Source organism: Macaca fascicularis, chromosome 3, assembly GCF_037993035.2.
Source record: "Macaca fascicularis isolate 582-1 chromosome 3, T2T-MFA8v1.1".
NCBI classification, from domain to species: domain Eukaryota; kingdom Metazoa; phylum Chordata; class Mammalia; order Primates; family Cercopithecidae; genus Macaca; species Macaca fascicularis.
In genome coordinates, this window is record NC_088377.1 from 3,239,034 (window position 1) to 3,360,929 (window position 121,896).

The following is a 121,896-nucleotide window of genomic DNA, read 5'->3' on the forward strand; positions in this document are numbered from 1 at the left end:
TCTGAATGAGACTTGGGGACTCAGCCTGGCCACATGGAAGCCGCAACAGGAAGGACTGACTGCCATGGGCGCCTTGAGAGACACGGCCCCGGCAGGCACAAGCTTTGAGCCCCGAGAACCCAATGCCACGGTAGACGATGGCACCAGACAGCACCCGGGCAGGCTAGGAGGCGACGGGCGCTCCTGGGTGTGCACAGGCTCCTCGGCAGGGCGGGGAGGGCAGGCTCCTCTGCAGGGTGGGGAGGCGCTGGCCCACTTAAGACTCCTCAGCCCATCGCCAGATGGAATGTGGAGGGCGGCCATGAAAACCATAGAAACAGTGTGTGGACCCCCAGCCTTGCAGAAGGAAGGGAGATGGGGGTGCACCCAGTAGAGACACCTCCTCACCCCCAGACCTGCTGGGCCCTCTGCAGGCTCCTCTCCTTTAGCCCAGCCAGTGTCCACGGTGGGGGCAAGCTTGCTGAACTCGAATGGCTTTCTCTCCTCTCCCTGTCCCCCTGGGAGCTCCCTGTCTACCAAGTGATACAATGCACACCTTCAACTTAGCATATTCCACCCTGAAACAACATCACTGCACTTCATGTGTGTCTAAGGGCCTACCACAGCAATTCCATCGCACCTTCCTGTTCTTGGCACTGCTTTTTTGTTTGTTTGTTTTGAGACAGAGCCTTGCTGTATCACCCAGGCTGGAGTGCAGTGCTAGACACCCATTGACAAAAGGTGCAGCCCAGGCCGGGCGCGGTGGCTCAAGCCTGTAATCCCAGCACTTTGGGAGGCCGAGACGGGTGGATCACGAGGTCAGGAGATTGAGACCATCCTGGCTAACACGGCGAAACCCCGTCTCTACTAAAAAAAATACAAAAAACTAGCCGGGCGAGGTGGCGGGCGCCTGTAGTCCCAGCTACTCGGGAGGCTGAGGCAGGAGAATGGCGTAAACCCGGGAGGCGGAGCTTGCAGTGAGCTGAGATCCGGCCACTGCACTCCAGCCTGGGCGACAGAGCGAGACTCCGTCTCAAAAAAAAAAAAAAAAAAAAAGGTGCAGCCCGCACAGGAGCCAAAATATGTTCAGTAGACCGGGTGCCACTCTGAGTTTGCCCATTCATTTGTCAGGGAACCCCAGATTGATTCCACCTTTTGGCATCGTGAGCACCGCTCTGAGCCTCCTGGGGCAAGCATCTCTTTGAGTCCCTGATTTCAGTATTCTGGGTCTGTCCTAGGAGCAGAATTGCTATGTCACATGACAACTGTATGTTTCATATGTTTAAGCTTTTGAGGAACTGTCACACATCTTTTTAAAAAAACCTGGCATCTGATATTTATAAACCATCATTGAAACAGTCATCATGGAAAACTAAGGCCTGAGTGGAGTGGGAAGGTGGCCAGTGGTTGCTGACATTTCCTGCCAGTCACAGGGAGGCCCTGGGAAAGGGTCATTGCCACTGCCCCCGACCCTGTGGGGGGAAGGGCTGTCTGGGGCTATCAGTCAGATCTGGCCCAGAGAGTGGAAGCCACTCCAGGTGTTCCGAGAAGGGTTCAGACGCAGGTGCTCAAAGGCTCTCGCAGCTGCTGGACGGGACCCTAAGGAAGGCCAGGAGCAAGGTGACAGCTCTCAAGCAATCTCAGGAATCTCAGGAGTCCCTGCTGTGGCACTCCCTGGGAGCTGCTGCCAGCCTCACATGTCACCTGCCCGGGAGGCCAGCTGCCTCATTGGTGACGAGGGACTCAGAAACGTTGCCTTCTCTGCAAAGCTGCAGGGCTGCAGGGAGCCACGTGCACTGGGGATGTGGGCACAGGGAGTGTGCAGGCCTGGGTGAGGGCAGCCTGGAGGGCAGGTCAGATGCTGGAAACATCGTCCAGGTGGGGCCAGCATGACTTACTAATGGACTTGTGGGGGCACAGGGTGAGGGGAGGAGAAGGGCCTGATGTTTTGTCATCGACACGTGTTGGAAACCCTTGGCGGGGCCTCGGATGCCCGAGGAGGCCACATCATGCAGCATATGGGAAAATAAGCCTTAAAAATGGAAAGCACGTATGCTCTAGGCACCCCGAAAATCCTGAGCCTGGAAGGGTCAATGAGAGAGAGAGAAACATTCACACAGGACAGCTTGAGGCAGAGAGGGGCTGCGTTCTGTGCCCGCAGGACGGCTGTGACTTCACGCCCAGCTGCTCAGGGCTGTGGGGCGCTCTCTTTGGAGAAGGGGCTGACTCCAGGATGGGGCAGGGGAGGTCCTGGTGTGCCTGGCACCTGGTCATGCCAGAGGTGAGGACACTTGCCCACGCCTGGCAGGGTGGAGGGCTGGGCCGCCAGGGGCTCCCACTGTCCAAGTGTGGGTCATTTGGAACATTAAAAAGAGCAATCGATTATTTTGATTGTAAACTATTACTAAATGAAAATCTGGCTCGAGCCTATAATCTCAGCATTTTGGGAGGCCGAGGCTAGTGGATCATCTGAGGTTAGGAGTTCAAGACCAGCCCGGCCAACATGGTGAAACCCCGTCTCTAATAAAAATAAAGACATTAGCCGGGCGAGGTGGTGGGTGCCTGTAATCTGCTACTCGGGAGGCTGAGGCAGGAGAATACTTGAACCTGGGAGGCAAAGGTTGCAGTGAGCCAAGATTGCGCCACCGCACTCCAGCCTGGGTGACAGAGTGAGACTCCAATTCAAAAAAGAAAAGAAAAAATCTGTAAGTCCACAGTGACACCAAAGAGAGAGTGAGGAAGGAAGCAAATGTCATTTGTCACCGGGAGGTGACATCCTGCGAATCCCTCCCTCTGAAGACTGGCTTTGAAAGGAAAGGGATCACCAGTCACCCAGCCTTTTCTAGTTAATGAGGAACAGCTTCTCCTTACAGAAAATGCCAGCTAAGAAGTATGGCAGGAACAGCCGACTGAGAATGTCTCCAGACACCAGCCCCCTCGGGGAATGGCTGATTCAGGCGGGGGTGAGGACTGGCTGCCGAAACCCCGGGTGTGTGTGGGAAAGCCGTGTCCACGGTGCTGCTGAGCCGGCGACTTGCTCACTGCCAAGGGCCCTCATGAAGGAGAGCTCTCAAGGTCACTGCCCCAACCACGTGGCCCATTTGGTGTCCCCACCCATGGGATGACCCACACCGTGGCCTCACATGAAGGCAGCGTGAACTCACAGATCATCCACAAGACCCTGCACACATTTTGACCAGGATGGCTCCAAAATCCTCCAGACCAAGGTTGTTGGGGTTTGTTTTGTTTTGTTTTTTGAGACAAGGTCTTGCTCTGTCACCCAGGCTGGAGTGCAATGGCGCAGTCACAGCTCACTGCAACCTCAAATTCCTGGGCTCACGTGATCCTCCCGCCTCAGCCTCCTAAGTAGCTAGAACAGCAGGCTTGCACCATCACACCCAGCTAATTTTTTATTTTTAGTAGAGACGGGTCTCCTATGTCGTTCAGGCTGGTCTCAACTTCTTGGCCTCAAGCAGTCCTTCTACCTTGGCCTTCCAAAGTGCTGGGATTACAGGCGTGAGGCACTGTACCTGAACGTACTGAATTCCTGACTTTTTTTTTAATTTGCTAATCTTCTCTGTATCGTTCCAATTTTAGCACATGTATTGTCGAAGCAAGCACGTTCTTAACATGTTTATGCCATGGCCCACCTGGTTATCTGCTGAGCCCTATGGACTTCTTCCCAAATGATGTTGACAAATCCGTAAGATAAAACACATCTGTTTGCAAAGAAAATCAATTAAAATGAAAAAGTTATCGAAATATTAAAGTAATATGTTGGTGCATTTAATAACAAGACAGTGCGTGCACACATAGGCAGGTTAGAGTTAAATTTTATTTCCTGAAGGGCAGCTGCGTGAAGGCCGTTGTGTGGCTGGATAAGAACTCTGCATCATCGGGTGGTCCTTGGTGAGCTCCCTTCATGCGTGATGAACAAGGGCCGTGGCCGAGGACACCAAGAAGCAAGGCCGGCTCCTGAGCTGACCAGCTGGCGTGGGAAGGCAGTGTGGGTTTGCGGTGACCAACCAGCCTGGTGCAGGCAGCCACCCGTGAGAAGCCAATCCCACCACGGGGCCACAGCCCAGTGACCACCGAGTGACTCCTGGCGGTGAAGGTGGGTGACATGCGGGATTTTCTAACAGCCTTCCTGGCATGTGGAAGCAGCTGTGTCTCATGTTGCCTGAGGGTCATGGGCACCGTCCACACTGGGGTGGTTCCCTGTCCACGTCCATCACCCAAAGTAGCACGAAATCCGAGATGGAAGCCAGCAGCCAGGTGGCTTCTCCTCTCCTGCCGAGACACCTGCTGTAGACAGCACTGCCTGTTTCAGGAGCACTGGGGAGGGCTGTTCAGTGATGGGCCCGGGGTGTGCCTTCTCTTCTGAGTCAGTGTCCTCAAACCGCCACGGAGAGGGAAAAGTGGGGAGGGCTGGGGGCTTCTGCCACAATAGGGACAAGAAACCTGCGGCCAAGGACAGCGCTGGTTTGGAAAAACACTGCATGTGACACGCTGGCACAGCCGGGAGCCTGAATGTGAACTGGATATCGGGCTCCAACAGAAAGACACCGCTGTGAATTTCCTTAGTGCAGCGTCAGCACTGTGGCTTTGTGGGAGAATGTTCCTGTTTGAGTAGAAGTGGGGTGATAACTTCGCTTGAGTCTGTCCGTGTAGAGGCCACGGGGTGCGGGGTTCTCCTGTGTGGACTCATTTGATGCCCTGGGGGGTCTGGGAGGTCAGAACTATTTTCATAGTGCTGACTAAGATGTTAGAACTATCTTATGGCAAGACTAAGATGTTCCTCGAGATTTTTTTTTTTGAGACAGAGTCTCACTCTGTTGCCCAGGCTGGAGTGCAGTGGCGCCATCTCAGCTTACTGCAGGCTCCACCTCCCGGGTTCAAGCCATTCTCCTGCCTCAGCCTCCCAAATAGCTGGGACTACAGGCGCCTGCCACTACGCCCAGCTAATTTTTTGTATTTCCAGTAGAGATGGGGTTTCACCGTGTTAACCAGGATGGTTTCGATCTCCTGACCTCGTGATCTGCCCGCCTCGGCCTCCCAAAGTGCTGGGATTACAGGCGTGAGCCACCGTGCCCGGGCAGATTTTTTGTTTTTTAAGAGACAAGGTCTTGCTCTTTCGCCCAGGCTGGCGTGCAGTGGTGTGATCTCGGCTCACTGCAACCTCCACCTCCTGGGTTCAGGCGATTGTCCTGCCTCAAGCCTGGGATTCCAGGTGCATGCCACCACGCCCGGCCTCTCCATAAAAATTCGATAGAGCAGTTTCCAGGTTATAGGGTAATTGTATATTTAGTTTTACAAGAAACTACCAGATCTTGTACCAAAAGGATTGTACCATTTACACATCCACCCGCAGTGTGCAGGAGGGGTTCTGGGGCCCACACCACAGCTAAACACCCCATCACTCTAGCTTTAGCCTTTTTGATGACGTATCTCATGTGGTTTTAACTTGTATTTCCTCAATGTCTGATGACGTCAAGTACTTTTTCGTGTGCTTATTGGCCATCTGTGTGTCATCTTTTGTGACATGCCTGTTCAGATTGTTTGCCCATTTTTAGTTGCCTTTTCTTTTTATTGACAAATGTGTATTTTATAAATATTTTTCTCTCAGTCTATGAATAACCTATTTATTTTGTAATGATGTCTTTTAATAAGCAGAACTTTTCAATTTTGATGAAGTCCAATATATCCAATTTTCTTTTATGGTTCTTGCTGTGTCCTTTCTTTCTTCTTCTTCTTTTTTTTTTTTTTTTTTTTTTTTTTTGAGACAGAGTCTCACTCTGTGGCCCAGACTGGAGTGCAGTGGTGTGATCTCGGCTCACTGCAACCTCTGCCTCCCAGGTTCAAGGGAGCCTCTTGCCTCCGCCTCCCAAGTAGCTAGGATTACAAGTGTGTGCCACCATGCCCGGCTAATTTTTGTATTTTTAGTAGAGACAGAGTTTCACCATGTTGGCCAGGCTGGTCTTGAATGCCAGACTTCAGGTGATCTGCCCACCTCGGCCTCCCAAAGGGCTAGGATTACAGGCGTAAGCCACCGTGCCCAGCCAGCCATGGCACCTGACCTAATTTTTATATTTTTTGTAGAGTTGAGGTCTTGCCATTTGCCCAGGCTGGTCTTGAACTCCTGGGCTCAAATGATCTGCCCGCCTCAGTCTCCCAAGTAGCTGGGATTACAGGCATGCGCCACCATACCCAGCTAATTTTTGTATTTTTAGTAGTGATGGGATTTCACCATGTTGGCCAGGCTGTTCTCAAACTCCTGACCTCAAATGATCCGCCCACCTCAGCCTCCCAAAGTGCTGGGAATACAGGCATAAGCCACCACGCCCGGTCATCACTGTATTTTTTTGTTTTGTTTTTTATAATGTTTTAAATTGAGACAGGGTCTGGCTCTGTCATGCCCAGGCTGGAATGCAGTGGTACTATCTCAGCTCACTGCAACCTCTGCCTTTCAGGCTCAAGCCATCCTTATACCTAAGCCTCCAGAGTAGCTGGGACCACAGATGAATGCCACTACACCTGCCTAATTTTTTTTTTTTTTTTTGGTAGAAATGGGGTTTCGCTATGATGCCCAGGCTGGTCTCGAACTCCTGGATCAAGAGATCTGCCCGCCTTGCCTCCCAAAGTGTGGGATTACAGCCATGAGTCACTACACCCAGCCAATTACTGTAATTTTTTTTTTTTTTTTTTTTGAGACGGAGTCCTGCTCTGTCACCCAGGCTGGCGTGCGATGATGCTATCTTGGCTCACTGCAACCTCTGCCTCCCGAGCTCAAGCCATTCTTCTGTCTCAGCCTCCCAAGTAGCTGGTACCAGCTAAGCTTGCTGCGGCCCTCCCTGAACTGCTGCTCAACCAAGACCCCACCCCATACCCCCCACACCCAGATGCATCTCTCTAGGCTCAAGGGCCCCGTGATGTCCCTCGCGTGGGACAGGCTTCCCAGCTGCTTCTCCTCCCCCAGGGAAGCTCAGGGATGCCTAGGCCTGGAGGGCCGCCTTCTCCAGAGGGCAGTTCAGGATCCAGCCCACAGGTCTGACCCTCGCAATGGGTGGACACGGCCACCTCACACGGTCACTTCCTGGTCCCCATCCTGGGCCACCTTGTGCTAATTTGCTGCTTCTCCTTCTCTTCTCCTCTCAGGCTTTAAGCCCCTCCCAACCCTGGACCTCAGCACCCCCAGTTCTGCCGCTCTGTGCAGCCGTAAGTTGGGGGCTGAGGGCAAATGCAGCCCTGTGCCAGGGGAGGGGCGTGGTGGGAGGGCTCCTGTCTCCTCCAGCCTCCCCACGCCCCTTCCTCGGTGTGTCCACAGCGGGGCAGGGGGGGTCTGTGCAGGCGCACGCAGTGAGCAAACAAGATAAGGGATGGTGGCCACACTGCAGTCCCCTCAGCGCTAGCTACTGTGATAAAACCCTCTTCTTCTAAGTAGTGTAGCCCTTCCACACGAATCGGAATGTGTGGGACCCGCCATCCTGGCCGTGCCATCAGAGCAGACCTGGCGCTGGGCGCTGGATCATGCTGCCCCTGTGTCCGGGGCTACTGAAATTCCCGTCTTCTCGGGTTACCATATTTGACACCTGCCTTGGCCGGGTTCTCAGCAAGCCAAGCTGGTGTGGGATCCTGCATGGGGACGTCTCACTGTGGCCAGGTGAGCCAGTGGGGGGCAGGGGCCACCTTCCCGCTGGGCACCACTGAGCACCGCGGGCAGCTCACTGCTGGTGCCCCTGAGAACCCTGCCAAGAGGCCAAAGGAACCCCTGAGCCTGGGGACAGCCTCTCCCAGGGCAGGATGGGAGAGGGATGGAAAAGGCTGAACCCCCAGTTCCTGATGGATGAAGTTCTGCCCTAACCACCAGGTGAAGCTCTGGGGACCGGGAGTCTCAGCGCTGGGTGTGCCTTTGCTGAGCTGATCTCCCCATGGTGGGGCCAGTGGGGAGACGCAGGCTGTGGGAGGCACCCAGCCTCCTCCAACCCGGAGGGCAGGGCCGTCGCAGGGCCCAGGGAACATCTGCCCAGAGTGCCCCACCCTCACCTTCTAGACCACATTCCAGGGCCCCGGATGGAGATTTCTCTGCCCAAAGACCCCCAGCCGGCCTCTGGGGTCTGCATGAGCCTCTCCTGGGTTCCTCCTCCAAGGGCACCACCCCAGGCCCAAGAGGCGGCCAAGGACAGCTATTTGCTGAGGGCTGTAGTGGTGCCGGGAGGGTCCCGGCTGGGAAGAGGAGGCTGCAGGCTGGGGTTGAGGCAAGAGCTCCCGATACCACCTTCCAAAACCCAACTCGGGGCGGCCCGTTTCCGAGTTCTAGCGGGCCTTCCAGGTCTTCGTGGAAATACGGGTGTCCAGTAGGAGGACAGAAAAGATCTCACGAACAGTTTGTTAGCTCATTTAGGACTTTCATGGATTTAGACATAGCCGGTGGTCTGCAGCCATCGGGCCATCAGACAGTGGCACCAACCTCAGCTCCACATGGCCCTGAAGAGCAGCTTGAGAGGCTCTTCCTGGTCCGTAGCTGGGAGAGGTGGAGCCGCGCCCTCCCGGACTCGATCCAGGGGCCTCTCCTCAGTGGGCACGATGCCTGCAGCGAATGCAGGGCACTGTCAGGGAGGCGCTCAATAAACGTCCAGAAGGAGGAGGGACCTGCACACATGGAGTGCCTGCTGTGTGCACACTGATCCCTGCACACATGGAGTGCCTGCTGTGTGCACACTGATCCCTGCACACATGGAGTGCCTGCTGTGTGCACACTGATCCCTGCACACATGGAGTGCCTGCTGGGTGCAACCCGCTCGTGTGTCATCTCTTATTCCTCAAAACAACCCTGAAAGGTAAGCATTGTGATTCTGAGGCAATTCTCATCCTCACTTTGTTGATAAGAAAACGGGGATGGATTGAATGAAAGCACTGCCCAGTCCCTCACTGCTCACAGGCAGGGGCTACTCTGGCCCTTGGCTTCCTGTCCCAGGGATGGAGGCGATGCTAGGCACTGTGGCCAGGGTGGGGTGCAGGGCTCGGGATGAAGGCCTCCTGAAAACAGCACAAACGCGACTGTGGCTTCCACGATGACCACTTCCATACTCCAACTGCCTGCCTCAGAAAACCTCCACGATGCAATTAAACATCTATCAATGCAAGGGGCAATGATGTGGAACATAAGTGACTTTGTCTTTGATCACTGGGAGAGCTCATCATTGCCTTTGAGCTTCAGGGGAGTGGCTGCAAACAGCGCGCCAGATACTCCGGACAGAACCACTGATGGAACATTCCAGTGAAGACAAGATGCTGGAAGATCCAGGTTCCCTGAACTCCGCACACAACCAAGCTGTCTAGAAATAGACCCAGCAGCGTGGGTGCGGAAGAGGAGATGCTGGCTGGGCTGTGAGTCATCTCCAGCTCTTGACTGCCAACACTTCTAGAAACAGATATTTTGGGTTCCCTTGGAAAGCAGTTTTAAGGAGTCTGACTTGTGACACTGTTGATCCAGCGAGAATCGAGGACCCAGAGGGAAGGCGAGCCTGGCTTCCCCGTCCGCCAGCGAGGGGAGAGGACTCCCAGCCTCGCTGATGGGACCTGGGTGTGGGGGACAGCCCCACCACTCTCGGGAACCTTGGGAGCAGGCTGGGTCCCGGTGACAACAAGAGCTGCTGGAAGACCCAGGGCCTTTGGCCGGGGACCTGTCTGCACGGCCACTCCAGGCTCAGGTTTGCTGACTCATCACCGAATTAGAAAAGGAGTTGAAATGGGATGAGAACCTCCCAGGGGCAGGGTTTTGCTTTCTGACCTCTGTGGGGTCACAGTTTATCCAAGATGAAGCAGAGGCCAAGTTACTGGGGATAGGATGGAGACCAGGGAAGAGGTCTCAGGGACATGGGGTTTACTCCCAGGCCCTGTGGTCAGCAGGCCCAGCCTGAAATCAGCCTGTAAACACCCGACCCTCAGCCTATCTCGGCCCTGATGACCCGACAGGACCTGAGGAGACCTACGAGGACTTGGGCAGGTGTCACTCCCGGCTGCTTACGTCGTGTATGGAAGAAAGCAGAGGCCAGTATACTGTGGCTGTGCCTGCGGTCCCAGCTGCTCGGTAGGCTGAGGAGGGAGGATCACCTAAGCCCGGGAGGTCCAGGCTGCAGTGAGCTATAATCACACCTGGGCCACAGAGTGAGATCCTGTCTCGAAAATAAAAAAAAAATAAAAAGGAGCAGAAATTGGAGCTTTGGGGCCTTGAAGATGAGCAGCCAAAGCCACCTGGGCCTGAGGCCGGGGTCCTGCGGGGGCAGTGGGTCTGGCTGGGGTCCCGCGGGGCGGTGGGTCTGAGGGCCGGGGTCCCGCGGGGCGGTGGGTCTGAGGGCCAGGGTCCCGCGGGGTGGTGGGTCTGGCTGGGGTCCCGCGGGGCGGTGGGTCTGAGGGCCGGGGTCCCGCGGGGCGGTGGGTCTGGCCGGGGTCCTGGGCTTCTGCTTGGGTCCTTACTGTGTAAACTCCTGCGGTTAGGATGAGTCATTGGTCCGTACCTGCTTTCCAGGCTCCTGTTCTTGTAACAAAAGAGCTTATTCTGTTCAAAGCAGCCTAAAAACAGAGAGACCAGCCGAGAGGAGGTGGTGCCGGGCAGGAACTCCTCCGGAAGATGCTCTCAGGCCCCCGCCAGGACACCCTTTGCCTTGGAGCGGGCAGCATCACCGTGTCGGCGGGAACCACAACCTGCCAGCCCCTGCCAACCTGGACACCGAGGCCAGCAGGCCTGGGACCGCCAAGGGAGGCCTGGACACACGCACCTTTGGGATCCATGCCTGCTCCCCCTTTAGGCACGTTAGTGTGAGGTTCTAGAAGCCCATTTCTCAGCCTCCGAGCTGCCTCTCCGAAATGACATGTTCCCATGTCCCTGACTGCAGCCTTCTCTCGCCCCAGAGCTCGCCGCTGAAGACAGCTCACCATGGACAAGGGTTTATCCAACAACCAGAGCTTGGGGCTGTGGTAACTCAGTGCCAGGTGGGGACAGGGTCCCTGCTGGTCACCAGGAGCCTGTGCCAGGAAAACTGGGACACTCCTGCGTCACTGCTGGCCCGGGTGGGACCACCTCTGTTCCCCACTGGCAATGTCCAAGCCCGGCCAGGGCATGGTGGGCTCCTCTGCTCTCAGCGCCCAGGCTGCCCTGGCCCCGGTGTCAGTTACGCAGCCACTGCATCCTCCCTCTGTCCCAGTCATGTCTACCCAGGTTGCACCCATGCGTCAGCCCCCTACCCTCCTACAGTCCCCAGACAACACGGCTCCCTTCCTTCCACGTGTGGCCACTCTCCTACTTCTGGCACCACTACCTCCTCTAGCAGCCCCGCAGCCCCTCCCCTCCCTTCTCCTATTGCTGGGGGCAGGGAAGCTCCAGGGGCATCCCCAGCACCCAGCGAGGAGCCCGGCAGACAGTCACTGTTCAGAGAACAGCAGACACATGCATTATTAAAGCAAGAATAGAAAACAAAGTCTGTTTTACAAACTAGTGGTGTTCTTAAAAATTGAGGGGCCAGGCGTGGTGGCTCACACGTCCGCTGCGGGTGGGACAGAGGTGCCTTCTCTGGGGTGCCCTTCTCCTTTCTTTCCTTTTTCTCTCCCCCAGCTCCAGTGAGCTCCAGCTCAACCACATCTGGAGGGAAGGCCTGGGCTTCCTCCTAACTTACAAGAAGCCCCTCTGAGCTGGGCACGGGGGCTCACGCCTGTGATCCCAGCTACTCGGAAGCTGAGGCAGGAGGATCACTTGGCAACACAGCAAGACCCCATCTCTCTTTTTTTTTTTTTTTTTTTTTTTTGTGAGACGGAGTCTTGCTCTGTCGCCCAGGCTGGAGTGCAGTGGTGCGATCTCGGCTCACTGCAAGCTCCGCCTCCCGGGTTCACTCCATTCTCCTGCCTCAGCCTCCCGAGTAGCTGGGACTACAGGCGCCCGCTACCACGCCCGGCTAATTTTTTGTATGGTTAGTGGAGATGGGGTTTCACCGTGTTAGCCAGGATGGTCTCAATCACCTGACCTCATATTCCACCTACATCGGCCTCCCAAAGTGCTGCGATTACAGGCGTGAGCCACCGTGCCTGGCGCAAGACCCCATCTCTTAAAAAAAAAAAATATTATGTTTTTTTGCCATCAAGCGTTTTCTGTAGATTTTTGGAAGAAAATTTTTCTCCTGTTGAGGTCATTGCTTTGTTGAATTTTACTGAGTATCAGCTATGAACCAGCTGAGACAGGCACACGTCTTTTCTCCTTTAACTGGTGAGAGTGGTAAAAGGTGCATTATCTGGGTACCTTTTGTAATGTTTACTAAACCTGAGTTCCCGGGACAAAATCCATTGCTTGATGAATTTTGCTGTTATTTTCTTTGCTGTTTTTAAAAATATTTTTCTTTTTTTTTTTTTTGAGACGGAGTCTTGCTCTGTCGCCCAGGCTGGAGTGCAGTGGCGCGATCTCCGCTCACTGCAAGCTCCGACCCCCTGGGTTCACGCCATTCTCCTGCTTCAGCCTCCCGAGTAGCTGGGACTACAGGCGCCCGCCACCTCGCCCGGCTAGTTTTTTTGTATTTTTTAGTAGAGACGGGGTTTCACCGTGTTAGCCAGGATGGTCTCGATCTCCTGGCCTCGTGATCCGCCCGCCTCGGCCTCCCAAAGTGCTGGGATTAGAGGCTTGAGCCACCGCGCCCGGCCTAAAAATATTTTTCTAATAATAAAGATTGACCAGTAATTATCCTTTCCGGTAATGTCCTCGTTTGTTTGGTGTTGAGGCTACATTATCTCATAAAATGTGTTGGTCACTTCTTTTCAAAAAGAGAGGCCAGGCGGCTGGGCGCAGTGGCTCACGCCTGTAATCCCAGCACTTTGGGAGGCTGAGGCGGGCGAATCACGAGGTCATGGGGATCGAGACCATCCTGGCTAACACAGTGAAACCCCGTCTCTACTAAAAAATACAAAAAGCCGGGCATGGTGGTGGGCACCTGTAGTCCCAGCTGCTTGGGAGGCTGAGGCAGGAGAATGGCATGAACTCGGCGGGTGGAGCTTGCAGCGAGCCGAGATCGCACCACTGCACTCCAGCCTGGGCAACAGAGCGAGACTCCGTCTCAAAAAAAAAAAAAAAAAAAAAAAAGGAGGCAATTAGGTTAAAAATAGGTCATAAATCGCAAATTGTATCTTAAATATATGATCTTTGTGTCACAAATACCTTAATTAAAAAAAAATTTATTGAGAAGCCAGAACATAAAAACAAATTTTATAAGTTAAAATAAGGCTATTTGCGTGGACCCCACCCAACCTGCCTGTGTTTTTTTAAGCAGCAATAAGGACACAGACACATGGGAGGACAGCCCTGCGAGGACACAGGGAGGAGGCGCTGGGTGGCCGCCCAGGGGAGAGGCCTCAGGAACCAGCCCCACCGCACCCTGGCCTCAGGCCCCAGCCTCCGGGACTGCGGGAGAATCTGTGTGGGTTGCTGAAGCCCCAGCCTGAGGTCCTTTGTCACAGCCATCAGAGCAAACTCACACAGGGGTCTGAAGAATGGAGCCACTTGTTCTCTCTGCCGCTGCCCCCCTGCCCTGCCCACCTTTCCCCTGCAGCCACAGCCCCCTCATCGGTCTACACATGGGTGCACCCCCGCACGACCTTGGCACTGGCTACTCCTGTCGCCGACTCCACTCTGCCCCAAATATCCACTTGGTTCCTGGCTTTGCCTCTCATCTTTGCCCAAAGGAGCCCTCCCCTGACCACACGCTCGCCCTCCTCACGGCCGATCCTTCACCTTGCTCTGTTTTCTCCACTGTACTCACTGGGGGCTTCGTGTAGTCTTCCTGCTTCCTTCCTTCCTCCAAAACAGGCTGAGCCCGGCTGTTGGGGACCCTTGCCTGAGGCGAGAGGCAAGAGTAGGACATTATGGGCCAGGTACGGTGGCTCACACCTCACACACATTCACCTTGAACAAACCTCATCAAGGTTTGCCCTGCATCTCAATGGAAGGGCAGCCCACGGCTGACTGACAGGTTGGAAGGGTGCCTGAAAGACAGCCCTCCTGCCCCAGCCAGCCCAACTCCAGGCAGTTTGTGCTCCAGGGCTCACCTGCGGCTCCCTCCCTCTCCACAGAGCGCCGTGATCACCCCACACAGGCCCCAGCAACTCCGACCTAAACCCCAAAGCCAGAACACGGTGTCATCATCCACCCAACCTGACCCAGGCTGAGAGAGCCGGAGCAGAAACTCAGGATGTGGAGGTGCGGGGAGCGGAGGCTGGATTCAATTAAGCCTCGTTTCAGTTGGGAGAAAAGTGAACTTCCTCTGGGCTGGCCTGGAAGCCGTTTCCTTGGGAACCGCAGGGCTGAGAAACAGCCTGGCCAGTGAAAACACAGCTCCTGGCGGGCAGCCTGGGACAGCCATGGGTGTGCAGACCTCGGCCTCTGTGGGCAGCGGAGAGAAAGGCCAGGTGGCGGGCTGTGGCTTCTCCGTGTCCAGGGGACCCGAACGGCTCAGAGCCTTTGGGCAAGAGCAAGACATAATGGGCCAGGCGCAGTGGCTCACACCTGTAATCCCAGCACTTTGGGAGGCCAAGGCGGGAGGATCATGAGGTCAGGAGTTCGAAACCAGCCTGGCCAACATGGTGAAACCCTGTCTCTACTAAAAATACAAAAATTAGCTGGGCATGGTGGTGCGTGCCTGTAATCCCAGCTACTCAGGAGGCTGAGGCAGGAGAATCGCTTGAACCCAGGAGGCAGAGGTTGCAGTGAGCCGAGATCGCGCCACTACACTCCAGCCTAGGCGACAGAGTGAGACTCTGTCTCAAAAAAAAAAAAAAAAAAGGACACTGTTGTCTGTCCAAGGGAGGGACAGACCCCAGGGCAGGTGGCACAAAGCAGGAGGCGCCCAAGGGCTTCCGGGGGCAGTGTGAAGACCTGGTGCTCAGACTCAAAACCTGCACTCAGGCTAGCTCCAAGTCGGCCAGCCCAGGAGCTGCCCAGGCACACCCTAGGGGAGGGGACGGGACTGCCTGCTGCCTGCGCCCTTCACTTCCCCAGGGAATGGGACCTGTGTCCCACACCCTAGGGACAGGGCCACTGGTCCTAGGACAGACCAGGCAGCAGACAGGCCACGGCACCATAAGCCCTATACTCATTCCTTGTTACCCACCTGCCTCTGGCCAGGCCCCACACTTGGGGCCTGAGGGCGTCACGGGGGCTCAGGGGGGACCATGTGAGACATAGCTTCAGCTGAGGATGAGGACGAACATGGAAGCCTGACTGTAAGGCAGGGCAGGGGGCAGGGGTCTGGGCCTCGCTGGGTCACCTGGGATGTAGGTCAAGGCAAGGAGGGAGGACCCGGAACGCCCCTCCCCTGCCCCTGCCTTGCTCGCCAATGCCCTGGCCATGGGGATCAGGTACTGTGGCACCAGGGTGGATGGTCTGGGCGTCCAGGGAATCTGGAGCCACTTTTGGAATGTGCCAGCTCCTGCCACATACCAACGTTTTCAAATCCTCTCACTCTCTGCCAAACCACCCAGAGCAGAGTTTTCCAGGGACAGGAGAGGCAAGGGGCTGCCCACTGCGCTGCCCCTGGTTCAAGCTCTGAGAGGGGTGCAGGACTTGGGGGCTGTGGGGGCGGGTTCTGGGTGCATCACGGAGTGCGCCCTACTGTGCCCACCCGAGCGTGGGGCCTGACCTGACCAGGTGAGCCCTTCTCCGAGGAAGCTGATGAGAGAGAATTTCTCCTGCTGGCACTGAAGCAGCAAAGTGTGGGGGTGGGGAAGCCTCAGGGAAGAGGGCTGTGGGTACCTCCAGGATCTGAGGGAACCCCAGGAAGAGCCCATGAGAGAAACGGGAGGCCTACAGTCAAGAGGGCATCCTCTAGAAGACATGGAAGAAAAAAGAATGCACTCTCCCAACAGCCAGGGAGTGTGGGAGAGGCCCAGCCTCCAGTGCCTGGCAGCCCCAGCACCTGCTTCAGCCTGGGAACCCTGGGCGGGCCCAGCCATACCTCTCAAACCCTCAACTACGGCTGGGCGCTGACCTGCAGTGGTGGTGAAATCACCAAGCTCAAGGTAATTTGTTGCACAGCACGGATACTTAACACAGGAGGGACTGGATAAACATTTAGGCAGGAAAAGAAAGAAGAACAAAGGAGGGAGGGAGGAGCCACCAGGAAGGAAGGAGGGTGACTGCAGAGACCGGCCCTGGGCAGCGGTACCAGGGGCGCAGGGAGCCTGGCCCGCCCGGCCTGTTGTCACTGGAATTCATGCCATGCAGCCTTCTATGTCAAAGGGAAACGAGGTCGGGAGGACCGAGGGGTCCACAGCACTTCGCACCCACGGGGCCAGGCTGGCACACCCCAATGCTGCAACCCTGGGAAGAGTCACACGTGCCCTCCCGGGACCCACGTGACTGTCGAGGGAGCCTGGTGTGGGGCAGACACATCTCTCAGGGGTGACGCCCCTGCAGATGGAGTTTCCCCATCTGTGCCGCCCTTGTGAGGCCTGGAAAAGGCTGCAGGGCCAGGCGGCACCGGGCAAGCTGAGTGCCAGGCAGTTGTTGCAACATGCTGGGAAAATCTGAAACCCTGGGGACGGACGAGCTGCACCCCTGGGAAAGAGGACAGCGGGAGGCCGGTTATCAACGCCCTCCTGTGCCTCAGTTTCCAGAAATAAGTCAGACTCAGTGCCCCAGGGAGGCCCCGTGTGGCCTCTGGAGAGCGCAGGACCTGCCCTTTGTGCAGGTGAGGAAATCAAACCCCAGAGCAGTGAGGGACTGGCCTGGAGACCCCGGCTCAGCCCCAGGTGCCTTCCCTCTGCCCATCTCAGACAGGGGCACAGCCAGCACCGCCTCACCCCACACGCCTCCAGATTGGCCCTCAGGGGCCCTGGGCACACTCCTCTCTCTCTCCTCCTCAAGCCCCCACCCTTCCCCTTCGCACCATGACCCAGGGGCTGCTAGCAGCTGGGCGAGACTCCAAGACTTGAAGCTGCTTTTCCAAGCTGCCTCTCTTTCCAGGGGGCTGCAGGTGGCTGCTCACTCAGGGACGCCGGCACCAACAGGACGGGGCCCATGCGCAGGTCTGACTTTCCTCCCAGGCTCTGCCTTCACCCAATGGCCCTGTGGGGCAGCTGGGGCTCCCGGCTGCCCTCCCCCGCCCACAGCCGAGAGGCTTCTTCCCAGGGTTCTGTTTTCCCCACAGTCAGAACTGAGGTGCTTGGAGGCTCCAGGAGAGGGACAGGGTGGAACGAGTGGCCTGGAGCCCCCCAGGGCAGACCCCAACGAGAAGGGTCAGAAGTGCCCTCTGGGGCCTGGGCAGCTGGGCAGAGCCCGCAAGCCTGAGACCCCGTGGGAAGGAAGTGCCCCCACCCCATGGTGAGGAAGAGGCTGGTACAGGCTCCTATGTGGCCCCCTCTGCCCCCTCCCCACCTCTGGTCAGGCTTGAGATGAGCCCTGAGTGGACACAGGGGCCACAGTGGGGTCTCAGGGGTGAGGGCTAAGGAGGCTGAGCCTCCAAGGACCCCAGGGTGCCTGTCCCTACTGCACACCCACCAGGGCACAGGGTAGGGACAGTGCCAGGAGGGCCACAGCTGCAGGGTCCATCCCAGGCCGTGGCACACAGGTAGAGGTGGGTGCCAGCCTTCGCGAAGCACCTGCAGAGGCTCCACTCAGGGAGAGAACAAGGCCCTCGCCCAAAGGGATCCTGGGTCACACGGGGCAGCAAGAAGGGGTCGAGCCAGAGGCCTGGAGGAAGGGTTGGACAGGCCCTGGGTGGCATAGTCTCCCCGAAGCCCATTCCAGGGCCATGGGCACCCCCCAGAGGCAGCCAGTGGGACTGCAGCAATGCAGGTCCTAGAGGCAGGTGACAGGGGAGGTGACACAAGAGGGCAAAGGAGCAGCAACATCCCTGGGGGAGGCACAGAGAGGGCCAGGCTGCCCTCTGTGGACTGTGGAACCCAACGGCCAATCCTCCCCATAGGAGGGGGCCAGGGCTCCACGCAGTGAGAACCCACAGGTGATGCCACACGGGGGAGAGGCCACGACGGGGAGCGGTCACATAGGGGAGATGCCACATGGGGCAGAGGCCGCGCGTTGGGGAGACGGCCCCTACCGGAAGACTCCGAGGCAGTCTGCGGCAGCTCCTTCCGGCTGAATCCGGTTCAGGAAATAAAACCAGCCCTGTGTGCACCTAAGAGATGCCTGGAGGGATGATCTCCGAGCGGCTCACCTCGGTCCGGCCGTTCTCTTCACATAAGAGATGCCTGGAGGGATGATCTCCGAGCGGCTCACCTCGGTCCGGCCGTTCTCTTCACATAAGAGATGCCTGGAGGGATGATCTCCGAGCGGCTCACCTCGGTCCGGCCGTTCTCTTCACATAAGTGATGCCTGGAGGGATGATCTCTGAGCGGCTCACCTCGGTGCCGGCCGTTCTCTTCACATAAGTGATGCCTGGAGGGATGATCTCCGAGCGGCTCACCTCGGTCCGGCCGTTCTCTTCACATAAGAGATGCCTGGAGGGATGATCTCCGAGCGGCTCACCTCGGTCCGGCCGTTCTCTTCACATAAGAGATGCCTGGAGGGATGATCTCCGAGCGGCTCACCTCGGTCCGGCCGTTCTCTTCACATAAGAGATGCCTGGAGGGATGATCTCCGAGCGGCTCACCTCGGTCCGGCCGTTCTCTTCACATAAGAGATGCCTGGAGGGATGATCTCCGAGCGGCTCACCTCGGTCCGGCCGTTCTCTTCACATAAGTGATGCCTGGAGGGATGATCTCCGAGCGGCTCACCTCGGTGCCGGCCGTTCTCTTCACATAAGTGATGCCTGGAGGGATGATCTCCGAGCGGCTCACCTCGGTCCGGCCGTTCTCTTCACATAAGTGATGCCTGGAGGGATGATCTCCGAGCGGCTCACCTCGGTGCCGGCCGTTCTCTTCACATAAGTGATGCCTGGAGGGATGATCTCCGAGCAGCTCACCTCGGTGCGGCCGTTCTCTTCACATAAGAGATGCCTGGAGGGATGATCTCCGAGCGGCTCACCTCGGTCCGGCCGTTCTCTTCACATAAGTGATGCCTGGAGGGATGATCTCCGAGCGGCTCACCTCGGTCCGGCCGTTCTCTTCACATAAGTGATGCCTGGAGGGATGATCTCCGAGCGGCTCACCTCGGTGCGGCCGTTCTCTTCACATAAGAGATGCCTGGAGGGATGATCTCCGAGCGGCTCACCTCGGTCCGGCCGTTCTCTTCACATAAGTGATGCCTGGAGGGATGATCTCCGAGCGGTTCACCTCGGTCCGGCCGTTCTCTTCACATAAGAGATGCCTGGAGGGATGATCTCCGAGCGGCTCACCTCGGTGCGGCCGTTCTCTTCACATAAGTGATGCCTGGAGGGATGATCTCCGAGCGGCTCACCTCGGTCGGGCCGTTCTCTTCACATAAGTGATGCCTGGAGGGATGATCTCCGAGCGGCTCACCTCGGTCCGGCCGTTCTCTTCACATAAGAGATGCCTGGAGGGATGATCTCCGAGCGGCTCACCTCGGTCCGGCCGTTCTCTTCACATAAGTGATGCCTGGAGGGATGATCTCCGAGCGGCTCACCTCGGTGCTGGCTGTTCTCTTCACATAAGTGATGCCTGGAGGGATGATCTCCGAGCGGCTCACCTCGGTCCGGCCGTTCTCTTCACATAAGAGATGCCTGGAGGGATGATCTCCGAGCGGCTCACCTCGGTCCGGCCGTTCTCTTCACATAAGAGATGCCTGGAGGGATGATCTCCCAGCGGCTCACCTCGGTCCGGCCGTTCTCTTCACATAAGAGATGCCTGGAGGGATGATCTCCGAGCGGCTCACCTCGGTGCGGCCGTTCTCTTCACATAAGTGATGCCTGGAGGGATGATCTCCGAGCGGCTCACCTCGGTCCGGCCGTTCTCTTCACATAAGTGATGCCTGGAGGGATGATCTCCGAGCGGCTCACCTCGGTGCTGGCTGTTCTCTTCACATAAGTGATGCCTGGAGGGATGATCTCCGAGCGGCTCACCTCGGTCCGGCCGTTCTCTTCACATAAGTGATGCCTGGAGGGATGATCTCCGAGCGGCTCACCTCGGTGCTGGCTGTTCTCTTCACATAAGTGATGCCTGGAGGGATGATCTCCGAGCGGCTCACCTCGGTCCGGCTGTTCTCTTCACATAAGAGATGCCTGGAGGGATGATCTCCGAGCGGCTCACCTCGGTGCCGGCCGTTCTCTTCACATAAGTGATGCCTGGAGGGATGATCTCCGAGCGGCTCACCTCGGTCCGGCCGTTCTCTTCACATAAGTGATGCCTGGAGGGATGATCTCTGAGCGGCTCACCTCGGTCCGGCCGTTCTCTTCACATAAGAGATGCCTGGAGGGGGCCGGGCGCGGTGGCTCAAGCCTGTTATCCCAGCACTTTGGGAGGCCGAGACGGGCGGATCACAAGGTCAGGAGATCGAGACCATCCTGGCTAACATGGTGAAACCCCGTCTCTACTAAAAATACAAAAAAACTAGCCGGGCGAGGTGGCAGGCGCCTGTAGTCCCAGCTACTCGGGAGGCTGAGGCAGGAGAATGGCATAAACCCGGGAGGCGGAGCTTGCAGTGAGCTGAGATCCGGCCACTGCACTCCAGCCTGGGCAACAGAGCGAGACTCCGTCTCAAAAAAAAAAAAAAAAAAAAAAAAAGAGATGCCTGGAGGGATGATCTCCGAGCGGCTCACCTCGGTCCGGCCGTTCTCTTCACATAAGAGATGCCTGGAGGGATGATCTCCGAGCGGCTCACCTCGGTCCGGCCGTTCTCTTCACATAAGAGATGCCTGGAGGGATGATCTCCGAGCGGCTCACCTCGGTCCGGCCGTTCTCTTCACATAAGTGATGCCTGGAGGGATGATCTCTGAGCGGCTCACCTCGGTGCCGGCCGTTCTCTTCACATAAGTGATGCCTGGAGGGATGATCTCCGAGCGGCTCACCTCGGTCCGGCCGTTCTCTTCACATAAGTGATGCCTGGAGGGATGATCTCCGAGCGGCTCACCTCGGTCCGGCCGTTCTCTTCACATAAGTGATGCCTGGAGGGATGATCTCCGAGCGGCTCACCTCGGTGCTGGCTGTTCTCTTCACAGTAGAAGAGTCCATTTGGGGAAAAGGTTCCCATCAGAGATGGAGATGTTCCCTTTCAGACTCCAGGCTGTGGCTGTGGGGCTGGCTCCTTACCGTGCGGGCTGGGGGCTGGGCACATGGATGTCCACTCCTGGGCCCTCTTCTGGTAGACCGCAGCACCACACACACTGCAAACCAGGCCTCTTCATCCACCACCACCGTCCAGGCCTCAACAGTCACCGCATGGGGTCTCGTGCCCTTCAGGGGAACTTCTGGGCTAATGAGGGGGACAGTCCCCATTACCCATCTATCTTTATCAGGCAGTATACACAACCGTGAAAGTTCTGGGAGACATGGGTCCATGTTCCAGTCCCAGGGCTGCTCCAGAACTGTCCCCAAACTCACCCTCAATCCTACGGCCAGACAGTGGGTCCAAAATTGCCTGGCCAGGTCACACTCCTGCGTGAACTGCCCCACAGCACCCAGGGCGCCACCTGACTTGCCGTCCACCCCTCAGCACCTCCCCTCACCCCGGCTGCAGCTGCAGGGCCCACCCTCACGGGGGCTGCTCCCTGCTTACCTCCCTCGCCCGTGCAATGTTGCCGCTTCCCGCAGGGCCTACCGGGAGAAGTTACAGGTCACGATCATATTTGAGCATGAGCAGCTCATGCAGATAACATTCTGGCTGAGGGAGAGGTCTTGTGGCTCAAGGCTGTTTCTTGGCTTTGCTCAGCCATGCCAGGCAGGAAAATGGGCACCTCTGGAGACCCAGGCTGGCCGACAGCCTGCCAGGAAGAGCCTTTGGCATGTAAGCCACGGTGGGCTGGCAGGACCGCAGCTGGGGTCTCCATCTACCGGTACCAAGGCAAGGAAGAAAAGCAGGGGGCCACCTGGAGACGGCCCCTCTAAGTAACTCCAGAGCTGCTGCTCAGTCCCCAGAATGTCACCTCCGAGCAGAGCCTGTGACAACTGTCAACTGTGAAGCTGCAACGTGGGTTGCTACTGAAGCTCTGAAGTCAGCAAGGACACAGCATGTTTGTTCTAGACCGTTTCGCTGCTGGAGGAAGCTGTACATGCACACACTCGTCTCACCACCCTGCAAGTCCACGGGCCCCTCCCCGGAGTCACCTCCAGGTAAAGGGCGCCCTGCGTGGGGACTTGCTCTGTGGGGCGCTGAGATGCTCTAAGATGAACTGTGCTACGGTGCATAGCCGCCCGATAGTGCACCCACAACAGGGAACTGAACGCTGCATGAATTACATCTTGAAGTTGTTCTTTAAAAAGGCTTAGGTTCCCTGGAAGACCCTCGCCCGCACCCAGCGTGGAGCGTTGTGGCTCACGTGGCCACACCTCTCGGGATGGCTTTGGGTCTCCGTGATGGGTGAGTTAAGAAGTTTCTTTTTTCCTCCTTGTGGGCTTCGAATGGGGAGGTGGGGTGCTGCCTCTTGCCAGGTCCTGCCTCTGAGCTTGGAAGAGGAGTATCCGGGAGACCCCCGCTCACCAGGCACCTGTGAGCTCCCTCAGGCTCCCTCGGGAGCCTCAGATGGGGCCAACAAGGGCAGAGCTGTGCCGTGGGGGAGGGGCACCGCGGCGGCCCAGGCTGGGTGAGGAGTGGATGTCCTGGTGTCAGAGCCACACAGGAACCAGGGTGTGAAAGCAGGTGACCAGGCAAGAGGGTTCCTGCAAGGGCGGCAGAGCCAAGGGTGAGGAGGGCACCCACGTGGGACGGGGCGCAGCACCCACGCCCGGCCTCGGTTCTGCGTGAAATGAGTATCGGGGGTCATGGAAGCTGAGTTCCTTCGGGAAGGAGGTTCAAACACAGAAGGGAAACCCTAGAATACACCCCGGTGTCTCACAGCTGGAGGCACCGCCCCTCCCAGAGCTCAACTCCTAACACGAGTGGGGCAGGCACGGGCAGCAGATAAGACAGTGAGCGGCCAACGCTGCGGCCGGTCCCAGTGCCCAGCTTCGGGCAGAGCACCTCGATGCTCCCGACGGCGTTTCCAGGACGAGGCTGGTTTGAATCGGTGGACTGAGGAAAGCAGGGGGCCCTCAGCGGAGGGGGCCTCGTCCAGTCTGCCTGGCCAAGGCCTTAAAAGACTGGGGTCCCCTCCCCTGAGGACCTTCCGGGGTCTCCAGCCAGCCGCCTGCCCTGCAGAATTCCCAACTGCCAGTCCCAGTCGCGTGAGCCGACTCCTCACAATAAACAGGGCACTCTCCACCCACCGCCACCACACGCGCGCGCCTGCTACGGACAGGACTGTGTCCCCCCACACGCACATGTTGAAGCCCTAACGCCCAGTGTGACTGGAGATGTCGCCTCTCGGGAGGTCATTAGGGTTAAATGACGTCCTTGTAAGAGAGGTCAGGACGGCTGGGCCCAGCGGCTCACATCTGTAATCCCAGCACTTTGGGAGGCCGAGGTGGGCGGATCATGACGTCAAGAGTTCGAGACCAGCCTGACCAACACAGTGAAACCCTACCTCTACTAAAAATCCAAAAATTAGCCAGGCATGGTGGCACACGCCTGTAATCCCAGGTACTCCGGAGCTGAGGCAGGAGAATCGCTTGAACCTGGGAGGCGGAGGTTGCAGTGAGCTGAGATCATGGCACTGCACTCCAGCCTGGGCGACAGAGCAAGACTTTTTCTCCAAAAAAAAAAAAAAAAAAAAGAGAGAGGTCAGGACACCGTGAGAAGATGGCCATTGATTAAGATAAGCCAAGGAGGGGGCCCAGGAAAAAGCAACCCTGCCGACATGCCCTCAGAATCCTCCAGAACGGAAACTCACCTTCCCAGGCCTAAGCTGCACAGTCCCCCCATTCACTGTTCTGTGTTTCCTGGAGACCTGAGTCTAGACAGATGGAGGGTGGCTGGTGGGTGGGCTGGAGGGACAGGTAGAGAACAGGCACGCGCTGTGCACGCAGTGCCCCAGCTCTGCCAGCTGCCTATGAACAAGGAGATCCGACTAGCAAGGGCCCAGCCAGATCGACTTCTAACCACCACCCTCCCCTCACAGGAGCCAGAGCTCTTCAGACACATGAAAGAATCTGAACAAGGGCCCTGGGGCTGTAAAGGACTTCACCGAGACAACTAAGCACTGAGGGTTCGAGGGTTGGACCCAGTGAGGGATCCACACTAATTCTCTGATTTTTTTCTGGTTTGAGACAGGGTCTTGATGTTGCCCAGGCTGGACTCAAAAATTCGCGGACCCAAGCGATCCTCCCACCTTGGCCTCCAGGGTAGCTGGGACTGTAGGCACGTGCCACCACACCCAGCTCTAGTTCGCCATGTGACGGCTGTGCTGTGGTTACGGGACTGTCTCTGTAGGAGGAAATGCACCCCAAAGTATCCAGGGTGCTGGGGCGCTAAGTCAGGACATGCTCTCAAAAGGCTCGGGGGAGAAATGCTCTCTGTATCTGCCACGTTGCTGTAAGGTTGAGAGATTGTTTTTCCAGGAAAAAGCAACATCGTCCTCATCCCAGCCTGTGCTGTTACCCCCACTCCACACAGGTGAGTGGAACCACAGGTGTTTCCTGTCCTGGTCACAAACTCAGAGTGGCTGGGCCTAGTGTCCTGAGAAGTCACCTCCTGGGGTGCCATCAGCCTCACCATAGCAGAACACCCAGACAGGAGCCCATCCCCGAGGCTCAACTCAACACATGCAGCCACTGTGGAAAAGTCTGGAAAGTAGTTGTTCAAGTGACTAGAGACGGGTAGCACAAGACCCAGCCGTACCACTCCTAGGCGTCTGCCCCAGATGAATGAAAGCATCCGTCCCCTGAAAACTCGTCCTCATGCAGCAGCGTGACTCAAGACGGCCAAAGGCGGGAACACCCCAAATGTCCATCAGTGGACAAACGGGCAGACGCAATGCGCTCCGTCTGTACCACGGGATGCCACTCAGCCATAAGAAGTAAGGAATCCACGGTGTGGATGAGCCCTGGAACCACGCTGCTGTGTGAAAACAGCCAGATGCAAAAGGCCACGTGCCGTGTGATCCCACAACATGACACGGCCGGAACAGACACGGCCCACAACCTGAGGCCGGGAGGATCCGTGCGGGTGGCGGGGAGACGGACGAGTGATGGCTGAGGTATATACCCAGTTTCTTTTGGGCTGAAAATGGTCTAAAGTTGACTGTGGTGATGGCTGTACAATTCTGAATATGCTAAAAACTCAAATTATACACTTCAATTGGGCAAACTGTATTCTATGTGAATTACCTCTCAGTGACTCTCTCCTGGGCACAGGCGTTTCTCCCACCTTTGCCTCCTGAGTAGCTGGAACTACCATTTATGTGGGGAAATATAACACCAACTTGGTCTCAAAAAAAAAAAAAAAAAACTCGACTCGAAACTCAGTCTCAAAAATAAAAAAAAAAGAGACTACCAATAGGAGAGGAATTCAGTAATTCATGTCATAAGCACAATGCGGTTATTTAAAACCATTCTGAAGATGGGGAATGTGTACCCAGCATGGCCTGGAAACAGCCAGAGCATGACGGTGCCAGCGCAGTTGTGAAAAACCTCTCCCTGTGAATACACTCGTGAAAGATCCAAAGTCACTGTGGCTTCTGGTTTCACAACTGCAACTCAACGTGACTCATTTGCTTTTTTCCAGAAACTTCTGTTAGCATGCGTGTCTCCTTAGCTTTTGACCAAAGAAACTTCAACAAAAACAACAAAGCATTATTATGTACCCCGTTCCCTTCCAAAGGCCTCCCGACAGGCTCTGCTGGGGGTGAAGAGGCCAGGCCCAAGGAACACTGCCTGGGCCCAGGAGACACTGCCCAGGTCTGACACTTGCCACCAGCAATTTATGTTAGACACGCTTGTTTTTTTTTTTTTTTTTTTTGAGACAGAGTTTCACTCTCGTTGCCCAGGCTGCAGTGCAGTGGCACGATCTTGGCTCACCACAACCTCCGCCTCCCAGGTTCAAGCGATTCTCCTGCCTCAGCCTCCCAAGTAGTTGGGATTACAGGCATGTGCCACCACGCCCGGCTAATTTTGTATTTTTAGTAGAGATGGGGTTTCTCTATGTCGGTCAGGCTGGTCTCAAACTCCCGACCTCAGGTGATCCGGCCACCTTGGCGTCCCAAAGTGCTAGGGTTACAGGCGTGAGCCACTGTGCCGGGCCACGCATCTTTTTGCGTTACTTTGGAGAAAGAACCCTAACCCCCTAAAACAGCATCCCTGGCCTGCCTTCTCCTGAGCCCCTAGCTGCATCCTTAGCCTGCCCCAGCCGCCCAGCTGAGTAGGACTGCAGGAGGTGTCACCAGGCGCCACCTCCCCGGGGTCCGGGGACACTCGAATACAGCAGGGTTTTAGAGAAACGGGTGTGGTTCAGGGTCTGCACAATGCCAGCCACAGCCTGGGGGTCGTTCCTGGTCCCAGGCCCACTCCAAGCCCAGGCCTCTTGCTGGACCCCACACGGCCTGGCTGGCTGGGCACCCATGGAACAGAAGCGGGCAAAACCCAACACAGCAGCCCCTTGTCACCTATGCAGGCTGTGGCCACACCGCTGGCGGCAGATGGGCCCTTGTTCCGAGCAGGTGGCTAGCCCTGGGCTACTGACAGGTCTCTATTGCCACAGTGGTGACCTGCCACCTCCCTCACAGGCTCCTGCAGGCGTGCAGGGGAGAGGGGCATGGAGGATGAGGAGCATGACCTGGTGGAGGGGATGGGGCGCGCAGCCTGCGGACCCACGGGTACCCAGGATGGTGGGTGCGCTCCTGCCTCCAGGGATGAGCCTCTTGCAGGAGCCAGGCCTTCCCATCACACACGCTCACCCCGGACAATCTGGGCCTTACTGGAGCTGAATTCACTGCACAACACGACCCCAGACTAGGGGGGAAGCAACAAAGCCCCGTCCAGACAGCCCTGTTAACAGCTGGGTGGCTCTGTCAAAGGAGAAATGTCTTACAAGATTTTTCCACAAACATGAATATAAACCACCACACTGCTCAGAGGCTGGCGGCTGCCACCTCCCACACGTCCGTAGGACACACCAGAAGCGACACTTCCCCGGCAAGGGCCGCGCACATTTTATTTTCTGAACCCCCCACAGCGGGTTCAGCCAGTCCTGCTGCAGGTGCAGTTTCAGTCTTCAGAGTTTGACCTTTTGACCCAAGGTCATCACAGCCACAGGCGGAGGCTCTGGGAAAAGGTCCAGCTCCTGGGATGCTGGCCCCTAATGACGGGCCCACCTCTCCAGTGCCGCCCTTCCCTCCTGCCTGGCATGGGAGTTCTGGAGCTGCGGTCCTGAGTCCAAGAGCAGCCCAGTCAGCCTCATCCCTTGGTGCAAGAGCGGCCTGGCCTCCCTCCCTGCCTGTCCTGGGCTCAGCCACGTCACTCCCTGCGTTTCTTCTTCTTCTCCGGCTCCTGGACATTGGCTGCCTTTGCTCGGGCACCGGCCGGCTGCCGAGGTGTCCTCCTCCTCTGGTGAGCTCCTCTCTGGCCACGGCCCCCGGGCTGATCTCGGAGCAGGGTCCACTTAGCTGTGCCTGGCTGCTCATCAGCCTCTGCCCGCGCCTTGGGGCCGGCCCCCACACCCCTCCTCCTGCTCCTCTTCCTCTCCATGCCCAGGCTCGGGGGCTCCTTCTCACCTTTCCCTGACAAAACAGCAAGACCCCATGAGCCAGAGAATGCCAGCATGGGCTCCTTCCACTCACTCCAACTCGGGCTGAGACGCCAGCACCACGGACCTGCGAGGGCAACACGGCCACACCAGCCAGCCAGACGCATCCCGTGTCCAGTGTGGGCGCCAAGCTCTACCCACACGGCTCAGGACCCCAGCGAGGGCTGACCTCGGAAGGACCAGCGTGAGGACAGGGTCGCGAGACCCGGGAGCAAAGGCACAGAGTAGGCAGGACTGGGCTCAAGGTAGAAGGGGAGGCGGAAGAAGGATGCTGGGCAGTGCCAGGCCCTGAGCGCCAGGGCCGAGTGTTCACAAAGCTTGCTGCACATAGAGCCACACAGACGGCGTCTGGTACGGGTGCGGGAACCAGGCCAAGGGCCAGCTGCAGAGAGGAGGCTGCTGCCCCACGGGAAATGAGACGGACAGGCCTCAGTGGCACGGGGCTCCGGGGAGGGGAAGCGGTGAATCCCTAGGCCCTAGGGCCGGTTTGGCATGGAGAGAGTAACAGGGAAGGCTTCCCAGTGTGGGGCAAAGCCACTGTCTCCCTCCTATGCACCCCATTCCTGCCATGGGCCCCGTGCCCTGCCCGGCACTGTGCTCAACCCCCTCCACTGCAGGTAGGCAGCTCCAGGCCCTGGGTTGCCCCTGATGAGGGCGACACATGCCAACCACACTTGTGTGGCCAGAGGCCCAAGACGGAAGACAGCCCCTGAAATCAAGGACAGAAGTGGAGAGGCTCAGGAATCTCTGAGGGTGCGGGAGAGCAGGGAACGGGGCTTGGATCTAAGACAGAGGCATGGGAGGAGGCAGCCCAGCCAGGAGGATCGTCTCCACACCAGGAGGGAGGGCAGCGCACACAGCTGGGGGGAGCTGCAGACAAGGATGGCAGGTAGGGGTGGCGGGGAGAGGCCTACAGGAGGGATGCTGAGGACAGGGCATTTCTGGGACATGTGGATAGCAGGCACCCAGGACGGAGGACTCGGCACTCATGCTTCAGGGGGACACTGCAGGTGACCCCCATCCCAGGGACAAGCAAGCAGGTGAGGACGCCAGCTCCACGACTAACACACCAGCCAGTCCTACCTCTCTCGCGCCGCAAGCTGAGCAGACGCTTCTGCTTCTTCGTCTTCTTCTGCCGCCTCCCTTCAAGCAGACGCCTGCAGGCCTTCTCCGGGATCTCGTCCTCAGGGAAGATGCCTGAGAACCAGGGCAGAAGTCAGGGGGCTCTGGGGGGATGGGGGCTTTTGGTGTGAGACTCGCTGCTTCCAGCAGGCCCCAGCCAGCACCACCTCCCGACAACGTGTGTGAGAAAGTGCCCTGTTGTAATACCCAGGAGCAGCGTGTTCAGTGCCGCCACCACAGCTGAAATGAACCAGCTCAGACCCAAGTCCATTTGGAAAGGCCAGTTCCTGGAGCATCTAGGACACAGGTAGAGTATCCACGAACCCACGTGCTTGGGACCAGCAGTGCTTTGGATGTCAGATTGTTTTGGAAAGTCTGCTGTCATATTCACCAGCTCAACATCCCTAATCTGAAAATCCCAAATCCAAAACGTTCCGATGAGCATTTCCCTGGAGCTTCCTGTCAGCACTCAGTTTTGGACTTGGCAGCATTTTGGTTTTGGGGTTTCAGATTAGAAACGCTCAACCTGTACACCAACGTCTACAGCCTAAAAATGTCTATGCTGGCGGCACAAGGGAACTTTGGGCATCAAAACCTGCCAGACACACACGAACCTCATGCACCTCACTGGTGCACGCTGTCCTAAAAACCCCACACTACCAGCCTGGCAACACAGTGAAACCGTCTCTACAAAAACTGAAACAATTAGCCGGCGTGTGGCATGCGCCTGTGGTCCCAGCGACTGGGAGGCTGAGGTTGGAGGATCGCTTGAGCCCAGATCCAGGCTGCAGTGAGCTGTAATCACACCACTGCTCTCCATCCTGGGCAACAGAGCGAGAGAGTCTCAAAAACTAAAAAAAGAAAACAAACCCTGGACTACAACTCATGACACGCCGGCTGGTGGATGCAGCAGGTGTGGCGCTCGGAGAGACGAGCTTAACACAAGACAGGAAGTGCTGATTCTGGAGCCGGGGGGACACGCAGGCATCCCCCATAAAATCCTTCCAACTGAGCTGCAGCTCTGAAACTTTTCTTAAGGAAACACCGGGGGAAATGCTTACATCTCTAACCATCAATCCCCCTAGGAAACCCTCCTTTCGATAACCTATACCAGTTCCATCTGCCACACGTTGCCAGGAACAGACGTGTGCTACACAACAGACCAGCAGCAGCACCGCGGTCAGTGCTTGGGAGCTCCTGCGGCCAGCACCGTCTCTCGGGCTCTGGGGGACTCCAATGGACACTCAAGTCTGAGAATTACTCAGCAAAACCCACAAAAACGAGGGCTGTGGAACCCTGAGCCCTGCCTCCCTGTCCCCCAGAAACACCACCAGGCCTCTCTGCAGAGACTCCACGTGCTATGAGGCCCCTGGAGGCAATCCACTCCCACGAGGATGGAGCTCCACCTCCAAGGCGGTGCCACTGTCGGTGCCCGGCCGGTCCTCACCTCCTGCCAGGTCCTGCAGCCTGAAAGAGCAAGACAGACGCCCATTTACCATGGCGGCAGCTTCCGCAGGGGGAGGAAGCTCCAGCTAGAGGGGCTGCAGGGTCCTAGCCAGGGGAACCCCAGGGGTTGTGCAGGGGTCTCAGGGTCCTAGCGGGGACCACCCCAGGGGCTGCAGAAGGACCCAGGACAAGGCGAAGGCACCCAGATCTGAGGAGGAAAGGGTGAGTCCAAGGGCAGCAGGGCAGACGCAGCCCCTCAGACACTCACTTCCGGATCACTTTGTAGAGACGCTTCCTGTTCTGAGAAGGGGTGCTCTGGCGGCTGGCCATTTCAAACAGTCTGTTAGCAACTGCCTCGTAGTCAAACTGTTTCAAAAGAGAGACGTCACAGAGCCAAGGTCAGTCACCTCTGCCTGCTCCGAGAACGTGGAACCCGAGACCCAGAGGGCACTTGGTTTTCACTTGCAGGTTCTTCACTCGGCTCACAGGAACACAGCCCACCCTCACTGAGGGTCCTGCAGCCCCGCCACTCTACAGCACAGCGGGCACCACACATGCTGCGGGCGCACTGTGGGGCACACACTGCAGGGCACACTCTGCGAGATGCACACTGCAGGGCACACGCCCACCAGGAGCCTGCCTGCAGCTTTACAACTCTAGGAGCCACGCACAAGCACGAATAAAGTAAGTTAATTTGATCGATTTTAACCCAAGATGGCCCTATTTTATTAAGTCTGCAGATAATCATATTTAAAACTTTTTTTTTTGAGACGGAGTCTGGCTCTGTCGCCCAGGCTGGAGTGCGGTGGCGCGATCTCGGCTCACTGCAAGCTCCGCCTCCTGGGTTCCTGCCATTCTCCTGCCTCAGCCTCCCAAGTAGCTGGGACTACAGGCGCCCGCCACCTCGCCCGGCTAATTTTTTGTATTTTTAGTAGCGACGGGGTTTCACCGTGGTCTCGATCTCCTGACCTTGTGATCCGCCCGCCGTGGCCTCCCAAAGTGCTGGGATTACAGGCGTGAGCCACCGCGCCCGGCCAATATTTAAAACTTAAAACATTTCAGTTTCCAATTTGCCTGAAGTCAGACCCCACTGGCTGAGTGGACTCCTCGCTGGGACCCACAGGTCAGCCGCTTGGCACACACCATTTCATTCCAGCCCAGCACCCCAACGAGGGGGCCGCAGGAAATCTGGGGGGCTGCCCATGTGTGAGTCAAGAGGTCAGCGTGAGGTGAGGCCAGCCCTGGACAATGCAGGTCTGCCTCTGAGCCCACCATCCCAGGCCCCAGCCCCACTCTTAATGACCCCACTTGCCTGCAGGTAGGCAGGGTCGGAGCACCCATCCCTCCTTCAAAGCGAACCCGTCTGGGTGACTCTCCATGCTGACGGCTGCCATCCTCCCTCCTAACGCCCCCTTCCTCTTCCAGGGCCAGCGGCAGCAAAGCAGGGCAAAGGCTGAGGGCGCAGCCACGAGCCCAGGGCACTCACCTGGAGGACAGGGCCACCACTGTCCCTGTCGTCACCTGTCTGCTCACCAGCCTCAGGTTCAGCCCTGCAGACAGAGCCTGGAACAAAAGGGACCCCGTGAACTCAAAGACCTGTTCCCAACGTGTGCCGGCCCCAAACACCCAGGAACGGAGAGCCCGCTCCACACCCTGGTCAGAGCGCAGGCACAGGCGGGAAACACTCAGGAACGGAGAGCCCACTCCACACCCTGGTCAGAGTGCGGGCACAGGCAGGAAACACCCAGGAACGGACAGCCCGCTCCACACCCTGGTCAGAGCGCGGGCGCGGGCCCAGGCGGGAAACACCCGGGAATGGACAGCCTGCTCCACACCCTGGTCAGAGCGCGGGCACAGGCGGGAAACACCCGGGAACGGACAGCCTGCTCCACACCCTGGTCAGAGCGCGGGCACAGGCGGGAAGGCCCGCAGCTCAAGGCAGATACTAGGTGCCATGTGACCTCCAATCTCGTATGGACAGGACGAGAGGTGCCACCCCAGGCCTGGAAAGGAAAAAAGACGTCCCAGGGCACAGGTGCCTATACAGCCCTGAGTGGCTGACTACAAGCTGGCATCTCGGGCAACAAAGGCCATGTCAAAAGTTCCAGAAGTGAGGAGGGGTAGCTCAGTCCAGCCTCAAGGTGGCCTGGAACAGAAGCTGTGGGAGGTGATGTTTCAGTCAGGCGCTCAAGCTAAGCTGGGCATTTGGGGCTTTGACGGCACTGTCTGCAGAAGAAAGATTTCTGGGCAACAGGCAGCTGTGGGGCAGCATGTGACGAGGGTCTGCTCTGGAGGTGGCAGCCAGGGGCCAGCAGCAGGCACTGGAGGACCTGCCAGGCGCCTCGGCTACTGAGAGAGAAGGGCAAGGCAGGGACCAGGGAGACACGCATAGGGTGGCCGGGCCAAGTGCTGGGGTGGGGGTGGGGAGAGGGTCTTCTGATTAGTAAGCCAAGGGGCACAGCGGCCACAACATGGAGTCAGGGCACACGGGGGTCCTGGGCATGGTCGAAGACACGCCCTCCACAACACCAGGATGCCACACTTACAGCTCAGACCACCCAGCAGGCTCGGACAACGAGGGCAGCATCAAACCAGAAACAGGCCAGGCTGGACCCCACAGCTGCCCCCAGAGGCCTCTGGCAGGCAGTGAGGAGCGGGTCTACTCCCCAGCAGCCAGGTGCCCTGAGGTCTCAGGCCTGAACCCTGCCACAGTCAGTACGGACAGAGCTTGCTGTCCTCTGGGGAGACGGGCCAGGAACGAGGAACATGAGGAGCAAGTGGTTCACATCCCGTGCCACAGAGTGACGCTATGGGGAGGACTGCCTGCGGGGCTGGGAGAGGCCAGGAGGCTAAAAGAGTCCAGCCCCAGAGAGTGATGGGGGACAGACGGCGGGAGGCACAGGGAGACTCGGCACCAAGGCAGGAATGAGTCCAGGGGGCCAACTGAGCCAGAGGCGTGCTGGATTAGCCCCGGGGTCTGGAGAGGGCATGGAGCACACCAGAGGCTGGGGGGCTTGAGGGGAAACGACACGTGTGCTTGGTGCCCACAGAGATCACTCTGGCTTCTATGCTGAGGATGGACTGTGGGGAGGGGCAGAGACAAGGGGACCAGGTGGAAGGTGGTGGGAGCAACCCAGCAGGAGACCACACTGGCTCGGCCCAGGACAGGCCCCACGGAGGAGCCGGGCGTGCCGTGACCCCCACCTGCAGGTGGCCTTTCAGACCTCTTCTGGGACAGCGCATCTCCGCGCTCACCGTCCTCGGAGGACTCCTCACTGTCCGACGCCGCCTCCTCATCCCGTGCGTCCAGTTCATTCAGGAGGTCTTCAATGGCAAGCGGGGCCTGCTCCACGATCGTCTCAAAGATGCCTCGAGTGATGTTGTTCAAAACCAGGGAACTGAGGGGCAGGGCAGAGGCCGGCGAGCAGGCCCGTTATGCTGGATTCCAAAGCGGAAGCCACCGACTGCCCTGCAGCCTCCCCTCCACCCCCGCCCACCCGCATGGCCAGCGGCCACTCTGCGACAGATTCGTCCCTGGAGGGAGCAGCCCCCCAAAACGGCAGCCCCACGGAAGAACTCAGTGAAGGAGTCAGGTCCGACCAGGCCGCCCACCACTTACTCCTTGGTCCGGGCGGCGATTCTGCAGAAGGGGTCGATGAACTTCAGGTTCTGGTCTGCCGTAAGCTATGGGGAAAGCCAGCGGAGCTCAGTCCCTCGTCCACAAATGCCCAGCTCCACCGCCCCGTCGGAGCCCAGCCTCACCTCCTCAGCGCCCACTTTGGTCAGCTCCTCCAGGAAGATCTCAATGAAGTGGCTCTTCACCCCGTGGGGGGCCTGGCTGCTGGGGTGCAGGATCTCGCTCGTCAGCAGCTCTAGCAGCTCCTCGATCTGTCTGAGGAAAGGAAAAGCAAATATGACAGGCAGCCTCGGCAAGCCCCAAGACAGCCGTGCCCCCACTCTCCGGCGGTTACAAGCTCGGATGGGAACCTAAGTGCGGGCAGGCGCCACTGTCTGCAAACAGGCCGGCCCGAAGTCCACGCAGGTGAAGATCAACGATCCTGGGGCTGTTCCAGCACAAAGCAGTCTTGCAATTAGGGAGTTAAGTGACTATCACCAGCGCCAGAACATATGGCCTGAGTTTGCATGTCAGCTACAAAATGCAACACGTGTAAACATTCAGACAGGCCTTCCCTCTGTCCTCAAAACTGCTACCAGAGAGAAAGTCTTGGCTGAGACGAGACACCCTGCCTGGTGTTCCTCTCCACTGTCTCCACTGGGTACCGCTGGGGAAGACACGTCAGGACGGCACAGACACAGAAAGGAAAGTGGAGGCCCAGAAAGGGGCCGAGGACCATGAGCCACCTTCTGGCCTCCCGGGCCCTGCCGCATGGCACATTCCATCTGTGATGTGCCCAGAGCTCTCCCTGGCAGGTAGGTTTGATGGCATCACAGGCCCGGCTCCGAAGACTAGACGGCCCCAGAGAATAATTTGAAGCATCTAGACGCATCTGGATCTCCTGGGGTGCTCAGTAATGCAGCTGCCTAACTCGGATTTGTGAACTGTGTGATTTAGGAAGCTCCTCAGCAAGGCTGGAGAATTGCTGGTGATGGAAAGGAGAAGTGATGCTCTCTAAGGCTCAGGAAAAAGGAGACAGAGGCAAGAACAGGTGCTGAGACCAAGAGGAAGACATACAGGTGCAAGGGACCGACTTCCAGGCCAGTGACAATGCCATGGATATTAATGACAGCCCGGTTACGCCTGCAGGAGATCCAAGAGGGCAGGAAAAGTGGACCCCACTGTCAGCACTGGGACCCCGGGCACTGGGGGAAGCCACCAGAGTCTTCCAAATGATTCCTGTACTGAATTCTCAGTTACAGGGAGAAAAAATACTCTTGTAGTAATAAGCCAAAAATAGTTAACAAAAGTAAAATCATCCCTTTACCATTTAATTCAGCTTAAGTCATGAGACCCCTACGGGGTAATGCACAATGCTAAGGCCTAGAATGAGTAAGAGACTCCCGGTCAGAGTCCTGCCAGGGAACTCAAGAATGAAAATCCCTCCAAATCAGAGGCACTGCTGCCCTAACTGCAAAATCACCCATGCAACTCAAAGCTGGAGAAACTCAGGCAACCACAGTCCAATTCCTGCTGATTCTTGTTTTTAAAAAACAAAACCAAACCAAACCCAGAATCTCATTCTAGGCTACAGTGCGGTGGCTCAGTCATGGATCACTGCAGCCTCAAATTCCTGGGCTCAAGCGATCCCCTCGCCCCACCATAACTAGCCTGCTGATTCTTTTTTATGTATTAATTTTTGTATCATTAGTAGACATGGGGTTTCACTGTGGTGGCCAGGATGGTTTTGATCTCTCGACCTAGTGATCTGCCTGCCTCGGCCTCCCAAAGTGCTGGGATTACAGGTGTGAGCCACCACACCGGGCCAATTTACATATTTTTACAATTAGGAGCAATTAAAATTGCTTACAACTTTGGGAGGCCTAGGCAGGCAGACTGCTTGAGCCCAAGAGTTTGAGACCAGCCTGGGCAACAGGACAGAACTCGTCTCTACCAAACATACAAAAATTACGTGGGCCTGGTGATGCACATCTGCAGTCCCAGCCAGCTGGGCGGCTGAGGCAGGAGGATCACTTGAGCCCAGGAGGTCAAGGCTGTAGTTGAACCAAGATCACGCCACTGCACTCCAGCCTCAGCAACAGTGAGACCTATTTCAAAAAAACAAAAAGCATTGCTAACGGAGCAGAACATGCCGTGTTTTCATAAGAAGCTCCTCAGCTGGACGCCCTTTCATTAAAAAACTCCCTCCTGACTCCCAGTGAGAACTGGCCTCCAAGCCTGAGGATAAATGGCATCATTTCCACAAACACACAAACTAATTTTTACTTTAAAAAAGATCTTATCTCTAAGCACGACCGGGGGCACGCTTTAATGTAAAGGCTGACATCTCCTTATGACAAAGAATCAAACGACAAACACATGATTGTGGTCCCTGAGAGCAGCATCCCCCAACAGCACGCCCGCCGCGCACCCACCTTTCTTCCCAGCCTCGAATCTTCAGAACCTTCAAGGACTCGTTCAGGACCATCCTCATGAGCTTAGACACAGAAGGAGATTCATGTTAGCAGAAGCCCAGCCCTACTTCACCAGACCACCTTTCCCCATGTACCACGAGCCACTGCAGGATAAAGCCACAGCCGCGGTCACCTCTGCTGGCCCCAGGCACACAGCCGGCCCCCAGAGCTGTTGACAGACAGACGCTGGAGGATACAACACCAAGCCCTCAGAATCCAGGGCTGAGAATGCGCCCCTCTCCCCAGCTCCAAGGCCCTAGCTGGCTGGAAGCAGGCGCATCGGGGGTGGGAGGGAGTAGGGGACAGTCCTATGACTCCAGTCCATAAACCGGGGCTGAAACAGACAGTCCCTGATTCATAAGGGAGAACCAGGAAAGAGGCACAGCTACCCCCACGGGCAGTGGAGCCCTCTGCAAAACCGGGTCTGAAACACGGCTGGCCCTCACCAGTGGGAGAACACAGCTCACTTCCTCTGCAGTGCGCTACGCAGTGAGGGCGCTCCCAAGCCTCACCCGTGAATGAAGCTCCAGATCTGCCCCCCAATGCCATTTCCCTCATGGGACTCAACACCCTTCTGCAGTTGTCCCCGCTTTAGGCTACTGACCCAGCACGCCTACACGCCCACAGCGAGGTCTGAGCCGCAGTCAAGAGCGGCAGAGGACACGCAGACCCCCAGGAGCCCCGATGACAGAGCACAGCCCAGCAGCCAGGACACTGTTCTTGCAGACACGGGAGGCCTATCCCCCAAGCCACCCTGCAGTGCTACCAAGGCCAGCCCTGATGCAAGGCTGTGCTGCCAGACTCAGTCACACAAGGGGCCCGGAAACGAGCCATGGAAAGCAGCAGAACGCATCCATCCAGCAGCTGCATCTCAGCAAACCAGTGGGGTGGCCTCCCTGCAGAGCCCCACTGTCCCTAAGAGTCTGCACTCTGTCGAGTGCATGGCCGGGCCTCTGGCCTGCCCTGGAGCCTCCTTCCTTCTTGAGCTCCAGGCTTTTCCCGCCCTGGTCCCCAATTCTAGAATCACTGGTATGTACACTGTCCGTACAATCCTGGCCCGAATCTGAGCTGGACACTGAAGCCAGAATGGCAGATCAACATCTGTCCTCAGTGAGGCCTAGACATGGCCCCTTTCAGCGTCCCCACGGGGTGACTGACTCCTACACAGTGACAATGTCTCTATATCTCAGATCTGCTCTAAGGTTACAATGGCCACCACCTCAGTAATGAGACCTCACGGTTCAACAAGAGGGAAAGGAGGGAAGGAGAGCAGGTCTGGGCAGCAACACGCTGCACCCATATTCCCCAGCATTCTCAGGGCAAATCAGCACCCTGAATGGGGATACAATGCGGGAGGAGGGAAAGGAAGTCCCGCACTGTGACCCAGCCATCCCAGCCTCGAAGGCTAGGCACTCCAAGGCTCACGCTAGGGCCCAACCGCAGCTCTGGAGTCCGCGCCTCCAAACTCACGGCCTCCTTGGCAAAGTAACAACGGTGTCACCATCGACTCTCCCCAGGAGGGCAATCGTCACTTTCCTTCTCTGAACCAAAAGTTTGTGTGGTGTTTTATGGGTCTGATTCCTTGCCCACTCAATGACCCTCAGAGACCGACAATGCTGCAGAGCCCTGGGCGGGGACTGCCCAGAGCCTCGGCTCCACCTCCCACCCCGGCTTCAGGGTCACACTGCCTCAGGTCGCCTCCCTGCCCAGGAGCTGCCTGTCTCTGCTCGGCCGGGCACTGAGACCCACACTGCCCCCGCCCGCCGGCACCCTGGCGGCTGCCTCACCATGTAGAACTTATCCAGGCGCAGCCTGTCGATGCCCGTCCACTCGCGATTCATGGTCTGCCAGAAGGCCTGAAGGAACAGGTGCTCTGGAGGAAGAATAAGCCAGAAGAGAACCACTGAGGAGCATGAAGCCACTCTGGGAAGTGAGGTGAGAACATGGAGGAACCTTTCTTTACATATTATAAATAATAAAAACGCTGATGCCCAGGCCCTACTCCTAGAACTGGGTTTTGCTGGACCAGGATCTGGACATCAGAATTTTTAGAGGCTCCTCAAGTGAGTCCCACAGACAGGCAGGGCAAGAACTTCTCAACTCCGGTCACCAGGAGTTGGAAAATCAACTGCAGGAACCTCACGTCCATCAGGCGGAATTCAGTCAAATCTCTTGGTGACATTACCCTGGCTTTTCATTTTATTTTTAAAATGTAAGATATTAGCCCATTAGACTCAAAATGAGCGTTTTAGGTAAATGAGCTAATCCATGTTGAACACTTACACCAGCATTTCACACATGCTAAGCACCCACAGACACCAGCTGGTGCGCTCTCGCTCTTAGGCATTCCTTACTCTGATTTGAGAACACAAACCCTCCTGTGTCCGGTGGCTCTGATGCTCAGAGGTTCTGACGTCTACAAATGTACCCAACTATGGCAGAGCATACTCACGCGCCTCCGTGGTCTGAAAAGCATGAACGAGCTGGGAAATGGTCCTTCCTAATTCTTCCTGTGCAGGAAACAACAAAAACGCCCTCAGCCCCTAAAGCACCAGGCTCTCACAATGACACACACACAACCACCCACTCACTCACTCATCACAGAGAGTCGGCTTCCAGGGGGTCTCAGCTCAGTGGACTGGAGGTTTCACCCTTGCTGCAAAACACCCCTCTACATCTGGGGTCAACAGCCTCTCACACAACCATGGCAGGCACTGCCCTCCTCACAGGGGCTGTGCTAAAGCCACAGAGTCATGGTTAAAGAGGGACGTGGGAGAGCAGAAGGGAGCCTTGGGACTCACAGCCCCCTAACCATCAGGAGGAGGAGGGCTGCGAGACCCCATAGATCATTCGCTATCTGCCTACATCACTGCGCCACGCATCGCCCAGGGCACTTGCTAAGAGACATTTCATAGCCTCCCCTTGAATTTAACTAAGTATCCTCACCACCCATGAGATTCTGAAGGAGAGCACAAAATTCACAATTTGAGAAACAATGTTTGAAAAAGGCTAGCGGGAGAAGTCCTTGTCTCAGGAGACTTGAATTCTGCCCCTTGGTTTCCACTATTTCAGCACTTGTTTGCAACCCAGGACAAACACAAAACCCAGTTTTCACCCATATGCCAGTGCGGCTATGGTGCACGACTCAGTCAATCACATCAACGACCTCGGCAAGTGTAAGACTCACCGAACCAAAGGCCCACACCCACCAGCCACGCAGAACCAAGCACAAGGCTACACGACCTCCCCACGGTCTCTGGCCATATTAAAACTGGGAGGACTAGGCCGGGCGCGGCGGCTCACACCTGTAATCCCAGCACTTTGGGAGGCCGAGGCGGACGGATCACGAGGTCAGGAGTTCAAGACCAGCCTGGCCAACATGATGAAACTCCACCTCTACTAAAAATACAAAAAATTAACGGGGCGTGGTGGCGGGCGCCTGTAATCCCAGCTACTCGGGAGGCTGAGGCAGGAGAACTGTTTGAAACTGGAAGGCGGAGGTTGCAGTGAGCTGAGATTGCACCAGTGCACTCCAGCCTGGGCAACAAGAGCGAAACTCCGTCTTAAAAAAAAAAAAGGAAAAAAAAAACTGGGTCGACCAGATGCCCATCCATCCTCCCCCGCTGCTTCTGCACCTTCTCTGCTGCTCACTCTACTCACCTGGAGGAGCGGCTTGTCCTGCATCCACATGCAATAGAACAGTCCTTTCCACACCTTCAGCAGCTCGTCGTGAGTAAAACCACCTGCAGCAAAACAGCAACATTTGGATCAACAGAAACGTGACTGCCTGAATGAGACCAAAGTCCCACTTACTGTAAAGGCAACTGGGGGGCAAAATCTGGCCCTCCCCTTCAAACAATCCTTCTAACCCAGAACCTGCTGTGCCTGTGCGGCTCCTCCAGGTAACTGCCACTTCGTGCACTCAGTAAAACTGAGAATCTACAAGGTATCAGGCACCGTACTCCATTTTGGAAATTCAAAACTGCGAACCTCCACTGTTTCCTAAGCTGATCAGTGGCCACACAGGTTAATCTGTTGGCGATAATTCATCCAGCATTACAATGAGTGTTTCTGCACTTTTCTGTAATGTATCTCAAATATTAAAAAGAAGAAAGTGAACTCAGGCATTCAGACTAGCTAGGGAGAGAAACAGAGATTACTCAGGCCAGGTGCAGTGGCTCATGCCTGTACTCCCAACACTTTGGAATTGAGTGCTGAGGCGGGATCACTTGAAGCCAGGAGTTCAAGACCAGCCTGGGCAACACAGGAATACCCCAATTTGTACAAAAAATACTAAATTTAGCTGGCCTGGTGGCACAGCGCCCCCCGTAGTCCCAGTTACTGGGGAGGCTGAGATGGGAGGCTCACTGGAGCCTGGGAGGTAGAGGCTGCAGTGAGCCATAATGGTGCCAATGCACTCCTCCACCCTGGATGACAGTGAGGTCTGTCTCACTCAGAAAAATTTTTAAAAAGTTTAATTTAAAACATTACTCAGTTGACATTCACTTAAGTCGTATGTCTGGCAAGCTGTTCCTGTAGCAGTGGTTCTCAAGCTGAGTGTGGGGAGCAGTATCACCCGAACAGCTTCATAAAGCACATGCTAGACCTGATTTGGCGGGGCTGGGACCCTAAAACTTGCATTTCTTTCTTTTCTTTTGTAATGAAAACGCAGTCTTGCTCTGTTGCCCAGGCTGGATTCCCGGGCTCCTGCGATCCTCCCACCTCGGCATCCCAAGTAGCTGGGATTACTGGCTTGGGCCACTGCGCACGGCATAGAATCTGCATTTCTAACACATGTCCAGGGGATGCTACTGCTGATGGGGGACCACGCTCGGAGAACCACCAGGTACCACGAACAAGTAGATTCTCGGCCCTCAGAGAGATACCCTGAGTGGAAATCGGAAAACAATCCAATAATTACGCAAACAGAAAACTGCTAACAGTGGGAAATGCTACCACGAGGGAAAAATACTGGGTGCCTAAACAGCAGGGCAGCAGGAGTACATGGTCTACTTGAGGGAGGGGACGTCTGAGCTAGGAAAGGAGTTAGGGGGCTGGGAAGGAGCGTCCTCGCAGAGGGAACAGAAGTCCTCGCAGAGAGAAAAGAAGTCACCGCACCACGAGGGAAAGCGGCCACGGGGACCGCGGACCGGTAGCAGCAGGAACAGGCCCATGGGCTCGGCCTGCCTGGCCCGGCCACGTGGAGGTTCCATAGGACTCCGAGGGCCCCCAGCCCCGGCCGCCGCCGCCCACACCCGCCCCAGCCCAGCCGGCCCCCGAGACGCCAGCCGCCCACACCCCCACCAACCTGCGGCCCGCTGAGTCCTGGCGACGATGTATTTCCGGAGCTTCCTCACCGCCCGGTCCCGGGTCACCTGCTCATTCCCCGCCAGACGCTGAGCCAGCTGGATTTCAGGCGGGAGCTGCAAACGCGAAACCATGACGGCGGCGGCCGCCGAGACGCCCCTGTCTCGGGGTCTCCTGGTATCCAGCACACGGAGCACGCGCCGCCCTCTCCCGCCTCCTCCTGCCCCCGGCGCGCGGCGTGACGTCACAGCCCGCGACACCGCCCAGGCGCACGTCACCGCCGCGCAGTGGCCGAGCCGCGCAACTGCAGCCCCCGGAGGCCTAAGACTGCCGGGGGGGCGCGCGCTCCCTGCCTGTGCGCACGCGCGGAGCTGTCGAGCGCGCGCCTGCGCCTGCGCCTCGCTGGGGCTGCGGCTGGCCGGGGTTGTGAGGCAAAGATTTGTTGTTTTTTAATCTTATTTTATTCATAAGCCCACTTGTATTTTTTTCCTGAGACAGGATCTCGCTCTGTCGCCCAGGCTGGAGTGCAGTGGCGCGATCTCGGCTTACGACAGCCTCTGCCTCGCGGGCTCCAGGGATCCTCCAGCCTCAGCCTCCGGTGGAGCTGGGACCAGAGGCGCCACCACTCTCGGCTCGAAACTTTACTTTTAAACCCAGGGGGTGGCTGGATTTGGCCTAGGACGATAGTTTGCCATCCCCTGAAGCAGAAGAATGTTATTTAATTTTAGAAATAACTGTTGAATTCTTTGGTAAAGGTGACGTGTCATGATGTCTGCAGTTCATTCTGCAAAAAAGTAAATCACTTACACGCACATAGGTGTATGCAGATAAGCAACCAAGGCAAACTGTTAACAATCGTGGAGTCTACAGGCAGGAATACAGGTCTTTTCCAGCACAGAATTTTGTTTCTGTGCTGGAAAATAGATATTGGCCTGGACAACATGGCGAAACCCTGTCTCTCCAAAAAAAATACAAAAAGTAGCCGAGTTTGGTGGGTGTGTGCCTGTAGTCCCAGCTACTGGGTGGGAGGGGATGGGGACTGAGGTGGGAGGATTGCTTTAGGCCGGGAGCTCCAGGCTGCAGTGAGCTGAGATCATGCCATTGCACTCTAGCCTAAGCAACAGGGCAAGACCTTGTCTCCCCACCTGAAAAAAAGAAAATATATACTGTGCGACATACAAGGAACACGTGTCCATTTCCTGTGGCTTTAAATGACGGAAGTTTATTCTCTCACAGCTCTGGAGGCCAGAAGGCCGAGACCACCGAAACATGTTCCCTCTGAAGGCTCCAGGAGAGGGTCCTTCCTGCCGCCTCCAGCTTCTGGCGGGTCTCAGTGCTCCCCGGCCTCATCTCCCCAGACTCTGTCTCCATCTTCTCGTGGCCCCCTCCCTGTGTCTGTCTTCACAAGAGTTCTTCCTGTCTCTGTGGCCTCTCCTTTTTTTCCTTTGTTGTTGTTGTTGAGACAGTTTCGCTCTGTTGCCCAGGCTGGAGTGCAGTGGCATGATCTCGGCTCACTGCAACCTCTACCTCCAGGATTCAAGCAATTTCTGGCTGATTTTTGTATTTTTAGTAGAGATGGGGTTTCACCATGTTGGCCAGGCTGATCTCGAACTCCTGACCTCAAGAGATCTGCCTGCCTCAGTCTCCCCAAAGTGCTGGGATTACAGGCGTGAGCAACTGCGCCTGGTCAGCCTCTCCTCTTCTTATGAGGACACCAGTCAGTGGACTTAGGCCTGCCTTAATGTAACATGGCCTCATGTTAACTAACCATGTCTGGAAAGACCCGTTTTCCAAATTAAGGTCACATTCTGAGGTTCCAGCAGACATGACTTTCTGGGGGACAAGCACGAATGAGAAAAGGCCCTGCACTCACACAGTGAGTATGTCTCGCACACAGTGGGTATGTCACGCACACAGTGGGTATGTTACACACACAGCGGGTATATCTCACACACAGCGCGTATGTCACGCACAGTGGGTATATCTCGCACAGTGGGTATATCTCGCACAGTGGATATATCTCACACAGTGGATATGTCTCGCACACAGCAGGTATGTCGCGCACAGCGGGCATGTCACGCACAGCATGTATATCTTGCACACAGTGGGTATGTCGCACAGACAGTGGGTATGTCTCACGCACAGTGGGTATATCTCGCACACAACGCGTATGTCACGCACAGTGGGTATATCTCGCACAGTGGGTATATCTCGCACAGTGGGTATATCTCGCACAGTGGGTATGTCCTGCACACAGTGCATATGTCTCGCACACAGCAGGTATGTCGCGCACAGCGGGCATGTCACGCACAGCGGGCATGTCACGCACAGCGTGTATATCTTGCACGCAGTGGGTATGTCGCACAGACAGTGGGTATGTCTCACGCACAGTGGGTATATCTCGCACAGTGGGTATATCTCACACAGTGGGTATGTCTCGCGCACAGTGGGTATATTGCACACGCACAGTGGGTATGTCGCACACAGTGGGTATGTCATGCGCACAGTGGGTATGTCACGCACACACAGTGGGTATGTCGCGCGCAGAGTGGGTATGTCGTGCGCACAGTGGGTATGTCGTGCGCGCACAGTGGGTATGTCGCGCACACAGCGGGTATGTTGCGCGCACACACAGTGGGTATGTCGCGTGCACACAGTGGGTATGTCACGTGCACAGTGGGTATGTTGCGCGCACAGTGGGTATGTCGCGCGCACACAGTGGGTATATTGCGTGCACAGTGGGTATGTCGCGTGCGCACAGTGGGTATGTTGTGTGCACAATGGGTATGTCAGGTGCACAGTGGGTATGTCACACCCCACTGCTGAGAACAGGGTGAGAGGGACTAAGCTGTCCTAGGAGGGTGAAGTTGTTCATTGGGGAGCACACCTTCACACCAGGCTTGAGATGCCAGGCTTCAGACAGAAAGGACATGGCAGGTGGTCTCTAAAAATATGGAAGACTAAGATTTGGAAATAGAGTAAAGTGACTTAAAAAATCTCTTCTCGGGCTGGGCACGGTGGCTTATGCCTATAATCCCAGCTACTAGGGAGGCTAAGGCAGGAGAATGGTGTGAACCCGGGAGGCAGAGCTTGCGGTGAGCCGAGACTGCATCACTGCACTCCAGCCTGGGTGACAGAGCGAGACTCCATCTCAAAAAAAAAAAAATAGCCGGGGGCGGTGGCTCACGCCTGTAATCCCAGCACTTTGGGAGGCCGAGGCGGGCGGATCACGAGGTCAGGAGATGGAGACCATCCTGGCTAACACAGTGAAACCTTGTCTATACTAAAAATACAAAAAAATAGCTGGGTGTGGTGGCGGGCGCCTGTAGTCCCAGCTACTCAGGAGGCTGAGGCAGGAGAATGGCGGGAACCCAGGATGTGGAGCTTGCGGTGAGCCGAGATCGCGCCACTGCACTCTAACCTGGGCGACAGAGCGAGACTCTGTCTCAAAAAAAAAATATATATATATCTTCTCCTGGCATGACCTTTGAAGGCAGAAACAAAAACGCTCTCCGATGTAAGCACCCCTCCCCACACACACTTTTTTTTTGAGACAGAGTCTTGCTCTGTCACCCAGGCTGAAATGCAGTAACGCGATCTCAGCTCACTGCAACCTCCACCTCCCGGGTTCAAGTGTCTCCTGCCTCGGCCTCCCAAGTAGCTGCGACTACAGGCGCCCACCACCACACCTGGCTAATTTTTGCATTTTCAGTAGAGACAGGGTTTTGCCATGTTGCCAGGGCTGGTCTTGAACTCCTGACCTCAAGTGATCAGCCCCCCTCAGCCTCCCACAGTGCTGGGATTACAGGCATGAGCCACTGCGCCTGGCCACAGTATAACCCATTTCTGACTGAAAGTCACACTAGGGCTCAACCTGAAGAAAAACTAAGTTTAAACCTCTTTTTCACTGTATTTTCTCTTTTTCCGTTGGGGTAGAGGTGGAAACAAGAAAACATGACCGAGTTTTTAATGAATATTAAAGATAATAATTTCAAATCTTTAAATGGCCTGAAATGTCTCACTACTGTATTTTATTTTATTTTATTTTATTTTATTTTTTTAAGAGATAGGGTCTCACTCTATCTCCCAGGCTGGAGTGCAGTGTTGCAATCACAGCTCACTGCAGCCTCGACCTCCAGGGCTCAAGTGATCCTCCCACCCCAGCCTTCTGAATAGCTGGGACCACAGGTGTGCATCACTTCAGCTGGCTAATTTTTTATTTCTGTAGAGAGAGATATATAAAGGGGAGTTTATTAAGTATTAACTCACACGATCACAAGGTCCCACAGTAGGCTGTTTGCAAACTGAGGAGCAAGGAGAGCCAGTCTGAGTCCCAAAACTGAAGAACGTAAAGAGTCCGATGTTCGAGGGCAGGAAGCATCCACACGGGAGAAAGATGTAGGCTGGGAGGCTAGGCCAGTCTCATTTTTTTTCCATTTTTCTGCCTGCTTTATATTCCAGCCATGCTGGCAGCTGATTAGATGGTGCCCACCCAGATTGAGGGTGGGTCCGCCTTCCCCAGTCCACTGACTCCAGTGCTAATCTCCTTTGGCAACACGCTCACAGACACACCCGGGATCAGTACTTTGGGACACTCAGTATTAATCATCACAGATGGGGTGTCATTACTTTGCCCAGTCTGGTCTTGAACTCCTGGGCTCAAGTGACCCTCTCACCTTGGTCCCCCAAAGTGCTGGGATTACAGGCATGAGCCACCGTGCCTGGCCACCACTATTCATTTTCCTAATTGGTGATATGCTCTCGAGAATTATCAATCAAGGGCTTAGCCTCAGGTTTATCTACTGTGGGTCAAACAATGCATGAACATGTTCAGAGGTGTTTGAACCAGAGCGACTCCATCTTGAATAGGAGCTGGGTAAAATGAGGCTGAGACCTACTGGGCTGCATTCCCAGACGGCTGAGGCCTTCTTAGTCAAAGGATGAGATAGGAGGTCCGTACAAACTACAGGCCATAAAGACCTTGCTGATAAAACAGTTTGCAGTAAAGGAGCCAGCTAAAACCCACCAAAACCAAAACAGCCCTGAGAGTGACCTCTGGGTCATCCTCACTGCTACACTCCCACCAGCGCCATGACAGTTTACAAATGCCATGGCAACATCAGGAGGTTACCCTATATGGTCTAAACAGGGGAGGTGTGAATAATCCACCCCTTGTTTAGAATATCGTCAAGAAATAACCATAAAAATGGGCAACCAGCAGTCCTCAGGGCTGCTCTATGGAATAGCCATTCTCTTATTCCTCTACTTTCTTAATAAACTTGCTTTCACTTTACTCTGTGGACTTGCCCTGAATTCTTTTTTGCGAGAGATCCAAGAACCCTTTCTTGGGGTCAGGATTGGGACCCCTTTCCTGTAACAGTGTCAAGCAGGCCATGCTCTTAGAAGCTTATCCAGTTTCTGGTCTGGTCCTGCTTAGTCATCCTATGGCAGGACTTAGTCACACAGGGAGGTGTTGGGCACCACATCGCTGTGACACAGCCCACAGCGCACTGCACACCCACCGCTGACTGATCTGTCCGTCCGGGTGCCCATGCAGGATGAGTTTGATGTGACTCCTGCCACCATCTTGCTCTTGTGTGTTTCGAATGCTGCTGGGTTCTGAGCAGTTTTCCTTGTATTGCCCGACAGGCAAGTGCTCCGCGGGCCTCCCTCCCCGGCTCACTGGTTGTTTCCCTCTTTTTCTTCTTTTTTTCTCTTTTTTTTTTGAGACAGAATCTCACTCTGTCACCCAGGCTGGAGTGTAGTGGCGCGATCTCGGCTCACTGCAAGCTCCACCTCCCGGGTTCACGCCATTCTCCTGCCTCAGCCTCCTGAATAGCTGGGACTACAGGTGCCCACCAGCATGCCTGGCTAATTTTTTTTGTATTTTTAGTAGAGATGGGGGTTTCACCGTGTTAGCCAGGATGGTCTCGATCTCCTGACCTCATGATTCACCCGTCTCAGCCTCCCAAAGTGCTGGGATTATAGGCTTGAGCCACCGCGCCTGGTCTTCCCTCTTTTTTTTTCTTTTCTCCCCATACTTGCATACTTGCAGTAGGGGCTCCTTAACAGCAAACGTAGACGTATGAGAGGGATGTGTGAGTAAGGCGCACAGCCAGATGCAAGGGTGAATAGTCCATGCCCGGTCTCAGGCCTTTTTCCTTGGAAGCCACTGGCTTTTGGGAAATCCTCAAATAGAAATGTGAGAGTACTGGAATTCACGTTGCATGTTGCAACCTGAGTAGAAGTTTGCAGGGTTTTGGATCTACCGGCAGCTTTTGGAAGAAGGCAGGGCTTGCAGTGGGAAAGAAAGGCAGCTGAAACACAAGCTCAGCAAACAGGGAGGACCTGAGGCCCGCTGGGACATCCTGCAACAGAGGGGTTTTGACCTCAGCGCACCATGTCAGCAGTTTTCCCACCAGGCAGAGCTCCCCGCAGCACCGCCTGCAGGTTCATGAACAGGGGGCTGGGATGGGGCCCGCAGACCCCATCACCTATTGCTTGGGCTGAGACTCTCTGATGTCTAGAATTTAATTAACAACAAATTCCCATGAAACTCTTGCATAATGGAAACACAAACAACTAATTGGAACCAGGAACAGGTGTATTAGTCACCTGCTTACGAGTGTTAACAGGAAGCCCAAAAAAATCCCCAAGAAACCTGAATCAGCATGCTGAGGAAGAAGGCACACAGAAGAAAAATCAAGCAAGTGAGATTCTGAAATAGTTTAAGTTTCAAACTTTGATCCTTCTGAATGCAGATTTCAAATGTGAGTGATGTTCAAAGTCTCTGAGGTGCCCCCCAGGTCTTGTCGTCCTTCATCCTTTCTTCCTTGTTGAAGTTCTTCCTTCTGAGGCAGAATTGGTGTAGAGACTGTGCATGGGCTAAAGTTGAGGACAGCAGGACACTTCCATGTTGCCTTGGGAGTGCTGCTTTTGACCTTCGTTACAGCAGGGCTTTGTTTGAAACGGAGTTTCGCTTCTGTCGCCCAGGCTGGAGTACAATGGCACAATCTCAGCTCACTGCAACCACCTCCCAGGTTCATATGATTCTCCTGCCTCAGCCTTCCAAGTAGCTGGGATTACAGGCACCTGATACCATGCTCAGCTAATTTTTTTATTTTTTATTTTTAGTAGAGACGGGGTTCCATCATGTTGGCCAAGCTGGTCTCGAACTCCTGACCTCAGGTGATCCATCCGCTTTGGCCTCCCAAAGTGCTGGGATTAGGGCGTGAGCCACCATGCCCGGCCGACAAGCAGGTTTTTAAAGCAAAAGAGGGATAAGGAGCAGGCTGATACAAAGTTGTCTATCAGGAATTCTCATTGGTTTACAGAAATAATATTGATTAGTGATTGGCTATACATTGTATGGATTACAGTGTCCTGTGTGCAGCATTGTTAGGTTCACTTCAAGCTGCTTGTGGTGAGAGGAACCAGTTTCCAGAGATGGTGACACAGGTCTAGGAGAAACAGCATGTGATTGCTGTCTTATTTTAATATCTCTCAGGGCTTGACAACTTAAAAGGGTTCGCTTTCAGCCAGGCGTGTTGGCTCACGCCTGTAATCCCAGCACCTTGGGAGGCCAAGATGGGTAGATCACAAAGTCAGGAGTTCGAGACCAGCCTGGCCAACACCAACATGGTGAAAACCCGTCTCTACTAAAAATACAAAAATTAGCTGGATGTGGTGGCAGGCGCCTGTAATCCCAGCTACTCGGGAAGCTGAGGCAGGAGAATTGCTTGAATGCAGGAGGCAGAAGCTGCAGTGAGCCGAGATCTTGCCATTGCATTCCACCCTGGGCGACAAGAGCGAAACTCCATCTCAACAACAACAACAAAAAAAAAAAAAAAAAAAGAAGAAGAAGAAGAAGAAGAAGAAGGCTGGGCGCAGTGGCTCATGCCTGTAATCCCAGCACTTTGGGAGGCCAAGGCAGGCAGATCATGAGGTCAGGAGATCGAGACCATCCTGGTTAACATGGTGAAACCTCGTCTCTATTAAAAACACAAAAAAATAGCCAGGCGTGGTGGTGGGCCCCTGTAGTGCCAGCTACTTGGGAGGCTGAGGCTGGAGAATGGCGTGAACCCGGGAGGCAGAGCTTGCAGTGAGCCAAGATCGCACCACTGCACTCCAGCCTGGGTGACACAGCGAGACCGTCTTAAAAAAAAAAAAGGGGGTTCACTTTTCTCAGATAAGAAATATTCATAATTTTTTTCTTTTTCATTCTCTAAGTGGGGAGACAAGATATTTAGTCTTTCTCCCTTGCCTTTAGTAAAATGAAAAACTCTGGCATCAAAGAATGGGAGGTAAAAGTCAGTATGGTTGGGCGTGATGGCTCATGCCCGTAATCCCAGCACTTTGGGAGGCCGAGGTGGAACTGCCCAACAGGTTCTTCCAGCCTGCTGTACAAAGGCGATGGCATTGCAGTAAAGAAAGTTAATTGCCGGGTGTGGTGGCTCACGCCTGTAATCCCAGCACTTTGGGAGGCCGAGGGGGGTTCATCACCTGAGGTCAGGAGTTTGAGACCAGCCTGACCAACACGGTGAAACCTCGTCTCTACTAAAAATACAAAAATTAGCTGGGCGTGGTGATGCATGCCTGTAATCCCAGCTACTCGGGAGACTGAGGCAGGAGAATCGCTCGAACCTGGGAGGCGGAAGTTGCAGTGAGCCAAGATTGCGCCACTGCACTCTAGCCTGGGAGACAGAGGGAGACTCTGTCTCAGAAAAATAAAATGAATTGATGTGAGGCTGGCCATGCCACAAGGGAGATGGAGTGGTTACTCAAATCAATCTCATCGCAGGCCTGAGGGTTAGGGTTTTTCAAAGGTAGTTTGGGGGAAGGGGTTGGGGTGGCTAGGCAATGGGTGCTTGCTGCTGGCCGAGTGGGTCAGAGATGAAATCATGGGAAGCTGTCCTCTTGCACTGAGTTGCTTCTGGGGAGGGGCCACAGGAGCCACGGTCAGAACAGGTTCTGGACCGAGTTATAACTGAGCATTCAGCAGAAATAGAGTTACAGGCCGGGTGTGGTGGCTCATGCCTTTAATCCCAACACTTTCGGAAGCCGAGGCGGGTGGATCACCTGAGGTCAGGAGTTCATAGACCAGCCTGGCCAACATAGTGAAACCCCGTCTCTATACAAAAATTACCTGGGCATGGTGGCACCTGTAATCCCAGCTACTTGGGAGTCTGAGGCAGGAGAATTGCTTGCACCTGGGAGGCAATGGTTGCAGCAGTGAGCCAAGATCACGCCACTGCACTCCAGCCTGGATAACAGCGAGACTCTGAAGAAAGAAAGAAAGAAAGAGACAGAGAGAGAGAAAGAGAGGAGGCGGGGAGGCAGGGAGAGAGGGAAGGAGGGGATAAGCAGGGAGAGAGGGAAGGAGGGGGGAGGCAGGGAGAGAGGAAAGGAGCGGGGAGGCAGGGAGACAGGGAAGGAGCGGGGAGGCAGGGAGACAGGGAAGGAGGGGGGAGGCAGGGAGAGAGGGAAGGAGGGGGAGGCAGGAGGGGAGAGGCAGGAAGAGAGGGAAGGAGGGGGAAGGCAGGGAGAGAGGGAAGGAGTGGGGAAGGCAGTGAGAGAGGGAAGGAGCGGGAGGCAGGGAGAGAGGGAAGGAGGGGGGAGAAAGGGAGAGAGGGAAGGAGGGGGAGGCAGGAGGGGGGAGGCAGGGAGAGAAGGATGACTGAGTGTTCGTTAGGCTACACTTTAGCCCACTTCCTTCTGAGAGTCACGTAGCACTAGTGACCATCTGCACTCCCACTGTTCCTACAGATGGAATCTCTGACTTCAGAATCATGAGACTTTTGTTCTTTTGTTTAAGAACTCCTGGCCGGGCGCGGTGGCTCAAGACTGTAATCCCAGCACTTTGGGAGGCCGAGACGGGCGGATCACGAGGTCAGGAGATCGAGACCATCCTGGCTAACACAGTGAAACCCCGCCTCTACTAAAAAATACAAAAAACTAGCCGGGCAAGGTGGCGGGCACCTGTAGTCCCAGCTACTCGGGAGACTGAGGCAGGAGAATGGCGTGAACCCGGGAGGCGGAGCTTGCAGTGAGCTGAGATCCGGCCACTGCACTCCAGCCTGGGTGACAGAGCGAGACTCCGTCTCAAAAAAAAAAAAAAAAAAAAAAGATGTTTCAGATCCTTAATTCCAGGCCAACCAGCTTGAAGAGCCCCACAGAGGAAGTGAACCAGCATGAAAACACAGCTTCTTCAACCCCACCCCATGACTTCACCCTGCACGCCTCCACCCATCAGCGGCCCCCGCCCTCAGCCCACTCCAAATCCCTAAAAGTCCCCAGCCCCATACTCCTCAGGGAGGTGGATTTGAGGTCTCCTCTCAGTTACAGCCTTGTGGTCCAAACTGTCTGCTGCAAACCCTGGGTGGCAGTGTGCTGACTTCCCACACCCTGGGCAAGAGACCTGTCGTGGTCACACTCCTAGTGAGCCCCTCTTCCGGCTCCCAGGCCACAGCCTCCCTTAGGTGCACCTGAGCCTCCCCTTCCCATTCCAGGCTCTTCCCTGGCCCTGCCTCCGCCTGCTGAGGAATCTCGGTCAACACAAGAGAGGATGGCGACTCCCTTGTACAGCAAGCCCTGAATAAATGACCTTTTGTTCTCATGTGCGTGGGCTCTGTTTATTTCCACAGCTGTTATCCTCCTATTTGTACAATGGAGGCACCTAGGACCCAGTTCCAGCCTGGAGAGTGAGGATCCGACTCCAGGAGGCACCTCAGGACCAAAGGCCTCAAGGCCAACACCTTCCACAGCACAAGCCCCACAGAGCCGCAGGACCTGTACAGGCAGCGGACATCCCTTTCTCTTGACCATTTTTTCCTCTGATGCTTTGTTTTCCACATAGAAGAGTTTTCCATGTTCGTGGGGTCAAATCTGCCTTCACTCATTCAACAATGATGCAGGTCTCTGCCCAGCTCCCCCCAGGCTTCAACCACACCTGACTGCCTGAAGTGACAGACCAGGCTGTGCCCTGGCAGGTAAGGGAAAGGCCCCCACAACTCATTCATGGGCTGCTCCTGCTTGGGCCTTCTACCAAGGAGCGGACCAGTCCCCCTGAGGGACAGCCCTTGGGTGGGGTGTCTGGTCATTTTGAAGAGCCAGTCACACCAATAGGTGCCTAGCACAGGCCCCACCCCCACCCCAAATAAGGCAAGCGACCCCTCCCTTTCCCAGGTGGTCCAGTCTAACACAAATCGTAAACCAAAGGGCCTGTGTGGTGGCTCAAGCCTGTCATCCCAGCACTTCGGGGGATGGATCGATTTTAGCCTAGGAGTTCAAGACCAGCCTGGGCAACATAGTGAGACTCCATCTCTACAAAAACAGTTTTTAAAGAAATTAGGGGTGCAGGCCAGGCACAGTGGCTCATGCCTGTAATCCCAGCACTTTGGGAGGTCGAGGCAGGTGGATCACGAGGTCAGGAGATGGAGATCATCCTGGTTAACACAGTGAAACCCCGTCTCTACTAAAAATACAAAAACTTAGCCAGGCGTGGTTGTGGGCGTCTGTAGTCCCAGCTACTCAGGAGGCTGAGGCAGGAGAATGGCATGAACCCAGGAGGCAGAGCTTTCAGTGAGCCGAGACCGTGCCACTGCACTCCAGCCTCGGCGACAGAGCAAGACTCCGTCTCAAAAAAAAAAAAAAATTAGGGGTGTAGTGGCTCATGCCACTAATCCCAGCACTTTGAGAGGCCGAGGTGGACAGATCGCTCGGAAGTTCCAGACCAGTCTGGGAAACATGGTGAAACTCTCTGTATATGCGTGTGGTAGGGTGAGCCTGTTACTATAGCAGCTGAGGTGGGAAGATCGATTGAGCCCAGGAGGTCCAGGCTGCAGTGAGTTGTGATCAGGCCACTGTACCCCAGCCTGTCCAACAGAGCAAGACCCTGCCTAAATTAAAAAAAAAAAAAAGAACGAAAGAAAGAAAAAAAAAAAAGAGGTCAGGCTCGGTGACTCATGCTTGTAATCCCAGTACTTTGGGAGCCCAAGGCGGGTGGATCATGAGGTCAGGGTTCGAGACCATCCTGGCCAATATGGGGAAACCCCGTCTCTACAAAAAACACAAACATTAGCCGGGCGTGGTGGCGCGCTCCTGAAATCGCAGCTACTGGGGAGGCTGAGGCAGGAGGAACGCTTGAACCCGGGAGGTGGAGATTAGAGTGAGCCGAGATTGAGCCACTGCACTCCAGCCTGGGCGACGGAGCGAGACTCTGTCTCAAAAAGAAAAAAAAAAGAAAAAAGAAAAAAAAAAAAAAAGAAAAGGAAAAGAAAAAAGAAAAGAAATCCTAAAACTCAAATTCCAATTCCACCAGAGAACCCTGCCTTCTTCTCATCCCTCTGATCTAACCCCTGCCCCCACCCAGCCTGGGGCGCATGGGCGCGTCTCCTCCTCCCTGGGCCTCTCTGTCCACCCGCTTCAGCCTTCAGTGTCCTGGGTCACAAGCGGTGATGTCCACAGCAGCCAGCACACCTGCTTCCGCAGGGCCGGAACCCCTGACCCCTGTAGCGCTGCGCCCACCCCACCCGTGCCCTCCCTCGTGCGCGGCCCGGACCCCGCCACACTGCAGGACGGCTCCCCCTCCGACTGCCCCTCCCTATGGTCCCACCCTGCGCGCCCAACCCACCGGCGACACCCGGCCGCGCCCCCGCCCCAGTCCTTGTGACTCGGCGCCTGGAAAGACCACACCAACCCCGGGAGGGGGGCGCTGCTTCCCGACACCGGCCCTGGGCGCGGAGACGGAGCCCGCGGAGCGTGGTAGCCAGGCTCCCAGCCCCGCGCCTTCCCTGCGCCCCGCCCCGCGCGCCCCTTATTGCGGGGCCACCGCGACCCCGCAGGGGACGCCCAAGCCAAGGTCCCCCCTCCCCGCGCCTTGGTTCCGCCCGCGTGTCACGTGACCGCAGCGCCTACTTGAGCAGAGGAGCCGCCGCGTCCCGTCGCCGAGTCCCCTCGCCAGGTTCCCTCCGACGCCGCCAAGATGATGTGCGGGGCGCCCTCCGCCGTGCAGCCGGCCACCGCCGAGACCCAGGACATCGCCGACCAGGTGGGTGGGCCCCGGGGACGGGGCCGGCCCGGGGTCCCGCCTGAGCCTCAGGGCGAGGCCGCGGCTCCTGGAGCGGGAGAAGCCACTTCGGCCCCGCTGCGCACCTGGGCGGGCGGGTTCGGTCCTGGACCCCCGGGCTGGCCGGGCTGTGGCCGTGAGAGGCCTCCCTCCGCTCGGGCGCTGCGTGCGAGTGTGCAGGGGAGGGGGCCGCGCCTGGGTCGGCGCTGGGGAGACACTGGGCTCCGCTGAATACAGCAAGGGCGAGTGGCAACTGATAGCCCCGGAGCAGGGTGCGGTCCCTGGATGGACAATCCCTGAGGGGAAACCCCAGGCATGAGGCGCTTCAGGTGATCGGGCGTCGCCGGCGATGGCGCAGGTGAGCAGCCGGCTCCAAACTTCACGGTGACCCGATAGCAAGCGGGTGGGGAGGGTCTGGCCAAACGGACTTAGCCAGGCTTCTTGCTAAAATTGGATTTTACAAGGAAGTGCGCAGGTGGCCTAGGCGCTTCAGGAGCCCGACTACAGTTTGGCCAAGCAAGAATCTTTGTCAGTATCTTCAACTAGTTCAGGCAAATATCATGAGAGAGTGCAAGAGGTCCCCAGCGATAAGGCACATGGGTTAAAAACTTAAGCGTATCTGCACAAAGGGTCTACAGGTTTCTTTACACGCTTCTGATTCTAACACTGTTTCAAACTGTAAGTCTAAATAAAAAGCTAAAACACACAAAAAAACAAGATAAAAACCGGGCTGGGTTGCAGAGGGCAACCTTCCCTGTGCCTCGGTTTCCTCGTCTGTAAAATGGACGTCCTGTTGCTTTGCACCTTCCAGAGGATTCTAGAGGGGCTTCAGTGAGCAGGTCCTCTGCAGGAAGCCCCTCCGGTGGAGCACAGGCCGGGCCCGCCTCCCTGTCATAGTTGGTGACCAAGTGGATGCCCCAAGCAGGAACAGGTCCAGGCGATGCTGAGGCCTGGGTTTTTTGTTTTTTGTTTTTGAGACGGAGTCTCACCCTGTTGCCCAGACTGGAGTGCGGTGGCGCAATCTGGGCTCCCTGCAACCTCCACTTCCCAGGTTCAAGAGATTCTCCTGCCTTAGCCTCCTGAGTAGCTGGGATTACAGGCATGCACCATCATGCCCGGCTAATTTTTGTATTGTTAGTAGAAACGGGGTTTCACCAGATTGGCCAGGCTAGTCTTGAACTCCTGACCTCAAGTAATCTGCCCGCCTCAGCCTCCCAAAGTGCTGAGATTACAGGTGTGAGCCACCATGCCCAGCCGAGGCCTGTTTTTGTTTTGTTTTTGTTTTCTTTGAGACAGAGTCTCGGTCTGTTGCCTAGGCTGGAGTGCAGTGGCATGATCTCAGCTCACTGCAACCTCTGCCTCCTGGGTTCAAGCTATTCTCTTGCCTCAGCCTCCCAAGTAGCTGGGATTACAGGCGCCCGCCACCTCACCCGGCTAGTTTTTTGTATTTTTAGTAGAGACGGGGTTTCGCCATGTTGGCCAGGCTGGTCTGGCCTGTGTTTTGAGTAAGGAGAGGAAAAAGGAAACAAATTTCTTTTCCTTTATTTTTATTTATTTATTTATTGACACAGGGTCTTGTTCTGTCACCCAGGCTGGAATGCAGTGGCACAGCCTTGACCTCCCGGGTTCAAGCGATTCTCCTGCCTCAGCCTCCTGAGTAGCTGGGACTACAGGTGCACGCCACCACGCCTGGCTAATTTTTGTATTTTTAGTAGAGACGGGGTTTCACCATGTTGCCAGGCTAGTCTCAAATTCCTGGGCTCAAGCGGCCCTCCAGCTTCACCCTTCCACAGTGCTGGGATTGCGGGGGTGAGCCCCGCCCAGCCTTCTTTCTCACTGGGACTGCAGGCGTGAGCCCTGCCCAGCCTTCTTTCTCCTTTTATCTTTCCTCCCCTCTGCTGCTTCCTGAATGTGATCAGCCCACAGCCTCATCACTCAAGGGTTTTTGACCATCTGACTGCAGGAAGAAGGGCAGAATGAGTCAGTCTCATGACACCTTTGGAAATGAGGCATTTTTGTCCGGCCGGTGCCTGCCCAGGCTGCTTGTGGGAGCCGCACCTGGAAAAGTGGTTCCTCTCCCCGACAGCCACTCATAGAAGCCTACCCAGCTCTTCCTTACCCGTTTCCTGGCTTTCCAGGCCTAAGACATCCCGCATTGTCACCCACTCTGAACTTCGAATGAGTTCTTGTTGCAGCCAGGAGAAAAGAGTCCCTGTCTCAAAAGTGACCTGAGTGGGCCCAGCCATGGCTACTGGGAGGGGCGTTAAGGCAGGCGTATGAACCAGGCAGCCCATTTGCCGGGTGGTCTCTAAGGAAGGGCGGGAGGGAGGGGCAGGGGCGCTTCCTGGACACCCCCTAGTCGGGCCCTGTCTTACCGACTCCTTATGGGAGCGCTCGAGCTGAGTGTTCCTATCATACTTTGCAGACAAGGAAGGTGGAGACCAGAGCCTGACTTGAGCCCTAAGGCCAGCAGAGTTCCTCATTCTGTGCCACTGCATGGGGGACCCTCCCCCAGAGCCACCCCTGCGCCTTCGCAGCCCGTCTGCCCCACTGTCGACACCCCCAACACAGGTGACTGGTCGGTCACTTGCGGCTTTCTAACTCATCCTGCCTTTCAGGGCTCCCCCGGTGAGAGGCCGGCCCCTGCTGCTCCCTGTCAGCGGCGTCAGTGCCCACGTCAGTGCCCACGCTGCACAGGTGGCCTGGCCTGGAACCAGCACCTCCACGGTGCACAGCCTCCTCCACAGCCTCCTGGGGGTTTCCCTGCCATGCCCTGCAGACTTTGCTGCTCCTGCTCCCGAAACAGCAAAGAGAGGGGCCAGTGCTCATCCTCCCATGCCCTAGGGCGGGTCTGTGGGCGAGACACAACCTGAGCCCTCAGTGACTGGGGGTGAGGGCTGCCACACTGGTGTGTCCCCGCAAGCCCACTGGACATTGCTGGGAGAGGGGCACACAGCTTGGTCTCCAGACACAGGTAGCCACTGTGCCCATGCAGCGAGAAGCATGGCGGCCTTGAGCAGAGAACATGGGGGGCAGGAGGGCACCTTCCCTTCCCCACCTCCCCAGCCTTTCCTGCCAGGGCCCCAGGCCTCTCTTCTCCAGCCTGTCCCAGCAAAGGCCCTCCCTGGCGCTGGGAGGTGGTGGGGCCTTGGGCCAGGTTGCCCTGGTGGCTCCGCTACCGGTAATACTGGGTGACTCCCTTTCTTTCCCAACTGGTGTGCTTCCTGCCACTTCCTTTTTGTTTGTTTGTTTTGAGATGGAGTCTTGCTCTCTTGCCAGGCTGGAGTGCAGTGGTGCGATCTCAGCGATCACTGCAACCTCCACCCCCCAGGTTCAAGCGATTCCCCTGCCTCAGCCTCCTGAGTAGCTGGGGCTACAGGCGTGCGCCACCACGCCCAGCTAATTTTTTGTGTTTTAGCAGAGACGGGGTTTCACCGTGTTGGCCAGGATGGTCTTGATCTCCTGACCTCGTGATCCACCTGCCTCAACCTCCCAAAGTGCTGAGATTACAGGCGTGAGCCACTGTGCCCGGCCTGTTTTTTTTTTTTTTAAACTAAACCCCTAATTCTCTGGGACCGGCTTCGTCACTCCGGTACACTCTTGTGCTTACCCGTTAACCTAGGCAGCAGCCAGAGCACTTTTTTTTTTTTTGAGACAGGGTCCCACCATATCTCCCAGGCTGGGCTGCAGTGGTGCAGTCATCGCTCACGGTAACCTCGGACTCCAGGACCCCAGCGATCCACCTCAGCCTCTCCAGTAGCTAGGATCACAGACGCATGCCACCACATCTGGCTGATGTTATTTATTTATTTATTTTTTTATTTTATTTTTTTTGAGACGGAGACTTGCTCTGTCTCCCAGGCTGGAGTGCAGTGGCAGGATCTCGACTCACTGCAAGCTCCGCCTCCCAGGTTCACGCCATTCTCCTGCCTCAGCCTCCCGTGTAGCTGGGACTATAGGCGCCCGCCACCGCGCCTGGCTAGTTTTTGTATGTTATTTATTTTTTAGAGATGGAGTCTCCAACTCCAGGGCTCAAGCAATCCTCTGGCGTTGGCCTCCCAAAGTTTTGGTATCACAGACAGAAACCACTGTGCCTGACCCCAGAGTACTTTTAAACTACGTTAGATTTAATTGTTTTTTTTTTTTTTTTTTTGAGATGGAGTCTCACTCTGTTGTCCAGGTTGGAGTGCAGTGTCGCAGTCTCAGCTCACTGCAACCTCTGCCTCTTGGGTTCAAGCGATTCTCCTGCATCAGCCTCTCAAGTAGCTGGTACTACAGGTGTGAGCCAGCACACCCAGCTAATTTTTATATTTTTAGTAGAGATGGAGTTTTGCCACATGGGCAGGGGTGGTCTCGAACTCCTGACTTCAAGTGATCCGCGTCCTGGGCCTCTCAAAGTGGTGGGATTACAGGTGTGAGCCACCACACCTGGCCTTTTTCTTTGAGACAGAGTCTCACCGTGTCACCCAGGCTGGAGTGCAGTGGTGTGGTCTCAGCTCACTGCAACCTCTGCTTCTGGGGTTCAAGTGATTCTTCTGCCTCAGCCTCCCAAGTAGCAGGGACTACAGGCACCCGCCACCACACCCTGCTAATTTTCCTATATTTAGTAGAGACAGGGTTTCGCCATGTTGGCCATGCTGGTCTCGAACTCTTGACCTCAAGTGATCCACCCACCTCAGCTTCCCAAAATGCTGAGATTACAGGCATGAGCCACCCTGCCTGGCCCAATTTAATTTTCTTTTTTTAGATGGAGTTTTGCTCTTGTTGCCCAGGCCGGAGTACAGTGGCTTGATCTCGGCTCACTGCAGCCTCCGCCTCCCAGGTTCAAGTGATTCTCTTGCCTCAGCCTCGCGAGTAGCCGGGATTACAGGTGCTCACCACCACGCCCAGCTAATTTTTGTATTTTTAGTAGAAACGGGATTTCACCATTTGGCTAGGCTGGTCTCAAACTCCTGACCTCAAGTGATCCGCCTACCTCAGCCTCCCAAAGTTCTGGGATTACAGCCTTGAGCCACCGTACCCAACTGGAACTGTTTTTTTCTACTTTATTATTAGGCTAACAGTTAAAATGTCCCTTCAGTTGTAAGAGACAATTGTGTGAAGAGCCAGTGTCAGAATCATGTGTGTGTGCACGTGCGTGCAAGTTACTCCAGCAGGAGGGAATCCAAGAAGCCGCTGAGACATCCTCATGTCCCCTCTGCCTAGGTGAGGTCCCAGCTTGAAGAGAAGGAAAACAAGAAGTTCCCTGTATTTAAGGCCGTGTCGTTCAAGAGCCAGGTGGTCGCGGGGACAAACTACTTCATCAAGGTAGAGTGTGGCGTGGGAAGGCCCGCCCCAAACGGGTGCTGGTAGAAAGCCGCTTGCACAGGCCTGGGCTCCGTGGTGTGGAGTGTGGCCTGGGAGGGCCCGCCCCAAACGGGTGCTGGTAGAAAGCCGCCTGCGCAGGCCTGGGCTCTGTGGTCTCAGGTGCTGGTGCACCCTGTGGCTGCCCCCTGAGATGAGCATCCTACTGTGTGTGTCCATCGGCCTTTCAGGAGGACTGGGGCTTCCGGGGAGCTAAGAACCCTAAGGGATGTGGGGTGCAAGGCGTCCGCTGCACCTGCAGAAGACAGGCTTGTCAGCGGCTGCGAACGACCTGGAGGGATGCAGCAAGGTGACTCGGGATCAGAGGCTCCTCTCACTCCACTCTCTTCCCAGGTGCACGTTGGCGACGAGGACTTCGTACACCTGCGAGTGTTCAAATCTCTCCCTCACGAAAACAAGCCCTTGACCTTGTCTGACTACCAGACCAACAAAGCCAAGCACGACGAGCTGAGCTATTTCTGATCCTGACTTGGGACAGGACCCTTCAGCCAGAAGACTGATAATTAAAGTGATCCTCCGTGGACCAGAGCATGCACTTGTGATCCTAAAATAAGCTTCATTTCCGGGCTGTGCCCTTGCGGTGGAAGGGGCGGGATTCAGCAGCTGCTCTTGCATTTCTCTTCCTAAATTTCACTGTGTTGATTTCTTTCCTTCCCAATCAGTGATCTTAATTACTTTCAAAATATTTTCAAAATAGATATATTTTTAAAATCCTTACAGATTGCCTCCTTTGTTTTGGATTTTTTTTCTTCGTCTGAACCACGCTGGGCAGGTCCTTCCCCTCGGGGGCATGGAGGCCGGGGAGATTGCCCGGCTCACACAGCAAGCGGGTGGTGGACCCAGGATTCACACCTTGCCGCTCTGGCCCGCGTTCCTAACCACCATCTTTGCATGTTGTTGCTTTGACTCTAGGTCCTGGCCCCAAGCCTCAGTTTCTCCCATAAAATAAGAGTGTGAGTAAATCCAATTCCACAGCGTAACTGGCTCCAGATCTCAGATACATTCACACACTTTATGCTCCAGTACAGAGAGGCAGCAACACTGTCGTGCACATGCGGAATAGCCTGCAGCCTCACCGAGCGCCCTGCGATGCGGGAGGCTTCCCGTGGAGCCATGTGGGCTGCTAAAGGGAGGTATCTTAGGAGAGTGTGTCTATTTAAAAAACGCCGCCTAGTTTTCAACAGGGATTACTTCCCATTCGTGGAATCGGCCCGGTGGCTTCCCACCTGTGATGCTGTGTTAAACAGGACAGAAGAGGGAGCATCATACATGATAAGAGCTAAGACTAGGGGTGAAAGTCTCTGTGCACCGGGGTCATAATGTGAGTGTATTCCTGAGGGTGTCCTGAGCTGCACTTTGCCTCCAAGGTGTCCGACAGCGTACGCCAGAACTGCTGCCGTGGGATTCAGGCTGTCCAGATCAGAGGGCAGTAAAGACTAAGGAGGGATCTACCTGTGAGTCCACAGAGCTTTGAAAGTGACGATAGAAAACTCTGAATCAGGCTGGGCGCGGTGGCTCACACCTGGAATCCCAATACTTTGGGGGGCCAACGTGGGTGGATCACTTTGAGGTCAGGAGTTCTAGGCCAGCCTGACCAACATGGTGAAACCCTGTCTCTACTAAAAATATAAAAATCAGCTGGGTGTTGTGGCAGGCGCCTATAACCCCAGCTACTTGGGAGGCTGAGACAGGAGGAACACTTGGACCCAGGAGGTGGAGGTTGCAGTGAGCCAAAGTTGCACCACTGCACTCCATCCTGGGTGACAGAGTGAGATCCTATCTCCAAAAAAAAAAAAAAAAAAGGAAAAAAAGAAAACTTAGAATCATGGACTGTGTATTCTGTACTCTTAACATGAATTCTGAGAATAAGCTTTTATAACATGCAAAACGGAATCAAGCAGTTTTGCATTGAAAGGAAAACCCGAGGTATTTCCCACTTGAGAACTTCCAGTGGGAGGCAGGTGGGGGAGGTGCCATTTAGGGTGCCACACAGCGGTAGAGCCATCCCCAACAGGAAGGGAGCGGGTGTCTGCAGGAGCAGTGACCAGGAACTCCTATGGGGCACCTGGGTTGGGGGAAGCTGGATTTAGGGTTAGAAGCTTGTATGTAAACAGGAAATATCAACGTAAAACAGAAAATAAAAGATGTAATTAATGCTGTGGTCTGGTTTAAACACAGGTTGACAAAGGGATCAAAATTATTTCTGTGGCTGGGTGCGCGTGGCTTACGCCTGTAATCCCAGCACTTTGAGAGGCTCAGGTGGGCAGATCACTTGAGGTCAGGAGTTCGAGACCAGCCTGACCAACATGGTGAAACCCCATCCCTACTGAAAAAAAATAAAATAAGGCCGGGCACGGTGGCTCACGCCTGTAATCCCAGCACTTTGGGAGGCCGAGGCGGGTGGATCATGAGGTCAGGAGATCGAGACCACGGTGAAACCCTGTCTCTACTAAAAATGCAAAAAATTAGCTGGCGTGGTGGCGGGCGCCTGTAGTCCCAGCTACTCGGGAGGCTGAGGCAGGAGAATGATGTGAACCCGGGAGGCGGAGCTTGCAGTGAGCTGAGATTGCACCACTGCACTCCAGCCTGGGTGACAGAGTAAGACTTCGTTGCAAAATAAAATAAAATAAAATAAAATACAAAAAATTAGCCGGGCAGGGTGGCAGGTGTCTGTAATCCCAGCTACTCAGGAGGCTGAGGCAAGAGAATAGCTTGAACCCAGGAGGCGGAGGAGGTTGCAGTGAGCCGAGAATGTACCACTGCACTCCAGCCTGGGCGACAGAGTAAGACTCCGTCTCTCTCTATATATACATTATTTATATGAAGTTGTCAATTTCATCCACATGCTGTCGTCTGCTTCCTTTTTTTTTTTTTTTTTGAGATGGAGTCTCGCTCTGTCACCCAGGCTGGGGTGCGGTGGCCGGATCTCTGCTCACTGCAAGCTCCGCCTCCCGGGTTTACGCCATTCTCCTGGCTCAGCCTCCCGAGTAGCTGGGACTACAGGCGCTCGCCACCTCGCCCGGCTAGTTTTTTGTACTTTTTAGTAGAGACGGGGTTTCACCGTGTTAGCCAGGATGGTCTCGATCTCCTGACCTCGTGATCCGCCCGTCTCGGCCTCCCAAAGTGCTGGGATTACAGTCTTGAGCCACCGCGCCCAGCCTCGTCTGCTTCCTTAGGAGCATCGGCAGCAGCAGCTTGGAAATCTGATGAATTTCACTACCCGCTGACGAAAGTCCCTTGTTACCGAACCCACTGCTGGTTCAACCCTGCCCTCTGAGAGTGCGTTAGGAGCTCTGATATGGTTTGGCCGTGTCTCCACCCAAATTTCATCTTGAATTGTAGCTCCCATAATCCCATGTCATGGGAGGGACCCGGTGGGAGGTCCCTCAATCATGGAGGTGGTTACCCTCATTGCTGTTCTCGTGATAGTGAGTGAATCCTCGTGAGATCTGATGGTTTTATAAGGGGCTTTCCCCCCTTTTGCTTGGCACTTCTCCTTCCTGCCACCATGTGAAGGAGGATGTGTTTGCTTCCCTTTCCGCCATGATTGTAAGTTTCCTGAGGCCTCCCCAGCCATGCTGAACGGTGAGTCGATGAAACCTCTTTCCTTTATAAATTATACAGTCTCGGACTTTATTAGCAGCATGAGAATGGGCTAATACAGGAGCTCAAAGTGGGTGAGGCACGTGGTAAGGGAAGAATGAAGTCAGCTTGGACTCCCGTGGGGCTCACAGCATGGGGGCGGTGACTGTCACTGTCATGGATGTGAAACTTTACCAAGTGCCCTAAGGAAGGCTCCTGTTGGAGGTAAATGGGGATCTGACAGAGATGCAGAAGGCTTCTGGGCAGAGACCATGCCCAAGTTCAGACCTGAAGCTTGAGGAGGAGCCAGAGGCCGAGGCAGGTGAGACTGTCCTGGTGCTAGCAGCAGAGTGGGGACTCCAGGTTGGGCAAAAGCATGGCGCCTTCTGGGAGGCAGCCTCATAGCCACGACGTCACGGCAGCTGCCCTGGAGGAGCCCTGGGTCCTGGGACAGAGCCCCGGTTGTGCCCAGCAGTCTGGAGGGCAGGACGGGCTACCCTGAATGAATTAAGACACTGGATCCCCAGGACCCTGACGGCTCAGGTCCTTCCCCATCCTGGCACATGAACCAGAAAACAGGTCTACGTGCTGGGACCTGCCATGAGCCACTTCCCCTCCAGACCCCCGAGAGCCAGAAAGACAACGTGAAGGTCTTACTCATGGTTCGTTCAGGCATGGTTCCCCAAAACTGTTTGCCTCGGCAATGTTAAAAATGGCTTGAGCTTTGGGAGGCTGAGGTGGGAGGATCACTTGAGCTCAGGAGTTTGAGACCAGCCTAGGCAACATAGTCTCTACATCTCTACATACAAAAAATAAAAAATTAGTCAGGTTTGGTGACACACACTTGTAGTCCCAGGCTAAGGTGGGAAGATCATATCATTTGAACTGGGAGGTCGAGGCTACAGTGAGCCATCATCACACCACTGAACTCTGGCCTGGGTGACAGAGAGAGATCCTGTCTTGAAAATAATAATAGGCCGGGCGCGGTGGCTCAAGCCTGTAATCCCAGCACTTTGGGAGGCCGAGACGGGTGGATCACGAGGTCAGGAGATCGAGACCATCCTGGCTAACACAGTGAGACCCCGTCTCTGCTAAAAAATACAAAAAAAACTAGCCGGGCGAGGTGGCGGGCGCCTGTAGTCCCAGCTACTCGGGAGGCTGAGGCAGGAGAATGGCGTATACCCGGGAGGCGGAGCTTGCAGTGAGCTGAGATCCGGCCACTGCACTCCAGCCTGGGTGACAGAGCGAGACTCCGTCTCAAAAAAAAAAAAAAAAAAAAAAAAAGAAAAATAATAATAATAAATAAATAAATGAAAATGGCACAGGGCAGCAGAAGCCTACAACCCCCTCCCAGGGCAGCCCCTCTCCTGCAGTCTGCCCTGCAGACTGGGCGCCTGCTCAAGTCACGGGTAGGACAGGAAGGTGGAGGGGTGGGTGTGCAATGTCCAGAACGTGCAGGAGCCCAGGACGGCCTGGCCTGAGCTCCCCGTTTGTAATGCGGGCCCCGTCCTGAAAGGGAACACTGCTTCCACACACTGGACACCAAACGCTGCTTGGGTTGCCCCTGGGAGTGCTGCCTGTTTCCACTGGGGCCCCGGCCGATATAAATGCACAGAGCAGATGCTAGGCAAGGAACCACCCCACGCTGAAAGCCCAGACCCTCACTCTAAAGCTCCTGAGGCAGGCATGGTCCCTGGGCTGGGCAGGCAGCTGTGGGTCCCTAGTCCGCTGTCACTCACTCTTGAGTGACGGTGTCATCTTGGTTGGGTCTCCCACCCTCCACCCAGAATTCTCAGCGAGCATCACTTTTCCCAGAGCTGGTAGGTTGTTGTTGTTTGTTTGTTTGTTTGAGATGGAGTTTCACTCTTATCACCTGGGCTGGAGTGCAGTGGTGCGATATTGGCTCACTGCAAACTCTACCTTCCGGGTTCAAGTGATTCTCCTGCCTCAGCCTCCTGAGTAGCTGGGATTACAGGCACCTGCCACCATGCCTGGCTAATTTTTGTATTTTTAGTAGAGACAGGATTTCACCATGTTGGCCAGGCTGGTCTTGAACTACTGACCTCAGGTGATCCACCCACCTTGGCCTCTCAAAGTGCTGGGATGCCAGGCGTGAGCCACCGCTCCAGGCCTGGTTTTTGGTTTTTGTGAGACAAGGTCTCACTGTTGCCCAGGCTGGAGTGCAGTGGGGCCGTGATGGCTTACTGCGGTCTTGACCTCCCCTAGCTCAGGTGATCCTCCTGCCTCAGCCTCCTGAGCAGCTGGAACTACAGGTGCATGCCACCTCGTTCTGCTAATTATTTGTGTTTTTTGTAGCAACGGGGTTTCGCCATGTTGCCTAGGCTGGTCTTGAACTCCTGAGCTCAAGTCATCCACCCACCTCAGCCCCAAAATGTGGTGGGATTACAGGCATGAGCTGCCGCACCCAGGGCCTGCAGGTTTTGCTGGCCTTGTGTTCCCCATCTGGCAGAACAGGGCAGCCAAGCTGTGTGTTAGCTGAGGTTCTGTCTGTGCAGAGAGGGTCTGGGGGGGAGCCAGGCAAAGCCAACAGTATCCTTACCCGCCCAGAGAAGCTGGGAGATGCCACCACAGCCTCACTTAGCCTCTCCTCTAACTGCTGTCAGGAAACGTGCGTTATGAAGCAGGGCCAATTGATGGAGATGAGATTAGATTTGCACTAGAGACAGAATAACATAATTGGATGCAAATTGTGCATGAGAGAAAATTGTAGGCTTGAGTAATCTAATCATTCCACCACCAGGTAGAGCATCTAAGATGTTCTAATTGAGCTGCCCAGAAGCAGTGTTAATTCCCATTTTCTATCCCACAAAAGGCAGGGTCAGGACTTGAGCATTTGGAAGCTCAGAGCTCCGCGAGCTCTCCACGGCACAACCAGCCCCTGGTTGGGCACCGTCCCTGACCATCGACTGAGCTCACACTCATTCCTTTCCAGGTCGTCTCTCCCTCCTCCCCCCTTCCCACATCTGAATGTCCTTGTGTCAGGCACTCTGCAGGTCTGCTTGCAGAGCGAGGCAGGCATGGCCCCTCTCCAAGAGGCTTACAGTGTCAAAGGTGGCCAGAGATGGGCCGGGCCTTCCCTGCCCAGATCCTTCTCCCCACCTCCCTTAAGGGCAAGAAAAACTAGAATTTCCCACAGATGGAAAAGACACACTTCCCAGGCTCCTCTGCAGCACGTGTAGCCACACCAGGGGATGCTGACGCAGGGCCAGATCAAGGAGCCGTGCTGAGCCGTGGCAGGGACATTGGGATCTGGGGCCAGGGAGCGTCGTGGACAACGTGCAGGGCAGAGAGAGCTACGTGTGCCGGAGCTGCCTTTAGAGAAAGCTGACTGCAGGGCTGACTGCGGGGGTGGGGAGCGGGTGAGCCCCTAAGAGCCGGCTGGAAGGACAAGAGGGGGCTCGGCTCTGCTCTAGAGGCTGCTGCCCAGCCTGGGAGCAGTGGGAGGTGCCATTCAGACTGAGCAGAGCCGACTGGGCCACCGTTGGCCCCTCTTCCTTCCCCATTCTGCCCCATGGCTGCGCGCACCTTTGTGCTCCTTAAGAGCGAGAAAATCACAGGACACAGATCCTAAGGGCTGCTGCGTCATGCCTGCCTGGCCTTGTGTGTCTGGGTCTGGCCCTGAGCCCAGGGATAAGGAAGAATTGCAGCCTGAATGAATGTACGACTGGCTAAATGTGGCCGGCCTCTGCGCCCACACTCCAGGAGTGCACATGTACTTGACGGAGTTTCTGGCATAGGCAGGATGACCTCTTTTGGGAGTACAGGGTGTGGTCTCAGTCAGGGGCCCCCTCCATGGTCCAACCACAGCCTTGCCCAGGAGTATGTCGTGAGGTCTGGGTATGACACAGTGTCAAGGCGGAGGGGGTCTGTCGAGAGGCCAAGATGCTGGTGGGGTCAGTGGCAGCCAGAGACGTAGACAGACGGAGCTCAGGGACGGTGGGGCCTGGCCCCCTCTCTGGATGGAGAGGCCACGGTCTCTATCAGAAACTAGGGTGCCAGCAGGGGAGGGAGTGCAGCCTGTGTCATTTCCATATGGAAACTCGAGGCAGGGCCCAGGGAAGCACATTTCAGGGCTACAAGTAGGAGACAGGGAAGAAGGCAAAGGACTCGCGACTCCCACTCAGGGAAGGACCAGCGTCCGTGTCCCGGCTCCAGGAAGGGTGGCACCGAGGCAGGGAAGGTCACAGGGGCAGAGCTCAGGGTGGCCTCAGAACACTGGGGCACAGAGCGTGCATGGGGGCCCCATCCCCTCCACAGGGGAAAGTGAAGACTGGACCCTCAGAGGCCACAGTCAGGCCGGCCTTGGGGTCGCTGTGCTGCTCCTGAGAGTAACAAGGGCGTGAAGAACTAGATGTCTGGACACATTTGTGCGTGTGTGTGTGCATGTCCACGCATGTGTGCCTGTGTGTCTGCGTAGTGTGTATTCGTGTGTGCGTGCCCGTGCGTCCACGTGTGCATGTGCGTCCGCATGTATATGTGTGCGTTCACCTGTGCGTGCGTGCATCTGCATGTGTGTGTGCGTCTGTGCGTGCATCTGCATGTGTGTGTGCCTGCATGTATGCATGTGTGTGCATGTGTGTGCCCGCAAGGCTCCCATGTACAGACACAGAGAGGGCAGTGAGGAGGCCGCACACACAACTGCTCTCTGGGGACCGTGGGTGTGAACTCACAGCCACTAGCTTAGCATGTGGCCCCAGCCTTCTGCGTCACTTTCACACTGTTCAGGGAAAACCAACCAGGTGGTGTCTGTGTAAACAGCACAGCCGGGCAGACTGGTCCTCCCAGTGAACTCAGGGACTCGGCCCGGCTCCGAGGGAGGCCTATGATGCTGGGTCCGTGGAAAGCGGGTTCCAGCCAGGCCATTCATCAAGACCTGTGCAGTCTTGGGAATCCCATCCGACCCCCAAGAGCCTGTAAAATGGGGGCATCATCCTGGTGTTGCTGGCTTGGCGACTGACACCCGAGCATGCCCAGGGCACCCAAGGCGTGAGCCTGCTCGCACCCCCAGGCCCTCCCCTTTCACAGAAACCTTTCCCGAGCCTGTTCAGTCCTCTCTTCCCTGTGGGGGTCACAGGAGCTCAGGAAATTCACCACTTGCTGGATAAGGCATAATTTTCATGTTATTGAACCCAAAACATTCTTTTGTTTTGAGGCAGTCTGGGACTCAGAGTCCCAGGCTGCCTCTCCAGGTGCTCCCTGGCCTGCTCTCAGTGGCCACACTCCCCTACAAAGACCCTCATTTTGTGGGTTTTTTTTTTTTTTTTGGAGACAGTCTTGCTCTGTTGCCCGGGCTGGAGTGCAGTGGCACGATCTCGGCTCACTGTAACCTCTGCCTCCGGGGTTCAAGCAATTCTCCTGCCTCAGTATCCCAAGCAGCTAGAATTATAGGCGTGCACCACCATGTCCAACTACATTTTGTACTTTTAGTAGAGACAGGTTTTCACTATGTTGGCCAGGCTGGTTTTGAACTCCTGGCCTCACGTGATCCGCCTGTGTCGGCCTCCCAAAGTGCCGGGATTACAGACGCGAGCCACCGCGCTGGGTCCTCGGACCCTTGCTTTGAAGCAGCTGTTGTCTTGGTTTCCAGGGTGTCAGCAGTCCTCTGCCTGGAGCAGCTTCACCGCGATCGATTGACCTCGGGGTCACACGGCCTTGCAAGGCCATCTTCTTACAAGTACACCAGGCCCTGGATTTAGGGTCCTCACCTGGGGCAACTGCATTTTATGTAACTAATGACATCCATGAAGACCTCATTTCCAAACAAAGTCATATTCTTTTTTTTTTTTTTAATTGAGATGGGGTCTCACTCTGTCACCCAGGCTGGAGTGCAGGAGTACAATCTTGGCTCACTGCAGCCTCCGCCCCCCACCCCCACCCAGGCTCAAGTGAACCTCCTACCTCAGCCTCCTGAGTAGCTAGGACTACAGGCACGTGCCACCATGCCTGGCTACTTTTTTTTTTGAAATGGAATTTTCGCTTTTGTTGCCCGGGCTGCAGTACAATGGCACGATCTCGGCTCACTGCAACCTTCGCCTCACAGGTTCAAGTGATTCTCCTGCCTCAGCCTCCCTAGTAGCTGGGATTACAGGCATGTGCCACTACACCAGGCTAATTTTTTGTATTTTTAGTAGAGATGGGGTTTCTCCATGTTGGTCAGACTGGTCTCGAACTCCCGACCTCAGATGATCCACCCGCCTCGGCCTCCCAAAGTGCTGGGATTACAGGTGTAAGCCTCCACGCCCGGCCTCATGCCTGGCTACTTTTTTGTATTTTCAGTGTAGACAGGGTTTCACCATGTTGCCCAGGCTGGTCTCGAACTCCTGAACTCAAGCAATCCACCCATCTTGGCCTCCCAAAGTCCTGGGATTACAGGCATGAGCCACCGCACCTGGCCTAATAAAGTCACATTCTGAAGTGCAGGGTGGACGTGAGTTTTTGCAGGACATCAATGAATTTGGGGGGATACCCGTCCAGGCCTAGGGTGGACGTTTTTGCAGGACATCATTGAACTTGGTGGGGGACACCCATCCAGGCTTAGTGTCCTCAACAGTGAAGCCTTTATAATCACAGCCTGAATTGTACACTTTGAATGGCTGACTCATGTGGAATGAACTGTTATCTCAATAAAGCTGTTACCAGTAAAAACAGAAATAAAAGCCAGGTGTGGTGGCTCACGCCTGTAATTTCAGTACTTTGCGAGGCTGAGGAGGATCACTTGAGCCCAGGAGTTTGCGACCAGCCTGGGTAACATGGCAAGACCTCATCTCTACAAAAAAATTGTTTAATTAGCCGGACGTGGTGGTGCGCCTGTGGTCACAATTACTCGGGAGCTTGAGGTGGGAGGACTGCTTGAGGCCAACTGATTGAACAGAAGTTGCTGTGAGCTGAGATCACACCACTGCACTCCAACCTGGGCAACAGAGTGAGACCCTGTCTAAAAAAAAAAAAAAAAAAGAAGTAAAGAAAGATAAGTCTGGCTGGGCACGGTGGCTCAAGCCTGTAATCCCAGCACTTTGGGAGGCCGAGATGGGCGGATCACAAGGTCAGGAGATGGAGACCATCCTGGCTAACACGGTGAAACCCCGTCTCTACTAAAAAATACAAAAAAGTAGCTGGGCAAGGGGGCGGGTGCCTGTAGTCCCAGCTACTCGGGAGGCTGCGGCAGGAGAATGGCGTGAACCCGGGAGGCGGAGCTTGCAGTGAGCTGAGATCTGGCCACTGCGCTCCAGCCTGGGCGACAGCGAGACTCCGTCTCAAAAAAAAAAGAAAGAAAGATAAGTCTGTCTCCCCTCTCCGGACTCTCTGGCAGGGGCATGGGCTTGGTGGGAGCTGGCACGGATGGGGGCATGAGCAGGGCAGTGTGCAGGGGTCCAGGCTGGCCTCGTGGAGGTGAAGGCTCTTTCAGGGACAGCCTGAGTCCGCATGTTGTGGGGGTATCTCCTCAATGCAGTAATTTAGGCAGAAGTCCAGCTGGGGTGAGGTGTCTGTAATACCAGAGGCCTCCAGAAAGTGCAGACTACCTGATGCTGGCCAGGCCCGGCCTGATCCCCACAAGTGTCTTGGAAAGGTCCTACCAGGGTGGAGAACAGGGGAGGCAGCAAACCCTGAAGGTGGGTCCCTCCCAGCGAGTGTGAGACAGGTGTTTACTGGCACCAAAGGAGGACCCCCAGCCCCAGGGAGGTGTCAACAGCCACGCTCTGCCAGTGGTGTCCCGAGAAGCCCCACGAGCCTAACAGCCCATTGGGTCCCTTCTCTTACTTCCCGGCTCCCCTCCCTCTGCCATCCTCACCCCCACGCCACTGGAGCACAGCCCCTCTATCCTAGGAACCCAGATTTGAAGCCCTAAGCCAGCGTGGCCTCAAGGGCAGGTCCTGGACTTGGGGCTGGCCTTTCCCACCCACTGGGGAAAGCAGCCCCAGCCAGCTGCAGTCCTCACAGGGGCTGAGGCTTCAGGGCCAAGCATGTTGCCTGCTGGATATTTGGCTCAGACCCTTGGGGCAGGAGGTGACTGAGCCAGCAGGTGCCCCACCCCTGGACACGCTCCAGCTTGGAGGCTAACCCGCCGTGTTGGCATCTGATGAACCCCAGTTCCAGGAAGGCCTCTAAGATTTTCAGCTCATCTATTGTTCCTTGTGTAAGAGCAGGTACTTACCCTAAATCCTGCCCTTAGAGCAAATGACTGGGATGCTTATCTGCTTCAATTGTCCAGCACATCCCTGCTGAACCACACAGACCACACCACTCCCCTGAGGTACATAAGCCCTGGGCTTGGCGGTGACGCGTGGGCCCCAGACACAGACGTGGCTTCTGTTCCTAAGTCCCTATTACATGTTTGTTTCTGATAAACCGTCTTTCTGAGAAACCGGATTGGGCAACTTCTTCTTCTTCTTCTTCTTTTTTTTTTTTGAGATGGAGACTTTGCTCTGTCTCCCAGACTGGAGTGCAGTGGTGCGATCTCGGCTCACTGCAACCTCCGCCTCCCGGGCTCAAGTGATTCTCCTGCCGCAGCCTCCTGAATAGCTGGGATTACAGGCACCTGCCACCACGCCCAGCTAATTTTTGTATTTTTATTTATTTTTTTTGAGACGGAGTCTCTCTCTGTCGCCCAGGCTGGAGTGCAGTGGAGTGCAGCTCACTGCAAGCTCCGCCTCCCGGGTTCACGCCATTCTCCTGCCTCGGCCTCCGGAGTAGCTGGGACTACAGGCGCCCTCCACCTCGCCCGGCTAGTTTTTTGTGTTTTTTTGGTAGAGACGGGGTTTCACCACATTAGTCAGGATGGTCTCGATCTCCTCATCTCGGCCTCCCAAAGTGCTGGGATTACAGGCTTGAGCCACCGCGCCCGGCCAATTTTTGTATTTTTAGTAGAGATGGGTTTTCACCATGTTGGCCAGGCTGGTCTTGAACTCTTGACCTCATGATCCGCCCGCCTCAGCCTCCCAAAGTGCTGGGATTACAGGGGTGAGCCACTGCGCCCGGCCAAGGGCAGCTTTCTTTGGCCTCTCTGCCTCTTTGGACTTTGGGATAGGTCTGCATAGGCATCCCCCGCAGCAGAACACACTCCATGCTAGACGTGGTGGGCTGCATCATGGCCCTCAAAGAGGTCCACATCTTCATCCTCAGACCGTGTGAATTTGTGACCTTATCTGGCAAAAGGTACTCAAAGGTGGGATTACATTAAGGATCTTGAAATGAGAGATGACCCTAAATTATCTAGGTGGGTCCAACATCACACAGGGTCCTTCTAAGAGAAAGGGAGGAGGTCAGAGTAAGGGAGAGGTGGAAAGATGTGGCACTACTGGCTTTGTTGATGGAAGGGGCCGTGAGCAAGGGGATGCAGGCGCCCTCCAGACACTAGAAAAGGCAGGAAAAGGATTCAGCCCCTCCAAGCCCCCAGGAGGAACCAGCCCTGCTGACTGCTTTTAGACTCTTCTGGCCTCTGCAACTGTAAGAGAACAAATGTGTTCCTTTAAGCCATTCAGCTTGTGGAAATTTGTCACAGTAGCCTTAGGACACTTTCATGCCAAGCAGGATTAGGCCTGTAGGCCCAGAGTAGCCACCACAGGGGACGGGAGCAGTGCAGGCAGCAGTGTGCCAGACAAGGAGCAAATCCCGTAAACGAGGCAGCAGACACCCTGCCCTAGCCGCCCTGTGCCCTCCCCTGCATGCTCTGTGGTCTGGGGTCTGTGGCTCCTGGTGTCCTCCACAGGGAGGGGCGTCCAGAGGGGAGCCTCGTGGAGAGGGGTTGGTTCTGCAGCCCCCGGTTCCGCCTTCTCCTTGTTCTTGGGACACAGCAACCAGCCTGGCATTGCTGGATATTAGTTTGCGGGTTTATTGCACAGGTGCACATGAGTCAGGGGAACACGAGATCGGCCAAGCCAGAGGCCCTGCAATGTCACCACCCAGGTGTGAAGGAGCCAGGTGGAACCCAGGAGGAGCAGACGCCCTTGGCCAACACCCGGAGCTGGACCTCAGAATCGCGCAGGGAGGGCAGGGAAGGGAGCCCCTGCCTCCTATCCCCGAGGGCTCTGACCTGGGAAGTCCTGCAGGAAGCCCATGCCGGGACACCCAGGCTAGCCCCCCCAGGCAGAGAACAGAGCGCAGGACGAGAGGGGGCCTGGGCCCGGCAGGCAGGGGCAAGGCATGCTCTTTCCTCCAACAGGGAGGTTTCTAGGGAGTCAGCTGCCCCCATTTCCAGCAGCAACCCCTAGCGTGGCTGGCGGGGTACTGGGTGTTCAGCCAATCACAGGTAGGGAGCTCCTGGGATGGGGGGGAACCATCACGCCTCAACACGACCAGCATGAAACAGATGCAGCCTACACAGTGCTGTGGGAATCAAGGCTCACAAACATCCGCAGGACACACGCAGGGCCGGCCACTCCGGCAAACAAAGTCACCCCGAACCTCGCGGGGGCCGCACTCCCTCGGCAGGGGGACCACGGAGGCGACAGGTGCTGACACCTCCGAAGAGCTGAGCTCCATTCCAGGGAGGGGCCAGGCCACGCCGCAGTCCTCCCGTTGGTCCGGTTCTGCAATCACTAGATGAAGCTCCGGCTAAAGTTCTGAATCAGGAATGATGCAGCCATGAAGTTACAGGCATCCAGAAGGTCACCACACACCTCACCCCCTTCAGGGGCCTGCGCGGAGCCAGCCGAGGACTCAGGTCCATTCCCCAGAATGTCAGCACCTCCGCCTCCCGTCACCAAGAAGGGGCTTCAGATACCTCATGGGGACCTACGATGGCTTGAGCTTGACACAGGTCCTCCTAGCTGCTTGACACGCTTTGGGACGCACTGGAAGGGTCTGTCAGGCCTGCTGAGGCCTCTTTTTGTCCCACCAGCCCTGCACCCACCTTCCTCCTGCTAGGGGCTGGGTCTTGGGTTAGAGAGTCACTTGAGGGCAGCCGGGCGCGGTGGCTCACGCCTGTAATCCCAACATTTTGGGAAGCCGAGATGGGCGGATCACGAGGTCAGGAGATCCAGACATCCTGGCTAACACGGTGAAACCCCATCTCTATTAAAAATACAAAAAATTAGCCGGGTGTGGTGACGGGCGCCTGTAGTCCCAGCTACTCGGGAGGCTGAGGCAGGAGAATGGTGTGAACCCGGGAGGCAGAGCTTGCAGGGAGCCAAGATTGCGCCACTGCACTCCAGCCTGGGCGACAGAGCGAGACTCCGTCTCAAAAAAGAAAAAAAAAAGAAAGTCACTTGAGGGCTTCAGAAGCCGCTGACCCAGCTTGCAGCTCAAAATGAGGACAAAGGTGCTTTCATCCACCTTCACGGAGACGCTGGCTTCGCAGGCCGGTGGGCGAGGCGAGGCCCATGTTTTACTTAGGACAGGTTTCCCAGGCAGTACCCAGGCCGTGTGGGGGCTCCCCAAACACAGGCTTAGGATGGCATTCTCCCCTCTCCGTTCCCACCCACCTATCTGCCAGACACTGGGCTCGCCCTTGCTGTCCATCCCAGCACTGATGGACAGGACAGAGATGCGTGGGGTCAGTGGCCCTGTGGCACTGGAAGGCACATCCCACCAGAAATGGGCTTCCTGTTGCATAAAGACCAGAAATGGCCTTGTAGTGAACTGGTGGATGGGAAGAAAGGAGAGGCTGGCATTTGCGGGTGCTGTTCCCACCACAGCCCTGAAGCTGGGGGCCCCCAACAAGGCTTGTCCCAGGCAGGGGGTCAGGGATGGATGGGACATCTCTTGCTCGGGGACAGGGTCCTGCTTGGCTCAGACGGTGGGAAAACTTAAAAACACCTGTTTATTCTGCCAGAATTGAAAGAAAAATTCCAGGAAGAACTTTTTATTAATATAAAGTTTTAAGATATTGACGAGTCAGATCTCAATTACTAATTAAACTCTGTTTTAAACAAATGAACACACTGTGTTACAATGAAAGGCAGGAAAGTGGTTTTAGACGCAGATCGAAAACCAGTGTCTTCACGCACTGAGAACAGGAAACATTCTGCTCTGAGAACGAAGTGCAGAGTCGACAGGAGACACACATGCGACCGAAAGCCCCCAGCGGGAGTGACCGTGCACCCTGGCGGGTCGTGGGATGCCCGGGCAGTGGTTTGGACACAGCTGCCACGCTACGATGCCTGCTGGGCCCTGCAGGAACAGGGGACACACACAGAGCCCAGCCACGCATTGCTGAGCATGGCACAGGCCACACACACCGGCTCCTCCCACCTAACAGAGAGGAGTCGCACACTGGAAAAAGTCCCCTAGAAGGATGGCTCATGTCCATCCTACCGGGGGGATGGACGCAGGGACCCGGCCCTGGCTCTGGCCTGGTGGCAACCCCTGCTGGTAGAGGCAGGAAGTATGCAGCTGGAGTCAGAAACTGAGGTGCTGTCTATAAACATTCCAAGATTCTGCCGGGTGCGGTGGCTCACGCCTGTAATCCCAGCACTTTGGGAGGCCGAGTTGGGTGGATCACCTGAGGTCAGGAGTTCGAGACCAGCTTGGCCAACATGGTGAAACCCCGTCTCTACTAAAAATACAAAAATCAGTTAAGCGTGGTGGCGTACGCCTGTAATCCCAGCTACTCGCAAGGCTGGGGCAGGAGAATCACTTGAACCCGGGAAGCGGAAGTTGTAGTGAGCCGAGATCGCACCATTGTACTTCAGCCTGGGTGTTAGAGCAAGACTCCATCTCAAAAAAAAAAAAAAAAAAAAAAAAATCCAAGATTCCCACCTCCTTCCGCCTGAGACGGCCAGCACCTGCACCTGCCAGGCAGGAACACAGGACAGGCCCAGCTCTGCCCACGGCTACAGGGCCACAGAGGTTCAGGCCTCCTTCCCTGTGCAGGGAGTCCGGAGGGGGAGCGGCGTCCACCCAGACCCACCAGGCCAAGCTCCAGTCTTCCCTGGCTTAGGGCTGACAGACTTCCGGGCAGTGAACCTGGCCTCCCAGAGCCACCCTATCCAGGGCCTGGGGTCCTTCTGGGCTCCCCCTCGGCCTGGTCATCAGCATCCGTCTGAGTGCTTGGTGGATGGACACGGGAACGGCTCTCCAGGGAGTCTCAGTGGAAGCCGCTGGCCCGGCAGCCAGAGGCGGTGTGGAAGGAAAAGGCTCAGCAGGCACATCCCTCTGGCGGCAGAGTGGTGTCGGGGGCCACACAGCTCTCCCCTGGACTCAGAAAGCCAGGTTCAAAGTTCTCGTTTCCCTGTCTGCACATAACATGCTCTGCTCACTCACAAACTCCAGTTCCCCTGCTCTGGGCCCAGGCAGGCAATCCACAGGGAGCGGTGTGTGAAGGAGGCCCATGAGACCAGGCGGGCAGCAGGGGAGAGACCGAGAGATTCCTGGCTACCCGGGCAGCACAGTACAGTGCGGCCACACAGTAGGGGCACCTCCGATCTGCATAAACATGGACCCTGCTGCCCCGACACAGGTGGCCCCATCGGAAGGCAGGAAAGACAAGGAGAAGAGCTCCAGTCACCAGAACACTCTCAACCTCCTCTTTTCACACAGTTAAACTAAAGAGAGAACGAGGCTGGAGCCAGGGCAGGTGGATGGGCAGGGCGGGGAGCTGCTCGGGGCCCAGCAATCTGAGGGCCATCTATACCACCTTCCCTGGCCGGCGCCCTCCCAGGGCCTTGCACCCTGCACCCTACTGCGGGCTCTGCCTTCTCTGACACCAGGCATGACAGAGGCCTGAGCGCAACCACCTCGTTTTTATTTTCTTACCTCGGGTGGCGGTGGGGACTGTTACCCCAGGGGCTTGGCCTCCCACCTGGTGCAGGCAACTCTCTTGCCTGGTGACCTCAAGATGGAGACGTCCCTCACCTACTCATCAGCACGGCTAAGCCAAGCCGGCCTCCGTCCACGTAAGACCAAACGTTTCAAAACTGGCTCTAACGAGCTTAAGAACAGGACATGAAACGAAGCATCACACTGTACCTGTTTACGTGTATTGAAAAAATAGCAGATGCAGATAATAACCTCGGCAGGACCAGACAACAATTTAAAATAGATTTTAAAAAGGATCCTATCGTGGAATTCATCCTTATGATCTACAAGAAGTTTGAAAAACTGGATTAAGAAAGTATTAAAATTCTGTACCCTGACAATAAGCAGGCAATGTTGGACCAATACAGCTCTCCCCTTAAAGTAAATTCTTTTCATTATTTTGCATGTTATTAACTATGGAAAGTGAAAACAAAGATCAACTCTAATTTGGATCCAAGCCATAAGGAAACCCACTGCCAATGCCCATGGTTACCTTCCTGGACGAGAAACTGAAACTCAGGACCACCGGGGGCCTCTGCCCAAGTCGTGAGAGACGAACATGCCCGGGTGGAAATGGCCCGTGGGCAAGGCAGGCTCCAGCAGCTCTGTGGTGACAGCAGGCAGTCTGGGGAGGGGATGCCGGACACTTCCCATAGAGGCTGACAATTTCCACAAAAGCCCTGCACCCACAAAGCCACCGTCTACTCTCAGAGACCCCTGATGTCTTTCTCCTTAGTCACAGCCCAGGCCTCTCCTGGCTCGGCCGACACAGCCAAAGAAAACAGAAGAGAAGTTTCGGATTGTGCCAGAGCGCTCAGGATTTACAGGAGGCGCCTGCGGGGACAGCCATTCTCCTAATTCTTGCTTAATATAGGGAAGTCCAAGAACTAAAGCTGATGTGGGGACTCAGCCTCTGAAACGAGCTTCAAAGAACCAAGAATCAAAGCTTGCTCGCCAGGGCACACCGCCCGTAACACCCACTGCACGGGCAGAAGGGGCCTGACACCGCGTTCTCACGCTGGGCTTTCACCAGCTCACAGAAGAGGCATTCAGGTTCTCTCCCCCGTGCTATATGTGCTCTTGGTGTTTTAAAAAAAAAAGAAAAGAAAAAGAAACGCTTTCCTGGGGGCTGGCAATGTGGCACACGCCGCGGTCTCCACTTGGCAGTGAGGGTATTTCCAGCTGAAGGCCCTACGGAGGCCCAGGTGGCTCTGGCGGACCCCTGCACTCACACAGCGGGAGGCCGCCTCCCCGCCACGCTCTGGCCACAGCCTTCCTCCTTCCTGCTGGTGAGGCAGCGCCCTGCAGGGACCAGTGGCCCTGGGCAGCAAGGGGCCTGCCACCCGTGTCCTCGAAGCCAGGAAACATGGCTGGGAAACCTGTGTCTGACTCACTGGTTGAGGTGAGGGAGCCGGGCGCTCTGACACACACTCATGAAGACATTCAGAACGAACAGAGTGGGGAAGAGTGGGGACGGGGGTGGGGGGTTCCATATAAACCTGCATCTTTTCGCCTTAGGGCATTTTTCAACAAAGAATGCACTCCTGGCAAGCGAGTCTTTCTAGAAGACACTGGAATGGTCTCACAGGAGGGTGTGGGCTTTGGGAGGGGCCCGTCTGTGGGGAAGGTAGTGGGGTGGGGGTACCCCTTGGAGAGTCTGCTTCCTAGGGGCCCCATGGGCCCCCACTTCCTGCATCTCCCTATTTCTCTCCAGCTGTGGCTTCCTTGGAGACACAAACCTCTGCATGACCCAGAGGTGGGGTGCAGGGCTACAGGGGTGTGGTTGAAATCAAGGCAGGCCAGAGATAGGCACTGCTGCCTATAGCTATACCTGGAGGGACCCCAAACTCTGGGCAAAGTGGGGCCAGGGAGGTCACTGCTAAGCAGAGGATGACAGGACTTGTCAGAGCTGGTGCTGTGGCCTCTGCTGCCACCCCAGCCTGCCCAAGGGCCTGGGAACTGCCGTGCCAGCAGGGGCAGGGGGCGGGCACCCCTCTGTCCTGTCTACAAACGCTGTGGCTTGATGTGCTGTCACGGGCAGCACGTGGCAAATGTGCAGTGCTCAGCCTGCTGCAGCACGGATGACTGGAGCTCCCACAAGAAACCTGACAGGGTGGCTCTCTGGAGCTTCAAAGCTGCTCTCGGCCCAGCACGGACCTTACTGCATTAGCATCTTCCTCACGTCGTGCAGCAGATTCCTGGAAGACGGCCATGGGCTACAGGAGGTCCTGCGGATACCTGAGAGGTCTGCGGACCGACTTGAATTTGCTGGGGCCTGGGAAAGTCCCTGTCGCTGCCCTGTGTGCATTCGAGCAAGCTCACATCAACCCTTCCATACGGTGAAACAACAGCCTAAGATCTGAAATCCCCAGGGACTACATGAGCAGCAAAGTAAGAAACAAAAGTTCAAGTGCAAGAACAAAGAGGCTATGATCAGAATGACAGTCAAGATATCTGGCAGAATTCTTTCTGACCCCAACAGTTACCACCCAACTTCTTCTCAGAGATGCAAAGACAGAGGCCACCCAGGCCCAGTCCACGCACAACATGGCCCCTGTGTGGTAGCGGCAGCCAGGGCCCACTCGAGGCTCCAGGCGCAGCAGGCTCGGCCTCACCCACTCACCCTCCCACATGGAACGCCTCTGAGTTGGCAAACAGGGGCCTGTCTTCCTGGAGGCCCAGGAGCCTTGTGGGGAAGAGAGCTGGGTTTTCAGATCACAAATTTCTGTGACCGCTTTGTTATTTTCACAAAGCACGACTGGCACATTTCACAATGAAGACCAGCAGATGCCGGACACTCATGAAAGAAAAAAATATCAAGTTTCGGTCATGGCTCTAAGGCAGACGTTACATGTTTTCACAGGGACAAACATGGAGACACCAACGCGCTGCGCGTCACGGGTGAGTGGCGCGGCCCTCACAGCACCGTGGCCTGGACGACGATCTCCGGGTCCTCGATATCCCTTTTGCTCTGCACCATCCGCAGCTCCAGCTGCATGGGGCTGGGCTTCACTCCTTCCCCGGCCTGGGCTGCGGGGCAGGCAGAGTTCCCATCTCAGAGGGGCTCCCACTGCTGCCTGCTGCCCCCACTCTCAAAGGCAACACCAGCAGGAGACACTGGTCACACCTTCGAAACCAGCACATGCCGGCTCTTCTCTCCCACCCACTTCAGGACCCAGGAGCCCATGCAGCCCACGCAGCCTGGCCACCGTACCTTTTGCACACTGGATGGTCCTCTGCAGAACGTGGTGCAAGGCAGACACGGTCTTCTCACAGGCCACCTGTAGGGAGGAGAGACTTGCTGTGCCCCAGCCCACGCACGACACCCGACGTGCCCATTGCTGCCGGGAGGGGATTTCCAGTGAACACAAAGGCCGTCCTGCTCTCCGAGCCACCGGGGAGCCAGCTCTGCCAGCACACGTGCTGAGTCCTGGAGGACAGGCCACGGACTGTCCACCACGGAGAGCCTGGAGGGCTGGCCACGGACTGTCCACCACGGAGAGCCTGGAAGGCTGAGCGGATGCCTGGTCCCAGTCACCAGCTCTGGACAAGAGATGGCTCACAGAAGGGACAGCCTCGTGACCTGCATAGAACCTGGCAGGCAGCAGGAGCTTGGTAAGAGTGCCCAGAATTAACTCCTTTTTTTTTTTTTTTTTTTTTTTGAGACGGAGTCTGGCTCTGTTGCCCAGGCTGGAGTGCAGTGGCCGGATCTCAGCTCACTGCAAGCCCCGCCTCCCGGGTTCACGCCATTCTCCTGCCTCAGCCTCCCGAGTAGCTGGGACTACAGGCGCCCGCCACCTTGCCCGGCTAATTTTTTTTGTATTTTAGTAGAGACGGGGTTTCACCGTGTTAGCCAGGATGGTCTCGATCTCCTGAACTCGTGATCCGCCCGTCTCGGCCTCCCAAAGTGCTGGGATTACAGGCTTGAGCCACTGCGCCCGGCCGAATTAACTCCTTATAACGAGTCTGCAGGGGGAAGCGCTCCTGCCGAAAGCCTGGCCAGTCATCACTCGGTGATGCCTCAGAATCAAAGGTGCCGGGGAAGCACGGCGAACTCGCTCCCTGACTCCACAAGCCTGGGCTGGCCAAACCCAGAATGTGACCTTGGGTGGCCCAGCAGCGAGGCCTCCTCGGGGCACCAGCTGGCACGTTTCCGCTGCTCTGCACCACCAATTAAACACGGCAGGCCTACTTAATGGCCCTGTTTAATTGCCCTTGAGGGGCCAGAAGGGACAGAATGAGGGGGCTGTGCATTCCAGCTCGGGGTGTGCAGAGGGCTAGTCCCATGGGAGGCGAAGGGCCTCAGTCCACCTCTTCCATTTTACACACCAGCACACTCAGCTGAAACTGACTTGTTCGGGAGGAGGTGCACCCTGGGGGACACATGGCCCCTTGAGGGGCCCGGCAAAGACAGGACAGGTTGAGCCACCTGCAGGTCCTGACCTCTGAACTCTTCCTTCCCCGGCGCACCCAACCGTGACAGAGGCGTCCTGTCTTCCTCCTGCCACTCCCATGGCATCCCCGCCCTGCCCCACATTTCAAAGGGATGGCAGGCCCCTCCCTCCTACCTAAACCCACTGCAGATGCAGCAGGGAGCACCCAGGGGAGTTTAGGGGGCTGAGCCCAGGGGCTGGGGACCACCTCAGAGCACAGCAAGGGTCTGGACAGTGTTGTAGGAAGACACACTCCAAGGGTCTGAGGACTCGGCTGACAAAACCACCCGCCAAGGCCACAATGCAACTTTGCTGCACGCAGCACAGGAGGTCACGAATCTGAGCGCCACAGTTGCAGCGAAACTCCTCTGTCCCCACTGAGCTGTGTGCTTAACCACGGGACACACAAGAAAGGCTCACGAGATCCCACATCCCAACCTGCCATGCCAGTCGACCAGCAGACCCACTCCGCCCAATGTCTAAGCAAAGACGCCTGATCTCCACAAACTTGTAAAGCAGGCAGACACCCCGACAATGCTGGGAAAGAGCTCTCCACACTTGCCTGGACCCTGTCCTCAGCCTCCCACCTACTGTCCCCACCTGCCTGGACCCTGTCCTCAGCCTCCCGCCTACTGTCCACACCTGCCTGGACCCTGTCCTCAGCCTCCCGCCTACTGTCCACACCTGCCTGGATCCTGTCCTCAGCCTCCCGCCTACTGTCCACACCTGCCTGGACCCTGTCCTCAGCCTCCCGCCTACTGTCCACACCTGCCTGGACCCTGTCCTCAGCCTCCCGCCTACTGACCACACCTGCTTGGACCCTGTCCTCAGCCTCCCGCCTACTGTCCACACCTGCCTGGACCCTGTCCTCAGCCTCCCGCCTACTGACCACACCTGCTTGGACCCTGTCCTCAGCCTCCCGCCTACTGTCCCCGATGGGCGGCTCTGGCCTTTCAGTCCCTCAGGTCACTGCCGTGGTCACACTGTGGGAAACGCTGCGGGTGCCACTCCTCCGCAGCAGCCCCCAGGTCACCAGGACACAACAGCTCCATGCACCCCACAGCCCTGCGTCAACGCCAGGCAGACGGCATCTGAATTCAGGTGGGACCCCCGTGGGTCTGTTCTGACGCATCTCTCACCTGAGGCCCCCCCGACTCTGATCATCCCTAGGTCCCAAATAAGGGGAGATGGGAGGCGATCGGAGGGTGACAGGTGCAACTCCGGAGCCCACGGCCCAGCTACTGCCCTGCCCTGCAACTGGGGCCGGCACTCAGGGCCAGGCCCTGTCAGCTCAGCAGGGACCCCCCCAGTAGGACTCTCATACCCTGCTCTCCACGAGGTGCCGTGGGAGTGGGCGAGGAGGGGAGCGGTGGTGTGGCTGACCTTGAGGTTATTGGGGTGCTTGTGTGTCCACGCCAGGAGCATGGCAGCAAACAGGTCCCCAGTGCCCACAAAGACAGCGTCCACCTTGCGAATGTCCATCCGGATGCGTTCCATCACCATGGAGCCAGCGGGATTCCCTAGGGGGAGAAGATGGGCAAGGTCACTGAGATCTGCCGCTCCTCTGCCAGGGCCAGCCTCCCCATCCCTGGTCCTCCCGGGCACAGTGGCAGGGAGGGTCATGGGGCAGAGCACACGGTGGCCCCGCTCAGGTTGCAGGGGCTCTGGGCCTGCATGGGGACCCCACCACCACCGCAAGGGAAAGACTGCAGCCTCAGAGAGCCACAACCAGGCTGGTCTCGGGGGTCGCTGTGCAGCTCCCGAGAGTAACAACGGCGTGAAGAACTAGGAGACGTCTGCACACATCCAAGTGTGTGTGTGTCCGCGCGTGTGTGCGTGTGCCCGCATGTACGTGTGTGCCCGCGTGTACGTGTGTGTGCCCACGTGTATGCATGTGTCCGTGTATATGTGTGCATGTGTCCATGTGCGTGTGTGTGCCCACATGTGTGCGTGTGCCTGTGTGTCCACATGTATGTGTGCGTGTATCCATGTCCACATGTGTGTGTGCGTGCCTGTGTGTATGTGCAGTTGTGCCTATGTGTGTGCCCACAAGGCTCCCATGTCCAAACAGAGAGAGAGCGGCGAGGAGGCCACAACTGTTCTCTCGGGGCCACGGGTGTGAACTCGTGGCCACTAGCTTAGGGCATGGCCCCAGCCTTGTGTGTCATTTTCACACTGTTCAGAGAAAATCGACCTGGTGGTATCTGTGTAAAGAATCAGCACAGCTGGGCGGACGCGTCCTCCCAGTGAACTCAGGGACTCGGCCCAGCTTCGAGGGAGGCCTATGATGCTGGGCCCGTGGAAGCGGGTTCCAGCCAGGCCATTCATCAGGACCCGTGCGGTCTTGCGAATCCCATCGACCTCCAAGAGCCTGTAAAATGGGGGTGTCATCCCAGTGCTGGGTGAGGCATAATTTTCATGCTACTGAACCCAAAACATTCTTGCAGCCCCAAAGGACGCCTTCCTCTGGGAAGAGCAGAGGAGGCCGCGGTGCATAAGGGGGGCACTTACTCCTCCTCTGGCTCCCCAGGACAATCAGGTAGTCGCTGCCCTGCGGGGAGGGCAGGTCGGAGCTGGTGATGACCACGGTGTCAGGGCCCATAGAGTGCAGCATGTCCATCACCTGGCAGCGGCATGGGGAGCGTCAGCCACGCCAGTCACACGCCACTCCCCCAGGGCCCGCCACACGCCACTCCTCTGGGGCCCACCACACGCCACTCCTCTGGGGCCCCTCATACCCCACTCCCCTGGGGCCCGTCACACCCCACTCCCCCAGAGCCCATTCTCAATAGTGCCACTCCCAGAGGGGAGACAGCCACCTGGTCAGCCACCATCCTCCCCAAACTGTCAGCCCAAACTGTGTGGGTCCACACAGGTGACTGGTGAGGGCCTCCCCCTTGGGGGCTGGACAGGTAAGTGGACAGACGCGTGCCTGTCCTGCAGCGGGGAGGAGCTGACCCCTCTGTGCGTTGGTTTTTCTGTAACTCTTGTGGAAACTGTCTCCACTGCACGGCTGCCTCAGAGCAGGCAGCACGCGTGCACACACACGTGCTTCACACACACGCACGTGCACGCGCACACACACATTCATGCACACACACGTGCTGTACACACACACGTCCATGCACACACACACACACGTGCTGCATCGCCACCCAGCACACGACCATAGCAGAATCTGGACCCTGCCCCAGGGCCAGCTGACTGCAGCCCCAGGGCCCAGGACCAGGTCAGCGAAAGGCCCCCGAGTGGGAGGAGTGGCCGCTGCAGGGGCCCATTGCCAGGACCAGGCCCCTGGGCTGTGAAGACAAAACTCAGGGTAGGGTCAGGCTGCTCGGGAACGCAGCCCCAAGCACGTAGACTCCTGCTGCAGTCGGACAGCATCCGCTCTAAAATGCATGTTGAAACATCGCACCCATGTGGCAGTATTCCGAGGGGGTCCTCTGGGGCGTGATTAAGTCACAAGGGCTCCCCTTTCTCTGTGCCTGATGAGAGGGCTGGAGGAAGCAGCATGGGGTCCTCGAGCCCCCTGCCATCCACACATGAGGATGCAGCAACAAGGCGCAGTCGGGGCGGCAAAGCAGCTCCCGCCAGACCCTGAGCCTGCCGGCGCCGTGGCCTTAGACTTCCCAGCCTCCAGAACTGTGGGCAAAAAAGTTCTGTTTTGTTTGTTTGTTTGTTTCGTTTTTTTTGAGACGGAGTCTCACTCACTCTGTCGCCCAGGCTGGAGTGCGGTGGTGCGATCTCCAATCTCAACTCACTGCAACCTCCACCTCCTGGTTTCCAGCGATTCTCCAGCCTCAGCCTCCCAAGTAGCCGGGATTATAGGCGTGCACCACCATGCCCGGCTAATTTTTGTATTTTTAGTAGAGGTGGGGTTTTACCATGTTGGCCAGGCTGGTCTCCAACTCCTGACCTCAGGTGATTTGCCCGCCTCAGTCTCCCAAAGTGCTGGGATTACAGGTGTTGAGCCACTGCATCCAGCCAAAAGTTCCATTTTTCTTTTTTTTTTTTTTTTTTTTTTTTTTGAGACGGAGTCTCGCTCTGTCGCCCAGGCTGGAGTGCCGTGGCCGGATCTCAGCTCACTGCAAGCTCCGCCTCCCAGGTTCACGCCATTCTCCCGCCTCAGCCTCCCGAGTAGCTGGGACTACAGGTGCCCGCCACCTCGCCCGGCTAGTTTTTTTGTATTTTTTAGTAGAGACGGGGTTTCACCGTGTTAGCCAGGATGGTCTCGATCTCCTGACCTCGTGATCCACCCGTCTCGGCCTCCCAAAGTGCTGGGATTACAGGCTTGAGCCACCGCGCCCGGCCCAAAAGTTCCATTTTTCATAAATCATCCAGTCTCAGGCATTTTGTCACAGCAGCCCCAACAGACTAAGATGACTCAACCAAGGCTCAATGCTAGCATGACACCCATGGCCCCAAGTCCCAGAGAAAAAGGACTTTGAAGAAACTGCCCCTTGGGCGGCTGCATCTGCTCCTGTGTCGAGCCTCCAGCCTGCCCTGCAAATTCCAAACATGCCCAGGAGCCTCCAAACAGCTCAAGCCACCGCCTTGCAACATCTCTTCACACACACAGGCACATATGCGCGCACACACGCACACACGCGCACACACGCACACACCCATACATGCACACACATGCGCGCACACATACACACACTCGCACGCACACGTGCACACACGTGCACGCACACGCACACACACGCACACGCACACATGCACACACACGCGCACATATCTGCTGGTCTCTGGAGGCCCGTGACTGGTACAGACGGTTCAGTCACTGCTGGGGACAAATGACGCAATGGTGCCACTCAGGCAGCCCGTCTCCCATTCCCACCGTTGAGTGGCATATCTGCCCCGCACAGGCCCCAGAGGGCCTCCTTACCGCCAAGGCTTCCTCCTGGCTGTGGATCTTCCGGCCACTCAGTAACCTGGAAGACAGGCGGGGGCAGGTGAGCCTCTCCTCTCCAGGTTGTGTGTTGACATTCCCCAAACTACAGCGGCTCTGGAAAGCCTCATCCCCACAGGCAGCTATTCTTCGTCCACTGGCCACCATGGGCCGTGGCCTCTGCAAGATGTGCGGTTTGCTTCTAAAGGGGACACTCATATGACAGGAGTCAGGCAAGGCCCAATCATGGTTGCTGTTTATACATAACCAAGGTGATGGACAGCAGCCACGGCCCCCACTTAAGGCCATGCCATAGCGCAGGGTCTCAGCATGGGTGACTGACGTCCGTACAAAGTCATAGAGCCGCTAACGATTTTTTTTTTTTTTTTGAGACAGAGTCTTGCTCTGTGCCCCAGGCTGGAGTGCAGTGGCGCGATCTCGGCTCACTGCAAGCTCCGCCCCCCCTGGTTCACGCCATTCTCCTGCCTCAGCCTCCCGAGTAGCTGGGACTACAGGCGCCCGCCACCTCGCCCGGCTAATTTTCTTGTATTTTTTTTTTAGTAGAGACGGGGTTTCACCGTGTTAGCCAGGATGGTCTCGATCTCCTGACCTCGTGATCCACCCGTCTCGGCCTCCCAAAGTGCTGGGACTACAGGCTTGAGCCACCGCGCCCGGCCTACAGCTCCACTCTTAATGGCACTGGGGCGCTGGCGGCTTCCCCTTGGCGTCTGATTCTTCAGCTGGGGGGCCATGCACCCAGAGAAAGACCTTTTCAAACTCAGTATCAGACAGGCAGACCCAACACACTCCTCTTCCCCTCACAGGGTGGCAGGTGACCTGGCCGCCTGTGCTGCCCCCACCCTCCCTCCGCCGTGGTGGCCCAGGCAAGCCCACAGCTCCCCAAGTCACCCCTCCCCTTCCTCTCCCAGGGGCCCTGCCGCTCAGGAAGGCACAGGGGCAGGAGAACTTTCCCCATCGCCCATGGCTGCCGCCACCAAAGGGAAGGTGTGAGCCTGGGACCCGGCAGGCAGGGACTTCTCCAACCCAGGCACCCCCACCACATCCTGCTCTAGTATCAAGGGGCACTCGCCCCGCGGCAGGACCTTCCTGAGGACCCCTTTGTAAGCAGAACAGGCAGCCCGAGGGCAGAATGGAGACCCTTCTGGCACGTTCTCTGCAGCTCTCCCTGGGGAAAGACTGGTAGCATTTGCCATTTAAAATGACTTACTCTGCTGGGCACCCTGGTTCACGCCTGCAATCTCAGCACTTTGGAAGGCTGAGGTGGGTGGATCACCTGAAGTTAGGAGTTCAAGACCAGCCTGGCCAACATGATGAAACCCCATCTCTACTAAAAATACAAAAATTAGCCGGGCGTGGTGGCTCACGCCTGTATCCAGCTACTTGGGAGGCTGAGGCAGGAGAATCGCCTGAACCCTGGAGACAGCGGTTGCAGTGAGCTGAGATTGTGCCACTGCACTCCTGCTTGGGCGACAAGAGTGAGATCCGTCTTGAAAAATGAAGTAAAATAAAAAATAAAATAAAATGACTTACTCGGCCTCAAACTGGTTGGGCGTGATAATGTCTGCAACCGGCACCACTTTTTCTTTGTAGACGGGAAGGAGGTCCTCCGGGACATACTGGCGAACAAACGAGACAGGGGGAGAGGCCGAGTCACTGGGAGGGAAGCATGACAGGGGGCGCGGAGGGAAGCCCACCACAGAGTGCTCCCTAAAAAGCCCCCTGAAGTCCAGGCTCAGGGGCCAGGCCAACTGACTGTAGAGACAAGCTGTTCCCACCACAGGGGCACCACGTGGCTGAGGGACACTAGCGCGGGGAACCCTAAGTGCTCCAAGGGGCCGAGGGAGGACTCAGGCCGCACAGTGGGTCCCCGCAGAGGGTCTGGGAGGAGGAGGTAAAGGAGAGAGGGAGGGAGGGAGGAGGGAGACGAGAAAAGGGAAACCTGACGGGTGGATGGAGCGGCCCTGGTCATCTGGGGAGGGCTGAGGGGTGCTGGCCATGCCCATCTGCGACTGGGAGCCCAACCCGCCAGCTCTTCCTGGCTGAGTCAATGCACCCTTCATCTACTTGTTTTTGTCTAAGTTGTCTAACAAACAATTCAACACGTGATTTTTTTGTTTTGTTTTTTAAGACAGAATTTCGCTCTTGTTGCCCAGGCTGGAGTGCAATGGCGTGGTCTTGGGTCACTGCAACCTCCACCTCCTGGGTTCAAGTGATTCTCCTGCCTCAGCCTCCCGAGTAGCTAGGATTGCAGGCGCCCACCACCACGCCTGGCTAACTTTTTTGTACTTTCTTTAGTAGAGATGGGGTTTCACCATGTTGGCCAGGCTGGTCTCGAACTCCTGACCGCAGGTGATCCACCTGCCTCAGCCTCCCAAAGTGCTGGGATTACAGGCCTGAGCCACCGCGCCAGGCAACACAGAGTTTTCTTTAGTGATCAAATTTAAGCTGGAGCCAGTGCGAAGCTCTGGAAGAATTTCACAGGCTTTACGGAACACTTCACCAGTCCCTGCTGGCTGAGTGACCTGAGTTTCCAATCCCTTCACTTTGCTCCCGGAAACCGCCCTTGGAAATCAGAGGCCCCGCAGGAGGCACCTCTGCACCGGGTGCTCAGAGCACGCAAGGTGGTCACGCACCGGCCGCTGCTTCAGACATGGCTTAGGAGGCACTAAGGATGGGTGGGTGGCACCTGGATGTCCCGGATCCATGGGCCAGGAAATGGAAGGAAAGCTCTTTAGAGCCCCATTTTGGGTAGGGAGGCCCAAGCACATCCCTTTAACCTCACGGAAACGGGACAGACAGGGTGACCACCCATCTGAGATAGGAGCTCGTGTTCAGGCCACTCTCGTTCAGGAAAACGAATGTGATCAAAATCAAGGGGCCAGATCCCATCGCTGCACTGAACCAGACAGTGGCCCCAACTCTTCGTGATCCAAACACGAGTGTCTGCTGAGGGTCGGCAGAGCCCACGCCAGGGAGCACCATGAAGGGAAGGCAGAGAGCTGCAAGCCGGGGTCCTGCAGGACGGGTGCAGGGCAGGGAACCTTCCAGAGAACAAGCATGGGAGAAAGTGGACAGACAGACGCTGAGCAGCCCAGCCCGCCCCACCTGGTTAGAGGCCCAACAACAGATATCCTGACTTCAACCACTGACCCAGCGGGGCAGGCAGGGCGCAGGCCCAGGCGTGCCCTGTGCCAGTGAAGAAGCCCGCTATGCTCAGTGAACATACAGCAAGCAAACAGACACACTAGACACAATGACAAAGAAGGCGGATACTGAAATCGCCTGGGCACTGAATGGCTGCGTTAAAAACCCACAGGCAGGATCACCTTTGGGTTCCTTCCGCCTCTAAATTCTAGGCTTCTGGACTGGTCACAGTGGATCTGTTCTCCATCCACTTGATCCGATGTCCAGGCCTGTGGGCTGCAGCTGCTGCTGTTACTATACAGCTCACAGGCTCAGTGGTTTCTAGATTTCCTTTGTTTTTTGAGATGGGGTCTTGCTCTGTGGAGTGAGTGTAGTGGTGCGATCTCAGCTCACTGCAGCCTCCACCTCCTGGGCTCGAGTGATCCTCCCACCTCAGCCTCCCAAGCAGCTGGGACTATAGGTGGGTATCCCCACACCCAGCTCATTGTTTTGTATTTTGATTACAGATGGTAGGGTTTCCCCATGTTGCCCAGGCTGGTCTCGAACTCCTGGGCTCAAGTCAGCCACCCACCCTGGCCTCCCAAAGTGCTGGGATTACAGGCGTGAGCCACTGCACCCAGCCTGGTTTCTACATTTTTAAACGGTTAGGGGGAAAAAATAAAAAAAAAAGAATGATATTTTGTGACACATGAAAATTATAGAAAATTCAAATTTCAGTGTCCACAAATGAAATTTTATTAGAAAATAGTCATGCATGGCTGGGCATGGTGGCTCATGCCTGTAATCCTAGCACTTTGGGAGGCCAAGGCAGGTGGATCACTTGAGGCTAGGAGTTCGAGACCAGCCTGGACAACATGGTGAAATCGTATCTAGTAAAAATGCACAAATTAGCTGGGTGTGGTGGTGCACACCTGTAATTCCAGTTACTTGGGAGACTGAGGCATGAGAATTGCCTGAGCCCAGGAGGCAGAGGTTGCAGTGAGCTGAGATTGTGGCACTGCACTCCAGCCTGGGTGACCGAGTGAGACTCTGTCTCAATAAGAAAAGAAAGAGAAGAAAAAGAAGAAGAAAAAGAAAGGAGAGGAGAGGAGAGGAGAAGCGATCATCCTGTTTGTACACCTCTTACCTGTGGCTGCTTCTGTGCTCTAATGCAAACAGCTGTGGCAGAGCCGTGCGGCCGGCAAAGGCGTAAATATTTATCTACTATCGGGCACTTTACAGAAAACACGTGGGTTCCCTTTTTCCTTCCTAACAAGGTTTGTCTTTTTACCCCTGGACAGAGAAGTACCACCAAGTTAGACACTTAAGAGACGTGGGCCTGTCTTCTGGCTGGATAGGAATAGCTCCATTCACCACGTTTTTAAATCACACACATGAGATTACTCACCATCGAGCCTTCGCCATCCCACTTGTCACCCAAGACTGGATCACACACTGCAGAGACACAAGGACATCTTATCAGCAAAGGCTACAGCTGATGAGTAAGAAACCCTCAACATTTCTTTCTTATTTTTTTAGACAGGGTCTTGCTCTGTTGTCTAGGCTGGAGTGCAGTGGTACAATCATGGCTCACTGCAGTCTCGATCTTCTGGGCTCAGGGGATCCTCCTGCCTCACCCTCCCAAGTGGCTGAGACCACAGGCATGCACCAGCACACCCAGCTAACTTTTTTTTTTTTTTTAATTTAACATCATTTAATAAAAATAGTAGTGCAAACAGGAAAGTAGCATAAAAATAGAGTGTTGCTGTGGAAGGCTGGTGCTTGCTGCTGAGAAGCTGAAGCCAGAGGAGGCCAGGTGTGAGGAAGGAGGATTCTTTAAAGGCAAGGAGAGAGGCCTGCCTTTAAGAGCCGAGAGAGCCACTCATCCATGACCCCCAACACGGAGCTCTGCAGAACTGCTGCCAAACCCCAAACCCCAATGTAAGGGGGTGAGAGAATGAACTCCAGCCACTTCTCCCAACAGGGCCCAACAGAGCTATTCTGGGACATGTATGTTTGCAATCTTGTGTGTGGAGAGCACCCAAAGGCTCATCAGCAGCCTCAGGCCTCCATGCGGTCTGGTTTTCAGACTGGCATCCGCAGGCAGTGCATCTGAAGCACCTTCTGGTTACTGTCCCCATCTGGAATCTTGGTTTTCTCCATTCCATGTCACCTTCTATTGCCAACCCAAGGGTGCCAGTGCCTGTGGGTCCCATTATATGATACTCTCTCCCAGGACCGAATCCACTAGTCTGGGCAAAAAAAAAAAAAAAAGCACTTAGCTACATCCTACTCCCCAATAAATGTCTCTGGGGTGTTCATTTTCTCTTCCGGCTAATCCTCAGTTCATCCAGTTCCTTCTCCATTAAGTGGGATTCAGCAGCGGACTCCGAAAGCATGTCTAACAGGATGTCCACTTTCAGCCGCTAGAGATTGTTCTCTTCCTCCAACTGCTGGTTCCGCCTGCGAAGGCGCTGAACCTCCCTCCGGTCCACACCGCCACTAACCCCTGTCTCTGCTATCCACTGGCCATTTTCAAACCAGGCTTTGCCCTGCCAGGTTCATAGTGGGGGATCCATATTCCAAGCCCAGCTCCACCTCCCGGGCTGACCGATCCAAAGAATGCAGGTTGGAGAGAGATGCCGACTTCCGAGGAGGTGTCTTCTTCGGACTGAACGTATTCCCAAAGAAAGGCATCTTTGGCCTGATGAAAGCAAAGCCAACGCTCCCTTCTCCTTTTAAGTCAGATCTAATAATCCACAAACAGCTCGGCTGAGATCCTGGGATTCTGGGGCATCCGCGTGCACTTGAGGTACAAGCTGTTCCCTTGGCCGATGGCGACCTTCTTTCTAGTGAAACTCCGGGGGGCGAGCGTGCTCGGCACAAAGGAAGTGAAGGGGGAGCACCTGGCTTCCAATGATCACTCTGCTGCTCACCCACAGTGCGACCCCAGCATTTATCCTCCTTGGGCTTCGGCTTCTGACACGTCCCAGAAGCCAGGGTCCAAGCGCTCCCCGAAACCCCCTATCAGGGACTCTGTAGTACAGATATACCTTGACCCACCCGCCTCCTGCCGCCAGCCCGCCACGCGCATGCACCCACCCAGCTAACTTTTAAATGATTTGTATAGATGGGTTCTCACCATGTTTCCGAGGCTGGTTTTGAATTCCTAGGCTTAAGCGATTCTCCCACCTTGGCCTCCCAAAGTGCTCGGAATACAAGCGTAAACAACCACATTTGGTTTTTTTCTTTCTTTTTTTTTTTTTTTAAGCTGCCAAGTGGAAGTAGATATCTTCTCTTTTTTAATTTAACTTTTTAATGTGGTAAAAAATATATACCATAATCTTTGCCAGTTTAAGCATATTTAGGTGTACAATTCAGGGGCATTAAGCGCATTCTTGCTATTGTATAACTACGACCACTCTCCACCTCCAAAACATTTTACCTTCCCAAACCGAAACTCTGTCCTCATTAAACACTCGCTCCCCATTTCCCCTGCCCTAGGCCCTGGTAATATCTAGTCTGCTTTTTTTTTTTGAGACAGAGTCTCATTCTGTCACCCAAACTGGAGTGCAGTGGCATGATCTCGGCTCACTGCAACCTCTGCCTCCCAGGTTCAAGCAATTCTCCTGCCTCAGCCTCCAAAGTAGCTGAGATTACAGGTGCACGCCACCAGAGCTGGCTAATTTTTGTATTTTTAGTAGAGATGGGGTTTCACCATGTTGGCCAGGCTGGTCTTGAACTCCTGACCTCAGGTGATCCACCTGCCTCGGCCTCCCAAAGTGCTGGGATTACAGGTGTAAGCCACCGCGCCAGGCCTTAGTCTGCTTTCTACCTCCATGAATTGGCCTATCATGGATATTTCACATAATGGAATCACGTAACAGTTGTCCTTTGGTGTCTGGCTACTTTCACTGAGCATCATGTCCTCAAGTGTCATCCACACTGCAGCGTGTGTCAGAATTTCCTTCCTTTTCCAGACTGAGTAATACTCCACTGTATGCACGGACATTTTCTTTGTCAGCCATCAATGGACACAGCCTGTATCCACCTTTGGTCACTGGGAACAATGCTGCTACAGACGTGGGAATACGCACATCCGTCTGAGGCTATTTCGGATCTATGCACAGGGCGGAATTGCTGGTCATGTGGTGTCCGTGTTCCGCTTGTTGGGGAACTGCCAACGTGTTTTCCACTGTGGCCACACCCTTTGATACTCCCAGCAGCTGTGTGGAGGGTTTCTGCATCCTCGCCCACACTTGCTATTTTCCGTGTGTTTGATGACAGTCATCCTAATTGCTGTGAGGTGTCATTCATCACTGTTTGTCACCCAAGCAGGTGCAGTGGCTCCCTTCCTCTTCCTGGCCTCGAGCACACACAATCCGGGCCTTGTACATCTGTCCCGACAAGCGCTTTCCCTTTGGGCAACAGTACACAGCGTGGCAAACCATGTGCTGGGCCAGGCCTGCCCTCCGGCCACCTGGGAGACCTGCGCCCCAGAGAGAGCCTGTCTGCAAGGTTGGGTGACGCTGCCCCTTCTCCCAGGCAGCACTGCCTGGCCTCTAAGGAAAGATCGATCTAGGCAGACGCTCCAAAGATTTAGCCACTCCCTAGCCTGGCCCAGCCTGGGTAGGACCCTGTCCTCCCCCACTCCCTAGCCCTGGACCTACCTGGGGTGTGGCCCTCCCCTCCCCTACTCCCTAACCTGGCCCTGCCTGGGTGTGGCCCCGCCCCTCCCTTCTCCAACTCCCTAACCTGGTCCTGCCTGGGTGTGACCCTGCCCCTCCCTTCTCCAACGTCCTAGCCTGGTCCTGCCTGGGTGTGACCCCGCCCCTCCCTTCTCCAACGTCCTAGCCTGGTCCTGCCTGGGTGCGACCCCGCCCCTCCCTTCTCCAACTTCCTAGCCTGGCCCTGCCTGGGTGCGGCCCCGCCCCTCCCTTCTCCAACTCCCTCGCCTGGCCCTGCCTGGGTGCGGCCCCGCCCCTCCCTTCTCCAACTCCCTCGCCTGGCCCTGCCTGGGTGTGGCCCCGCCCCTCCTCACTCTCCAGCCTGGCCCTGCCTGGGTGTGGCCCCGCCCCTCCCTTCTCCAACTCCCTTGCCTGGCCCTGCCTGGGTGTGGCCCCACCCCTCCTCACTCTCCAGCCTGGCCCTGCCTGGGTGTGGCTCCTTGCCCCGCCTGGGTGTGGCCCGTTGCACCCTCCGCCTTTAGGGTCAGTGGAGTCACACAACAGTGCTGCCTGGGCCCCAGGCCTTCACACAGCAGCCCTGCTATATGAGCACACTGACACCCCTTCCTGTCTCACACCAGCCACACAAGACACCAAGGTCACCTGCAAACGCTTCTAGCCCAGTGGACTTCAGCAGGCCCACATCTTCAGAGGCCTGGCAGACATAGCTCACTGCCCGGAGAGGCGGGGCATGGAGGGGTGCAGAGGAGGAAGGAGGCTAAGACGTCCCTTCCCGGGCTCCCACGCCAGCCCTACCCTGTGTGGGGCCACACAGCCAGACCCGAGGGTGGGCCCCTGCCTACCGTATACCAGCCTGGGGTTCTGCTGTTTCAGCTCCCGCACAATGTCCACCACCATGGCCAGGAACGACTTGTCCCTCGTATAACCTTGAGGGGGAGAACCCAGGTTACTCTCAGAAAACAGGAGACTCACCACGATCAACCATGGCACAAAGAAAGAAAAGCACCATCAGACCCTGCATAGGAGTGGCGGGGGAGGGAGGCAGGTGCAGGTGACGTGTCTCCACAGGACTCAGGGTTGGGGGGAGGGAGGTGGGTGCAGGCAAGGTGTCCCCACAGGGCTCGGGGTTGGGGGGAGGGAGGCGGGTGCAGGCGAGGTGTCCCCACAGGGCTCGGGGTTGGGGGGAGGGAGGCGGGTGCAGGCGAGGTGTCTCCACAGGGCTCGGGGTTGGGGGGAGGGAGGCGGGTGCAGGCGAGGTGTCTCCACAGGGCTCAGGGCTGGGGGAGGGAGATGGTGCAGGCGAGGTGTCCCCACAGGGCTCAGGGCTGGAGGAGGGAGATGGTGCAGGCGAGGTGTCCCCACAGGGCTCGGGGGCTGAGGGGAGGGAGGCGGGTGCAGGTGAGGTGTCCCCACAGTGCTCAGGGCTGGGGGAGGGAGATGGTGCAGGCGAGGTGTCCCCACAGGGCTGGGGGGAGGGAGATGGGTGCAGGCGAGGTGTCCCCACAGTCCAAAGATACCGAGGGCAGACCCTGAAGCATTTCCCAACAGAAACGCCGTGCTTCACAGGAACGAGCCCATGGGCGAGAGGCAAAGGAGTAATCTTTCCTTTGTTTATATTCCTACTTTCAGTAACAAGCATATGACACTTTAATTTAGTCTTATTTATTTTGACACAGGGTGTCATTCTGTCCCCTAGTCCAGAGTGCAGTGGTTCAATCACAGCTCACTGCAGCCTTGAACTCCCAGGCTCAAGCTCCCACCTCAGTTTCCCGAGTAGCTGGGACTATGCCCAGCTAATTAATTTTTAAAAAATTTTTTATAGAGACAGGGTCTCGCTATATTGCTTAGGCTGGTTTTGAACTCCTGGCCTCAAGCGAGCTTCCCTCCTAGTCTTCCTGAAGTGCTGGAACTATAGGTTTGAGCCCCTGTGCCTGGCCTTATATATGACCTTTAGACATGTAGAGAGGCTGGGCACCGTGGCTCACACCTGTAATTCTAACACTTTGGGAGGTTAAGTGTTTCCCTTAACTGTTTAAAAATGTAGAAACTAGGCTGGGTGCAGTGACTCATGCCTGTACATCCCAACACTTTGGGAGGCCAGGGTAGGTGGCTGGCTTGAGCCCAGGAGTTCAAGACCAGCCTGGGCAACATGGCAAAACCCTGTCTCTACAAAAAAAAAAAAAGCTGGGCGTGGTGGTGCATGCCTTTACTCCCAGCTACCTGGGAGGTTGCAGCAGGAGGATCACCTGAGCCCGGGAGGTTGAGGCTGCAGTGAGCTATGACTAGGCCAGTGCACTCCAACCTGGGCCACAGAGTAACACCCTGTCTCAAAAATAGTAATAATAAGAATTATTACAATAATAAACATGTATAGAAATACAATTTTTTGTTTAATCAGAAAGTTGACAAAAGATGCCAGTGTACCAGGTAGCAGCCCGTCACCTGAGTGTCCCACCCACCTGTCCTGCCCCGGTCAGCATTCCCAACACCCTGCCTGCACCCTCCCCTGGGCACCGGAACCCCAGTGTGGCCACAGGAGTGGGGGTGACTTGGCACAGCCAGGACAGTCATTGTCCAGGCAGGCACGGCATGGCCAGGACCCCCCAGGCTACCGGGGGTGTGATGGTGGCTTGGGCATGCCGAGGCCCTCTTTGAAGGAGCAGGGACCCGAGATGGGCCCAGGGTGGGGGTGCTCTGGACCTCCCCAAGCCCACCCTGGCTGAAGCGGGGTCTGTAGCACCCACCTGTGAGCACGTAGTCATATTTATTCACGTTGTTCAGCTTCAGGCCTTCGTACAACTCCTGCAGCTCATCTGAATTCAGCACTTGGCCCTTCCAGTGGGCATAGCCTAGAGGCAGAGGAAACCATGGGGGCTCAGACACAAGGGGGCCGGCCGTGGGATCGCGGGCCTCCCTCAACACCCGCCCACTCTCCCTGAGGCTGCCTGGTGGACGGCTCCTCCCCATGGACTGGCACAAGGCCAGCAGGAGATCACCAGGCACAGTGTTTGGCAGGTCCCGACAGCTGTCCAGACCGGACACCTCAAGCCCCCGTGAGCCCCCTGACCCTACACTGTCAGGGATTGTTACTATGGCCTCAGTGGCCCCCACCCTCCCACTGCCAGTTCCTGTGGGAGCTGCGTCCCAGGTACAGGCAGGGTGTGCGGAGACACACGCCAGCTCACGGCTGTGTTGTTCCCCCATTGCTGTCCAGAATGCCCCGGCTACAATCTCCCCACAACGCCACAGCCTCTTGTTTCCCAGAGTCTCCTGCATGAGCTCCCAGCTATTCAGGCCGGGGTGCTCGGCCACCGGCCACTGTCACCCAGACACCCTGGCAGGTAAGGCTCGTTAGGTCCCCACTCCAACAAGCTTATTAAGGTGCAATTAGATCAACTCCTGAGCAAGAGACAAATGTGAATGAGAAAGAGGCCTCAGCCCAGGTGTATACAACCTGCCCTTGGCCCGATGGGTAGCCAGGGTGAAGTGTCCACTCCAGGCAGACAGGCATATCAAGGTGTGAGGACAGATGCATCGGCTTCCTGCAGGCAGGACCACCAGTCCCCTGGGAGCCCTTCCTGCACTGTGGGACCCGACCACAGCTCCAGCTCAAAGCATGCTCAGGGCGCAGCCATCCACACAGGGTGGGGTCCACCATGGACACCCCACATTTGCCCATGAGAAACGCCTCACATCGAGGGGCTCCTGGCCTCCTCCCACGTGCATCAACCTCTAACGCATGCCTTTTTCAGCAAATAAGGAAAATTCTGACGTATGGATTCCTACAACAGCAAAGTCCAAGTATCACGCACTGGTAGGTCACGGCCAGCTCTGAGCCCATGCGCCATGCTCTGTGGCTAAGATCCCCTGAATTCCCACACCAGAGGACGGCTCCATGGCTCCTGCCCCTGAGGGCCCTCCTGCGTACCAGTCACTGGCTCCCACTGGCAGGGACGCCTTTGGCTTTCCCCAGGAGCCGTCGTACGGGAGCACGTGTGGCGCAAAAGTACTGAGACTGCCATCAGAAGCAATGCTCCAGGCACGGTGCGGTGTCTGGGGTGTGCATCTGGGGGCGCCTGCCCTGTGCTCTGCCCGGGACACCAGAGTAGACGCACTGAGGGGTGGGTCTGCCAGAGACCAAGCCCCTGATGGACTCCGGGTTAACAGTCACTGCGGGTCAGGAGGGGCAGGGGGTATCCACCGTGGGCAAGGTCTGCCTCACACAGCAGCCTGCCCCTCCGGTACAGGGTGTGTCCTGGGGAGGCTTCTGCCAGGCCGGGGCGGGGTTGGGGATGAGGGGTAGGAAGAGGGAGGCGAGCAATGGTCCCTCCTGGTCCTTTCTGCCCTCGGATTCTGAGTATCTTTCCAAGCAGGATGGGACTCACCACCGCTGCACATGTGCTCCTTTCCTGGGGAGGTGACATGGCCTGGCTGTGTCCCCACCCAAATCTCATCTTGAATTGTAGTTCCCATAATCCCATGTTGTGGGCGGGACCTAGCAGGAGGTCATTCAACCATGGGGGCGGTTCCCCCATCCTGTTCCCATGATAGGGACTGAATTGTCACAAAAGCTGATGGTTTTAAGGGGCTTTGAAAACCCTGGGCCCCTCACTCAGCACTTCTCCTTTCTGCTGCCATGTGAAGAAGGACGTGTTTGCTTCCACTTCTGCCATGACTGTAAGTTTCCTAAGGCCTCCCCAGCCCCTGCTGAACTGTGAGTCCATTAAACCCTTTTCCTTTATAAATGACCCAGTCTCAGGTACACCTTTATTAGTGTTGGGGACCAGCCTCAACACCACCCGTAGGGTACCCAAAGTCCAGTGGTGACAAAGGAATGAGAAGAGTTCATAAAGGTGGGGCTGGCCACAGTGGCTCATGCCTGTAATCCCAGCACTTTGGGAGGCCGAGGCGGGCGGTTCATGAGGTCAAGAGATCGAGACCATCCTGGCTAACACGGTGAAACCCCGTCTCTACTAAAAATACAAAAAATTAGCCGGATGTGGTGGTGGGTGCCTGTAGTCCCAGCTACTTGGGAGGCTGAGGCAGGAGAATGGCATGAACCTGGTGGGTGGAGCTTGCAGTGAGCGGAGATCACACCACTGCACTCCAGCCTGGGAAACAGAGCGAGATTCCGTCTCAAAAAAAAAAAAAAAGAAAGAAAGGAAGAGTTCATAAAGGTGGGAGTCAGGAGGCCAGTTGCAAAATGGAGGCTGCGAAAGGCACCGAGGTCTGGTGTCCACACTATTTATTGAGTACAATCACTTAGATCTAAGAAGCAGACGTTCAGGGCGAAACGGTGAAAGGGAGGCAGTAGTCACAGGCGTAATCTATAGCAACAGCGGTTTAAAGGAATCTCCTTTGTGCTCAAACAGCGTATCTTTAACTTATCAGAGAGTTAGTGGGCGTGGCTTAACCAGCAGCCTGCACATCTGTCCACATTCCAGCGCTTTCTCCTTGAACACCGTGTTTACAGATAAGAGAGAGGGTCTCGCTCTGAGCATGGGAACATGATGGCAACTAGGAGGCTTTCCTCCTCAGAGGCCTCTTGTGGCTTTCCACAACTTATTGTCCTATATTTTTATGGCCAGTTTATACAGGTGCCCCACAAGCCCTTTTCCCAACAATTAGCAGTGTGAGAATGGACTAATACAGGGTGGCATCGGGAAGGACTGCAACCAGGCGGCTCCAATTCTCCTACTGTCCCGGGCACTGGGTCCAAGGTCAAGGCGTCTCCAAGGCTGGTTCCCGAGGCCTCTCCCCAGGGCTTGCAGACAGCGTCAACTCCCCGTGTCCTCATGGCGCTGTCCCTCTGTGTGTGTCTGTGTCCTCATCTTGTCTTCTTACAAGGACACCAATCAGCTTGGATCAGGGCCCACCCAGAGCCCTGATGGCCTCTTTTAACCTGATGACCTCTGTAGGGGCTCCATCTCCAAATCCAGTCCCACTCTGAGGTGCTGGGGTTAAGGCTGCAACATGAGAATTTGGGGGGATGTAATTCAGCCACAACAGCCGTGAGGAAGGGGAGACATCCAGCACTTGGCCGGGTCTCAGACACAGGCCCCAGGCTCCTCTGAGGCCCAGCTTCCTCTCGAAAGATGGCGCATGGTCTTGCACCTCTCGGTGGTCTCCTGCCCACTGCGGGAGGTGGGATGAGCCCAGAGCCCACAAGAACCTTCTCAAACAGGGGAGGGCACTTGGATCTTGTGTAGAACTCATTCCATTTACAGATGAAAAAACAGAGGCCAAACAAGCGGCTCCTTGGGCAGCCCAAGGAACCTGGTGCTCCTGTCAGACCCCAGCCGGCCAGGGAGTCCGGGCCGTGCCTGGCCCCTCGCCGGTGTCCATCGGCAGGTTCCTGGCCCTGGCCTTCTCCAGTCCTGCAGCTCCTTGCGTTCACACCAGCTGCCCCTTCCCTGCAGCAGGGACCACCAAGCCCAGCAGCAGGTCACCTGTCCCACCCGCTCTGGCTCCACACTCCAAAAGCCAGGAGAGCGCAACCAGTCCACCTGCTGACCTCCAGCTCCACAGGCTCCTTCCCAATGCCCTCAGGCCAGGAAGCTCAGACAGGAAGCTCCAGGAAATCCTCTCAAAGGGGCCATTGGACATGCTGGCCTCAAGGCAGAGGCTCTGCCAAGCCTGGCTGCCCTGGGCTTGGGAGACACAGCTCAGAGTGTGGAAAAATGAATGGGGGTGTGGTGTGGCCTCAAGGAACAGGGGCCCAGTCGGGGGAAGGTGCAGAAGTGTGAGCAGCAGCCCCGAGGCGGCGAGGTCTGCACCAGGTGGGCTCTGCAGGCACTTGGGGGCTCGGCTTTCCCATCCCCCAGCCTGATGGGCGTCACGGAACCAATGACGCAGCTTATGTGGAACACTCGTGTCCCCACCGGGAGTCTGGCTTTGTGGTCCATCCCAGGCAGAAGCTGCCCACGTGACCACCCCAGTAACAACCCTGGGCAGGAGGGGGGCGTGGTGGCGCACACCTGTAGTCCCAGCCACTCGGGAGGTGGAGGCAAAAAGATCGCTTCAGCCCAGGAGGTCAAGGCTGTGGTGAGCTGGCTGCACCACTGCACGTCAGCCTGGATGACTGAGACCTTGTCTCTACAAAAGAAAAAAGAAAAGACTGGGCGCGGAGTCTCACGCCTGTAATCCCAGCACCTTGGGAGGCTGAGAGGGCAGGATCACTTGAGCCCAGGGAGTGCAAGACCACCCTGAGCAACATAGTGAGACTCCGTCTCTATGACAAATACGAAAATTAGCTGGGTGTGGTGGTGCACACCTGTAGACCCAGCCACTTAAGAGGGTGAGGTGGGAGGACCTCTTGAGCTCAGGAAGTCAAGGCTGCAGTGAGCCACGATCGCACAACTGCACTCCAGCCTGGATGACACAGCGAGACCTTGTCTCACAAAAAAAAAAAAAAAAAAAAAAAAACAGAAAAAGGAAAAAGAAAACCCTGGGCAGAGTCGTGAATGAGCTCCCTGGCAGCATCACCCCAGCTCCCTGCCAAATGAATTGCAGCCTATGTGACCCCACCTCCAACTCCTAGGTGCGCACTGGAGAACTGAAAACATGTCTCCCCCCAAAATGTCTAGACACACGTTCACGGCAGCAAGACTCGCAACAGCCACAAAGTGGAAACAACCCGAGTGTCCGCAGGGCTGCCTGTGGCTGAGCTCACGTGGCTGGTCACACAGGGCGTGAGCTGCGTCCTGGGCACGCACGATGGGCCACGTGGCAGGAGGAACAGGACAACGTGGCCCCCCAGACAGCCCGGGGAGCGCAGCCCTGGAGCCAGGGTGCCTGGAGCAGAACAGCCCCTACGATGCGTGAGGCCCGTGGTGCGTGCAGAAGTCTTTCTTTGTGCACGATCAGGCCTAGTAAAATGCTTCCTGGAGGTGAGTTTGCTGAAACGTAAGCACCTCTAGCCATTAGACAGAGGGTGGGGGGAACAAAAAGGAAAAACAACAACAAAAAAACTCAAAAAACAAAGAGCGCCTCCAGCTCCGTCGAGGTCTGTGGAATAGACAGTGTCATCGTGAGCACTGTACTCACAGTGGGCAGCACGGGAGCCCAGAGTGGCTGGGGGGCTGCGTGGAGGAGGCCGAGTCCCCTGTCCTACCACCAGCTCCCGTGGCACCCAGGGCAGGCGCACGATGCACCAGCCTCACTCCCCAGCAGCACAGCGTGGCAGGGGTGAGGGAAGGGGAGCAGGCAGAAGGGCCCCAGTGCAGGGGAGAGTGACGCCTGCCCTCCCTCCGTAGGGAGTTGCCCCTGAGCCACAGAGACGGCGTTAGGGAAGCTACGCGGGGGCCTCCTGATCAGGCCGCACAGACAGCTGACCCCGAGAGTGTAGGTACAGGGTGCCGGGAGCCAGCCCACAGCCACAGATGGAGCTGGCTAAGGGGTCCTAAACCAGCAGGCCCCCCATGGCATCTGGAGGAGGCTGGAGCGGGGGCGCCCAGGAACCTGAGGCCGGACCCTGTGGGAAGGGACGCCCCCAGGCCGTTCATCTGGTTCTGCAACTGTGGAGGCTCCCAAGCACCTGGGGTCCTGTCCTCATCCCAGCCCTCTGACGGCAGGCCAGAGACCCCTTGTGTGTCTCGGGAACCTCGGGTCAGCCAGCCCACCTCCCACTGAGAAGCTTCCACCAAGCCTGGAAGGCATCACCAAAGCCCAGGGCGCTCCCCGCATCCTGGAATCCACGCAAGGGCAGCCAGGTCTGTGAGGATGTTGAACCAGCACTTGCGGAGCACAGCACGGTCCCCAGAAACACACTCAACACCCTGCTTCCGTGTCCAAGCCAGCCAGCTCACTCGCTGAAAAACAAATCCTAAAGGAGGGTGGCGAGAGCAGCCAGGAAGAACATGTGGGTTCAGGGAGGCTCCTGGAGGGCCTGAGTCTTCGGGGACGTCTCCAAATCTCACAGCACCCAGTGTGCCCAGCAAGCAAAGGCAGGAAAGGGTTCCAGCGAGAGCTGGAGCCTGTCCCTCTGCACCACCAAGAGCTGGAGTCTGTCTGTCTGCACCGCCAAGAGCTGGAGTCTGTCCGTCTGCACTGGCCGAGAAACCCTTTCCTCTCACTTAGCATGTGTCACGCCTGCCTCAAGAGAAACCACAGCACTTCTTCCTGCTCCCAAAGGTAGGGGCCAGGCCCTCCCACATATCCCATTGATGCTCTGCCAGGCTGTTTCTGGGACGTTCTGTGCTCCCAAGGTTCCGCCTGGGTTCAGAGAAATTTCAGGGGAAGCGAGGTGGGGTTTCAAAGAACAGAACAGCTTTGTTCTCCTGCCGACTAAGCCGTATAGGGACCACAGAGAGGAGGGAGGACTCCACGCACCTTCACCTCCAGGCCATAGGGCTGGGGGCATGGAAAGCATGGCCTGTGAGGGGCTTCTGAGGCCGGCCACCCTCAGTCCCCTGAGCCAGCAAACTCCTCAGCGTCCCAGTGCGTGGAGACAGATGCACACACAGGCCCCGCAGCACTGCTGTTAACAGAGAAAACCCAGAACCACCTACACATCCCCCAGCACAACCACCCCACGGGGCACCCTCCTCAGCTCCAGGAGGCAGGAACAGGCACCGCACAGGCAGGCGACAGCAGGAGTCACAACGCTGTGCTCTGAGTCAGGCCTTGGTCCAAGCACTTTACGCAATTTACCTATTCAACTCTGGCAACCTCAGGGCAGCTGTTAGGATTGCCCTCCTGTTTTACAGAGAAGGAAACTGAAGCACTGAGAGGTTCTGCCACTGGCACTGGGTCACGCAGCCCCAAAGCAGCCAAGCTGAGTCAATACATCCCCACTCAGAGGTGAGGCCACCCAGGCCTACGCCCTGATGTGCTGTGCAGGCTCTGCCGAGCCACGCCCGGGACTCCAGGTCCCTGTCCACATGAAAGCCCCATGCCTCACACCCACACTCCGCCCCGCCCCTCACACCCACACTCCGCCCCGTCCCTCACTCCCGCACTCCGGCCCGCGCCTCACTCCCGCACTCCGGCCCGCCCCTCACTCCCGCACTCCGGCCCGCCCCTCACACCCGCACTCCGCCCCGCCCCTCACACCCGCACTCCGCCCCGCCCCTCACACCCGCACTCCGCCCCGCCCCTCACACCCGCACTCCGCCCCGCCCCTCACACCCGCACTCCGCCCCGCCCCTCACACCCGCACTCCGCCCCGCCCCTCACACCCGCACTCCGCCCCGCCCCCACACCCGCACTCCGCCCCGCCCCTCACACCCGCACTCCGCCCCGCGTCTCACACCCGCACTCCGCCCCGCGTCTCACACCCGCACTCCGCCCCGCCCCTCACACCCGCACTCCGCCCCGCGTCTCACACCCGCACTCCGCCCCGCGTCTCACACCCGCACTCCGCCCCGCGTCTCACACCCGCACTCCGCCCCGCGTCTCACACCCGCACTCCGCCCCGCGTCTCACACCCGCACTCCGCCCCGCGTCTCACACCCGCACTCCGCCCCGCGTCTCACACCCGCACTCCGCCCCGCGTCTCACACCCGCACTCCGCCCCGCGTCTCACACCCGCACTCCGCCCCGCGTCTCACACCCGCACTCCGCCCCGCGTCTCACACCCGCACTCCGCCCCGCGTCTCACACCCGCACTCCGCCCCGCGTCTCACACCCGCACTCCGCCCCGCGTCTCACACCCGCACTCCGCCCCGAGTCTCACACCCGCACTCCGCCCCGCGTCTCACACCCGCACTCCGCCCCGCGTCTCACACCCGCACTCCGCCCCGAGTCTCACACCCGCACTCCGCCCCGCGTCTCACACCCGCACTCCGCCCCGCGTCTCACACCCGCACTCCGCCCCGAGTCTCACACCCGCACTCCGCCCCGAGTCTCACACCCACACTCTGCCCCGTCCCTCACTCCGGCCCGTCCCTCACTCCCACACTCTGCTCTGTGCCGGCTGCTGGAGCCAACACCTTACCTGTGTGGTTTGAAAACTGGACAGAGTTTACCGCGTCGATCTCAAATCCCAAAACCTGCAAGACAGAGAAGGAACAGGTAGGCATAAGAGAGCCAGGTCTGGGGTTCCACGAACCCCAGCAGGCGCTGACTCAGAAGAGGGGAGTAAATGAGCCCCGGCCGGCATGGGGCCCCCAGGTGCAGGCCGGAGGGCCGACGTGTCAGAGCAGGAGGCTCTCCCCAAGTCACAGGTGACATTGGCACGTCCAGGGCCTCGAATGTATGGAGCTGGGTTTCCCTCTCTGGGGAGCAACCAGCGCGGGAGGGCATCGCCCGGCCCACAGCACCTCCATGGAGAAGCACTTCATGCATCATTCCAGAAATCGCACCCAACAAAAGCCCTCAGTAAGACTAATAAACTAAACAATAAAACGAATACCCGTCTGTCCAGACACTGAACAGAGGCTGCGAGGCCGTCTCTGCTGCGAAAACGTGGGCGTCTACCCCACCCCTTGGAGGAAGCCAGGCCAAGGGCCCCGTGGGCAGCACACATGGCTGAAAAGCCTGAGTGAGAGACAGGGAGTGGGTTCGTGAGGACAGAGAGGGAGGGAAAGGGTGAGGGTTCCAGACAAATGGAGAGGGAGGACAGAACCCACGGAGCGGTGGCCTCCTTCCCATATCTCCAGGGGCCAAGACCGGCCTCTACTAGTTTGGGGGGCCATCCCCACCCTCTCCCGTGCACCAGGAATGCCCCAAACCCTCTCTTCCTACTGCATCTGGACAGCCAATCACCCTTGAGTTCCACCTTCACGTTCAAAGCCAGTGTGTCAGCACTAGGAGAGCGGCTGTTTCCAGGGAGGGGCTTCTGGGGCTCCTCAAATTTGTTTCTTCACTGGGTGGGGTTTGCTTTGTGATAAAGAGTTGAGCTATCTGCTTAGGATTTGTATTCACCAAGGTCTTTCTCTGAAGTTGGCATTATCACTAAACTAAGGAAACACGTTAACAGTCTTACTAATCTAAAAAGTTAAAATTAGCACTTTGCGGCCAGGCGCAGTGGCTCATGCCTGTAATCCCAGGACTTTAGGAGGCCGAGGTAGGAGTACAGCTTGAGGTCAGGAGTTCAAGACCAGCCTGGGCAACGTGGCAAAAACCCTGTCTCTAAAAAAAATAGGGAAATTAGCCGGGCATGGTGGCACATGCCTGTAGTCCCAGCTACTCGGAAGGCTGAGGTGGGAGGATCACTGAGCCCAGGAGGTGGAGGCTGCAGTGAGCCGTGATGGCACCACTGCACTCTAGCCTGGGTAACAGAGTGAGGCCCTATCTCAAAAAACATAAAAATAAACATAAAAAATAAAATTGGCACTTTGCAAATGCACTAGCCCAAATCCACAGCCTCTATATACAGATGGCTTGCAATATTTCCAATCCTTTAAAATTCTAACCGACTGTGAGGAAACAGATATTAAGCAACGATGACACAAATCCTGAAAATCCTGCCAAAATATTCTGCTCCACTGCTTCTGGGTGTGTAGATAATTAATCCTTTGGGGCTGGCAAACGTATCCGAGAATGAAGTCGCTATTTTCTGCTTTTAAATGAGAGCACGAGCGAGCTGAGCCCCTGGGCTGGCGTCTCCACTTCACACACCCCATCAAAATCAGCCTATTCATCAGCATTGCAAGCTGGTCTGGATGCTTCCAGAGTCTACCCATCCAACTTCATGTGCAAGACAAAGTCAGACTCAGAAGACGACAATGCATGGCGGGGCGGGGTGCCGAGGTCCAGGACAGGAGCCTGGGACCCCAGAGAAAGGGGTCTCCCGCTGTTACACTCGTCCTTCAGCTGGAACCCATCCCTCTGTGCGGACCGTGCCTCTGGAACTGGCATCTCTGTAGAGCAGTGGCGCCCTCCCAGGCACCGCCAGGAGGTACCAAGAGTGGGAAACTGAAGCCTGCGAAGAGAATGGGCTTCTGCCAGCAGCACTCTTCTTCCCCGGGGGCTCTTCTCCCCGCAGAGGCAGCGGTAGTGACCGTCCCTTCCCATAGCAGCAGCAGAATCCGCTTTGGGGCTTTCCCACCACCGGCAGAATTCCTCATCACATGCCCCCATAGACCGCCAGCACCCGCCAGCTGGCAGATACCCGCCTTCCCAGCTCCAAGTTCTAAAGAGCCCAGCAATTCTCTCGTATCCCAGGGTCAGCTGTGTGGAGCCGATGCTGGCAGGGTCTCCTCCACGACACCTGTGTTCCCTTTTTGCCTTCTCTGTTTTCTCAATACCTGGCTGAACAACAGCCTCCACAATTGTTGCTCTGGTTTCTGTTTCTGGACTGGACCCTGCCTGATACACCTCATCTTTCCCCACCTCCCAGGGAGCCAAGGACAGACTGGTTCTTGGCCCAAGGTTCAGCACAGCAGGCAGCTGGGCTCTCCACAACGCTCCCCTCCCGCCCGGAGCGTGGGCCCCAGTTCCGTCTCCTCCACAGACATCACAGGAAGCACCTTCAACAGGGACAGGCTGGTGCTCTGTGAGCAGCCCTGCCGACTGATGGGACCAGCTTGGGATCCCCGTTAGGGACAGCATCGCTGGTCTGTGTATGTGAATCACCTTATTTTACAGTAAACCCTGTCCCTACAATGGCCTATGGGGCTCTTCGGTGTCAGAATTCTAATAATGACCTTCAGGGGCCCCGCTCACCCTCAGGCAACCCCCTGAGTGTAGGTGAAACCTGTCAGTGTAATGAGATCTCTCTTCATGAGGATCTTCTTATCCAGGAGAGTCTAAGTGAATGACATGAGCCCTTCAAAAGCACGGTTTTCTCAGGCTGATGGGCAGAAGGAAAGATCAGAGACTGGAAGTTAAAGAAGGACTCAACGACTGTTGCTGGCTTTGAAGATGGATTGGGTCACATGATTGCCAGATGCAATAGTGTAGGTCAGCTTTACATACACTCATTATTAAAAACAGTCATGTGGTCAGGCACGGTGGCTCACACCTGTGATTGCAGCACTTTGAGAGGCCGAGACTAGAGGACTGATCACTTAAGGCCAGGAGTTCAAGACTAGCCTGAGCAACACAGCATGATTCCATCTCTATTTTTAAAAAAAAATTGAGTCATAAAGCTTACAATTATGTAAATTATATTATTATTATTTTTTGAGACAGGGTCTCACTCTGTCACCCAGGCTGGAGTGCAGTGGCACAGTCATAGCTCACTACAGCCTTGAATTCCTGGGATCAAGGGATCCACCATCTTCAGCCTCCTGAGTAGCTAGGACTACAGGTGCGTGCTGTCACACCTGGCTCATTTTTATATTTTTTTGTTGAGACAGAGTCTCACTATGTTGCCCAGGCTGGTCCTGAACTCCTAAGCTCAATTAATTATCCTCCCTTGGCTTCCCAAAGTGCTGGGACTACAGGTACCAGCCACTACACCCAGACTACATAAATTATATTAAAAGCAAACTTAATATTCTAGCCTCACTACTTCCTAGTTTACTAGCAATTTACCCCATCTGTTGTCTACTGAGCTCTTGGTGCCTGTTGAGTCTACAGTGAGGAACGCTACATGATGGCGGCTGCTGCGCAGCTCTTTCCTAAGCAGGCTGGTAGCTTACCTTCAGCCATAGTGGCAGTGTTCACACCACGGAGTTTGGCAATACATACTCTAAATCAGACACGAGGGCTGGGCACGGTGGCCCACACCTGTAATCCCAGCAGAACATACTCTAAATCAGACATGAGGGCCGGGCTCACGCCTGTAATCCCAGCAGAACATACTTTAAATCAGACATGAGGGCCGGGCTCACGCCTGTAATCCCAGCAGAACATACTCTAAATCAGATATGAGGGCTGGGCACGGTGGCTCACGCCTGTAATCCCAGCAGAACATACTCTACATCAGGTATGTGGGCCAGGCACGGTGGCTCACACCTGCAGTCCCAGCACTTTGGGAGGCTGAGGCAGGAGGATCACCTGAGGTCAGGAGTTCGAGACCAGCCTGGCCAACATGGCAAAACCCCGTCTCTACTAAAAATACAAAAATTAGCTGGGCATGGTGGTGCATGCCTGTAATCCCAGCTACTCAGGAGGCTGAGGCAGGAGAATCGCTTGAACGTGGGAGGCGGAGGTTACGGTGAGCTGAGATCACACCACTGCACTCCGGCCTGGGTGACAGAGAGAGACTCCATCTCAAAAAAAATTCAAATCAAATCAAATCACTCAGTTAGGTATGAGCAAGACTCTCTGATGTCCATACCTGCTGTGAGGGTCCACTGAGGCCTGTGGACTACTGCGTCATCCCCCTTCCTGGGATGGTCTTATCAGACCACCATGCAACTGTTTTTGTTTTCGTTTTGTTGTTTTTTTTTTTTTTAGACAAGATCTCACTCTGCTGCCCAGGCTGGAGTCCAGTGGCACAATCTCAGCTCGCTGCAACCTCTGCCTCCTGGGCTCAAGAGATTCTCCTGCCTCCCGAGTAGCTGGGACTACAGGCATGTTTCACCATGCGTGGCTAATTTATTTTTTATTTTTTGTAGAGATGGGGTCTCACTATATTGCCCAGGCTGGTCTTGAACTCCTGGGCTCAAGCGATCCTCCCACCTCAGTCTCCCAAAGTGCTGCGATTACAAGGCGTGAGCCATCATGCCTGGCCTGTGCTACGGTTCTGCTCCGAGCTCCCCTCAATGTGCATTCCCCAGCCCCACCTCCAGATGTACCCCTCTAAACACAGCCCTTGAGGGTCTGCTGTGTCCACAGGATGAAGCCCAGACCCCCGAAGCGTCCCACTCCCACAGCTGATGCCCCTGGCTGCTGGGTCGCCCACCACCCTGTGAACTCCTCACTAGGCTGCAGAGCCCTGGGCACCTTCTGAGCCCCCGAAAGCTCTGAAACCCCTGTGCCTGGCCAGCTCCCCTCTCTCAATTCAGACTGTCCTCCTTTCAGCCTCCAAGACCCTGCTGCAACTGTGCCTACGTGGCCTCCGCCACAGCACACGAAGAACGAGGGTTCTTCAGGATTGGGGCTCCCTGCCAGGCCTGGTCAAAGTCCCTGGTCTCTGGCAAACCCACTGCTGCCACAGAACAGCCTGGGTGTCTCCGCCGAACAGTCTGAAGGACAAGCTTCTGCTCAGCCTCTACCGCAAGGCGTAAGTCCGCTCCAGCCGCCTGGGAAGGACCAGCGGGCTAAAAGGCCACTACGTAAAGGGAACAAGTGCCAAGCACACAGGGGAGCCAGGGTGGGAAAACCCGTGGGGCCCGCAGCCAGGGGGTGGGAAGAGGGGGGCTGGGCTTTGCACCCTCATCTGTGCGAGGTATTGGGGTCCCTCACCTGCCGGAGTGCGCCCTGTCTGCTGCCGGGAGAGAAAGCCGGTCAGATGCCTACACTCTGCCCTGGGGGGTCAAAATAATCCCAGCAGAGTCTAGGCCAGTGGGATGGCTTGGAAAGGGCTCCAACGTCCTCACGGGAACTTCCTGCGGTTGGGGGGTTGGGGGGCCACAGCAGCAATCGCTGGGGCGGGGGAAGGGCTTTCAACCTCGTTAGTCATCTGGTCCAGCCACAAGAGCAGCGGCAGCTGAACCACTGCCGAGGAGCTCTCAGACTCCCTTCTCTCTGCTGCCCACAACACGAGCTCATCCTCTGCCAGGCGCAGCCCCCAGTCCTCCTCCCTCCGCCGGGCCCGTCCTGTGAGCAACCCTCCTCCTGCCCACGTGCGGCAGTGGCTGCCTCGGGCTCCTCCCAGGGCCCACGTGCGCGCCGTAGCGGCAGCATCCCACCCTGCTCACAGTAAGGCAGACAGCGAGACACAGCGAGACACTACGTGAGCGCGGCGGCTCAGCTGATCCTCCTCCTCCCGGGAGGCAGAGTGACTCAGAACGGCAGGAGTGGGGGAAGCTCTGGAACATTCCAGCGCAGCTCCTCCATCCCAGCCTGACCACCCGAGTTCCAGGCGTTCCGGGGAGAGCCGGGTGAGTGCTGCACAGAAGAACCCTCCCTGTAGCTTGTTTTGCAGAGACCTCTGACCACTTTAGGAAATCAGAATGAGGACAAAGGATGGGAGAGATCACGTGACTGCTTCACCCTGATCAACCCGGGCCCGAGCACCCCGTGTCCCTCCCACTGTCAGTCACTGGTCAGTCCTACAATCCAGGTCAACCATGTCCTTCGTCCTACAAACTCCAAGGGGAATTTCTGGTAGAAATGGCCCTGAGCCCCACCCAGAGCAGTCTCCCTTCATCCTTCACCCACCCATGACTCAGTCTTCACAGCTCCAGGGCCCATCACCTGGGCCCCCAGAGCACACGGACACCCAGCCCTGTACTTCCAGGTTCACAGTGCCGCACAGGGACCGTGCACTGGCTGGTCAGGGGCTGCCGGGTGCTGGGCTCACTGCAAAGTGCTAAGGGAAGGCAGAGGTCATGGCTGGGCTCAGAAGTGCCCAGATGGCCAGACAGCTGGGGGCTGAGTCCAGGGACTGCCAAAGCAACATTCCTGACCCAATATGGGCTCCCTGGTGTGACCTCAGGCCCTGTCCACCCCCACAGCATGCAGGAAAAATGCCACCTTATTCTAGCTCCAAAGTTGGCTCCACAGGGCCTCACACCTGCTGCACCTTCCTCCTGGAGGCCGTTCCTCCCTGTGCCCTGGCCGGCAGAGCTCCACCTAGTGCTGGCTCCCTTCCGCCCCTTGGAACTCGCTCCCACGCACAGCAACTGGCCCTTGGGGTTAGCCAAACCTGTGTGCACCGCAGTTTCCTTGTTTAGCTGTCCTAGGGCGACCACATTCCCAGTGACTTGGCAACTGTCACAGGTAAGGAGATGGGACAAGAGGCTGAGCAGGGCTACCCACCTGCTTCAGGAATGGGGAAAGCTGCCAAGAGAAGTGGCCAAGGACAGGGACAGGGACTGGCAGGCTTGTCTTGGCCACAGAACCCTTTAAAACGGAGACCCCATGCAGAGCCGGGGAATAGACGGGCACAGGGCGGCTGCTCTGTGGGCAGGAAGGGAGGCGCTGCCGGCCCCTCCTCGGCGGATCGCACGGTTTTTTGCTCAGCCCATCTCTGACAACTCCTTTCTTCCTTTCTCCTTGAGAAGTTCCCTCTGTTCTTATTCCTCGGTGTCACTCACTCTGTGAACTGGGCACGCATGATTCCATTTCAAAAGCTCTGTGTGGGTGTGCACCCGCAGACACCAAGGCCAAGAAGCCACAAAGCCAGTCAGCAGCCCCAGTGTCCCTGAAGCTGCCCGCTCTGCAGATCCGCCCCTCCCTTTCCAGAGAATGCCAGTCACGCCAAGCCTCCAAAGAAGGGGGAAGTCACTCACAGGAAAGATGGGGGGTCGGCCAACACTGGGGCCTGCAGAGCAACACACTGCACACACACATGTGCACACATGCTTCCCATGACACACACATGCATGCCCAGACGTGCACATATCCCCCATACACATATGCATCCCACATGCACACATACCATGTATGCACATGCACACCATGTACACACATGCACACCATGTACACACACCATGTACATACCATGTGCACACACCATGTGCACACACGCACACCATGTACACACAAGCACACCCACATACACACCATGTACACATAGGCACACCCACACACGCATACCCATACACACACACCATGTACACAAACGCACACCCACACACACACACCTACACACAAGCACACCCACATACACACACCATGTACACACAAGCACACCCACATACACACCATGTGCACACAAGCACACCCACATACACACACCATGTACACACACACCATGTACACACAAGCACACTCACATACACACACCATGTACACACACACCATGTACACATAAGGACACCCACATACACACCATGTACACACAAGCACACCCACATACCATGTGCACACAAGCACACCCACATACACACACCATGTGCACACACACCATGTACACACAAGCACACCCACATACACACACCATGTGCACACACACCATGTACACACAAGCACACCCACATACACACCATGTACACACACACCATGTACACACAAGCACACCCACATACACACCATGTACACACACATACCATGTACACACACACCATGTACACACAAGCATACCCACATACACACCATGTACACACAAGCACACCCACATACACACCATGTACACACGCACACACCATGTACACACATGCACACCCACATACATACACCATGTACACACATGCACACCCACACACAATGTACACACATGCACACCATGTACACACACGCACAACCACATACACACACATATGCACCGATGTGAGCTAGAGCCAGAGGCAAGAGGGAAAAATAGATCAGAAAATGGGACCAATAGGCTGGGTGCAGTGGCTCATGCCTGTAATCCCAACACTTTGGGAGGCCGAGGTGAGTGGATCGCCTGAGGTCAGGAGTTCAAGACCAGCCTGGCCAACATGGTGAAACCCTGTGTCTACCAAAATACAAAAACTGGCTGGGCACAGTGGCTCATGCCTGTAATCCCAGCATTTTGGGAGGCTGAGGTGGCCGGATCACAAGGTCAGGAGATCGAGACCATCCTGGCTAACACAGTGAAAACCCGTCTCTACTAAAAATACAAAAAAATTAGCTGGGCATGGTGGCGGGCGCCTGTAGTCTCAGCTACTCGGGAGGCTGAGGCAGGAGAATGGTGTGAACCTGGGGGGCGGAGCTTGCAGTGAGCCGAGATCACGCCACTGCACTCCAGCCTGAGTGACAGAGCAAGACTCTGTCTCAAAAAAAAAAAAAAAAAAAAAAAGACAAAATACAAAAATTAGCCTGGCGTGGTGGAGCCCGCCTGTAGTCCCAGCTACTCGAGAGGCTAAGGCAGGAGAATGGCAAGCACCCGGGAAGTGGAGGCTGCAGTGAGCTGAGATCACGCCACTGCACTCCAGCCTGGGTGACAGAGTGAGACGCGGTCTCAAAAAAAAAAAAAAAAAAAGGAGGAGAAAAGGAAAATGGGACCGATAAGTTCCTGTTTTTCTCCATGACAGCCAAACAGGAATAACGGAAACCTCAGTCCCAAACTAAGAGAGTCAGAAAAGCAAGAAACTAGCCAAAATTTTGTTCCTTCTTGGAAAAAGAGTAAAGAAAAAGAAGAAATACCAGAAAAAAACACCTGTTTCCTGGATTGGGACACATTCTGGCTCAGACTCAGGGATTGGCAGAGGCCAGAGAGAGAGAGAGAGAATCTCAACTAGATGGGAGGAAAGCCAGCTGTCCAGCGTGGCCCGGAGAGCACGTGGGAACGTTCCAAGGACACTCAGAAGCATCTCCAACCTGCAGCATCAGCATCACCTCTAGGGAAGTTAGCGAGGGCCACTCGAGGCAGGAAGGAGGCACACTTCAGTGCTGGCTCTTTTTTTTTCTTTTCTTTTCTTTTTGAGGCTTAGTCTTGCTCTGTCGCCTGGGCTGGAGTGCAGTGGTACAATCTCGGCTCACTGCATCCTCCACCTCCCGGGTTTAAGCATTTCTCCTTCCTCACCGGCTCCCCCCTCCCCGACCCCCGAGTAGATGGGATTACAGTAGTGTGCCACCACGCCCAGCTATTTTTTGTATTTTTAGTAGAGACGGGGTTTCACCATGTTGGCCAGGCTGGTCTCGAACTCCTGACCTCAGATGACCCACCCACCTCAGCCTCCCAAAGTGCTGGGATTACAGGCATGAGCCACCGTGCCTGGCCCAACGATGGCTTTTTTGTGCTGTTTGCAAATGCAAGTCACCTTGAAAAATGTTAAGGCAAAAATGATGCCTTTTAAAAGGCAGGGTGGTACTCTTCCAGGATCTTACCAGTGCAGTTCTCAAGAAACAGAAAGCTCTTTCTATCCTAGGAGTTCTAAGAAAAAACGTAAAGGTTTTTCAAAACACTAGATTTTTGTTTTGTTTTGTTCTTGTTGTTGTTGTTTTTTTTTTTTTTTGAGACGGAGTCTTGCTCTGTCCGCCAGGCTGGAGTGCAGTGGTGTGATCTCAGCTCACTGCAAGCTCCACCTCCCAGGTTCACATCATTCTCCTGCCTCAGCCTCCCGAGTAGCTGGGACTACAGGCGCCCGCCACCACGCCTGGCTGATTTTTTGTATTTTTAGTAGAGATGGGGTTTCACCATGTTAGCCAGACTGGTTTCAATCTCCTGACCTTGTGATCTGCCTGCCTCGGCCTCCCAAAGTGCTGGGATTACAGGCGTGAGCCACCGCGCCCGGCCAACACCAGGCGTTTTAACCATGTCCCCAAGAGAACCCCCAGCGATGACACATCTCTGAAGAAGAGGCCACCTTGCAGAGCAGGGGATTTGTTTTTTCTTTTTCTTTTTTGAGGCAGGGTCTACCTAGTGCATCGGTATTCTCTGTCAACTTTCTGGTTAAAAATACATTGTATTTCCATACACGTTTATTTTTTATTTTTATTTTTATTTATTTTTTTTGAGACAGGGTCTCACTCTGTCACCCAGGCTGGAGTGCAGTGGCACCATCACAGGTCACTGCATCCTCCACCTCCCAGGCTCAGGTGATCCTCCCACTTCAGCTTCCCAAGTAGGTGGGACTACAGATGTGAGTCACATAGCCAGCTTTTTTTTTCTTGCAGAGATGGAGTCTTGCTGTGTTGCCCAGGCTGGTCTCAAACTCCCGGGCTCAAGTGATCCACCCACCTCGGCCTCTGAAAGCACTGGGATCATAAGTGTGAGCCGCCGCACCTGGGCTTGGGGATTCTTTTTTTTTTTTTTGAGACGGAGTCTCGCTCTGTCGCCCAGGCTGGAGTGCAGTGGCCAGATCTCAGCTCACTGCAAGCTCCGCCTCCCGGGTTTACGCCATTCTCCTGCCTCAGCCTCCCGAGTAGCTGAGACTACAGGCGCCCGCCACCATGCCCAGCTAATTTTTTTGTATTTTTTAGTAGAGACGGGGTTTCACTGGGTTAGCCAGGATGGTCTCGATCTCCTGACCTTGTGATCCACCCGTCTCGGCCTCCCAAAGTGCTGGGATTACAGGCTTGAGCCACTGCGCCTGGCCGGGGATTCTTAAATATTCGAGGATAGAAATTAGCTCCTGACTTGAGGGCCCTCAAGCAACCCCCTTGGGACCCCATCGTGCGTCTCTGGGAGCCCAGGGTAACTTGCTGCTCGCGTCCAGGAGCTGCTAAAGTGCTGAGGTCCCAAAGCTCTGCAACTTCTACTCCTGTCCGTAGAAGCGGGGCCCAGTAAGCAGGTGGGAACCTCGACCTCTGCCACAGCTACTTTTGCCAACGTCACTCAGCAGGTAGGAGTCAGAGCAGGTGCTGACATCCAGGGTTCCAGGGCAGGGAGCCCCCTGCTTCTTCCTGTGGGGTGTCTGAGCCACAGTCCGCCTGCCAGCAGGCATGGCATTGAGGCCCTGGACGGAGCCCGCCACCTCACAGCATCTTGTGGTGGGGGCTGCAGGGAGTCCCATGGTCTTGCCTTCTGGTCTCTGCAATGTGGTATTTAAATGGGTCTTGAGCTAAGGCCCCAAGTTAGATTGACAAAGCCATGGAATTGAATCATTTAATGCCTGAGGTCTACGACCTCCTCCCTAGGAGCGGCCCTATGAGAGCACATGTGCACTGTGGTCCTGCAGCACGGGGGTCACTTATGTCTGAGGCGTCAGTGCCTGGTGCCTGGCCTCAGCTGCTCCAGACGCTGACAGATGAAGGACACGGATGTCACCCAGCCAGCGGGAGCCACTACCTCTCCACCTGGACGGGACGCACAAGGTCAGGACAAGCTTGCCTCTCCCCACAGGGCAGCTACTGGCCTTCGATGTACTCAGGACAATCTCTGCACAGCCCAGTTTGGAGACTCACGGCTGTGCTGCTCCCCTCGTTTCCAAAAACGACAGCTTGACATCATCAACTTCTGGGCCTTTAATTCACCCCTTGATTTGTGCCACTTTCAAATTTCTCTGAAGGCTCCTACTGGAAGGAAGGCTCTTTCCAGACTGAATGCTGGACCCTCGAAGGGTATGTTTAACTGAAACCTGCGAAGGGGATTCTATTTGGAAAAAGGATATTTGGGTTGGGCGCGGTGGCTCACACCTGTAATCCCAGCACTTTGGGAGGCTGAGGCGGGCAGATTACCTGAGGTCAGGAGCTCAAGACCAGCCTGGCCAACATGGTGAAACCCCATCTCTACTAAAAAGAAATACAGAAAAATTAGTCAGGCGTTGTGGCACATACTTGTAATCCCAGCTGCTCAGGAGGCTGAGGCAGGAGAATTGCTTGTACCTGGAAGGGGGAGGTTGCAGCGAGCCGAGATTGCACCACTGCACTTCAGCCTGAGCGACGGAGCGAGACCCTCGTCTCAAAAACAAACAAAACAAAAAATGAAAGAAAGAAAAAGAAAAAGGATCTTTGCAGATGTAAGATTCCAAGGTGAGATCACACCAGATGATCCGGGTGGGCCTGAATCCCACGTCAAGTGTGCTTTTCAGAGAGCACACGGGGCGGAGGCCACGTGAGGACAGACAGAGACTGGAGTGATTTGGCTGTAAGCCCCAGAAGCCTGGGGCCACCAAGAGCCGGAGGAGGCCGGGAAGGACCCTCATAGGGAGGGAGCATGGCCCTGCCCACACCCTGCTCTCAGACTTCTGGCCCCCAGACTATGAGAGGTGAATTTCTGCTACAGCGAGCCACCTGGTTATGGCAGTCCGGGCAAACTCCTACATGATCCTAAGGCTGCCTACGGTATTTTCACTCCAGCAAACTCATACATAACCCTACGGCTGTGTACCTTAGGGTTATGGAAGCAATAGGACAAAGGGGGTTGGGAAGCTGCCCTGAGGGCCCGGGATCTCCCCCACGCAGTGAGGCCCTATAGAAACACGTGAGCTGCTGAACTGATGAGCCGGGAAGGCTTTCCACACATACACACCCAGGGCTCCAAAAAGCCAAACCTCCCAGCCCTAGAAGAGCCTGAGGTTTCCCACACCCAAGAGGAAACAGTCCTACCAATGTGGAAGGGCAGCCACTCGTTCCCTCCACTCCTTCCTGCCTAGAATCCAAGCCAGAGCAGCGGGGAAGTGCCCCACCCCAAGGCGCATCCCATGGCCTGTCCTTGGGCAGGTCTATGCTTGACTCAGGCATCCCCCCGATTCCTCTCCATGCACCCCCAGACCTCGAGCCTGTCAATCTGCAAACCCAAATCATGCTGCCTGACACACTGCACCTCCTGCCAGCACTGGTCATGCCAACACGTTCCCTCCTTAAGTTCTCTGCCACTAAAATGAACCTTGGGCTTAGGCCCAGAAACAAAATCCAAACACAGGCTCAAGGTTTTGCTCTGCCCAGGGAGGGAGGCTGCCTCCTGGCTGCAAAGCGACACACGGAGAGGACCTGGCAGAAAGTGGCTGGGGAGAATAGCCCTGAAGTCCAGACGTGCAGATGGTCCAGTCGTGACAAACCTGTGCTACACTCACAGGGAATCAGTGGGAGCTCCCTGGCAATGGGCATACCCCGAGTCTGGCATGAAGGGCACAAGGAGCCCTGGTGCTATCTTGTAAACAGGTATTGTGCCTAGTTTGCAAGTGAGACTCCGGAAGGCTCAGAAACCAGGGCCAGATCCCTCAGCTGGAATTCCAAGATGAGGAGACACCTGCTTTGAGGTGGGACCCCCAGACACCTGGGTCAGTCCCCATAAGGAGCCTCTCCAGCCACCCTGCTACATGCCACACCCCTGAGGCATTCTCCAGTCTCATTCCAAGTAGCATTGAGGCAAATCTCTGGGGCTCAGCCAGAGGCTCTGTTCTGCCGGTTTCTAAGTTTTCTTTCCCTACATTCAGCCATGTGAACAAGGCTTTGGAGTCCTAAGCCATAGGATGATGATCAAAATCAAGAACAAACTCTTGCAAGAGCAGCTCTAGACTTTGGGGACGCTTCCCCTTGGAACTGCGGCTGGAAGCGGCAAACGCCAGCCCCAAGGCCACTTCCAGGCTCTGTCTCCCAGTCCCTCCTGTGCCCACTAAGGCTGGTCCAGGCTGGTTGGGTTGCGGCCATCTCAGCCCCTCCCTCATCGTATTGTTTCTCCTTGTCCAGCCAGCATTGGACGTCGGGGTATGGGAGCAAAACGCCTGCATGGAACCCTGTGGAGCCCACAGGTAAGGACGCCGGGCACTGGGGAGACCCCAGGTAGGAAGAGCAGCACCATCCTTACGAGGCTCCACCTGAGGTGAGCAATCAGAGGACACCCCTCCCTTGAGTCACTGGGAGTTAGAAAACAAGGGACATTGCTGGGGTATCCCGAGTGAGTCAAAGAAGGAAACAGTTTGCTCAGTGAAGTAGGAGGTGGACGGAAGGAGGGACGGGACAGACGTTGCAGGACCTGCACACTTCTGCCAAGACAGCGGATGCTGTCCTTAGAGACCCTTGGTTCCACACTCCCTGGCTGTCCCCGCTTTAGGGACCCTGCACCTTTATTCCCAAGCCCAGTCCTACTTCTGACTCTGCCCAAGCAATCCACCAGCCTGTGGTGACCTCCCCGACCCGCCTCAAGCTAGGAGTGGCCCACAGCAGTGCTTAATAGCCAGGGCCACAGAACCTGTGCACCCTGACTGTCCCAGGCAGGGTCTGCCAGCAGCTGGCTGGAAAACGGGCTCAAGTGAGACCGCCTGTGAAGCACCGCACCCTGCCCAACAGGACCTCCACTTCACTCCGGACTTGAACCCCCTACCTTTCCACACTCAACTCTGCTCGGTTCTCCTGGGGGCATGCCTAGGTCAGCCCTCAGATTCCACCGAAGCTCTGCTCCCCTCTTCCTGCCTTCCTCCCAGGTTAGCCCGCACCGCAGGCCCCACCGTGCCCAAGTGGCCCTTCTTTACATCCCGCGGGGCCCAGCACACGGACCGGGCATACCTGCTCCCATCCCCAAGGACCAGGCGATAGGTGGGCAGCATGGGCGAGCCACCACCCTGCAGGGCACCCCCAGCCCTCCTGCTGACTCGACAAGGCCAGGAAGTGCCCGTCGTCCTGGTTCTGCCTCGGCTCTGCGTGACACCCATGCCACTGCACCCAGGCCTCTCTTACCCCTCCACGGGCCACTTAGCTGCAACCAGGAAGCCGTGGGCTAACGCGTTTTAAAAAGTGGCTCCCTAAAGCCGATCCGCACAGTCCCGAACTGTTTTCTGGGGCTTTTCCTCGTCAGAGCAAACACCTGCAGGGATGTCGCTCTGCCAGAGGGTGCAAGGCAGTCCCTGCCCCACCATCTTCCCTTTGGCCACCTCCTGGCGTGGTCAGGCCAAGAGTGGAGTCCACCCTCGTGGGCACCGTGACCTCACTCGGCGTCTTCTTCCCTCTTCCCGACCTCCTGACCCACAGGGGCCCAGCAGGTGAGCGCGCTACCGCCTCGAGCTCCACGGCCGCCTCTGCGTTCCAGCGGGGCAAGGTCCCGGCTCGCGTGGCTGCTCCGGGACTCCTCGGGGCTCTGCGGCATTTCTTCGCCTCCGGGAGCCTCACCTCCCCCCCGCCCCCGCGGCAGTCGGCCCGATCGGCGGGAAGGGGCGAGGACGAGCGGCTGCGCCACAGCCGGTGCACAGGGCTCCCTCCTACCCGTGCACCCCGACGCCGGACACTTCCCACCCGCAGGGGCCCCCAGAGCGCTCAGCCCTCCGCTTCCGCCCCCGCAAGCCAAGCAGAGCGGGCGACCCATCCCGCGCCTGTCTCCCGGGCGCCAGGGCCAGGCTCTGCCCGCAGCTCCCAAGCCTCCCTCGGGTAACTGAGGCTCGTCTCGGGCAGCCCCGCCAAGGTCACGGGCTCGGGTTACGTAACCCCGGGCTGCGGGCGGATGCGTACCTGCAGCGGGAACGTGGCCGCCCGGTTGCCCACGTAGCCGCGGACGACGTGGCTCTGTATGGAGAGCACCCGGCACTCCTCCTCCATGCCGGGCCTGGCCGCGGCGGCGCGGGGCCGAGGCGGGGGCACGGTCTCCGCCGCTCGCTCAGGCTCCGGCTCGGCTCGGTTCGGGCTCGGGCTCCGACCCCTGCTTCCCTCGGCTCCGACTCCGGCTCTGGCGTGCGACGGCCTCGGTCGGCGCAGACGCCTCCTTCTGACCTCAGCTGGCGGCTCCGAACCCGCGAGTTCCGCGCGGCGCCGGGGACGGGCCGAGGGCGGGCCGGGGCGGGGACAGCCGCGCAGGCTCCGCCCCTGGGCTGGGAGGAAGCGAAACCCGACCCCCGCCGCGCCGCCCCGCCAGGTGGCCCCCGCCACCCTGCCGCCGGAAACGCTGGGTTTGCACTGTCATTCCACCGGGAGAGGGCTCTGGAGCGCCGTTCGTTCGTTCATTCAGTCAACACGCGTGCTCCGCTCCAGCCCTGCGCCCCGCGCCCAGCCGCGCGCAGGGGAGACTCGAAGGCCCGGGCGCCACGCCCCTG

At 56.3% G+C, this 121,896-nt stretch overlaps 3 protein-coding genes, 1 long non-coding RNA gene and 3 pseudogenes across 12 annotated transcripts; 3 read left to right on the forward strand and 4 right to left on the reverse strand.

Annotated features, from left to right (window-relative positions):
- Window positions 1–9,434: 9,434 nt before the first annotated feature.
- LOC135969992 (uncharacterized) lies at window positions 9,435–11,470 on the forward strand. 5 transcript variants are annotated; one of them, XR_012431945.1, is made up of 4 exons: window positions 9,435–9,689; window positions 9,889–10,069; window positions 10,551–10,787; window positions 10,891–11,470. It is a non-coding gene; the product is annotated as an uncharacterized lncRNA (long non-coding RNA). The 5 variants fall into 5 exon arrangements; XR_012431946.1 differs by having other exon boundaries at window positions 9,928–10,069; window positions 10,548–10,787; XR_012431948.1 differs by having other exon boundaries at window positions 9,955–10,069; window positions 10,548–10,787.
- Window positions 11,471–16,223: 4,753 nt separating this feature from the next.
- LOC102137828 (uncharacterized protein FLJ46757-like) lies at window positions 16,224–17,299 on the forward strand (annotated as a pseudogene).
- A 9,781-nt stretch (window positions 17,300–27,080) lies between these two features.
- RRP1 (ribosomal RNA processing 1) lies at window positions 27,081–41,893 on the reverse strand. 4 transcript variants are annotated; one of them, XR_012431950.1, is made up of 13 exons: window positions 41,664–41,893; window positions 40,016–40,098; window positions 38,808–38,865; window positions 38,143–38,228; window positions 36,317–36,378; window positions 34,028–34,157; window positions 33,885–33,949; window positions 33,470–33,663; window positions 31,752–31,828; window positions 30,534–30,631; window positions 29,027–30,286; window positions 28,781–28,894; window positions 27,081–27,671 (listed from the first exon to the last, which is right to left on the reverse strand). XR_012431950.1 is itself a non-coding variant. In XM_005548573.4 (13 exons), the coding sequence occupies exons 1-13, from the start codon at window positions 41,794–41,796 to the stop codon at window positions 27,409–27,411; spliced, it is 1,332 nt and encodes a 443-aa protein (XP_005548630.3). In that variant the 5' UTR covers window positions 41,797–41,893; the 3' UTR covers window positions 27,081–27,408. The 4 variants fall into 4 exon arrangements, 3 of the variants coding, with proteins under 3 accessions (XP_005548630.3, XP_005548629.3, XP_073890036.1); XM_005548573.4 differs by having other exon boundaries at window positions 30,267–30,286; window positions 33,521–33,663; XM_005548572.4 differs by having other exon boundaries at window positions 30,267–30,286.
- Window positions 41,894–54,605: 12,712 nt separating this feature from the next.
- Window positions 54,606–60,809, forward strand: CSTB (cystatin B). Its single transcript, XM_005548576.4, has 3 exons — window positions 54,606–54,710; window positions 59,934–60,035; window positions 60,426–60,809. Exons 1-3 carry the CDS (start codon window positions 54,645–54,647, stop codon window positions 60,552–60,554), a joined length of 297 nt encoding a protein of 98 aa, XP_005548633.1. The 5' UTR covers window positions 54,606–54,644; the 3' UTR covers window positions 60,555–60,809.
- A 13,443-nt stretch (window positions 60,810–74,252) lies between these two features.
- On the reverse strand, window positions 74,253–75,524 carry LOC102139722 (uncharacterized; annotated as a pseudogene).
- Window positions 75,480–121,577, reverse strand: PDXK (pyridoxal kinase). 2 transcript variants are annotated; one of them, XM_005548577.5, is made up of 11 exons: window positions 121,319–121,577; window positions 105,525–105,579; window positions 97,333–97,437; window positions 95,431–95,514; window positions 91,309–91,355; window positions 88,308–88,393; window positions 86,754–86,799; window positions 84,374–84,485; window positions 83,246–83,382; window positions 80,644–80,710; window positions 75,480–80,459 (listed from the first exon to the last, which is right to left on the reverse strand). In XM_005548577.5, the coding sequence occupies exons 1-11, from the start codon at window positions 121,403–121,405 to the stop codon at window positions 80,347–80,349; spliced, it is 939 nt and encodes a 312-aa protein (XP_005548634.2). In that variant the 5' UTR covers window positions 121,406–121,577; the 3' UTR covers window positions 75,480–80,346. The 2 variants fall into 2 exon arrangements, with proteins under 2 accessions (XP_005548634.2, XP_073890037.1); XM_074033936.1 differs by lacking the exon at window positions 121,319–121,577 and adding an exon at window positions 110,828–111,189.
- On the reverse strand, window positions 92,073–92,922 carry LOC135969993 (protein chibby homolog 1 pseudogene; annotated as a pseudogene).
- Window positions 121,578–121,896: the final 319 nt, after the last annotated feature.

Coding starts and splice junctions, on each gene's coding strand:
- CSTB (XM_005548576.4), top strand. CDS start 54,645: ATGATGTGCGGGGCGCCCTCCGCCGTGCAGCCGGCCACCGCCGAGACC. Junction 54,711..59,933: donor CCCAGGACATCGCCGACCAG/GTGGGTGGGCCC, acceptor CCCTCTGCCTAG/GTGAGGTCCCAGCTTGAAGA. Junction 60,036..60,425: donor GGACAAACTACTTCATCAAG/GTAGAGTGTGGC, acceptor CTCTCTTCCCAG/GTGCACGTTGGCGACGAGGA.
- PDXK (XM_005548577.5), bottom strand. CDS start 121,405: ATGGAGGAGGAGTGCCGGGTGCTCTCCATACAGAGCCACGTCGTCCGC. Junction 105,580..121,318: donor CGGCCACGTTCCCGCTGCAG/GTACGCATCCGC, acceptor TCTGTCTTGCAG/GTTTTGGGATTTGAGATCGA. Junction 88,394..91,308: donor GGGATGGCGAAGGCTCGATG/GTGAGTAATCTC, acceptor TTTGTTCGCCAG/TATGTCCCGGAGGACCTCCT.
- RRP1 (XM_005548572.4), bottom strand. CDS start 41,796: ATGGTTTCGCGTTTGCAGCTCCCGCCTGAAATCCAGCTGGCTCAGCGT. Junction 30,287..30,533: donor CTCTACAAAGTGATCCGGAA/GTGAGTGTCTGA, acceptor TTGCTCTTTCAG/GCTGCAGGACCTGGCAGGAG. Junction 27,672..28,780: donor CAGCTTGCGGCGCGAGAGAG/GTAGGACTGGCT, acceptor CTGTTTTGTCAG/GGAAAGGTGAGAAGGAGCCC.